Here is a 144179-nt window from a genome sequence, read left to right as displayed (position 1 = left end):
CCTGTATTGACCAGTGCAGACAGAGTTGTGGCTCAGATGACTCTCCAGGGCACAGGCAAGCCTGTCTTAGACTCAGCCCTGAGTGGGAGAACCAGGTGCCCATTCAGGCCCTCACACTGCTGTAGTGGTGAACTTGCTTGGGTCTATCGGCCACTTTGTTCACCCCTGTGACTGATTGCCCACAGCCTTTCCATGAACAGGGGTCAGGCTTTACACAGCAATGGTGTCAGGTTGTGTCTTCCCCTTGAGGACCTCTGCAGGGCCCACACAGGCCTGGCCTGGAGCCAGCTAAGTGGCTCCTGCTACTGCTGTGCTACTTGAGATTATACTCTTGCCTTGAAGCAGAATTATAAACAGACGCCTGGGGTTGGGAATGAGTTCGCCATTGCTAAAAGGTGGCCCCAGCTTCATCTGTAAGGCTGTCTCATTTCCCTTAGTCTTGATAGCAACAAGCAATGCCAGCCAAGGGAGCGTAGTGTCTGCTGGGTGATTGCCAGTGTTTTCTGGGCTTTTCATAATCTCTCAAAATAAAAATTAGAGTTCAACAGAGGCCGTGGAAATCCACATGGTCTCTGATTGGGGACAGGTCATGTCAGAGTGGGGAACACAGCTCTATCCGGTGTGTTGGGCAATTTTAAGTTATGCTATGTGGTACATATATGCTTTGTATGTTTATATGACATTGCAGGTATCACTCTGAAGTGAGAAGGAAGGAATGTTGTTATTGGCTAGGTAAATACACCCTCCCCCACAGGTGAGAGGGTTGGTATGATCCTGAGGTACAGAACAGAAATCTAATCAGAACAGTGCATGGGATTTTAACATTTCTAGCGGGCACGTTTTAGAAGATAGAATGAAACAGGTTAGCATGTGCTTAAGTCCTATATTTTGTTTAACCTAACACATCCACCTTATTGCTCTTTCAGAATATAATTAATATTAATAAACATTAATACTTTGTTTTTGGGGAGACATTGACTCTGGGCAACTTGCTGCACAGCTCAACTGACTAGCCTCTCAGTTGGGCCAGACAAAGCTCTTCTTAGCAAGCATCCTGGGCTGAGACCACTGAGGTGCTCAACTCCATAAACCTGCATGTTGACCTCAGAACTTGGTCTGATCTATTTGCCATCTTCTTCCTGCTCTAGGGTCTGGGGTTGGGACAGGCATTCACAGACTACTGTGATAGGCTACTCACCTCACCACCAGGAGCCCCAGGAAAGAGGCTCAACATGGCTGCCTTAACTCTGAGGCAGAGAAAAAGCCTTTTGCTTAAGAATCCTTTGCCCAGCCCACCAGAGCAAACATATAACTCAGCTTGCTTTCAAAGGAATGAAGTTTCAATAGTCTGGGCAAAAATGACAAGCAATAAGACACAGTGCTCAAGGTGTAAAGAGACCAGCTCTATAAACCTCCTTGCTGGCTCTTTGGTTCACAGACAGCCTCATAAAACACTTGAAGACAGGTGATGGATGCCCTGGGTCTCCTGGCCCATGGTAACCCAGGGTAGTATGGAGCCCTAGCCTGGGAGCTGAGGCAAGACTTAAATCCTACCCAGGAAGGCACTTGCTCCCTTGTCACAAAGACAAATCCATACCCCTGGCAGTGAAATCAAGTCTCCTAGGTTATTGTGGGTACCGTCAGAAACATGCCCCATCAGATTAAAGTATGACATCACTCCTGGAGGGGGAAAGGGACTCCTTGAACGTTGGGAAGGCGTGTTCCTGGTGCAGAGCCCAGGGCCTGATCAACACCTTCTCGTTGTTCCACAGCCCACTTCACTCCAGCTGTGGAGTGATGATGTGTGCTAAACCAGCAACAAAAATGCTTCTTAGCATTTCATAGTATAGAGATATAGAGTATAAGAGTCCATATATACAATATGAAATAGGATACATTTGAGATGTATATGAGTACAGAGAGAGGGAGGAGGAAGGGGGAAACAAAGGAGGGAAGGAAAAAGGAGAGAGAGAGAGAGAGAGAGAGAGAGAGAGAGAGAGAGAGAGAGAGAGAGAGAGAGAGAGCGCATTAGTTTTTAGGAAGAAGTTCAGGCTGTGTTAGCAATCCTCAAAGCCTCCGCAGCCTATGCAAGCATGAAGCCCTTCTCAGAGGCTGGTGGGCCGGATGCAATTTACCTTTGGATAGTGAAGCTTGGCTCCTCGTTTAGAAGTCTAAGCCGGCTGATTATTTATTGATGTCTCTCTTTGTGTATGTCACACACACACACACACACACACACACACACACACACACACACACACACACACAGCTGTCTGGCTATTCCTGGTTAGAAGCTGCTGTGTGTGCCTGAAGGATTTTTTTGCATTAAGTTCTTTTCAGTCATCTTCCCCCCTCAGGTGTTAACCAATGAGATTGTTCTTGGATAGAACTTGACTTCCCTTCCCCTGCCCTCCTCCTTTATGTCACGAAATAAAATTAAGTGCCAGGACAGAAGCCATCAAACAAACGGGCCCCGGTGTGTATTTTGTATTTACAGAAGGAGTGGGAATAATGCAACAGAACCAGTCATCTTTCACAGTATGCATGCCCCCAAATCCCGTTGGGACGCAAACACAGGCAGTGAAGGGGTGTACTCTGGGAGACTTCCTGCTGTTGTAATCCTTAATGTTGTGCATTTTCTCAATTACCTGAAGTTGGAATGGTTTGGCGTCTTCTTTTCCTCAGTTGGCTCATATGCAAGGTGGAATGAGGGTCCCCTCATGGTAGGTCAGGGTCTGAGGTCCTGTCATGGCACCCTTGCTTCCATGAGTGAGAACCTTCCCCCCCCCCCCTTGTCCTACAAGTAACTTTAGCTGGAGCAGCCAAATTGACTCCTTATTTTGGCAAGAATTTGTTTTCATGGTCAGCCACACCATCTCACCTTATTATATAGGAGGGAATGGAAACCAAAGGAATCATCTGGAAGTGAAAAGCAAGAAATGCTTGGTGAGGCTTGCAGAACAGAATTGGGAGCTGGTGAATTGGTTCCCTGGGGGTTCTGGTGCCCCTTAACCTTGGTGGCGTGAGGTGCCTTGCTGAATGGCACAGTGGGGCCCCCAGGTGTATGTGTGTGACCTACTTTGTAAGTGTCTATATAAATTTTTGTGCAGTCGTAGTTCACTGCTGATAAGAAATTTAGGGTACCACTTTGCAAGTACGTGTTATTGATAGGAATGACTTGGTGTCATATCTTTATCCCTCTGGCTCTGCACTCAGCCCTTTGGTAGGCATTGGCATCTGACAGAACCTTAATTTCCAGTCCTCTAGGAAGCCACTCAACACTTCCGAGCTTCAGTTTTATGACATGAAAAGTAAAGATTAGAGGAGATGATGGAGTGCTGATACCTGGACCATACTAGGAGCCAGGAAAAGATCCTTTCAACCATTCCAATGAGTCCTGCTTGTAATAAACCGTATTTTCAGAAAAGCAAGTCTTAGTAGAAGTGTGTGACTAATTTACCCTCAAAGGCCTTCCATGTAGATTTGGGGTTGCATCAAATGGAGTTGTCCTGTCTGGGGTAGCTACCCTCCCTCCATGTTTCCTGGTTTAACTTTTGCTCACCATAGTTTCCTAATGTGGATATTTCAGGATTTAGCATATTTGTAACCCTCTGCCATTAGCCCAGGAACTCCCTCCTCATCTTTCTTTCTCCCTTCCTCCTGTTTCTTCCTTTGTCCTATCTGTCTCCTGTCTTCCTCTTCCTCTGTTTGTCTGTCTGCCTGCTTGCTTCTCTCTCTCTCTCTCTCTCTCTCTCTCTCTCTCTCTCTCTCTCTCTCTGTCTCTCTCTCTGTCTGTCTGTCTGTCTGTCTGTCTGTCTCTCTCTCTCTCTCTGTCTCTCTGTCTGTCTCTCTCTCTCTCTGTCTGTCTCTCTCTCTCTGTCTCTCTGTCTCTCTGTCTCTCTCTCTCTCTGTCTCTGTCTCTCTGTCTCTCTGTCTCTCTGTCTCTCTGTCTCTCTCTCTCTCTCTCTCTCTCTCTCTCTCTCTCTCTCTGTCTCTCTCTCTGTCTCTCAGGCAAGAGTGCACACACACACACACACACACACACACACACACACACACACACACACACTTTCTCCCATTCTTTCCCTTGCTTTTTCACCCCTGCCTCCATATTTTCAAAAGAATAAAAAACCATATTCTTCTTCAGCTCCCTTATAAGTGTGCCAAAACTAAACCTCTGCTATTGGTGTATTGACTGATGTGGACATTTATATACAGTTGAGGGAGAACTTGTCGACACATGCTTAGAAATGGAAGAAAAATAGAATATTTGATCTTCAGAGCACCTTTGGTTGCTCTTACTCACAAACACCTCTTCATAAGGACCTCCCTGGAAACCTCCCGGTTTGCTCCGGACACTCCCTGGCTTGTTTCAGGGGCGTCAGTGGGGGCACCTGGCTGGTTTCTGTTATGTCCTGACTCTTTGTGGTGTTGGCTGACTAGCCTTGCAGATGTGGCTATGCTATTTATTTTTCATCTCTGCATAATCCCTCTAAATGGGATGAAACAAATGATGCTTACTGAATGGGCTGTGTGTGCCCAAGTGAATGGATGCAAGGTGTAAATGCAAGGGGCTCTGCTAAGAGTCCCTTCCTCCAGAACCCTTGCTGCCACTCACAGTGACCTCAACCCTCCTGAACCCTAACAGGTCTCCATTTCCCATGCCTTATCTGTCTGTGTCTACAGCTTGAGCAGCAGTGATATTGTTATTGAAATAGAGCAGATGAACCCCAGTCACCTTGTATGGGTGACATCATTAATAGTGGCAGGTTCCTGGTCCTATTTTATGTGCTGGGTATGGCTGTTTGGTTGCCAAAATAGAAGGTTAATAGGTAGACACGCCCCCTAGACTGACCTCTTTACTGACCTCCAACTCACTCTGAATCTCTTTAAGCCCCATGAGATTAATACCTCTGCTGAGGATGTGTGACTACAGTTAGAAAAATGCAACCAATAATTGAATGTGGTGGCTACATCAGAATACTAAACAATGCTGGCAGTCATCTGTGTCTTTTCAAAACTAGGACTCATATTTACTGCCTTCCCAGGCAGACAACCCACTGAAGAGCTTCCTGTCTGCTCTCTAGCATGCTGGATATGGGCCCCCTGTGCCAGGGCTCCAGCAAAGGAGCAAATACTTTCTGACCTTGGCCCACAGGTGAAGTCTGTGAACAGCAGGAAAGTAAATGAATCATGCCGGGGTTTATTCCCATAGGCTCACAGCCTCTGAGATGCTCTGAGATGCTCCCTGCCTCCACTCTGTGCTGGACCACAATCCCGCATCAACAGCCCTCTCAAGCACCTTACAAGCAGAAGCTGTGCATCACAGTGGATGCACAGGGTGGTGTTGGTTTCATAAAAACACAACCTTACTATTGAAATTTTCAACTAAGCCTAACTGACATTAGGAGACCATCCCACTGCCAGCAAAAGGTCATATACGTCTGTTGTATAAAAGAAGAAAGGGCAGAGGTGGCGAGATGGAGTTGACACACCGTCTCATTTGACTTCTGTTGCTATTTATCATGGCTGCCTCTTTCTCCCCAAACTAATAGCAGGGATGGGCTCCAGACACAACTCCTAGGACTCATCATGAGGCTGGGCACACATGCCTACAGTGCAAAGGCTGCAGAAAAGGCCTGGTGACTGCTCACTTAGCTAATGTCACTCCTAATAATACAAGCTGACACTTACTGAATGGTCCAGACATTGCTCCAAGCACGGTAAATACATTATCTGATTTAAGCTTCACAACGGTCTTGTAAGATGGACATTATTATGTCTGTTTAGATAAGGAACTGAGCTTGAGAGAGGTTGCTCTGATTTTTAAAGCATGGAGCCAAGATTATCTGATGTGCCTCTCACTGACTGGGAGCTTCATGGGCCTTCCTGGACATGAACGGATGCTTTGCCTGTGCTTTCTGATAGTACACGCCTCCAGGGATGCTGTGTGGTTTTTAAAGACTAGATCAGGAGAGACAGGGCACCTGCTTTGTTCACTGGAAGCCACGTACGTGGAAAACCATGTCTCAGAGATGCTTGCACAGCCCCGAGGCTGCACGTTTCAAGGAAGCAACCTGAGGGGAGAAACCAAAGACTCTGTCATTACCACCAACCTTAGGCTTTGAGACACGTGGAGCCAGACACGAATAAATGCCTTAGATGAATTCATCCCGAGCAGCTGAGATCTCCTCAGCACCCCCTCACTGCCCAATCTTCTCTGTGAGGCCCTAAATATAAAATAGAAGGAAGCCATTCCCACGGTTCCCTATCTAAATGACTGACTCACGGAATTTGCTCAGGTAATATTGTAGTTGTTCAAAGCTGGTGAATCTGGGGGTAATTTGCTTTACAACAGTAAGTAGAAGTTAATTCAACTTGCCCAGGGTCACTCAGCTAGCGACTGGCACACGTGGGACTCAAATGTATGTCATCTGACTTTGGAGCTCATGTCCTAGGATTTTGTACTGGGATATGCTGGCACACAGTGCTCTCATGCAACCGAGCTCTGATCTGGAAAAGCAGAGGCTGAGGCCTGAGAAAACCATGTGTGGGCAGGACTCTGATGGATCCATGGAGAGGAAGAACGCAGTGTAAGAGGTGGGACATGAGGCTCTGCTTTAAATAAACAGGTTCCCAGTAGATAAGACTCAAATTCCCCTAGGAGAGTGGGTCTCAGGGAAATGCACTCTCTTGTGAGCTCTCTTGTAGGCTCCACTCCCAGGACCCATCATGAGTTTAGGCATGCATGGAAGATGCTCTGTCCTCCCTGTATGCATTTTATTTATTTATTTATTTATTTATTTATTTATTTATTATTTATTTTTGGTGACTGCTAAGTTCAGAGTTGTTGATTTCACTGCCACAGTGTGAATTGGCTGCAGAGCGATCAAGTAAGGAAATAACACATTCAACCCGAACAGCCAAGTGTCAGGGCATACTCAGCCACCCAGAAGAATCCTGTGTACACAAGAAGAATAAAGAAGAAGAAAGAGCTGACATCACAGTCAGACCTTCTCCAGCACAGATTTCAGAGGGGCTTGGGAGCAGCCACCCATAGCTGAGGAGCTATGAGCAGTTGATGGCCACTGGGAGAGTCCACATTCTTCGGGTGTGTGGCTGCCGGTAGACTGCTTATGCTCCAGAGGATGGACCCACAACCACACACACAAACTACACTAATTGTGCTTAGTGGGTTATTAATAAACAAAAGAGGACAGGAAGTTTGCAAGTGTTGGGGATGGTTCAGGGAGAGTTGAAGAGGGGGAGAGTAGAGGTAGATATGAAAACATATTATACACATGTATGAAAATTTTAGGTACCAAAAAAATATTAAAAAAAAAAAGCTTACTTGGCCTTATTTCTTTTTGAGTTCAGGAAGTGGACAGCCCTCTGGAGTTTGCCCTGCCATAGAGCTAGTTGCCCCGAAGAGCCTTTCTGATGCTGACCTGGAGGCCTCCCTTTTTGAAGTGCTGTCTAAAGAAAGGTCTGGACCTAATTGCCTTCTTGTCTTTAGTGATGAAACTGAGCTAGACCCCCAACTTCCCCAGGACCACATCCCGGTGCCATCTGCGGGAGGAAGTTTAGGAAAAGTTGTTTCTCTGCAAATGGATCTCAGGCAGGGAGGGGAGGACTCAGGAAGGCTGGGCTGGTGTGGTCCTCAGAAGCCAAGACTAATTCTGCAGTCTAGTCACTCCTCAAACATTTAGTGTATCCGGGTGATTGTTCCCTGGTAGGCCAAGCTGGTCTATCTGCTGGGCCTTTTGTCATGTTAACTGCAGCCGATCAATGGATTGAGGTCAGGACTTCTGATGTAGGTGCAAGCTTAGAGGGAAAAAAGTCTCAAAGATTCATTTTTTCTCGTCTGGTAACACTCCGGTCACTTATTTTTTCTCAGTTAGCCTCTGCCGCTCTAAAGTGGATATTGATCAGTGCTTTAATGCAAACCTGTCAAATTAATTTTGCAGACCTGGGATATGACTGGCCTAAAATTGCTTCTGCATCTGTTGTCTGCAGCAAGCCTATGAATTTTAATCACGGCCAGAATGGGTTGGTGGCTTTTTTTGTTAGAAACTTGAATAGGAAAGGTTTAAACTGTAAATGCCAGGGAATGATGCTGTTTTGTTCTTTTCAGAAACTCGTGTGGTGGAGGTCAAAGAAATTATTATGTCGGGTGTATTCTCGGCAGGTGCTGTGGGAGCTCTGCAGCTGGCTTGCCACGGGCTGCGCCTTGGGAGCACGGGGACCTCCGGGAACACACAGGTGTGGAAGCTGCCTGCACAGTTGACCGCTCTGGCATGTAGTGTAGCCCCCCAACTTCCGTTTCTGTGTTTGTTTGCTTGTTTGTTTTAAATCCAACACAGCTTTGCCTCCTAGAGGTAAAGAGGCCTAGCTGCCATTTTGGTTTTAGCTCTGGCTGGCTCTGCCTCACCTGCCCTATTCACTCTGGGTGAGGTGATGTCTGTCTGAGATTCATTTATACTAGTCAGCGGCCATGGCTCCTTTGGCTACCCAAGCCCAGGCTCCTATAGAGAGACCTGCCAGCACACGAATGTCCTCAGCCCCTGCTTGCTGCACTCTTAGCCTGACCTTTATACTCCAGGGACCCTAGCCAAGCCCTCTCCTGACACGTTCTGGCTACATAGATCCAGGAGGCAACGACTGCAAGAGTGTTTGGCCTCCACTGCTCTCAGCCATCATCTGTGTACAGGGTCTTGACGATACCAACTCTGCCCCCGGTGATTTTCATTCATCACCTCACTTTATCCTGGAAGCACTGGTGCTGTTCTCTCTGCATTATTGGGAAGACACTAGGCTCAGAGACAGGCAAATGGACTGCTCAGCTCACGTAGCTCTCACTGGCAAAGCAGTAAGACACGAAGAGGCCACTGGGCACTGTTGGTCTCTGCCACTGTGCGTTGACACCCTGATGTGGTGCCTTAGCCAGGTCTCTCACTGCTGCACTCGTATTGTTTTTACTTCCTCAATAAAATATTAGGCTCCTCAAGGGCTTTGCCCCTGTATTTCATGAGTGGCTGTATAGAGCCACAGGGTAGGAAAGCATTTGGGGACAACTTTGTTGGGAATTTTCATAAAAGCAACTTTCTAAGAAGTGAGAGGGGATGGGAAAATAGAAAAGAAACAGAAAATGACCGCCTCAAAGGATAGTTTATTTAGACTCTTCAACTCTGGAGACCCTAGCTGTGGACGTTTGGGTAGTAGACCCCAAGGGTAAAGCTGGGGCGCTAGAAGACACTGGGCCACCATGTAAGGTCAGAGAGCAGTAACAAGATGACCCTTGGAAGTACCAGATTGTTCTCACAAAGGCCCACAGGCATCAGCCTTCAGACACCCTACCACCTGGCCATTCCTAGTCTGTCAGAGATGTGACACAAACAGCAAGAGTCTACAGACAAAGGACATAGCAGAACCCGCTAGGCACAGGGATACTTGTACACAGTCACACAGTACAATCAACAGATTGTACATACCTACCGTGATCACAGGCCTACATCCCTGTTAACACCTTCTTTGGGGCAGTACCGTACTGGGAAACACTTACTCCTTTCCTTTAGGCTAATGGGTCCCTCACTCCTGTCCCTGCACATAGACCAGGGTCCCCTGCTGAAGACCTCCCTGTGTTCTTCTTGGCTAAGTAGAAAAGAACTGCTGTGTCATCACCACCAACCCCTCATGCGTTGTATATGGTTGCATGAATAAAAACAAACCTTCGAGGGTACTGAGTTCAAGGGCTCAGTCACCACTGTCACCGTCTCCACTTCCTACCTCCGCCTGTTGATGCCTGTCATCAGGGCTCTTGTGCTCAAGTGGCAGCTCAAGGTCACCTGCCTCAGAAGGCACAATCCCCATCTCCCGAAAGGGAGAGATCTCTGTCTCACATACAGCTGTTAAATACTGGGGACCCACCCTGATTGCCTAGATTTCATTCTGTGGTTCTCCACCCCACATCCCACACCTTGGTCTGGTCCCTTGGATAGTGTCCGTAGCAAGGCAGCTCAGCCTAGCCACCACCCATGCCTGTGGGGATGGTGGGGAGGTGCCTCTCATTAGGGAGGATAAGAACAGGCAGGACTAGGGTTCCGGAGGCAAATCCAACCTGAGCGGTCGGCAAGAATCTGTTGATTATTTCTGGTTGAGCCGAGCTTGTCAGTTTCATCTCAAAGGAGTGAAGGCTCAAGCTGCCAGGAATGCCCACTCAACTCCAGCCTCATCACTGTCTCTATGATAGTAGATTCTCCGGCCTGGGAGAAGGGGACACTCTCCTGAGAGCAGGTCCCCACCTCTCGGCCCAGCCCCTTCCACCAGGCCAAGGAGAAAAGCCAAGGATGCGGCAAGCACTCAATGGAACGCACCATGAATGAGTGGCCGCCTGTGACTCTATGAATGGCTCTGTGAATGAAAGGGAAGGAAACGTGAAGCAATTAGGCCAACACATGCCGAGAGTTCATCTAACCACATGGCTTCCTGCTCTGGATCCTCCGCTAAAAGCCTTGTGGCCGTAATGTCAGGTCTGAGCTCCTCAGTCCCCGAGGGGAGGAACACGGGGTAGCTCTCTGTGGTCTGCAGGAGAAGGCACTGGGCTAAAGAGCAAGAGGGCTCTCTCTCTCTCGTTTAATACCTGTGTGGCCTTGGGTAAGCCGCTTGACCTGTCTTCCCTTTGGTTTCATCACCCATCAATGGGGGTAATGCTACTCTCTCTGTGTGCCACCCCACATGAATATGTGAACAGAATTTAGAAGAATCTGGAAGGTGTGGGAGAAATGAGCAATTACTAAGAGCTTGAGCCTCCATCAGAGGCTTACTTACTGCAGAGCCATGTGATGCCTGCTGGTCTACAGGGAAGGCTCAACCCTCCATGTGAAAGACTCCACACTTAGGAAGAAGATTCCCGGCACTGGGTCCTATTGTATGACCAGTTCTAAGTGCAAAGTGAAAGAATATGGCCTGCCTTTAAGAACAATCCGATGTTTATAAAGGACTTTATGTGTCACAGAAAGCTAACCAGCCAGGGGACGCTTGTTAAGCACCCATAATGCCAGGAACTATTGTTGAAATCCAAGGGGAGGGTGTAGTCCTGTCTAAAGTGCCACATGAGGAAATTAATGTGTGTGTGTGTGTGTGTGTGTGTGTGTGTGTGTGTGTGTGTGTGTGTGCAGATCCTAAGTGAAGGAGATGCCTTCAGCCCCTGAGAAAGACTTGAAAAGCAGAATGGAGTGACATGACAGCCAGCATCTTCACTGGGGTGAGAGGCTGTGGTAGGAAGAGCCTGGGGGTAATGACGTACACCTAAGGCTTGGATAAGGAAACTGTGTGTGTGTGGGGTGGGGGGCGGTATGTGAGCCAGGCAGGCAGGCGGGTAGTGGGAAAGGGTGTGTGCCTGGAGCAGAATGAATGAGGGCCAGGTGGGCTCATGAGCCATGGAGGGAGTTCAAGGCATGGGGATGTTTGAGGTGTAAGTAGGACAGGGGATGATGATTCTAGACCAAGTACAGAGACCACAATGCTTGCAGTTGCTGAATCCTGAGACAAGAGCATGGAAGTCCCTGCATTTTCCCTGCAGCTTTGTCACACATTTGTAATTATTTCAAAAGAAAAAGTGAAAAAAAAATGGGGCTGAGCCTGAGGAGCTGATTTAGTGGGCCAGAAAGCTTTCTGTTTAAGCAAGAGGACCAGAGTTTGAATGCCTGGTACCCACATTAAGGACTGAAAAGAGGAGGAGGAGCAGTAGCATCCAGGGACTGCCTTGTGTGCCTGCATCTCCAGCACTAAAGGATGGAAGGCTGGAGCTCATGGGCCAGGCAGCATAGCCAAAGCAGTGAGCTTCAGGTTCAGCGAGAGACTCTGTCTCAAAAATGGGAAGGTGCTGGTGTACTGAGCACTGTTTGGCCCCTGGGCTCACATCCTCTGGGATTCAGGCTTTCCAGCCCAGTACACTTGGGCCTTTCCTTGCACTGTGCTTGTAAAGGCTCAGAAGCAGCTTTTGAGGTAAATAGTTTTTCTGATTTTAACCACTGCCAGCTTTGTACTTTGGGTGGAGTTTGATGTTACCATCTCTTGAAATTGTATTTTATTTGGCTATTTTGTCCAGAAGAAAGCATTTGCCAGGAAAGTCTTGTGGTTCTCTCTTCCCTTGGGGGTCAGTGGCCACCAGCCCACAAGGACAACAGGAATAGAAGTGATGAACAAGGTTCAGAGGGAGAGAGCTTCTGGAGTCAGCTCAGGGAGGCAGCTCAGTTTATTGTTCCAAGGGTGAGGTATAAAAGAGTTGTTAGGGTTACAGACAGGAAGGGCTAATTGGTTAGAACACAGTACCTTGCTATCATATGGGCAGGAAGAAAAGAGCAGGGCTTATATGCTTGCAGAAAGTTCTGTACGGTGTCATCCTCCAAATAACGTCAGACATCTGTGCATAGAGATGCTTTTCAAATAAGGTCAGGCAGGGAAGAGGAAGCCCCACTGAGGAAGGGAGTCCTCCATTTTGTGCTGAGCTTGGAGAGCTGTCTGGAGAGGGTGGACTGCAAGGTCCTCCAACAAACTATGGGAATTCATATCAGAAAAACTGTTGGTGTCCATCAGTAACATTACAAATAGTCCTTATAAAACACTAATAAGCAACCTAAAATAGAAAAAACCAAGGTGGAAAAATGGTAGAAGAAGACACCAGATGTATTTTCCTAGCTTCTGCATACGTGGACACATATGCACATACCTCCCTTCTTCCATAAATATGTGTGCATCTCCCTCCCTCCCTCCCTCCCTCTCCCTCCCTCCCTCCCTCTCCCTTCCCCCCCCCCTCCTTATAGACAGTTGTTTACAGGAGGTGGAAGGAGAAAGGTGAAGATGAAAGAACGCTGGTGGGGAGGCTCTGCCATGGCTTAGGTAATGGGACCAAAAGTCATTCATTCTTCAGGAGGTCTCGTTCCTTCCTGAATACTTGCAGGCAAAATCTGTGTCCTAGTCCTTTCAGCTTCCAGAAGAAGCTTTCCCCAGGCCTTGCCCATACTCTGTATATGACAGAACAGCAACGGATAGGAGGTCCTTGTCTTAGTCAGGGTTACTATTGCTGGGATAAAACACCATGATCAAAGCAAGTTGAGGGAGAAAAGGTTTATTTCCCTTACACTTGCATATCACCCACTGTTCAGCATCTGAAAAGGCTTCCTGTAGCCCAGGACACAGACTCATGGCTTGGCAGTCTGTAGCCTGGCTTGCTCAGCTTGCTTTCTTATAGAACGCAGGACCACCAGCCCAGGGAGGCACCACCCACAATGTGCTGGGCCCGCCTGCCCCATCAGTCACTAATTAAGAAGATGCCTTACCAGCAGAATTAATGGAGGTGTTTTCTCAATTGAGGTTCCCTGCTTTCAGATAACTCTGGCTGTGTCGAGTTGACGTAAATGTAGCCAGCACAGCCCCTTTTCTGCTTGTTTCACAGCCTATGACCGTAGCATCGAGAGATCCTCAGTGTTAAGAATTCATGTGGTGGCACTGCCTTCACACAGGCAATCCAGGGTAATCTTTCCATTTCAGATTGTAAGCCTTAATCACAGCTGCCAAGTGCTTTGTGTCTTGTTGGGTAGCATGACCAGATCTTTAGGGGCCATGGCTTTGCCTACAACTAAGATCTTCTGATGGACTGGATTTGGGTAGAAAGGAAAGTAACTGACTGAGACAGCTGCTGGGTCTTCTCTGGGCCACCAAGTAAAGATAGAGGCATCACTTAGGAGCAAAGCCTGGGAAAGTTGCCCTGGGTGGGGAAGGGAAGCACCAATGCTGTTTGAAATACATTAAGCTTTTCAAAGGTAGGAATGCCTTAAACTAGGGCCCAGGATACTGAAGGGCTGTCATTAAAACCAGGCACACAGAGTCCTAGCCAAGCCTCCTGGGTTAGTAAACAGGCACTGAACTCCAACAAGTCACCAGGAGCTGGAGATACAGAGACCTCCATCAGTGAATGGTGCTCTGGAGGGAATATGAGGATGGGTGGAGAAGCAGCTGGTCAGGCAGGTTGCCGCTAACCTACTAAGCCTGGTGTCAAGGGCCACCAGGTGTGGGCATGCTTGCAAGGCCCAGGGAAGCCTCTGTGGTCTTAGGGAAGTCAAGGTACGGGCATGTTGACAGATATATGTGGCTGCCATAGTAATACACCCACGGGCACCATGCTGGCTGAGGGTAGGCTCGTGATGACATGATGCAGGTCTGGAAAGAGGACAGGGGCATGTCAACTATCAAGTCTGCCTAAGGATGGCCTAAGACCAACTCCTTCCTGACACTCATGTCATCTGCAGCTGAAGGGACACATGTGCCCTGGAGGTGGTGAGGGCAAGGAATGAAGGCAGAAGCATCGTTCCCTCCTTTGGAATTACCACTCTTAAATCAAACAGTTCAATCCAGGTGGAAGAGGGTTGGCAGGGGAGGGAGGGGAGAAGAAAGAGAAACAGACAATAAAAAAAAAAAATCAATAGCACTGCCCCATAAAATAAATTGAGATTTGTGGAATTCACTTCCACTTGACATCAAAGATGCCGATTTGTTGAATTCATTTAAAGCCAAATTGAATGCGCATCATTTTAATCTGGCTCCCTAAACTGTCCCAGCTCAGTGGCAAGGGCCTGGGGGGCTAGGTTCACTGTAGCTTTCCATGCTTGTTTGAGGCTGAGCTTTGCTACTCTCGAGGAGTTAAGCCCAGCATGCTGGGGCTATGGATGGTCCTCTCTGTCTGCCAGGTGCCCCAGAAGCCGCTGTTGAGGTTCAGTTTGACTGCCTTGCAAGTTACTAAGAGAGCAGCCAGAATGTTGGATGTCTGGTCTTGTACAGTTATTTTGAGCTCTTGGGCCTGAGTATTTCCTCCAGCCAGGAAAAGTAGGGGGAAGAGAATACACTCAGAGCCCACAGACTGTCATCCTTCAGAGCTTTAGCTGGTGTGAATGGGAGGTGGGCTGAGCCTGGAATTCTGGGAAAATGGAGACCACATGAGTACAAAGTGAATTTCCTTGACCCAGATCTTTCCAAAAAAGGATAGGGCCAAAAATGCTAGAGAGAACCCATCTTAACAGAGGCTCACATCCAGCCCCTCTTTAGAAGCTTCCTCTAGCCTGAGACAGACTGATGGCTTCACAGCCTGGTATGCTAGGAATGAGAAGCCATGTGTGACCCAAGGGCACAGTAAGGGCAGGACAGATGTGGCAAGGGTGACCCAGAAATGTGGGTAGGCAATGACGTAGCTGGAATGGGCATATTCATGTGCAAATTCCAACTGCGTACCCTGCCCGCTGGGCTCCCTGTGCCTCAGTTTCCACACCTCTCAAGTGAGATGCGTGTTGGGGCCTGGTCATTGGCAGGGATGAAACTGGGGAGAAAAATCAAAAAAGCAAATGCTTGTTTGAGAAATGCCACAACGTAACTTAATTCCTTGTAAGCTAATTTAAAAAGCACAACACTCAGAACTGTGTTCTCCAGCTCCCTTGTAAGTGTGCTGAAACTAAACCTCTGCTATTAATGTGTTAAGTGATGTGGAAATTTATATATAGTTTTGTGACTTTGTAACTCACTCGGTACTTGGTATCCACATATGAATATAGTCCCCTATTTTTAGGTCAGTTACCTTTCTTTTCTTTTTTGTTTGTTTGGTTTGGTTTGGTTTTTCGAGACAGGGTTTCTTTGTGCATGCAGCCTGGATTGTCCTGGAGCTAGCTCTGGAAGACTTATTTTTATTATTTTAATTATGTGTATGTATATGTGCATATACACATGAGTGCAAGTGTCTGCAGAGATTGGAGGAGTCAGATCCCCCTGGAGCTGGGGTTACAGACAGGTGTTAGACACCTGACGTGGGTGCTGGGAATAGAAGTCACATCCTCAGGAAGAGAAGTATGTGTTCTTAAGCCATTCTCAGCTTTTCTCATTCTCTTTTAAGACAGTGTCTCTTACTATGATGCTAAGTGGTCTTATCACAGAGGACTGTTTAGCATGGAAACCAGCATAATCACCAGATAGGGAACTTCCCTCTGAGCCTCACCCAGGTTCAGTGTTCTCTTCCATAAGGTCAAGGGTCAAGGGTTGAATCATATGTCTTCACACTCCATGCCATGGACTTGCTGGGGGTTCTGCCCTTGGGAGGTCCTTCCCTATCAAGTGACTGTCTCAGCAGCTTCAACCCTTGAACCCTAGAATCACAGAGGAAGACATCTGGGCATCTGGAAATGGGACCGGTCAACCCATGAGCTGTCCAGGAAAGGCAGAAGAGGCTGGCAAAAGACCAAATCCAAGGCTATGTCCTCCCATAGGCAACTCTGCCTTGCTGGGCGCTTGCTCTGGGCTTTAGGACTCCAGCTTGATTTGACCTCCTCAAATTGAATGTTCACTTTAGCCTAGATTTGCAAAGCCATTTGTGAATGCGCCCCTGCATGGGCTGTTTCCTCTAGGGTTTTAAAGAAAAAACTCATTTCAATGTCAAATTCACAGCCCCAAATTGAAATGTATTCTGAAGAGAGTGAGTGGCTCAGAATTTCCAGGCCCTCGATCAGCGGCACGTCACATTGTAATTACACCTTTCTTTGTGCGTCAGCTGCAGGCCTGGAGAGGAAAATAAAAGATAATGCTGACCCTTTAGAGCAAAGAAAAGACTTTTGTGCTGGCTCCCTGAAAGGAGATGATGGGAGGGAGGGACACCTGAATCAATCTATCAAGGGAACAAAACCATTAGGATCTTCAGCCTCCTTAGCCAAGATTGGTTCCACTCAACAGTTTCTGGAGTTTAACTCACATTTCTTCAAATGCATTGGGAGGGAAGGGGGTATTGGAGCATTTACTTGCTAGCACAAACTGGTTCATTTAGGTCAAAGGCGATTCCTTAGTATCTCCCTCCTCAGAAAACACACACACACACACACACACACACACACACACACACACGTACACACATAAGTGCATATACTCACATACAAATGCACATACAAAAGTGCACATACTCAGACACAAGTACACACACACACACACACACACACACACACACACATACAAGTACACACGAACACATGACCCAAAGCATACCTACACATACAATTTATGTACAGGTGCTTATATATGCCATACACAAATACATATTGTACTTCCCAAGCTTAAAAACAGAGGCACATACTCTCCTGTTTTAAAACCAATACTGTTAGACTATTAATTGAATCAAAAGAGAAACCTGGATGAGGCTAGAGTTAGATCATTTCAGGGAAGGAATTCTTGTTAATCTTCTCAGGATGCTAATATGACTAAGTAGAAGAATGTCTCTATTCTTAGGAGATGTGGGCTGAGGAACTTAGGGATAAATATGTCTGAAGCTTGCTCCCCCAGGGGGTGCATGGATGTTTTGTGCCTGCATATATGTCCATGCACCACATGCCTGCAAAGCCTAAGGAGGTCAGAGGAGGGCACCAGATTCCCTGGAACTGGAGTTGTGAGCTGTCATGTGAATGGTGGGAATTTAGCTGGTGTCCTCTAGAACAGAATCCAGTAAACAGTAAGCTTAATTATTAATCCCTCCAGAGTTGATGCTTGATTTTAAGTGAATTAGTGAATTAGTGAACAAGAGAGAGAGGCAGGGGAGAAAGAGGGAGGCAGGAGAGAGAGAGAGAGAGAGAGAGAGAGAGAGAGAGAGAGAGAGAGAGAGAGAGAGAGAGAGAGTGGGAGAGAACACACCTTTAATCCCAGCACTCAGGAAGCAGAGACAGGAGGATCTCTGTAAGTTCGAGTCCAGCCTGGTCTACAAAGTGAATCTAGGACAGCCAAGATTACACAGAGAAACCCTGTCTCAAAAAAAAAAAAAAAAAAAAAAAGAGGGGAATGAATCAGGTTAGACATTAGCAATCACTGGATCTGAGTGCAGGGCAGATAGAGTCATTGTCCTAGCCTTTCAGTATTTTTTTTGCAAAACCCAAACCAAACAGAAACTGCACACAACAACACTAGCACTTGCTCTCTCCTTCGACTCATCCTGACAACTCATTCTCACTGCTTTTTCTGCACCAGTGCTAACAGCTGTGAAGGGCTCACCACTTTCTACATGCCTGAATAACACAGCTAACTCCATTTTACAGATGAGTGAAGTGAGCACAAGTCAACGGCAGACAGCAAAGGCGGGGTGCTTGGGACTCAGGTAGAGGCTGCGTTTTTTAACAGTTTGGGTGCATCTATCGCCTGCAGAGGCCAGATCCAAAGCCTCTGTCAGAGCTCCCCTCTGAAGCACCATGCGCCTTAGCCACGAGATTCTCAGACCCAATCTGGACCAGATCAGTGCACAGCACTCTGTTCTATGAATGGTGTTTGTACCACTTACACCTGGCTTTGTTTGAGGATGAAGGCTGCCCATGGTCTAGCATCCATGCCCTTCAACCTGCATTGGGTTGCTCAGGCTAGCCTTCTCTTTAGAACTTAAAAAAAAAAATCATTCTCTACCTTAAGAGAGAAGTCACAAAAGGCCATCCTGCATAGGCCAGACCAGCCTTCTAGGGAGAATCCCACCGACGTTCCTGCTGTGGAGTCCCGAGCTTGCTGCTGTCCCCTCTCCTGTGTTCTTGTCGACCGCAAGCCCTCTCTACGCACACTAAATGGCTTTTGCTCAGAAAGACCTTCTTCTCCCAGAGACTAGCCTGTGTCAGTGCTAATGATTCCATTCCCCATAATTAGGGGCTAGATTGGGGAAGGGCATAGAACACCAGTGTTTGCATTGCTCTGATCAGCCAAGCTCAAGGACTTCTGACTCAGGTCCCCTCCCAGAAGCCTAGAGGCATCTGGGTGGTAGTGACGTCCTGAATCTTTTCTGGACACCATCAGGCATCGATGTGTGCTGCTGAAGTAGGTACTCTGCTTCCAGGCTGAGAAGACAGCCCTGGCACACAGAAGCCACCTGCCTCAGGACTGCCTGCCAGGGGAAGCTTCTAGTCACCCATTCTTTGTCACTTACATCCCTGCCTGATAAACGTACACTGCTGGGTGCTTTCCAGGTTGCAGTTCAATTGGTTTTAGCGATGGGGGAGGGGTGCCTCTCTTGCTGTTTTCGATCATATCTAAGTTTCTTTTTGCTCCCGGAGGACAGATATTTTGTCATATTCCTCCGTCCCTCTTGGATCCTGATTCATGAGTGGAATGAAGAAAGAGGGAGTTTGTTGTCCAGGGTGGGGACGGGTCCTGATGTCTCCTGCATGGCTTCCTCCCAGCAGTCATTCCAAAGGGCTTACCTACCTTCCTACCTTTTGAGAATGAGCTGGGCTATAAATAAAAGTGTGGGAAAGAGGTAGGGAGCAAAGGTTAAATTAAAACATCCATTTAACACAGTTTCTTAGGAAAAAGTGCCTCCGTGGTTTCAGAGAACAGTACAGCAGTGCTTTCAAACTCTTCTCTGCCCATACCTCCTTCAACACTTTAACCAGCTTGTCTGTCTGCTAAAACTTTCAATAAAGCTCCCTAGGGGAAGAGGCAAACTTTGCTAATTTAACTGAAAATGTTCTGTCTGTCTAGCAAAGTTCCTACTATTTAGAAAGATCTTCTCAAACTTTAATTTCTATAGTTCATATTTTCAAAATAGTAAAGATCTATGGCTATCCCCCAAGTCAAATTTCTATAACATTAACTCTATTTTCAACTCCTGCTTCCTCAAGATTCCTAAGTGGCTGGAACAGCACTGGTCTCAAGCAGCTGAACACAACACATAGAGTGACACATATGTCACATAGAGTGACATAAAGCATCCAGACAAGAGCAGGAGAGCCCTGGCTGTGGGGGCATCATTGACTCTGTTGTCCGCTTTGTTAACTATCACTGTGCCTGCTTGCGCCTTCTCCTAGGGGCCAGGGCTAACTGTGTTTGCGTGTTCTTTGAAATGCCTTTGAGACCTAGGGGAGGGGAATAGGGTAAAAGAGAGGGGAGGGGGAACGGGAAGATACAAGTGAGGGGATAACAATTGAGATGTAATCTGAATAAATTATTTAAATAAACAAATAAAAAAGAGAAATGCCTTTGATAGTTGAGACGTGTTCTTCAGGGCCACGGGGTCTCAGTGGCAAGAGTCAAAGGTTCTCAAGACAATGAGTTTCATGAACCTCTGAGGACCTAAGAGCCCAGGGACCCTGAGTCCAAAGCAAGGCTTTTACCTGGCAGGAAATGAGACGCAAAGCTGGGAGACAGGAAAGAAAAGGGGACTGAGAAAGGCTCAGAGGGCTGCATAGAAGGCAGAGAAGGCAGAGAGGCAAGGTTGGATCAGGGTTCTCTCTACAGATCCTGCCTCCATCGAGGGCACCGTTGAAAAAACACGGCTCCCATTTCCGGAATCTCCTCGTGAGATTCAGCCACCAGTCCTCTGCCTAGAAATCTGTGGCTCACCGTTCTGCAAAAACAGACTTGACACACTCTACTATACACAGCAGGCACTGTGGCTGCTTTGGGGACACGAAGATGGAATTGTAACGTTTCGTCTTGAGGATGACAGATGGAGCATGAACAGGAGAGCAATACGTGTGAGTTCTCTGAAAGGCACTACTATTCGCTGTTGGGCTCAGAGCACACTCCAGCACACCGTAGGGCGCTACATACTGAAAAGTAGCACATAAACACAGGAGATCAGAATGAGCCTCGCTGTGCCTCAGTTTCCCTATATGCAAGGCGGAGCCAATGAGAGAGCTCTCTTCAAAGAGATATCGTGAGCATCAAATGAATGAATATGTGCGAAAGGACCCAAATGATGCCTCGTACACAGAAAAGCGATTCAGGAATGTTTGCTGATGTCACTGGCTTTTTCTAGCAAAAGCTAGGAGTAGTGTGGGTTAACGAGGATCTAGATGCCAGTTTCTTGTGTTAAAATAATTAAACAGGGTGTGGGCATTAGACAGAAATGATCCTAACACCCTAGAGTCTTGAATAACCAACCCAAAAACCTAACTTGGACTCAGTGCCTGCAAACCACCAATTAAAAGGAAAGCCAGCCGATCAGAGATGGCCAACTGGTAATTAATTAGATGTTTTGAACCTCCCATCAGGATGGGCCAAATAAGGCATTTTTTTTCAAAAGTGTAGCCTGTCAGATAACTGATTTCTTCTACTCCCACATTTAACCTCTAATGACCCCTTCTCCCACTTAGCGTATGGAGCTGCTCAATTCTTGAACTGCTTTGCTCAAACAAAGTCAAACACTTTTATGCACCAAAGTTTATCTTTCAGTACCCCACACAGCATGTAGCTGGCTTAGCTGAGCCTTGCAGGTTCTGAGCTCTGAGGGTATCTTTGTCCATTCCTTGCCCATGTCCACTTCCAGGCAGGGGAGCTTGTCACAACCAGGCAGGCCCGACTTTGTAACGTCCTCGAACTTTCCAGTGTCCTTGCTCCTCAGTGCTTTGCTCTACATCAGCAGCTATGTCTATAACCCAGAGGTAGTGGGGTTCTCTCAGGGTTAGAGGTCCTATATTGGCCAAGCCCCACCCTCATCCTAGGGAAGAACCTGCTAATCCTAGTCCCCAGTGTGTGGGTCCTCTCACCCTCCCAAAATCACTCCCTAGGAAGCACTACAGAAAACCAGGTGGGGCATAGCCTCTCTCTCAGTTTGTAGGTGGCTGCGCGAGGCATATACCCAAATAGCAGGCTGCACTGTTTTATATCCAACTCCCCACTGTCTTCCACTCACCACCAAGGACCTTCCAGTGGCTTCTTCAAGTTCTACTCTAGCCCCTCCCACCAACTCTTCTAGTTCACCTTCTCCTTCCTCCTCCCTCTAAATTCAAATTCCTTCTCCAGCATCTTGTTTCTCTAAGCTCCAGTCCCAAACCTAATTTGCACATTCAAATGCAGCAAGGTGCTTAGCAACACCAAGGGACGGTTCCTAAACATGATCTACTCTCCTCAAGAGGCAACAGCAGTATTGTCTTCCTTTACACATCTGAATCTTTTCCTCCTTCAAGATGAATCCTTGGGTTGGTCCTGGTGGTGGTGAATATCTTCCTTCCCCAAAGGGCTCCTAATAGGGTCTTCTCTGGAGCCTAAGCTGAAATGTCCTTGCTGGGATGTTGGAGTCATGGTGAGGCTCTATTACAGCCCATCCCCTATAGGACCCAGCCCTCCAGTCCCACTGGCAGAAACTTTCTCCCCCTTTGCTGAATTCTTTGTAACCTTCCCTTCTCTGTCACTCACTCTCACCTTTACCCCTTACCGTGGGTGCTCACTTGAGCCATTACCTGACGGGATGCTGGTGACTCTTGTTCTCCTGCTTTGGCCACCTGTTCTCCTGGTAGCTCTTGTGTGAGAGTAACCTAGATCTCACTAATGCAGTGGCTCCTCCTGCAGAGTGTGAGCTCTTAGAAGGAGTGGCCCAAGGATGTCAAGACAGTCACAATGGTTCTCAATGCTTGTGGCAGAGCCAAGTGTTCAATGTTTACTGTCAGGTGGTGAAGGCAGTACAAGCCACAGGGCTTGATGGTATCTGTGTTACGCCTCCCTTTGTTCCGGATTCACCTTTTACCATCAGAGCTGTTGTAGGCAACAGCCTGTTCATTGCCCGTAACACAGCAGTGGCCATGTGGCTGTCTGGTCTGAGGCTAGAACTTCGAGGCCAGGTTTTTGTGTCTACACTCATGTTCAGGCCTGACCCAGAGGGCCCCATGGCTTGTCAGTGAGGTGAGTGAACATCAAGCAGGACCAGGAAGATCTATTACTACGGAGATTTCTTTAGGCTTAAATAGGCCTAAGGCAATGGCAAACCTGAGGCGGATCCGGAGTCCAAGGCCAATCTGGGCTACATGAGATCCTGCATTCACAAGTGAAAGGCTGCCTGGTGTAGTTCTTAATCCTTACACCCAGGACTTGAGGGTAAGGAGAGAGGAGGGGGTTGCTTCTCTACCAGGAGTGCCTGGGGATTACCCATTACCACCTGGTGCCTGACACACCACCTCGTCTTCCTGCAGATGGCTCTGCGGATAGAGCCCCACTTCTCCTCACGTTCTCTGCCTCAGTTCTTTGCATCTGCTCATAATGAGCTTTCAATCCAACCTCCTCACATACCAACTTTTCCAGGAGCCGCCCCTGGGCAGCTCTACCCACTTGGAGCCTTTGTCCTTGGTTCTTTACCCAATTTACCTGGGTGGGAGGACAAAGACTTTGTTAGTGTGAGTTCCCCTCCTGAGCTGTCAGTTCCATGAGGGCAGAACCCAGGCTCTGCGTCATCTGCATATCACTAGTTCTTGGAGCAGGACATGCAGGATCCATGAAGATGAACAAATGAAATAGGGGCGAGACTCTTAAGAGTACGTGCTGCTTTTACAGAGGACCTAGGTTTGGTTTCCAGCACCCACACAATGCCTCACAACCCAACCATCCATAACTTCAGTTCCAGCTTATGGAATGCCCTCTTCAGGCCTCTGTGGGCACCAGTCTTGAACATAGTACACAGACATACATGTAGGTAAAATACTCATTCACAAAAGCAAAAGATAAAATAAATCTTAAAAAAATAACAAATAATGTCTTTTCATCCGAAGCTGGGGGATGCACACCTGTAATCCTAGCACATATGATAGAAACCTTAGCAAGTCAGAGGAGCTGTCAGGTCGCACCCAGTCATCTTGAGGCTCTTGGCCTATGACGATGGTCATGCCCACCCTGTTTCAAGGTAATGATTCCTGATCGATCCTGGAGGACAGCGCCCTGCATTGGTGTCAGCGCACTGACTCCTGCTACACAACAGCTGTGTGCTGCTGGGAAATGCTGACATGATGGTTATAGGGGGGTTGAATACATGGCCCCCATAGGATCATATATCTGAATGCATAGTCATCATGGAGTGGCACTACTTGTGCAGGATTAGGAGGCATGGTCTTGTTGGAGGAAGTGTGTCACTGGAGGTGGGCTTTGAGGTTTCAAAAGCCCAAGCCAGGCCCAGTGTCTATCTCTCTCTCTTCCTGCTCCCTGCAGACCATAGTATAGAACTTGCAGCTTCCTGCCACTGATGATAATGAACTAAACCTCTGAATCTGTAAGCCGGCCCCAGCTAAATGCTCTCTTTTATAAGACTTGCTGTGGTCATGTGTCTTTCCACAGCAATAGAACATTGGCTAAAACAATGGCCAAGTAACTTTCCATGTCTGTAACCCTGGGTCACAGAAGCTGGTATACACCTGTCACCTGCACAGGATGCTGCAGCAACTAGTTTGGCTTTTAATCCAAAGCAAGATTCATGCATCCAGGTTTGCTTAGGTCCCAGACAGCCTCAACCAGCTCTGACCTCTCTCTCTCTCTCTCTCTCTCTCTCTCTCTCTCTCTCTCTCTCTCTCTCTCTCTCTCTCAAGTTTACAAGTTTCACAAGGGCGCTTGAATCCTGAGAACAAGCAAATATTCTTTTTCCTTCTCAACATTTAGAAAGTTGTTTGAGGGAAACAAAATCAAGCAAGCAAACAAACAACTTTTTTTTGCCATCTCCTTAGCCAGGTGTGGTGGCTCATGCCTTTAATCCCAGCACTCAAGAGGCAGAGGCAGGCGGATCACTGTGAGTTCGAGTCCATCCTGGTCTACAAAGCGAGTCCAAGACAGCCAAGGCCACACAGAGAAACCCTGTCTCGAAAACAAAACAACAACAACAAAATCAAGCAAGCAAACAAACAACTTTTTTGCCTTGCCCTTTCTCATATCCATTCTCAGGGGTCCACTTCCCAGGGCTACCTTGAGACCCTGCGTCAGTGGCTAACAGGCACAAGTGTACTGATAAGAACAGTTACGGTTGAGCTCCCACAGGCCAACCACGTACAGCCACAAAAACACCCCTCCAACAACCCCACGAAGAAGTCAGGTTCTCAGTTACCCTGGCTTGGTAGCCTCCCGCCTCCCCACGCTCAGCCCTTCTGGTCCTTTGCATTGGTCTGCTTGCCACTAAGGTGTTGTTGTTGGTTTTTTTTTCCCCTTTCTGTTTCTGACAGTGCGATATTGCATATAATAACAATTACCAATGACCTCCACTGGGTTGTCCGATCTCATTACTGCCGATGCATTTGGTACCTGCCACTGCCAATTTGCCTCAGCTGAGGTTTTATTCAGTGGGATATGATAGAGCTGTACAGCAATCTTTTTCCATTTAAATAGTTTAATTGAGGAAAGCTATCAGATGTTTCCAAATTTAATGTATACAACAATTTGCTTTTTCCTATCTCTTTTCAGAGTTGAGTTGGAAGCAAATGACATCTGATTCTTATAGAAGGAAAGCAATTACATTTTGGCGTCTGCCTTCCCCGGCTTGCATATGTTTTTAAACATAAAAAGAAATTCTTAATATGTAATTGTCAGGTAATAAAAAGGGAAAAATATTTTACTTTGCGTTTATGAAGTAATTTTTCAAAAGCATAAGGGAATTACATGTTAATGTTTTATGTTTATGACTTCACTCTAATATCGTACTATTTCTTCAAGTTTGGATGCCCCCCCCCCCTCCTTCTCTGAAGACGAGAAACTGAGATGTGAGGGAGGCATAGCTGAAATCCTGCCTTCTGCCAGAGGTGTCCTTGTATACACAGAGCTCCCAAGTCAGAGCGCTGGTCCTGTGGACCAAACAGAGCTGGCTTTCCTACTTTAGAAGTGAAGGACTTTCCTGTCTCGGCTGTAGACTTCATGGGAATGGACAGGATTCCCCTTGCATCCTTATGTTCTCCACAGGCCTCAGTGAAGGGTAGGGCACAAAAAAAGACGATGCTCAGCTAACACCTGTTGAACAAATTTACTGAATCAATCATCAGATAACTGATAAACAAATAATTGGAATGTTGTTATCCCGGCAGCCAGCGCTTGCTTCAGAGAAGCTCAGAGGATAGATGAATGGATGGATGGATGGACAGAGGGAAGGATGGGTTGGTGGATGGGAGGGTGGGATGAATGAGTAAGTAGAAGGAAGGATGGGTAGGTTATTAGATAAACTGGTAGGTAGGTAGGTAGGTGATTGGATCGGTGGGTGGTAGGTAGGTAGTTGGGTGGGTAGGTGGCAGATGTGGGTGGATGTATGAATAGACGGACAGACAAATAGGTAACCAGAAGAACAAGTAGATATATCACATTTGCTCGATTGATTCAGATATGATAACCCCCCAAATCTCTCTCTTAGTTACAGACTTACTAAGACCAGACAAAGATCACTAGTCTCAAAGCAATTTCAGGAGCTGGAGAGATGGTGAGAGTGCTTGCTGCTTTTCTAGAGGGCTGGAATTAAGTTCCTAGCTCCCGCATGGGATGGCTCATGACTGCCTGTAACTCCAGCTCTGGTGGATCACATGCCCTCTTCTGCCCTTTCTGCGTATACACTTGCACATACATATACATGCATTTTTTCATAGCAAGGACCAAGGGCTGCATACAGAGTCATAAGGAACCAAGGAGACACAAATCTTACTATCTTTATATATCAGAGAAGAAATTGATAGCCTATAGGTTTATTATAGTATTTATGGGATCTTATGATTACAGACTTCAACTCAATCCTGGAAGTACACCTGCCAACTCTTTCATCAGTCTCCAAATACCCCAAGTTACATCTCAGTTGATGAGACTTCATATTTCAATGAGAAAAAAGAAGCAGGTGATGGGACTCCTAAATTTACCCCCACAAGATTGCCTGTCTGTCTCACCCACACTTTCTTCTCTCCTTTGGGCCTCATGGAAGAGCAGCCCATGCTAAGAGCTCTCCACTGTGCACTGCACCCTGTGCCCTGTGCTGCTCAAGCCTTTGTCTCTATGTCTGTGTGGCCTCCTGTCTATCATCTGTTTTTCCTCTTCTGGATCCCTCTATCAGCCTGTCAGCGCATTAATGTGCTCTACTCTGGTTCCCCAAACAAAACAAGCAATACTAAAGTAAAACTTCCTTCTTCTCTCTCTAGCTGCCACATGACCTCTTGGTTTCCCTTTCCAGGAAACTTCTGATTTTTTTCATTTACTCTTCTCCCATTTTGTTTATCATGTACTTCCTTCCTCACAGCCTTCTGAAAGTGTTGCTGTTTAGGTTCCCAGCTTGACCCTCCTGCTGTGAAATCTAGTGGATAATTCTTGCAGCTCATACTGCCCTCTTTGAAAGAATGTATCATCAGAGTCTTTATCTTGGTATCCATCCATCCATCTATTTGTTGCCTTTCTTCCAATCTAAAGTATAAACTCCCTAAAGGGAAGGCAATTGTGACCTAGTCTAGTGCTGTACCTATTCTGGCATCCCTCGTGTAGTCAATACCAAATACATGAGGATGTTGTCTAAAGCACTTGACTCCACCCATCTAAAATCTACTCCACACCATCAAAACACAAAAGAGTATCAGATTTGTAGGAGATTCTAACATTGATTAGATTGGGGCACTCTTGATGTAACGGGGAATTGGTTTTCCCATTATCCAACTGCTAACGTTTCTAGAAGAATTAATGCTTAAACCAAGGTCTCTCTTGCTTCTCCGGTCAGGTTATAGCTATAACACCTCAGCCTGTGCCATGTAGAGGATCCTGGTGCTGTGGTGGTTGCTTATGGCAGGGACAGAGGTATGGAAGTGTGATCTCTCAAGACCAAAGGAGAGTCAGCATCCAAGTAAGAAAGAAAGAAACAAATGTGAGATTGACAAGTCGGAATCTTCTCTCAAAATTGTGGCTGGGGTTGTAGCTCGGTGGTGAAATGCTTCCTCAGCATGTATGAAGCCTTAGGACCATTCCTCAGTTCTCAAACAACAACAGAATAAAACATTGACTATGGGGCTAGGGAGATGGCTCAGTCCATAGGGTGTGTGATGTGTGAGCACAAACAACCGAGTGCACAACTCAGCACTCATGTAAAATAAACCAACAAAGGAACCAAGTCAAGGTAACACTGTCTGTAAGCCAGCTCCAGGAAGATGGAGTGGGAGGATCCTTGAAGATTCCTGGGCAACCAGTCTAACTAAATTCTCAAGCTCTGACTCAATGAGAAACCATGTATCAAAAAATAAGGTAGAGAATCACAGAAGATTGACCTGGCACTGACCTCTGGCCTCCACATTCACATACACACATGCAAACGCATATGTGCACACAAGTATGCACACTAAAGAAATAAATAGTAAACATGGACTTTTGTTGAAGGCTCTGTATTTAGTTCAATTAGCTGAATGAATATGGCTGTGCTTTTGAATCATTTTTACCTGTTTTCACAATTAAAATAGCTTTAATTTTTCAGATCATATAAACAATACATATATATGGTAAGCAACTCAAAATATAGAAAAAGTTCAGATTTCTTCTCCTGGTGTAATTGCCATTGTAATTGTTTGTGTATTTACTGAATCACAATACAGAAATGTGCATCAACCATGTATTTTCAGGCTGATAAATTATTATAAAATGAATAGCATTGTATCCATTACTGTCTTAATTACTTTCTAATGCTGTGATAAAATGCCCCAACTAAGGTGATTTATACCAGAAAATGTTTAACTTGGAGGTTTACAAACTTCAGTGTATTAGGGTGAATCTGTGACCATCATGGTGGGGAACACGGTAGCAGGTAGGGATGTCAGTGGGTAGTAGCTGAGAGCTTACAACTTGATCCACAAGAGAGAGAGAGAGAGAGAGAGAGAGAGAGAGAGAGAGAGAGAGAGAGAGAGAGAGAGAGAGAGAGATTTTGAACTGGAAGTGGAGTAGGCTTTTGAGTCCTAAAGCTGCCCCCAGTGGCACATCTCCTTCAAGTAAGGCCACATTTCCTAATCCATCCCAAGCAGGTCCACCAACTGTGGATCAAGTAGTCAAACATATGAGCCTATGTGGGCCATTCTCACTTGAATGTCCACAGGACAGGAAAGGATGGGACCAGCTCCCCAGAATTCTCTGTATACCTGCTAGCTGCAAGCCTACTTCCTGATCATTGTGTCAGTTCTTAATTGCACACATTACCTTTGCTGATTTGCTTTTACACCAATGAAATAGTTTAGTATGTTTCTTTGTGTTTAGCTTTTACTTTTTTCTCATTATGGCCTGCACATATCCTTGTGTGGTGATATTGACAGAAGTCACTTTTGCTCTTGTATGTATCCTGATGTTAAGATTACACTTAGTCACTTTAAAGCCGAGGGGCATCTTGTAATTTTGGTCTTAGAACATTGTGAATTGCTGCTACAAATAGTCCTGTACTGACTTTTATTGCTCTAGTGACCACAGTCTGTTCAATGAACCTCAGCAGTAGGATTTCTTTGTACATTCCACTGAGGCAGGCAGTGTCAGTTGGCCAAAGTGACTTTATCAACTGCCACTGCCCCCCAGCAGTAGGCACTTTAGAAAATCTGCCCATCCACTTTTCTTTTTCCCTCCCTTCTTTCCTATCTTTATCTATTAATCATCTATCAATCTACCTATCTAATTTATTTCTTCTATTTATCTGTGCTGGTTAGGTTGTTTTTTTGTTTTGTTTTGATTTTGTCAGCATCATTCCAGTTGATATCTGGGAGGAGGAAACCTTAATTGAGAAGATGGCTACTTAAGAGAGGCCTGTAGACAAGTCTGTGGGGCTTTTTTTTTTTTTTTTTTTTTTTTATTGATGACTGTTTTGGTTTGGATGAGAATAGCCACCACCAGAAACTAATATATTTGAATCTTGGTCCTCAGTTGGTAGAACTCTTTAGGAAAGGTTGGGAAGCATGGCTGTGAGCTTTGAAATTCAGCCCCACCCCACCCCCACTCCCCCCATCCCCACCCCCCTCTCACTTTCTGTCTCTGTCTCTCTGTCTCTCTCTCTCTCTCTCTCTCTCTCTCTCTCTCTCTCTCTCTCTCTCTCTCTCTCTGCCTTGATCTCATGGATCAGGATATCAGCTCCCAGCTACTGCTCCTGCCTGCTGCCATGCTCCCTGCCATGATGGTCATGACTCACCTTCTGAAACTGTAAGCCAATAAACTCTTTTTTGATTATGGTGTTTTGTGACAGAAGAGAAAAATAACTGCAAGGCAATGATTGGTGTGGAAGGGGCCAGACTGCTGTGGGCCACGCCTCGCTGAGTGGTCGTGGCTTGTACACTAAGATAAGCTTGGCAAGCTATGAGAAAAAGCTAGTAAGCAGCCTTCCTCCCCAGCTTTTCCTTCATTTCTTGCCTCCAGGTTCCTGCCTCAAGCTTTTGCTCTGACTTCACTCCATGACGGACTGTGAACAGGACACGTAAGGCAAATAAACCCTTTTCTCTTCAAGTTGCTGTTAGTCATGGTGTTTTATTGCAGCAATAGAAAGCAAGCTAGAATCCCACCCATCCATCCATCCACTCATCCATCTACACACCCAGCCACCTACCTATCTGTATGTGGATTTTACCCTTATTTCTGGAGCCCCTGGTTGAGTCCACTGAAGTCCCCATCTTCCTTTGCATGGCTTTTGTGTCCTCTGCGTTGCTGTAGCTGTGTAAGCCCAGAGTCTTGGCGTTCAATAGTTGAAGACACCCTAGTCCCCACATGTTCATCTTGGATTTGCTTGTGAAGAGTCTGTTAACAGTTTTTCACTCCAGGAAATATTATGTGAGTTATAGGGCTAGTTTTTCCAATTGCACACAGACATGCATGTGTGTGTGTGTGTGTGTGTGTGTGTGTGTGTGTGTGTGTGTGTGTATGGATACACACATGGAGAGAATTTTACACATACTGAATCATGGCACTTGTGTAGTTTTGTTAACACCATTTTATACTTTGCATCTTTGGGCTCTCCCTGGTTTCCTGCACACCCAGCATACCCCCTTGTTCTCACTCTGTGTTTACTGCCATCGATCTGTCTTGAGACTTTCTACATTTTTCTTTATGCTCACAGTCAGTGACACATATTACTCCCTGCATCGACTTGGTGAGGGTTATCATCACAAAAGTGGACTTCACACCTCCCTTTATCTATACATTGTCCTTCTTCTCTTAAAATTGCATCACTAAAAATTCCTCCAGGTCAGCAGGAACACGGCTCTGTGCACCAGGAGCCTGAGGATTCCGCAGAAGAAATGCCCTCGGGATTTTTCAGCTTCTCCTCTGCACATATCGTTTTCAGTTTCATGCAGTTACAAACAACGCTGATATGAGCAACCTTGACTTGGGACAAATATTTTCTTACTGACAACTTGTTTTTAAAGAGCCAGTTCCCAGGAGTTAAATTGCTAGGTTAAAGGGCACCTGTAGCTCACAGTTTAATTAATTGCTTCCTAGTTTATTTCTAAAAGGGTGTCATGACTCACCTTATCTACAGTCGGGTGCAAGGGAAGGCTTTCCCCAGCATCGCTGGCGGCACTAGGCATTGGCACGCTACACTTCTTACAAATTTGATCATGGATGTGATTTTACTGTCACTTTGATCTGAGGACCTGATAGAGGCATTTAGCATCTTTTCCTGTTTTTATTAGCATTTGAATTTTATTTTCTCTGAAGGATTTCTTAATATTTTCTGGCTATTTCCTCTTTTGTTTTATTTTCTTATTAATCTTATTGTCTATATGGCTACTGCTTTTTTTCTCAGAATTACATAAATTATTTGTATTGGTTTAATTCTTTGCTTGAATTTTCCTTGATGTTAGCTTTAACATGCAGGAGTTAGGTTCAGCCAAGTATCAGACTGAACTACTAACTGTGAAAGATGGCCTTAATTAAGCCAGAAATCTATTAAAAAAATAATAATAATATGGAGCCCACCAGCCAGTTCTAGGAGTAGGCTATCACTTTGACTACAGTCCAACAGACTGAGTTCAATTTTTGCTCACTAATGCATTCTAGAGTCCTCAGCTATGAAACAGGTACAACACTATGCATTTGACTGGGGTAAGAATGAAAGGAGGAACATTTAGAAGAGTGGGTAACATAGCAGTACCAGGCTAGCACACAGTAGGTTATCAGGAAATAGTTAGGAGAAGTTTTCCCCTTCCCAGTGTTATTTAAATATCTTAAAAAAAAAAAAAACCCTCCAGGAATCACCTAGGACACAACTGGCAAATCACATGTGGCCTTTAGAGTTCCAACCTGGGTTCACAGTGTGCCTCCCTCTCCAGGGGTCTCCAGTCACCCCAGCCTTATCCCTTTCACATTTACAACTCAGGTTTCTTGCCTATGGGAGTCTGAGGCAGGAGGATGGCAAGTTCAGTTCTGAGCTGTTACCCACCAGTCGCCTTTCTCGCGCAGCTGTGATCCTGAGCTCCTGGCATCTGCTGAGATTATCTTGTAGGACATTCTAAACATCTTGTTATTATAGCTATTTCTTGTTCCTTTTGAGGATGACAAGACCCAGAAATGTAGCCAGAGTAGCCTTCAAGTTCAAAGGAATTCTCCTAAACCCTTCCAATAAGCAAACCCAACTTCTCTGTATAGGAAGAAATGGAAGTAACTTATAATAAAACAATGTGTGAATCTGCAGAAGCCGTCACCGCCGCAGTAAAGCCAGTGGCTCTCATAGTTACTCATAAATTTGACGATACTCAACTGAGTGCCGCCGGAGCCTCTTTATATACAACATTTCACAGTGTAGTGAGCGGTGCGTAATATGTATGTGCACAAGTGTGTTTTTGTGTCTGTACACTGACTGTGAACAACAGGGAGAGGTGGACACTGAAGTGCTCCACAGCCAGCTTTAAGAGCTGTAAGTCAGACGTAGCAGGCCACTCCTAGTGAGAGGAGGTGGGTCCTTTCCTTTGTCAGTATTTTCTTGGAGACAGCCGAGCACAGTAGAAGAGGGTGGAAGTGCTTTGCCACCTGTGTGGATCAGAGTCTAGACTCGAGTCATCCGAAATACACCATCCTCCACAGGCAGCTGGGCTGTGCAAGGATGGGCATATGTTCCATATACCGCCCAGTGTCCAGACACCCCCACTCCTCCCACCCTGCCCACCCCCAGGGCTTTGCCAGCTCCCTGCCAGCCTCACTGGGCAGATCTGGGAAAGGTGAGCAGAGATGGTCTGCGGGGATACAGCCTCTGCTAGGAAGGATTTCCTTCCACCTCACCAGCTCCGCTGGCATGAGCAGAAGCCCTGGCTTATGGAGGAGGTCAGGAAAAGCGATTTCAATTAGAGGCGGATCACCAAGGTCTCAAGCCAACACAGACAAGTTGTGTAATACCTGCCGCATGGCGACCCAAGTCATTTATCCTCTGTGGAGCAAGTCAGCCGCGGCTTTGCGCGAAGCCCTTGTGCACACACCATCTCCCGCCTCTTTCTGACTTTTGAAAAGAAAGGGAAATAAAAGAGAAGCCAAAGCGGCCTGCTGCTAAACTGCCCATCTCTGTCAGAGCAAAGGGGGAGGTGAGAGGCAGAGGCCAGTCTCAGGGCTAGACAGAAGAGAAGGCTCTGTTTCTCCTTTCCAATCCAGATCCCTTATCCTCAGCCCACCTACCCCAGCTAGCCCCGTGGGTTTGCCTTGTCTGGGTGTCCTAGGGCTCAAGGCTCAGTACTACACTGCCTAGGTCTGTCAATGGCCCTTAAGGTTGGTTTCTTTCTCCATCTCCTAGTTCCGGGGTCTAGTTCCTTCTAGCTGACTTGCCTTATGGCTTATGTTCTAATTACATGTTCAGTGATGGTTGTGGGGTGTGCGGAATGGAAATGTAGAAGTCTGGAGAGGTGAGATGATGCAAAGAGCTAGGGGAAGAGACTCCAGAAGTGGTTGGTGCTGAGACAAAGAGGTGGGAAGGCCAGGTGGCCCTCACAAATTTCTCATGATGCTCTATGGAGCTTGCATAGCCACCCTCCATGCAGGACAGGTGTATCACATCTCTACACTGGGGGGGGGGGGGAGAATGATGCACCTCCAGGCAGAAGGTGTGAGGCAGCTCCATAAAGGACAGGTGTGCCAGCTAAGTGACCCCGGGGACAATTCAGCCAAGTGGCCAGCTTATGATAATGTCTGCAAAATGGCAGCTAAACTGCTCGTGTTTATATAAGCAGCCAAGGTTCGGCCAATTTTAGAGGTCTAAAATGGCCTGCTATGTGACCGTTAGGTTTTGAATGGGAAAACGTTCTTTCATTCTTAACTGTCCTTTAGCCCTGACAGAATGGTCTGCCCACCCTGGGAATGAAGAAAGAGCCCAACTTGGAAAGCCATTAATTGTTTTCTTTAATAGAAGATTTCTAGAAGTGTAAAGCAGTCCTAGCTCTCAAGGACTTGGGATCCCCAGTTGAACAAAAGCCTTATTAACAATACAAATGGTGTGTGTGTGTGTGTGTGTGTATGTGTGTGTGTGTGTGTGCGCGCACAAGTGTGCATGAGTGCTGTGTCTGCCTGGCACCAATGTCCCAGCTGTCCTAGCCCAGAGGCCCAAGCTCTAGGTTCATTCTGCTGCTGGGATAAATGGCCTCAGCAAAGCCACTTAACCTCTGCCAAATGGGGCCTCCATTGCTTTCCAGCTCACCTCATTTGGGTATTGTGAGGATCAATGGTGATAACGGATGTGTGATACTTGGAAAGAGGGTGCCTCAGGTACCACGATGTTTAGTTTGGGGCAGGGCTGCCCTCTACCAGGATAGCTAACTTGTAAACCTAAGGAGCATCCTCACCACATATGCCTCCTCTGCTGTTCGTCACATTCCCAGGTACCTGTTTTAGTTGTTGAGAAATTGAGCATGCACCCTGGAGAACTAATCCAGAGTAGCGCAGGTTTAAACTACATTGGACCTCTTTTCTTTTCTTTTCTTTTCTTTCACCAAGGAGAATGAATTCAAGATGCACGCAAGAGCATCACAGGGACCAGAGAGCTACACTTATACTTCAGAGGAGATCTTTGTAGGCTGCAGATGTTATTCATTCTCAGCCTAAGACTTAGGATTTCTGCATCCTCTGCAAGGCTCATGATCCTGGGGCCACTGCTCTCCAAACATGACCTCATGCTCCATACCATGGGGACTATGTCCTCTCTGGAGAACTGACTCACAAGATGTCCAGAGTAATGCCTTGCTTGTTCTGTATTGACAGCCTGAGTGGGAAGAGAGACCTACTCCTGCAAACTGTCCTCTGACCTACACACAGGAGAGTGACCGCACGCGCGCGCACACACACACACACACACACACACACACACACACACACTACAATGTTGTGGTTAATTTGCCAATATAGTCTAATAATGCTTATTATTAGGCTTATAGTTATTATTAAAGCAGTATTTTCTAGCCTGCCAGCAAACAATCAAGACACAGACACCTATTATATTTTAAAATAGCCTTAGTTAACCTGGGGTAGGGCAGATATTAATCCCCTAAACTACTTCCCATAGTGGGGCAGGTGTGGCATACCTGCCCCAATCCCATGCCATCTGGTTCTAATAATTTCTATCAAACTACCTCCCATCCATAATCCCATATACTTGCTAATGTTCTTCATCTGGGCCAAATCCTCCATCCATGCTGGCCATGTGCTTCTCCACCACCTAACTCATAAAGGTGCAATCTTCTCCTCTCTCTCTCCTCTGGTCTCTCTTCCTCCCAAGATTCTCCCTCTCTCCCGTAGCCCGGGGAACCTTAGCCACACCTATCCCATTTGCCCTGCCTAGGTGTGATGGACTTCTATTGGTAAAATAGGTTAGGCTCTTAGGCAAGATACAGGTGGGGCAGAGACAGCAAGCAGTAATTAGCATCAAAATACATCAGGCCAACCTCCAACAATAGAATATTACCTCAATAAATAAATAAATAAATAAGTCTAAAATATTTCTTAAAAGAAATAACTGAGCTGTGCTACAGCTGGTTTTGCTGACCCTCTGTAGATGTTCTCCTAAGCACAGCTTTTGTGAATTATACACATGGATACTACATGGGTGTGTATGTTGGGTATTTGGATGTAGATAAAGAAGTTTCTGGCAATACACACAGACACACAGGCGCACGCACGCGCGCGCACACACACACACACACACACACACACACACACACACCGAGGCCCAGAGCAAAAACCGAAAGTTGATCTGTGATATGTGTGTAATTACCAATGTCTGATCAACAATTTCTCCATTTCTGTGCAAAGCTTAGGAGTTGCCCTTTCATTTATCTTTATTTTCCAAAGCCCAGAATTAAGATTTTGGCCGTTTCTAAGCATTATTAATAAACAGAGGCTTGTTAGGACTTCTGATACTAAAACCCCTTCAGCAAAGCTGAATGCACCTCTAGCTAAAGTAGACCTTGTGCCTTAACACATTATGCTTCCCTCCCCACTCATCGTTTTTGGTTTTTTTTTTAATTGTCTGATGAAAACTGACGCTGTTGGTCTTCTTGTGGAGTTCTTGTGCCCTCCGTGGCATCCCTCTATTCTTCCTTCCATTCCTCCACAAGACTCCCTGAGCTCCTCCTAATGTTTGGTTGTGGGTCTCAGTTTCTGTTCTCAATCCGATGCGGAGTTTAGCTTCTCAGAAGCTAGGCTAGGCTCCTGTCAACTAACCTACGCCCTTGGGGGCTTACAGAGTCTGAAACATCAACCAAAGAACACGTATGGACCTAGACCCCCCCCCTACACATATGTAGCTGGCGGACAGCTTGGTCTTCACATGGGTCCCCTAGCTGGCAGAACAGGGGCTGTCTCTGCCACAGACTCTGTTCTCTGCTCGTGGTTCGCTTTCCCCTAGCTGGGTTGCTTTGCCTGACTTGAGAGGAAGAGGATGCTCTTAGTCCTGATGTGACTTTATGTGCAGGGATGGGTGGTACAGGTGTTGGGGCGGGCTCCCCTTTCCTTAGAAGAATGGGAGGGGGCCAAAGGGAAAGAAGGTGGGAAGGTGGGAGGGAGGGGCTGGGAGGAGGGGAGGGAGGGAGCTTGCTCTGGATGTAAAATGAATACATTAATTTAAAAAACCTGACTCTGGAGGCTGGAGAGATACTCGGTGGTTAAGTACACTGGCTGCTCTTGCAGAGGACCTAGGTTCGGTGCCCAGCACCAGCATGGTGGCTTACAACCATCTCTAACTCCAGTTCTAGGGGATCTGATGCTTCCTTTGCCCTGGTCTCCTTGGATACCAGGCATGCACATGGTACATATACATACATGCAGATGAACATGCATACATTTAAAATAAAAATAAAAATAAATCTTTAAAAAAAACCCTTAGGACAGCTCTAAGTCCACAACCAGGCATTTCCCAGGCCCTTATACTTTCTCTTCTACTGTTCCACATGTGAGCAAGGGACTGCATGGCAAACATTCCCTGACAGTGTAACCGCAAGGCAAACTTTAGTCTGTGTGTGTGTGTGTGTGTGTGTGTGTGTGTGTGTGTGTGTGTGTTGTCAAAACAGCACTGTTTGTGAATGCATAATTCGATAGCAAATAAATGTGCGAGTTAACATTTGGAAGGACAGCTTCAATATGACACCACTTACATTCACAAACACCAGCATCACTTGTTCGCAGGCATGTAAATGCTTGTAAACTGTTTCAAATGGACTAGAAGAATAGACACTAAATTAATGATGATGGTGGCTGAGCCAAGTCCCTTCAGCTTTGATGCTCCCTAGGTCCCTTATTACTCAGGATGACAATTTACAAAAGACCAAGACAAGACAAGACTGTGCCAAAAGTCACAGGCAGGTTCTAAAGGGCTTTGGCTGCAGGATCAGAAATACAGATTTTCACTAGGCTTGCTCTATTGTCTTTTAAAATAAAACAGAAAAGAAATGAGTTGTTGAGGTACCAACTCTGGGATATAATTCCCACCCACCCAGAAACCCCTAGGGCTCTGGCCTAACCTGGCTAATCTTTCCCCTCCTCCTTCCAGGCACCCGACATGCTGGCACTTTTTTTTTCTTTTTGAGATTATAATGACAGCATTTCTCCCTTTCCTCCCTCCAAACCCTCTCTTATACCCCCTCTTTGCTCTCTTTCAAAAACATGGCCTTCTTTTTTTTATTAATTGTTATTGCATGCATATATATGCATTAGATATACAAATACACACACACACACACACACACACACACACACACACACACACACATTCCTAAATATAACCTGCTCAGTCTGTGTAATGCAACTTGTCTGTATGTTTTCTGGGCTGACCATTTCTTTGGTTGCACATTTTAATCATCAAACCCAAACCCCGCTCCGGTCCCACAGCAACCCAGCCCTCCAGCCCCTCACATGGCCACCACAGCCCCCTGGCCAACTTGGCTGTGTACTGGGGCTTCGACAGTCCAGAACATTTTCTTCCAGGGGCAAGGGTGGGGGTGGGACTATGAAAGAGGGGTCCTGGCTCCACGAAGCCAAGGAGAATTGTTAAGCCTTTGCACCCCACCCCCTCTAGATTGGTGATCAGAGAAGGGAGGCAAACAATGCCTGGTGAATGGGAATCAAATTGAGTTGGGGCAGCGGACAGATGGGGCCTGCCAGGCGTCCACAGCCCGCCCTATTCATTAAAAAAAAAAAAAAAAAAAAAAAAAAAAAGATAATCCTTGGTCTCCTCCCCGAAGCTTTGCAAGACATGGGAGGTACTGGATGGGGGTGGGGCACTGACTGGAAGCCCAGATGTTTTTCAGATCTTAGGATCCCAGCTCACCCTTGGCAACCTTGCCCTGCAGGCTATTTGTCTCCTCGCACTTGGGGCTTGAGTTTTTGTGTATTAGGTCTTCTTAAAAATGAGTATCACTGTGCTGAAAGGCTGAGCAGCCCCCAGTCACCTTGTGCATTCCCAGGGACATGTATGGGCCAGTTACATCCAAGTCTGTTTGTAAGGCAACTCACATGTGCATGGATTCCCAGTTAGAAGAACTCAGATGCTTCCTTTTAGTCCTGGCCATGACCATGTTAGATGCAGAAGGCTTGGTTTCTGGGTTCAGTTTCGAGGTGAGGAAAATTAAGTGATTTCAAGTGACATGGTCCCTTGGTTACTGGCTCCCAGCAAGCACCTTCTACCAAATCTGCAAAGTACACATATGTATTTTCATGCCTGGGTTCTCCTAAGCAACACTCATCTGCTCACACCTCTTTACATTCTCCACTCTGTCTGTACATGCAGACAATCCCTCCAGTTGTAGAGTTTCTCACTCATTAGACTCATCTTTGCCTGCATCTCCTTGGACCTAAACTCATGTACACCTGCACACATAGAGACACACCTGCAAACATAGAGGCACACCTGCCCACATAGAGGCACACTTGCACACATAGATGCACACCTGCACACATAGAGGCACACCTGCACACATAGAGGCACACCTGCACACATAGAGACACACCTGCACACATAGAGACACACCTGCACACATAGAGGCACACCTGCACACACAGAGGCACACCTGCACACATAGAGGCACACCTGCACACATAGAGGCACACCTGCACACATAGAGGCACACCTGCAAACATAGAGGCACACCTGCACACATAGATGCACACCTGCACACATAGAGGCACACCTGCACACATAGAGGCACACCTGCACACATAGAGGCACACCTGCCCACATAGAGGCACACCTGTCCACATAGATGCACACCTGCACACATAGAGGCATATCTGTACACTTAGATGCATGTCTCAGGTACATACTGGCCTTTGCTCTGGACCCATGCTTCATTCTTCAAGGGGCCAAGCAAAATGAACTCTGAGATATATTATCTTAATCCCCATATTGTATTACAAATTTGTTCTTTGAAAGTTGCCTGCCAGAAAAGAGAAGGCTACCCCATTAATGGGGAAGAGGGATCAAGAGAGCAGCCTGAGAAATCAGGTGTCAAGCTGACCTTTTGGAGAGAGCCAAGTGCTCATTCTTGCTATTGATTCCTTTCAGGGGAGATAGAGGTATTTTATCTCCCAGCTGTTGAGCCAGAGGCAGGACCAGCAACATGGAGGAAGAAAACCAGAAGTATCTATCTCATAGGAATAGAAACACACAGAGGGAAAACACCTCTGACCCACATCTTTTAAAATTTATTACAGGACTGGCCATTCCACATATATACTCTATGTATGTGTGTATATATACATATATGTGTGTGTATGCACATACACACATATATAGGATGCATACACACACATATATAGAATGCATACACACACATATTTCATTAAGGTAACTGTTGCCCTCCACAATCCTGGGAAATGATAGCTCATGTCCTACACCCTACTTGGGAAATACATTAGATCTCATACAAATAGTACATCTCAATTCCTGAGTGTGTTTTAAATCAAGATTTTTCAAGCTTCACTCCTGAGATGATCATACATTCATTATTTATCCACTCACCCCACAAATATGCACTGCACACCATGTGACTTATACACATGCTAATCTGGAGACAAAGGCTGCTGCAGCAGCAAATTAAGTAGAGAGGGTCTCGGCCTCCTGGTGATGAAGGAGAGAGAGGGTAAATGAACAGATGAGATTAAAAATTTCCAGATGGTTCTACAAGTGATGTGAAAACACTTTGGTGGCCAGGGAGGGCATCTCAGAGAATGTGCACATGAAGCTAGTTGGTTGAAAGTAAGGCTAAGAAGTAAAGTTTTGTTTGTTTGTTTGTTTTTCAGATTTAAAAAAAAAGTTACTATGAGCTCTTGATCCCTCCAGCCCCATAAATTTGGATTTTAATATAAGATCTAAGAGATACCATGCTGGGAGCATGTTCTTATAGAATATAAACATTGTTTATATTATATAGAATTTAAAAGAAAAGTGATTTAATCTGATTTTGTTTTGTGTGTGTGTGTGTGTGTGTGTGTGTGTGTGTGTGTGTATGTGTCTGTGTGTGTTTTGAGGGCTGTATGTATGTGGGTGTGCACACCCACACATGAGGATTCAGGGGCCAGATGAGGACTCCAGGTGTCTTTCTCTTTCACTCTCCAGCCTGTTCGTTTCAGACAGCATCTCAGCTCACCATTTGGGGTAGGCTGGCTTGCCAGCAAGCTTCTGGGATCTGCCCATTTCTGCCCAATGCTGGGGCTTCCAGCACATTCGGGCATGCCTGTCTTGCTATGTGAGTGCTGGGGATTTGAACTCAGTTACTCATGCGTGGATAGAAACTGCTGTTACTTACTGAAGTTTCTCCAAGGTCTCTAATTTAATTTTTGAAGGGGGGAAAAGAAGAGGTCCTGAGTCGTGAGACAGAGGACCTACAAGGGTGGTGAGGGACTGATAGCAGGCTGGAGTAGCTGGGGGTTAGTACTTAGAGTCCTTGTGGGAGGTCTGCAGGCACAGGTGAGAGAGTGTGAAAATTGCCATAATCAAAACGAATTCACGTGTATGTGTTGAGTCCAGATTTAAAAAACTAACAACAAATGAGGCCAAGTGGTTATGAAGGAGGGAGGATCTCATGCACATGGGAGAATTCTCTCGAGAGAGACTGACAGAACCACAGTCCTGTACCAAGATACCACAGTCTCTGTGTACTTCTGCTAGGATCTTGGCCCAGTAACTGTCAATTCAAACTTGTACTGGGCTCCTTGTCATTGAGGCTTAATCTCCTTGTTATTACCCTATGGTCAGTGATTATTGTAGCAAATACCTCATGCATTTGCCCTAGTGATGTCTTTACATTTTTCTCCTGCCTCAACCTCCTTGAATAAGAACAGAACAATTTCAGGGCTCTGCCAATCACAAATTACATTTATTAGTCTTTGTACATTTATTAATCATTTATAAATCTTTGTAGATTTATTAATCTTTTTGTGTTGTTTAGATTGACAGAAGCGTGAGAGTGAGAGAGAAAGAAGGGCCTGGGCCTCTACACCTTTAGTGTGAATCCAGGTGTGAACTATCATTTTATTTACTGAGATGAGGGTGGGGGTGGGGGGTGGGGGGCCGCTCACAAGAGAAAACCAGGGCATTGACTTCCATTGGCCATGCACAATCAGAAATGGTTGTTAATTTTCCATCTGACAGAGGAACAAGCAAGCCCTGTAGCTAGAGATAGAATTTGGCAGCTGCAGGGATTTAAAGCCTTGGCTTGGGTGAGACTCTTAGAAAGTGGATAAGGAAGTCCATAGAGATGCCCAGAAGTAGCCTGGCCTCTACAGCTCATGCCTGAGGTAGCGAGAACAGCATAAAAATCTGCTGGGTTAGATGCAGGACCATCTAGAGAGTGAGATGTAAAGAAGCCAAGAGAAGAACATTCTGGAAGGAAGGAAGGAAGGAAGGAAGGAAGGAAGGAAGGAAGGAAGGAAGAAGTGGTTAACTCTATAAATGCCAGGAGGAATTCAGGAGAGGTTAAGAACAGGGAAATGACTTGAGGCTTGGTCATGGCACTAACTGGTGAGTTTGGCAAATGGTCTCAGTGTGTGGTAGGGAAAGGAGCTAGGGTGGCCACAGAGAGAATTCAAGGTGAGAAAGGAGATTCAGTGGCTTCAACAAACTCTTTCCAGGGCTTTTCTGTGGCACAAAGCAAGGCAGAGGATCAGGCCTGAGAAAATGGGAGCAAAGAGAGAGTTTAGAACCCTTTACAAAGCAGAGAAACTCCTAGAATTAGACAGTCAAGGAAGTCTACAGGTGGGAGTTGCTGTCTTCCTTCCTCCACTTATTTCAAAAGTAGGAACTGAGGCTCAGAAACATGAAATGGCTGCCACAGCACAAGGACTACCTAGAGCCAGGAGGAGAACTGAGGATTCCTGCTCCCCTATGCTGCTTGGTCTTGTCAACTTGACACAAACTAGAACCATCTTGAAAGAGAAAAACCTCACTTGAGGAATCACCATCATCAGATTGGTCTGTAGGAGCATCTTCTTGATTGGTGATTGACGTGAGAGGGCCCAGCCCACTGTGGGTTGTACCTCCCCTGGGCAGATGATCCTGGTTGAGTAAGGAAGCAAGCCAAGCAAGCCATGGAGAGCAAAGTCCGTGTGTAGCATTCCTCTATGTTCTCTGCCTCAGTTCCTGCCTCCCGGTTCCTGCCTTGGCTTTTGTCAGTGGTTAACTCTAACCCATAAGCCAAATAAACCCTTTCCTCCACCACTTTGGTTTGGTCCACATTTTATCACAGTAACAGAAAGAAAACTAGGAGGTCTGTAAATGGGCCTGTGAGGGTGAGCCAGCTCAGGAGGATCTTGGGGCAGCTAGTAGGGCATCTGTCCTTCCATCAGATTGACACACACTCCTGCTCTCCTGCCCTTTGACTTTCTTTTTTTTTCTACTTGTTGCTTTCTAAAAGCTTTTGATATGTTCTAAAGGGGAGAAAAGGTAATTATCTTGTCCATCACTAGGTTCATGGCTGAGATCCCTACAGCTTACATCTCTGAGAAATTCAGCATTTTCCCACTACATCTCCTCACTCCACTTCGCCCCAGTGCTGGAGATGGAACCCATGGCCTCTTGGTAGGCAAGAGCTATATGCCATTTATTTAGTATACATTATGTTATTATATTGATATGTTTTATACATTAATACCACCATTTAATATATATTAAATAATGGTGAGGCTAGGGTATGTAAATATCATTTAATATATACATTTTTTTTAGTTACTTAATGTAGGTTTTAAGGGCAGCAGAATCTTCAAATAAAGATCCAACAAAACATGGAAATGTATATGTCTGTGTTCAGTTTTGATGGAGAGTGGACCAGCATGCAGAGAGCACCATTGCACAGATGATGTGGGATTTCACCGTAGTTGCTGGGGAACTTAGGAAAGTCTGTTGGTTCAGATTCTTCTGGGCCCTGCATCTCCAGTGATGGAGACATCGCTCTCCTTTGGGATGCTGCCTAACATGTGATGATTTTTATGACCATTGTTTGGAGGAGGAGATTCTTTGTGGCCTGCTTCAGGAAAGAAGGGCAGGAGGAGGTGAGAGGTGCCTGCCTGCTCCTACTGCGTGTGTGGAGTACCATGTCCTAACCTTACTCAGTCTCTGAGCAGGCAGGCCTCCTGTGAACTCTTTTGTGTAGTTTTCATACTCACCCTCAAGTTCCTGGGAGCCCTCCAGGAGGGCTGCAGTTGATGAGTCCAGGTGAGAAGTGACAGACAAATGGCATCACTGTGTCCCAGCACAAATGTGTTTGTGGTTTGGCTCTCGAATGGCCCCAGAGGTTTCTGTTAAGCACTTGGTCCCTAGCTGATGGAATTACTGGAAGGTGGCAGAAAAACTTCCAAGCCTAGTTGATGGGATCGGGGTGGTAGGTGGCGGGGGCGGGGGGAGGGGGGAGAGGAGGGGGGTTGATTGTGATGCTCTCTTGAAAGGTACACTGGATACTGGCCTGCCCCAACTTCGTGGCTACTACTGGCATGAAGTTCTGCCTTGCCTAAGGCTCCTCAAACAACAGAGCCAAGCAGCCATGAAGAGAACCCATGAATCACTGTAGTCCTCCCCTACTTGAGTTGGTCTGTCTCAGGCATTTTGTCAGCAGCTGAGAACTGACTGACACCACTGGCTTTCATACACTTACATAGGTGGAGTGACAGCCTTGAATAATGGCTGGAGTAAGCACACAGCAAGAGGCCTACCTGAAGGGACGCAGGTTCCAGCCCTGACTTTACTGATACGTAGCCATGTGTATTACATTACTTTCCTCTTCAGAGCCACCTTTAGACAGAGAGGGTCCCCCTGGAGTCTCTAGCATGGTGGCTTTAGAAACAGTTTGATACCTTTCCATTGAGGTCCTGAGGAAGCTCCCATGAGGACCGGAATCCAAGCTAACACATGCTCACATCTGTAGATAGGCCAGTTCTGTCACATGGCCAGTCCCTTACTGGTGGGAACTCCATTACCCTGCTGGGCAAGTCCTCTTAGGGAACCATGTTTTGATGCTCCCCTGCATGACCCTGTTGGTCTTTCTTGTCTACCAAAAGCCTTCACCTTGGTCAGGGGCCCAGCTCCTACTTCTTGTATTCCAGGGGTTTTACATATGCTTGATAATGGACAGGTGGGGGGGGGGAGGGGGATCTACAGCCCACTCCAGCTGTAGACCAAGAAAGGCAGATATAGTCATTTAATTTTGTGGTTTGTTCTGTCAGGATCCACAACAGTTGTTATTTTACTTGTTTTTGTTTCAGCTTTTAAAAACACACACATATATATAGGAGGGGACAAAGGTCTTTTCCATTTCTCTTCCTAAAGCAAACCAAGTAATATAATCAACTGGGCCAGTGCGGTGCAGATCCTAAGCATTGCAGCAGGTATTTGTGGCTGATATGACGGGGGATAAAGTGCTTGTGAAAACCAACTGATTAGTTCCCCAGGAGGGAATGAATCCGCGTCCATGTTCATCGATCTCTCCTCATCTTTGTCAACACCTGTGTGTCCCACTTCTGCACCCTGCTGGGCAACTCTGGGCCCCAGAAGTGGCAACAGAGGAAGCCCTGGGAGACACTGGTGTGTGGGCCATGGCGACTGTTTTTGACTCAAAACATGGGTGCTTGGGGCAAACCTCCTTCAGGAGAGTTTTTGGGGGCTAAGAGGAAGTGTTGGCTTCTACACATGCCTCCCTACACAGCTCCTGTCCACTATGCTGCCTGGGGCCAAAGTGCTTTGCAAAAGCTTACAAAATTATTCTTACAAACTGGAGAGAGGGAAGGAGGGAGGGAGGGAGGGAGGGAGAGAGAGAGAGAGAGAGAGAGACAGAGACAGAGAGAGAGACAGAGAGACAGAGACAGAGAGAGACAGAGACAGAGACACAGAGAGAGAGACACAGAGAGACAGAGACAGAGACAAAGAGAGAAAGAGAGAGAGATCTAAAATCAGAAAACTTCAAAAATAAAACTCAATTAAACTTCAATCAAGTGTTCTTAAAGTCTGCTGTTTTGTCAACTCTTCAACCATGACTCAAAGTGGAAGCTAAACAGAAACTTTCATGTACTGCAGTGAGTGACACCAGGACCCTCTGGACACCACAGACACGTCAAGGAGCAAGCAGGTCGCCCTGAGAAGGAGGTGTGCAGGAAGGGCGCCCTGAGAATGAGTGAAGTCTGCTTTGTTAATTTTATCCTTTAGCATTAGACACATTCAGCATGCCCAAGTGTCCTGACACCTCCAGAACGGTACCTACGTCCTCAACCTAAAGTCCCTATAATATAGGAAAGAAACATGCCCGAATTCTTGCAATACGGGCATGATCAGCGACAGCAAGAATCCAGAGCTGGGCTAGGCCACCAGGTGTGGGTGGAATAATCCCGACTTCCTGTTACCCCAAGGCTTTCCAGACAATCTAATGACCAGGAAACCCTCTGTGGTGCTGACACAGACTGGCTTGGCCTTTTACCCCTGAACTGCCCCAGTGTCTTTCTCTACCCTTTTATTTTCATTTTTAATTGAGATACTAGTAGTTCAGGTGTCAAAAGCGCACTCATTTAGAATGTAGTGAACTGGTCTTTGGTATTGGCTCAGAGTCACACAGCCACGGCCTCTGCCTAACTCAGAGCTTCTCACTGTGTCTGACGCTCAGTCTTTATATCACGCTCTCCTCAGCCCCAGGCCACACCAGTTAGGAACTTTCTGGACCTATGGACCTATGGACCATAGGAACCTATGGAAGTAGTCATCCTGGATATTTCAAATAAATATGGTCATGCAATCTGTGGTGTGTGTGTGTGTGTGTGTGTGTGTGTGTGTGTGTGCGTGCGCGTGCGTGTAGAAGCCAGAGATCAAAATGGGTTGTTCACCTTTAAATTGGATAATTTACACTCTTATTGTTGAGTTATTAGAAATTTTATGCTTTGGCGCCAAATTTGTTCTTGGACACATAATCTGGAGGCATTTCCTCTTTTCACTTTCCAGATACTTTCCTTTGACGCACAAAAGCATCTAATTTCAATGAAGTCTTGACTTTCCATTTATTCCTTTATTTCCCCTTTTGTTAAGGTTCCCGAGTTCCCTTTAGGATAACAGTAAGCAGTCCGAGATCTTGGAGACTTATACCTATGCCTTCTTCGAGCCTATGATCCACTTTGAGTTAAGTTCTGCACGTGATTTGCAGAAAGGGGCCCCACTTCATCTTTTGCATATGTTATCCTAGCTGTCCCAGCATCATTTGTTGAAAACACATGGGCTTTCTCATTGAATTGTCTTTTTGCCCTTATTGAAAACCAATTGGCCGTGAATGAAGGGCTGTATTTCTGGATCATTGGTTCCATTCCATGGCTGTGTGTGCATCCTTATGCTAACGCTGCAGCCTTCGTTCCCACAGCTTGTACGGTGTGATATTTTTTAATGTCTTGCTTTTTTCTGTTAAAGTTTCTCATAAGTGTTTTATTCTTTCTTTCTTGTTTATTTTTATTCACTTTTTATCCTGGTTGTAGCCCCTCCCTCATCTCCTCCAGGTCCCACTCTTCCTCCCTCTTCCTCTCTCCCCGATTCCATACTCCCCAGAAATGGGGAGCGCTCCTCCCCATCACCTGGCTCCAGTCTATCAAGTCTCATCTGGACTGCCTGCATCCTCTCTCCCTCTGTAACCTGACAAGGCACCCCGGCATGGGGAAGTGCTCCATGAGTAGGCAACAGAGTCCATGTCCGAGGCAGCCCTTACTCCCCATATTATGGGACTCACATGGAGACAGAGCTGCCTATCCACTACATCTGAACAGGGGGTCTAGGTCCTCTCCATGCATGGTCCTTGTTTGGTGCATCAGTCTCTGCAGGACTCCGCCCCCCCGCCCCGCCCCCGCTCTGGGCCCAAATTTGTTGGCTCTGTTGTTCTTCTTGTGGAGCTCCTGTCCCCCTCACGTTCTGCCATTCTCCCCTCTTCCATAAGTTGCCCTGCACTTTGCCCCAAAGTTTGTGAGTCTCAGCATCTTCTTCCCCTGTTGGGTGGAGTCTTTTGGAGACCTTCTATGGTAGGGTTCGGTTCTGTTCCCTTTCTTCAAGCACTTCTGATGTCTGTTCTATTTGCCCTTTCTGAATGAGAATTAAGCATCCTCCCTAGGGTCCACCGTGTTATTTAGCTTCTTTAGGTCTGTAGATTGTACTATGGAGATACTGTATTATATGGCTAATATCCACTTTTAAGTGTGTATGTACCATGTGTGTCTTTCTGGGTCTGGGTTACCTCACTCACAATGATCTTTTCTAGTTCCATCTATTTGTCTGCAAATTTCAAGATTTCTTTGTTTTTAATAGCTGAGTAGTAGTCCATTGTATAAATGGACAATTTTGTTATCCTAAATATTTTATTCTTTCTAATACTATTGTAAATGTAATTCTCTTTCTAATTTCAATTTGGAGTATTCATTGCGCATGCTTAGAAACACAATTGATATTTGTCTATTGGTTTTTGTGTCCTACAACTTTGCTTAACTTATTTCTTAGTTTTCATATTTTTGTTTTGTTTTTAGTTTCTTCAGGATTATATATATAAAGATCATGTCTTAAATAGTTTTAATTCTTTCTTTGCATTTTTATAGGTTTTATTTTTTTCTCTTACTTAATTATCCTGTCTAGAACATTATAACACTGAATAGAATTGAAAAGAGTGGACATTTTAATCTATTCCTATTTTTATGTTTGTTTGTTTGGGGTTTTTTGTTTTGTTTTGTTTTTTTGAGACAGGCTTTCTCTGTGTAGCCTTCACTGTCTTGGACTTGTTTTGTAGACCAGGCTGGCCTTGAACCCACAGTGATCTGCCTGCCTCTGCCTCCCTGAGTGCTGAGATTTCAGGCGTGCATCACCTTGCCCAGCTTCTATTGCTAATCTTAGTGAAAGTTGTCAGCCTCTCACCAGTACATGTGATGCTAAGTGTAAGTTTCTAGCAGACACCCTTTCTCATCTTATAACATTCACATCTATTTTTAGTTGTTGGATGTTATCATGAAAGGGTGTTGGCTTGTGCTCACACACATTTTCTGAACCTATTGAGATGATCGTATGTGTCATGTTCCTTACTCTATTGATACAGTATTTTGCATCAATGGACTTTCTTGTTTTGAGCCAACCTTGTATTCTTGCAATAAATTCTACTTCCAAGACTTTTATTTTCTAAAGTGAACATATACTTAAAAAAGAAAAACACCACCTCTTTGTTACCCTTATTCAAGAGCTGAAGTCAAGGCAGGTAAATAGTAACAAGTCTTTAAAACTCCAAAATATATGAGCCAGTTAGGGGCAGTCTCCTGGATCAGGGAGTTTCAAAGTTTATAAATAATTTTCACATTGTTCCCTACAGTGGGCCTTTGAATAAGAGTACAGACAAATGTTTATTCATATATTACACTCTTGAGCCTCTCTAGAGACCATAACAAACCTAGAGATACATTATTGTTTCCAAAGTTATGCCAGAGAACTTGAGAGATGGGGAAAAAAGAAAAAATATCTGTAATTGTAATGCTTTGTCAAGACTATGGATACATCTTGGAAGAGCAAGGACTGTGTTAGTTGAAACATGCAAAACAAAAATCATCATTTGTGGGGAATACAGTCTATAAATTTTGATAACTACATACAGTCGTGTAGCACGATTCCCCAGCCATACACATCAAAAGCTCCCCTTTTGCTCCTTGACAGCCAGTCTCTTCCTCCGTGTGAAGCTCCTGGAAACCACTCATCTGTTCTCTATTCCTAATTTTGTTTTTTTCCCTAATGTCAAATAAGTATAGTTATGTGACATATAATTTTGTTGTTATTTTGAGACAGGGTTTCTCTGTGTAGCCTTGGCTGTCCTGGACTCCCTTTGTAGACCAGGTTGGCCTCGAACTCACAGCGATCCACCTGCCTCTGCCTCCTTAAGTGTTGGGATTACCAGCATATGCCACCATGCCAGGCTCATGAAGTTTCACTTCTTTCACTTAGTAACATTATATCTGGAATTAATATGTGCTGTGAGCTGACTTCCGTTACTGCTGACTAGGTAGCCCACTGTAAGGATGTATTGACATTTGTTACTCATTTGACAGCTGATAAATACTTGAGTTATTTTTTTGTGGGGCACTTGTGAATATTAAAGCTATATAAGTGTTCTCATCCATGCTTTAGTGAGAATATGATTTTATTTCTCTTAGGTAAATATTAGGTGGCATGTTTGGCCTGGTAAGAATTGTCCAACTATTAACATATGGGATGTCCAAATGCTCATATACTTCCTAAAACTTGGTGTGGTCAATTGGCTTCCATTTGCTTTGGTCTTCATTGTTGTTGTTGTTGTTGTTGTTGTTTTAATATTTTATTGATTCCTTGTGAGTTTTGCATCATGTACCCCAGACCTGCTCATTTCCCCATCCCCTCATATCTGCCCTTTGCCCTTGCAACTTCCCCCCAAAACAAAACACTCACAACACGATAAAAATAAGCAAAATACACAAAAATACAGCAACAACCACAACAAAAACTAAAGCATAGAAAACATCTCATTGTGGATGCTGTAGTATGTCACAGTGTGTCCCACAGTATGTCCCTCTGTCCACACATCTTCACTTGCAAATGTTCATTGCAATGAGTTGTCAGTCTGGCCCGAGATCTCTGGCTTCTGTTACACCATCAATATTGTATCCTCACAGGGACTCCTTGCAGTTATCTTGTTGTTGTTGTGTGTCATGGAGATCTCCCAGCCCTGGATCAGCAGGATGGCCCCTTCACATGTCACAACCATTCACAGATAATATATATTTTGGGGTAGGCTACCTAGGATGGGCCTGGGTGGGTAGCTGAGCTGGTAGCCCACTGGCTCTCCCTTATCCACACTACTAGAGTAAGCTCTCCAGCACTTCTCCATCTATGCCACCCAATGCCACCATCTACAAGAAACAGGGTCAGCTCTCCTGCTCTCACGCCCTTGGAGCTGGCTCACCTGCACCCATGCCTCCAGAGCCAGCTACACGGGGCTGCCAAGTCAAGGTGCAGGTGCCTACTCTCCCAAGTGCTACAGCCTGTGAGGGGCTGGGAAAGCTCTTACACTCTTGGGGATGCCTCATCTGTGCCTTCTCCATCAGGACCAGCTCCACTACATTGTCCAGGTGAGGTGCAGGACCCGATGTCCCGAGTACTACAGCCAATGAGAGGGTACTACCTCTCCTGCTCTCATGACTTTAGAGTCAGTTCTTCCTACTGCTGAAGGTAGTGAGGAAAGGGGGAGAGCGCATCACCCCTACACCTATACCACCTCACACCAGATGAGTGGAGGGCTCTCTATCATTCCAACACTCTCACCCTTGGAGCTGCTCACCCACACCTCCTCTACCAGGGCCAACCTACATTGCTACCCAGGCAAGGGGCAGGGACTGTTCTCCTGAGTGTTGAAGCTGGTGAGGGGCACGGCCAGCTCATCCATTCTCATGACCCCAGGATCAGTTCTCCAGACTGCCTGAGGTGTCAAGGGCTGAGAGGGCAGAGGGCATCATCCCACCCTACAGGATACCTCAAGGCAGATGAATGGTGGGGCCAGCTCTCCTACACTCTTACCCTCAGGGCTGGCTCACCTGCACTCCCACCATCAGGGTTAGCTTTGTTGTGCTATCTAGGTGAAGTGTAGGTCCTGCTTTCCTGAGTGCTGGTGAGGGACAGGGATAGCTCTCCCAAACTCATGACTGGAGGTGGTGTGTGGGTGGGGCATCACCTCCATGCTCACACCACCCAATGGCAGACAAATTGCAAGGTTAACTCTCCCACACTCATACCCTCAAGGCTGACTTACCCATACCCTGACACAAGGACCAGCTCTACTGTGCTGTCTGAGTGAGGCATAGTGCCTGCTCTCCCAAGTACTGGCAGTGGTAAGAGGTGGGGTCAGCTCTCCAGAGTACCACATCTAGTGAGGGGTGGGGCCAGCTATGCATAGTCACTGGACATCCACTTGGTCCCAGGTGACTACCCTGACTGGGAAGTCCCCGTGTTCTCTAGTTGTAATATGAGCCAAGGACATCCACCAACCTCTGGTGCTGCATAGTCGTGGACCTAGACATGGCTCTCAGCGGAAGCTCTGACTGGGACTCCTCCATGGCTCCGGGTGGTGAGGCTGGACACTCACAGCAGGATACTCCTCTTCATCCTCAAATCTCCACTTCCGTCTCTTGTCATTAATGCTCAAGCTGCTCCACTTCTCTGTCTCTCCCATCTGACCACCACATATGCATACATTGTGGTGGTTCCTGCTGCAGGCTGGGCACGAGGATAGGATGCCCCTGGGTGACATTCTCCATTCATGCTGCATGGCATGGCAGCAAGTGGGTTTCTATGGCCGCCTGTGCCATACACTGGAGGGCAGGTTGGTGGGTGGCATGGTGGTCTGCTGGTGTTTGTCTATCTTCTTTCTACTGCATTGCACAGCCTGGATTTGATTCTTTTTTTTTTTTTTTTTTTTTTTTTTTTTTTTTTTGAGTCCTAGGCACAAAACAGTGTTGGTCACCAAGCCAGACATCAAGCTGGAATCAACAAAGGACTGATATCTGTTTGCCCTTTGTTAATGTAAGAAAACCAACAACAACAAGATGTCTCTCTGCTCATTGTCAGGGGGGTTGGTCTTGGTTTTTAATCCCCTCTGGAAGTGTAGTTATCTCAGTGACTGCCATCATTTTGATGTGTTTCTGTCTTTTTGCCCATGTGTTTGTTTAGTACATAATGGAAATGGACCTTCAATTTTATGAACTAGCTTTTCCTATAATAGTAAAAGGAGCCTTTTCCACCAGGTGACCTTTGTAAGATCAGCAAGTACTCACAGAGTGAACATGATACAAACTCCTCCTGTGGGGCTAGCTTGACATCAATTCTTATCATCATAAGCCATGCTACAATAAAGAACTTCTCAGATTAGCTTTGTCATCTTCTGGGATGGCTTTTAAGGGTAGACCCAGCAGTGGGGTTCCTGGCTTAAAAGTATAAACCTTTTTATGGCTTTGGGTTGCTCTCTGGAAGGTTGTATCTACTTAAAAGACCAACGAGGATACACAACAGAAGCAGTTTGAGATACCAGAATAAAAAGGAAAACTTTTAAAGGTTTTATTTATGTGTGTGCATGTATGACACGCACATGTGCGCAATGGAGGCTGGAGGAGAGCTCCAGATCTCTGGAGCATTTCTGGGGTATCTCGCCTGTTACATGGGTGCTGGGATCTAGAGTCCCCACAACTATACAGCAAGAACTTAACTGTTATGCTGTCTCTCCAGATCCCCCCACTCCCAATCAAAGTGTTTTGGAATAGTTATTTATCAGGGCATGGCAAGACACTATGTAATCTCAGCACCAGGAACGCAAAGGGAGGAGTATTGACACAAGTTCAAGGCCAACCTCAGCTAAAATAGTGAGTTCCAAGCCAATGAGGCTACTGTCTACATATACACTTTAATATACAAATGATGTTTTTTAAACAATTAATTTAAAATTCTGATTAATTTACTGTTGCTCTGCTCCTTGACTGAAATGCTATGTGCCCTAAGAACATTAACCTCAGAAAATATTATTCGACCTACAGTATGTCTAAATCAATTTAATAAAATCACTTTATAACATGGGGGGGGGGGGGAAAGCACATTAACCTGATGCTAGTGCATTTGACAGGTTGGTAAGTTAAATCAAGTAGAAAAAAATGAGATGATAAAGCAGAATACACTGAAAGTTTGAGTTAACAGTTGATGCTTGAGAAAATAAATATTACTTGAGTTACTTTTTTATTTCTAAGGAGGTTGAACATTTCTTTTTTGTTTACTGGTTGTATTTTCTATTCTATGAAATATATATGTGCACACTTGGGGTAATATATATACATATATATACATATTTGTAGCTTGTAGAAACCTCATATCTTCTTATTAAGTAACATTGTGATTGTAAATGATGAAGAAATTAACCCTTTGTCTCAGTGGCTATAGTACTTTTCTTTAAAAGTATATTTTGTGGCAGGTGGATCGCTGTGAGTTCGAGGCCAGCCTGGTCTACAAAGTGAGTTTAAGATAGCCAAGGTTACATAGAGAAACCCTGTCTCATGGGGGGGGGAAAGCATATTTTGTTGTTCTATATAGCCAAGTCTGCCCCTCTCTTCCTTTAATAGTTTCTATATTTCTTCCAAGCATAAGAAAAGGATTTACAGTCCCCTTTCCAGAGGATTTATAGTCCTCTTTCCTGAGACTTGATAAATGGTTGGTTTAGTTTTCTTCTAGATTTTTTTCACAAGGTTTAAAAATAATTATCATGTTAACATGCAGAATTTATACTGCTCTGTAATGGGATATATGATCCTAAGAAGACATTTTCAACTTGATACCATAATTTAAATGAAATATTCTATGAAGGCAGCACAAGATTGAACCTAAATTAATCTCAATGTGATGTTAATATCATGTTTTATTTTTGTCACTCTCAGATATCGTGTGCATTTAATATGGCTGATCTATAAACAGTGGATACATCTCCAAATGTTGACACATTGGAGGGATGCTCAGGAGACCAATTGGTCTCCATTTGGAGTCAGATGATTTCTGTGTGTCACATACTGCTTCCCAATTTTTAACCCTCATGCATTCCTAGAGATAGGCATGTGCCAGTCTGCCCTCGCGGCACACAGCTGGACTCTGGCAACTCTAGTGGTTTGGATGCCCAGCCTCTAGAATTAATCCCTAGGCTGTCAGGAGCAGCTGTACTGGCCTTTTTGGCTCTATTGTAGCCCATTGTTTGTTCTACTTGTCTTTGATGTTGGAAGCAAGCAATAACTCCCTCCATCTCAAGCCAGTGCGGGCAAGCTTTTCCCACACTGCAGTTTTCAGTTGACTATGTCCTTTCTTGACTCTCTGGACAAGATGTGGGACACATTCCCTTACATAGAAAACACCTTTTCCTTAGACTAAGACCTTCTGAATGAGCAGGGGCCTGGCCATTGCCCCCATTTTGAACAGATAGAAGAAATTATTTCATTTTCCAGAGTTATACTGGGACTGAGCATCTAGCTGAAGGTCCGCTGGGAAACAGCAGAGAGCGCAGGAGTGACAGACAGCAGTTCACTGAACCGAAGCACCTCTCACCCCATCCCAATCAATATTAAGAGGCACAGGCCCTCAGATCCACGGCTGAGGCCCCATCTCCTCCTAGAGGGTACAGAAAGCGGGCCACGAGGGCCAAGGTAGGAAGGAGCCAGGCCTCTCCAACTAAATGAGGCAGGCTCTCCTCAGGGGCTGTCAGAGCACTCAGTGTTTAGTTAAAAACGCTCCAAAAGAAAGAGAGAGCGTTAAGGCAGAGAGCTTGAAGTGGATCCCGAGTAATTAAGTGTATAAATTAATTCTTCCCCCAAGAAATGTGCCTCTCCTATTATTAGATTCCACTCTCGAAGGAGCTACATCTAAGGAGTGGGTTTCCAGTTGAGAGAGAGAGAGAGAGAGAAAGAGAGAGAGAGAGAGAGAGAGAGAGAGAGAGACAGACAGACAGACAGACAGACAGACAGATAAAGACAGAGAGACAGAGACAGATAGAGAGGGCGAGAGAGACAGAGACAGAGACAGACATGGGAGAGAGAGAGAGAGAGAGAGAGAGAGAGAGAGAGAGAGAGAGAGAGAAGAGAGATATTCTGGGCTTTGCTGCCTGAAGCCTACAATTAAAATAAGTGACATGAATGTGTCTTTAAAAGAGAGATCTGTGGAAAACTAACAGATTGTCTGTCAGAGGGGAGGGGAAAAATGAAATATGGCCACCTCAGCCCACCGAATGGATGAATAGGGAAGTGCTTGTCCAACTAAGCACCCAAAGGGATAAAGTCCAATGATAGCCCTCTCAACTGCTTAGCGCATAATGCATGTGCTGTTTTGATGCTAGTAATGTGTTTTTTACTTCTTCCTATCTAGAAGGAATGAATCAAATATGAGGAGAGCTGAAACATGATTTTCAACCCATTGCTTTTGATTAAGTGCCCGAGCAGGCAGGTCCTGAGACTTGCAGTAATACTAATGGGGCATAAAGTGCTATAAAAAGGATGGGGACCTACTTTTGTCCAAATGCCATTATCCTGGAATCAGAGACCCTGGGTGTAATATGTCCGCAGTTAACCTTTTTTTCTGACAGGAAATTTTCTCCATCTACTCACACCATCAATTATGCTGCATTTGGCCGGAGTTGTGAGTGATCACTTTATTTCCAGTGAAAAAGACACGTGTGCCAGGCTCCCAAGTGCAGAATGTCTATGGCGGGGGGGAGGGGGGGGGATTGGCCAGGAGTGAGCAAGAAGAGCGGGTCTGTTCTGTTGGGCATCAGGGTTTGGACCAAACTGTTGACTGTATTCTGTTTGTTCGCTCATATGCCTGTTTAGGGAGGAGAGATAAAGTGACTGGAAAAAATTTTTATTATTTTGATCCTAAAAGTAGTTGTCTGAGTGAGGAGGGCAACCCAGAGAGGAGCCTAGAGCTAACAAGTAACCCAAGAGGCAGGATTGGTGTGGAAGATCTGAGCTGCTGGAATCCAGGGTACAAGGAGATGAGATAAGAGAGCCGTTTGTTGACTTTTAGCCAGCTACCTATTTGGTAGGGGAGGCCATTTGGAATCCACTCGCGGGGAATTGGAAGTCAGGCCTCTCGACCGTGTCCCAGCTCTACCCCAAGGACACTGCTCTCCCAGAGATCTCCTGGCTGCTACTGCACCATTCCAAACTTCACAATGCATTTTTTTTCTTTTTTGCAATCAGCAAGTTGCAGATTGTCCAACTGTTCTGTCATTTATTGTAAATGGCTGCAAAAAGAAAAAAAAAAAGGAAAAGGAAAAGAAAAAGAAAAAAAAAACTCACGACGCTATAACATAGTCCTGAGTGTAAATCAAACATTCCCTGTCATGTTGATAGCTTGTGTTAGTCTAATGTATTTTATATTACTCAAAAGCTTTGAAACCCTGCAGCTTTCTTCATATAGGCCATTATGCGGTTATCATTAAATTGTCTTGCAAAGAACATTATCGGTAATTATAGCAGACACTAAAATCAAATGATCAGAGTGGGACCTTTAACACCAAGAGGAACCATTAGAAGTTAATCAAATAAAAGGATGAGAATAATTATGTTAGGATTAAGCAGTAATATGCCAGAAGTTATATACTTTGCTGACTATATATCTTTACTCCCAGCTTCCTGAATTTCCTTTTCGTTGATGTGTTTTTATATAATACTTTGGCACAGAATGTAAACGACAATATTTTTGTCGTGGCACAATCGGGCTCGAAGGTTCATAGGCTGTTCATATCTAAACGCCATCAGAGGCACGGAGGTAACGATGAAGATAAAAATAATAGTAATAAAAAAAGTGCAAAGCTGGAAAAAAAATCCATTGGTCAATGAAGCACAGCAAAATGATAAAAATGGCTGCAACGGGCCCAGGTGCAAAGAAAGTGGTAATTGGCTGGTTGCTCCGTCTCGGCACCTAAGTGTTTCTTGTGCAGGCTTTGTGGCAAGCTGGTGGTCCCACAGACTCTCATGTGCCCCTGCCAGTGTTCACGGGAATAATTACAAAGTAGGGACGATCATGGTGGCAAGAAGAGGAGACCTCTATAGCCCGTGTCTTTCAAGTCCCCTAAAGCATCTACCTCTGCCACTTTGCAGATATTCAACTCTCCTTTGGAATGAGCTGGCAGGGACACATGTCTTCAATGAATGGGAATTGAGCTTCAGTGGGAGAAAAGTGTGTCCACCCCCCCCCCCCACCGCCACACACATGGTCCATCTTAACTTCCACATGAAACCTGAGCCACTGAGCCACACGGCAAACAGTACCACTGTAAGCAACAAGGAAGACAGAGCTAGTTGATAAGATAGCCATTAAGAAATAAAAAAAATAGCCCCTCCACTTCTGCACTCTTCTCTTACACATAAAAACCAGTTTGTATTAACAGTTTGACTGTTTCCCAGGCTACTGATGCAAACTGGAATAACACATATTGATGAGACAATCACAAAATATTCTCTTTAAACAGCCACAAAATATTCTCCTTAAAATGTTGCCTTTTCAACACAAAGATACAAACAGCACAGTCATTTAAATGTCAGTGCTTGGCCTAACATTTGTACAGTTCTTATGGTTTGACAATTTTTGAGGCTTCGTAAGGTTTAAAAATGAAGGTCCGGCTCCAGGTCATCCAGACATGGTTATAGAGTTGGGAGCAGAGATCAGAATGACTCACTTTGAAAGGAAGGTGGGGTTCTCTGCTGTTCTCATAGTGGGGAGTGGGCATCAGTTCCCATTGACCCTTCCCTGAACTAATACTGCGTAGCACCCACAAGTGGGAAGTCAAGGGTATGGAGAGATCGCCAGGTTGAAAGTAGGCTTGTCAAGTACATGCAGATGCTCCTCTTCTGGTGAAAATGGTCTTTTGTTGCTTTGGATGTACCTAGATTGCAAAAGTCTATCTCAGTGTCAGACTCAGGGACAGGTGCCCTGGGAAAAGAAGGCAGGGGCTCACTTAAGCTCACAGCAGTGAGCGAGCTTGGAGGATGAGTGGATGGCAAGCACTAAGTTCTGCTTGAGGGACTGCCTTCTTTTTGGAGATGGCCTGGGAGGTAAAGGCACTTACTGCCGAGCTTGATGACCTGAGTTCAATCCCCAGGACCACATGGTAGAAGGAGAGAACCAACCAACTGCCACATGTGCATTGTAGCGCCAGCGCACCACCGTCCCGTTACACGGTGAATACATGTCAGGGAAATCAAGTATTTTGAAACATAGCTTGCTGGGCATGTTTGCCACTTTGTTACTGGTTCTTACAACAGTAGCCACAGGAAGGAGAACGAGGTCACCTGGGGCATCTTACAATGTCCGGCGATCAGTTGATCAGTCTTGACATGTCCATCAGACATGGGAAAGAAAGCTCCAACTCCCAAAGACCCCTGCGGAAGTTTTCTGCCTCCCTGAGAGATGGGATGAGGTCAGTTGATGGTCTCCTTAGGCCTCAACTTTTGCACAGACACAATGTTTTGCAAAACAAACAAAACAAAACAAAAAGCTGTTGCCCCATTATTTTATCAGTAATTCACAGTAACCACAGTGGATGGAAACAGTGATATTTTTAATCTCATTTTATAGGTGAAGGAGGCAGGGCTCTTTCTCAGGGTGACAGCTCATTTGCCATATAGCAGTGAGTGGATTCGGCCCATCTGACCTGCCTCTGACCACCATCTGTCTGTTTTAGTGTGAGAGCTCCTTGTGGCAGGGCCATCCCCTCCAAGGGTAATCCAGATGGGCACTGGTGTCGGGGATGTGAGTTTGGGGAATCTTATTAAATTCAAGCCAACTTCAAGCCTCCACCTGCCAATGAGTTCTTACATTTAGAACCTTGAACCCTGGGTCATTCACAATTCCTTACTCCTCTGGCTGTTTCCCATAGCTTATGGGAAGGTAGTATGTAAGTCCAGTTAAGTCCCAGACATGTCACCTGTCCTTGTGCTGTTTTCAAGGGCATGGTCCTGAATGAGGCTTCCAGATAACTGCCCAGCTATTCAGGTTGATTAGAGGCAGGCACGATCTCTAGAAAATATGACCAATCAGTGTCATTCACAAGGTTGGGGCAAAAGTCAAAAGGTATCCTATGTTGCTCCCTTTCCCCCACTCCTGCTGAGCTCTTAAATTGGCTGTGAAAACCCAGGTGTCAGCTGTCCCCCTGGTACAAGTCAGATGAGCCATTAAAAATGCCAGGAAGAAATGAGTACCTAAATCACTCCGTCTCTCCAAAGGCAGAGTCCCTGTAATCACATAGCCTATCCTATTTTTTGTCTTCTCCAGATGGTCAAAGTCTGATGGTCACAGCCAAAGGTATGACTTCAGCCTTAAATAAACTTTGACATTCTACCCCAATAGATTATTCTCTAGAATAACTAACATTAGGAGAAGAAGGAGAAGAAGAAGAAGAAGAAGAAGAAGAAGAAGAAGAAGAAGAAGAAGAAGAAGAAGAAGAAGAAGAAGAAGCAGCTCTGCCAACTAACAGCTTACTTTCTCTCACTTTTTAAAGGGTAACATTTGGTTTCATCTTGCAACTAGTTGGGGAAATTTAGCACTGAGTCAGAAAGGCTGGCCAACAAGTAGCACTTCATAAATTGCTGGAGCCCTAATCAATACATATTGTCATCCACTCTAGTCCTTCAGGCGGATTTCTCTCTGGCCCGAGTCGTTGGTGTATTTTATGAGGTTGTTACAGTCTGGGCTTGCATGGCCTGGGCCTAATGAACCTGTCACTGCTGCTATTGACTGACATGCCAGTGTAAGTGAGACAGGCGATTCCGATTGACTTCCTAATTACTGCTGCTGGGCTGCCTCGCCAACTGCTAAGGCCAGAGGTTAATAGTTTTGATGTTCAGCTGCTCCTAGCAATGGAGGCAGGCTCCTCAGCAGTCAATACCCGAATCAGATCTCAAGGCTACTGCCGGGCCTGATCAATTAAGGCCTTTGCCTTCCTCCTGGTGGTGGTTGACAAGAGGCTGATGGGTGGAGGTCAGAAGCAAATGGTTTAAAGGAGTTTATCCCGCTCTGGAAGCACCTCCCACAGTCGGTCAAGGATTGGGAGCTAAGAAGGCTGCTGGCAGGTGAGAAGCACATGGGCGGCAGCACCTGAAAGCTCTGTGCCAGATGTTGTTGAGCTGCTTTCCTGTGTCCTCATCTTTCTGCACTCAAGACTGATGGCTGAGTGATCATTTTTCCCTCCCACATCCAGATTCGCCAGGTGCCACAGACTCTGATACTGTCTGAGTTCATCCAGGCTGTTCTAACCCCAAGCCACAAACAGTGTGGCAAATGTACAGACACTTATTTCCCAGCTCTGGGGGCTGAGGATCAAGGTAGATTCCATGACAAAAGGCTTTTTGATGATTTCACATGGCAGAAGAAAGAGGAGAAAACAGCTGTCTGGGGCCTCTCTTACAAGCCATTACTCCCTTGTGACCTTATGACCCCCCAGGCCCTGCCCCTGACACTATCACAATCTTGACTAGGTTTCAACATATAGGTTTGGAATGGTACACAAACATTATGTCCACAGTAAAGAAGGGAGAATGAAATGACTCAGACAGTTTGCATCCATCCAGCAGGAACAGACCAGATATTTACTCTATCCAACCCAGAATGGGGGTGTGCAGACTTGTGATAGCCTTCATTGATAGCTTGCTTTTAGAGTCAGTGATGTTTGTTTGTCCATCTCTAATTTGAACTTCCCAACATGCTACAAAGTAGGTGTGCATATGAGAAGACTAAGGCTCAGCAAAAGGTAAGTGGCTCTCTTGAAGTCATTCACAACCAAGACGTAGAGAAGTGAAGGTGCCCAATGCCTACACCTAGCAACTTGCAGACCCATCGAGATAAGTCAGAGTGATGGACCAGTCTGCCAAGCATCTCTCCAACCACCAGGATCACTGCCTGACAAGGAGGACTCCAAAAGCTAAGTCTGAGGAAAGGCGGGACGCAACATCAGGGGCATCAATGACTGTAGACTCATAATTGGTTGAGAATGAAAGACACTGTAGGATTCTGTGACAACCACACCCTTCAAAAAAAGGGGGGTGGGGAGAAAAGAAAGAAGATAAAGAAATAGTTTAAATAGTGAGCCATTGAAGAGGGAGGGTCCTTTAAAGTTGTGAGAGGGAATGTGTGACGCTGAAGTGTAGCTCTTCACAATTGATGGCTTCAGATGGGGGTGGGGGTGGGGCAGGGAAGAACTCAGTTATCCCAGGGGCTGGCCACTGGAAGTTTGACCACACTCCAATGAGTATTCAGGAAACACAAATTAGACTTGGTATATATTATTTTCTTTTAGGGGAACGCACAAGGGTGGGAAGGTAGACTTGGGTAGTGAGTGTGATTGGGGTGCATTGTGGGAAATTTCCAAATAATCAATAAAAATATTATGCACCTGCTTATGTCGTCTTGTCCGCATAAATCACAAGCATGTGCCTTATGTCTTCTCTGGTCCAATAGAATGGATATGTACTTCCTGTTCTATTCATACAATAGACTATCACACAACAATAGAAAGGAACAAACTCCCAGTTAAATAAATCAGATTTCTTGTTTTGCCATGACTTGTTTTGGCATAACATCTCTGCTTCTGTTTCCTCCCATCCTAGGCTGGTACACAATACATGTTTTTACTGAGGTAGGACATAGGGTTCCAGCATTTTCAGCTGCCGAAAATGCAATGCTCAGAAAGTATAGCAGTCATAGATTGGTGACTTGTATACTCAGCCACACAGCCAACTAACACTTCCATCAGAAGCAACCCAAATTCCCCATGTGGGTTCATTTCCCATGTAGAACATGGGGGGCCGATCCCAAATCTGAGGACAGCAGTGGAGCCAGATCATCATTGACGACTGGGTGAGAAGCTGGGGTGTACACCTTTTTCAGGGCCCTCTTAGTCTGCCTTCTGATGGCTCCATCTCTCACTGTGACTCTGAGGATGCCGTAGGCTGCCTATCCACAGGTGCTTATGAAAATTTACTTATTATTAACTGTTTCTGAGTCCTAAAGATCATTTTGCAAGACTTCTCCAGAGTTGGTTCACTCAGTGGCTCAGTGAAGTCAGATTTTTGAAATGTCCCTGCTTTTTCTGTTAGGTCGCACAGCTGCAACTGCTGTGGGTCTGACATCCCACATGCAGAATCTGGAAGGCAGGTCCTTCTCATTAGTTCTTCATGTGACAGATGTGATCTTCCTATGAAGCTTAGAAGCAGCCTCACAGGGCATGCTAGACACACAAGCCAAAGAGTGAATTCACCTGGTATGCTTATGTGCCTTTTTGTTTCTGTGATCAGAGACCATAAACCACTTGGGGCAGAATGGGTTGATTTCATCTTACATGTTACACTTACAGTCCTGGAACTCAAGGCAGGCACCGGAAGACAAGAGCTGAAGAAGAGACCCTGGACAAATGCTCTGACTTTCTTAGCTACCTTTCTTATACAGCAAGGGGTAGGGATTAGCATCACCTACAGTGGGCTGGGTCCTCCTACACAGTTAGAGGTCAAGGAAATGATCCACAGATATGTCCACAGGTCAATCTGATGGAGGCAATACCTCAAGCAAGGGTCCTTCTTCCCAGGTGTTTCAAGTGGACAACCAAAATTAGCCATCACACCTGGAGAGCCTCTAAGGCGCTCACATCTACCCATTGGTGTCGGAGAGAAGTTTCCTCACAGGCACTTGGGTAGAGTAATTCTCTATCACTCTGGAACTTATGCACTCAAGGAAGGAGGAAGAGTCAAGTTAGTGATTTGTTCCAGAGACTGACATGAGCAGGGCCAGCTCGAAAAGGGAGAAACTCAATTTCTTGAGTTTCTGACTTCTGCTTGACTTCATGAGCCACCACTTTTGAATAAGTATCCCTGTACTTTGGGTTTGTATTTTGACTAGCAACTTATTCAGACAATCCAGGCCACATGCACCTGCCCCCTCACTCTTTGCTTGGCCATGGTTGGCCTCTTATCTTCCTCAGTTCATCTCAGCAGACATAGTTTACTCTATCTGTGTCAGATCCCTCTGACCAAGAATGCGTGACCCACCAGCAATGGCACACCTGAAGTCTGGCTCATCCAAACTGAGATGCATGTATGAAATCCTCATTTTGAAAAGTTGGCACAAAGAATGTAAACCAGCCTGCAAATTTCTCATAATGATCACCTGTTGGCATTGGATCTCAGCGCTAACTAGCTGAACCAAATGCCATTAAACTTTACTGCTTCCTTTTACTGTTTTGATGGAGTTACTAGAAAACTTTAAAATAACATATGCTCTTCTGTTAAAAGTTGTATTGGACAGCACTGGCCTAGAACCATTTCCTTTTCACCTGACTGCTGCGACTTGAATCTGAAATGCCTGAAATGTCTCATGATTTGAACTCGGTCCACCTTTTGTGCGCTATTTTGAAAGCTTTGGAGCCCTTCAGAGGTCTGACTGTTAGCAATAGATGAGTAGTCATTTGAGGTCTACCCCTACACCTGGTCCTAGCCAGCTTCCCAGTCTACTACCATATGAGGAATCTTTGCCACGTTCTCCTGCCCCCGTCAGCTCTACCGGGACAGCCAGAAACCACAAGCCGAAGGAAATGCCTTCTTTCTTGTTTCTGTCAGGTATTTAGTCATAGTGACACAGAAGGAAAATACTTCCCACTCTTTAGATTTGGTTTCCTTTCTTGAACAGCCAGGACTTTTTCTGTCATCTCTTTCAGGCCTACTCAATGCTGGTGAGACCAGTTGCTCACATCTGCGGGACAGATCGAACCACTGCCTGCCTCCTCCCAGCCGCAGCAGCCAGAGCAGCACCTAGGTCTTTGTCCTGCACTAGTGGGTCTCAATAAATGACTGCTGAGAAAATTGCTTGTGGGAGCCAGGATTCTCATGATTTCTCTTCCTAGTCACTTCTCCTGCCCCTGCTCATGGAGAAATTTAGGATAATTATTTCCAGGAATCCAAGGCTGAGACTCTTTCCTATGGTCCTGACTCTCGACCTCAGGTGCACTTTGGAAGCATTTGGAAAGCTTTAATATGACGGGCACTCGGGTCCCACCCCAAGATGTTTGGTTTAATTGGCCTTGGGTGGAACCCTGACCAAAGGGAGGTTGGTAAGGTCCCCAGCTGAGCCTGATTTGCCTTAGGGACCAGAAGGCACTGCCAAGCTTTCCAGCCACTGCTGTTGGCCCTCACTTCACAGAAAATGGAAGGGAGGTGGAAGAGTAGACAAATATTCTCTCTGAGGTCGCATAAGCACCCCTGCCATCAAAAGAGACGAGGGCCCCTTCTCTCTAACGGGTCTATCTCAAGAACCCCCTCCCGTCACATCTTAGGAACTCCACTGGGCCACTGCTGTGTTTTGCAGATGCCACCGAGCAGCCATAACTGGTAATGATTTCTGGTCAGATGCAAACAATTAAGCTAGGGGAAAAAAAAAGTATCCACATTCCATTATAACCCACCCCCCAAACGACTCGCTCCCTGGCCTAATTGCCTTCTGAGTTCCCCAGACAGCAATGGCTAATAAGGCGAGTGCCCCAAAGAGCCAAAACTTCAACTTAGAAGGAAAAGAGTCTGGAGGAGATCTGACTGCTCAGCCAGTCACAGGGGTGAGAGCCAGGTGCTCTGCTGGCCCAACAGGATGTGCTAAGCCACTGAGCTCCTTTACTCTGCACCTCCCAACTCTCCACATCCCCCACTCTCCTCCTCCCCCTTCGACACTTTCCAAAAAAAAAAAAAAAAAAAAACTCAGGACAACGGCAGCCTGATTTTTGATGGATTGGCCACTGTGTTTTATTCGACAATGTATATCACTCTGCCAATATGAATTTGCAAGATGGTAAAAATACAAACCCTCCCCCTGAAAAGATTACGTGAAAGGGGGAAATCATTAGGCAATTAAGAATGGCAATAATTCACTCATATCTATGCTTTGGGAAGAAATATTGCCCCTGGGGATTAGCTTTGCTTATCACTTTGTCATCTGTCTGGGGTACGAGTGAGCAGAGGTTCCGTGAGCTGCACTCACGGTTTCCCGCAGTATTTCTAAGCGTGATCAAAATAAATGCCAGGCTTTTAATAGAACTCTGTCTCTCTTGGGGTAGACATAATTTGTGCATATGAAGCCACGTTACTAAATTAACTAAACATATGCATTCTTTAAACCCCGCTACATAAATCCCTTTCATAAATCCTAAATAAGGAATTTGGAGCCTGGATAAGACCTTTTGGGCCATTTGGCTACTCTTGTCATTCTATCGATGAGGTCATTTGAGGCTCAGAGAAGAAAGGTAATTCTTTAAAGGTCACACAGCTCACAGACACAAAGATGTAGTTAGTCCTCGGGTATCTTAGCTCATAGGCCAGCAAGCCTACCCACCACCCTCCCTGCTCCTTGGATAGGCTGCTGTTTATCAGTTGCTAAATGCTGTGATGGAGTTCCTTAAAGCACTAACTTCTGCCCTCTTATCTGGGACCCTTACCCCCACTCCCACCCCAAACAACTTCCCCTCCTTCCAATATACTCTGTGGATGTATTCCTGAGCAACCGGCAGCTACTCTGACTGCTCTGTTTGTCCATCCTCTGCAGCACTCGGCCTGTATCACCCTTTCTAGGATTCTATTGCTAAACACTGCATGTTGTTTGCAGTTGTCACATGTGTAGTATTAGCAGTGTTAGCAAGAGTATGAATGCCTCAATATGTGACAAATTACCTTATGTCTATCACAAAGCATCTCCTATATAAATAGATCAGCTAAAATAGGAGGGTGTTCATTGGATAGCTGGGACTTAGGAAGTATCTCACACCTCACGAGGTTCTCTCCAGTGCTCCACTGGTGGGGCTGTGCAAACTGTCAGCACTGCAGATCTTCTACAATGGCTCAGAGACAGGAGAGGGAAGTGATCGCTGCACAATCAATTAGGGCTGTCCCAGAAACCTGGTAAGAGCGCTACCTCGGACTGTACTCTCTAAAACTGGCTACAACCGTATTTCTGACCCCACACATTTGGAGTCCCTTTAGTATACTCCACCTTTGCAATTAAGATAACCTCTGTGGCTTGGATTTAGGGTAGGGGAACTTAGGGACTTTCCAGTGCCCTCTCTTGCGGGGAGGTGTTGGGGACTTTTCAGTTTTCCACCATTCCAGGAGAAAGAAACATAGTAGAGTATTGCATTTTTATTTATATATAACATACACTTATTAATTCAAGCAGAACATATATTCATCACTTCTGTTATTATCCTATTCAGTAAGTAATGAATTGTAAGCTAAAGGCTATTCTTATGTCAGGCAAGCAGAGCCTGAGAATTTGAACTTAATTTCACCTTATGATCAAAATGGAGACTAAAGACAAAATGGCTGAAGTTATGCTACAGGCTGAAGCAGGCCTCAACATGTTAAAGGTTCTGAGTCATCTTGTCTCAAGGAAACCTATTTAACCTTGTTAAGCCTGGCGCTTCCTGAATACTATGTGACAAAGGGGATGGCTCTTTTCATTGGCATCTATTAACTCTCTTTAAAGAACACCAACTTTTATGAAAGCAACAATGTACACTCACGCACCCAGCAAGTTAAAAGAGCCAGACGGCAAAAGAAGCAGGCCTCCTACAGAAAGGACTTGCTTTGGGCCTTGAAGAATAAGCATAGAGAGCCGGGCGTGGTGGAGCACGCCTTTAATCCCAGCACTCGGGAGGCAGAGGCAGGCGGATCACTGAGTTCAAGGCCAGCCTGGTCTACAAAGTGAGTCCAGGACAGTCAAGGCTACACAGAGAAACCCTGTCTCAAAAAACCAAAAAAAAAAAAAAAAAAAAAAAAAAAAAAGAGTAAGCATAGATTTGACAGAAAGAGAGGAAAATGGATCCTCTATGTGAAGAAGTAGCAGTGACCAAAATCTGTGGAACGTGAGAGAGAGACTTGATATGGCCACTCAGCTGGAAGTCTCTCCTCCCCATTGAAATGCCTTTCTGGAATCACAGCTGTTACCCCAGCCTTTTACTCTCTTCCAGTGACCAACAGGCAGACATGAGACAGAACCCAGTTAACAGTTACTGACAGACCAGAAAGAAGTTGTTGTCGAAATGGTTAACACAGCTGTTCCGGATTCCCAGAATCTCAAAGTTAGCTCCCATCACCACCAGCTTCTGGAATATCTGTAACTGTAGGCTGCTGGGCTGCATGAAGCCAGGAATGGCCACATCAGCAAGTAGTTGAATCTGCGCTCCAGGGATTAAAAACTGCCAACTTCTTCACTCATGTGGGCATTGCAAGCACCCAGACTGGGTTTTGAACTAAGCTATGCCTTGGCATGCGTTTCTCACACTCAGGGAAAGCTAGAGAGGGCAGCTGTAAGGTCACCACCTCCCTGAATGATGTCAGCAAACTGGAGTGGACCTTTGGCTTTGCTCTGGCCCATTGGATTTTCTTTGAGGACAGAGTCAGGGAGCAAACGTTTTTTATAGCCTTAACCTAGTACTCAGCTAATTAATTAATTAATAAGTTAGTGATGCTGAGGATTGAACCCAGGGCTTTGCACATATTAGACAAATGCTCTATTACTGAGCTACAGATCCAACCCCCTTGGCTAAACATGGCAAAACAGAGAAGCACTAAAGTTCATGCAACAGCTCTAAGCTTCATCTATTTAGCCACTAAAACAGGTTAACAATTCTTTGGGGCATATGTTTGGTGACTGAGATTTCAGTTGGGGGTTCTTCCTTCCCTTACCATATGGGTTAGTTTGACTAGAGCTATTATTATTATTATTATTATTAGTAGTAGTAGTAGTAGTAGTAGTATTTTAGATTTGGGGAAGGCTTGATAGTCCTAAGATTCTTGCCACTTCCTGAGCCCCATCCTCTGAAGTCATTGTGTTTGGGGATCCTGCACAGTCCCACACCACCATCTCCACAGCAGTTTACTGGCCTTAAGACTCGGCTGAGGTTCATAGTAATTTCAGGCCTAGCATGCACACAAGGAATTTAGCTGTGGAGAGGCCTTTCCTGGTGTACAGAGGGGAGGTAGAGAGAGATTCCAACGATAATGAGCAACTCAGATCAACATCAGGCTTAATTAAATGCAGAAGGTCACAAAAAAGAGACAAGAAAGTAGGAGGTGGGCTTGTTGGAAAAGATGCTTGTAGGATGGAAAGAAGATAAAGAATAATAAAGTGTGAATATAACCAAAACACTTTATATGTATGAAATGATGAAAGAATGACGGAAGAAGAAGATCAAAGTTCCCAGCTTGTTTCCACAGCGCAGGCTCCAGGCTAGCCCTGAGCTTTCCCTCCATCGGTTATTACTCTTGGTTTGCTACCTTTAGAGCAAACATTCACTTCTTCCAGTTTCCTCCTCCAGAGCCATCCCGCTCTTTCCTTACCCAAATTCTAACCCTGGCTCCTTCTGCACAATCAAGACTTTGTTGTTGTTTTGTGATTTTTGTTTGTTTGTTTGTTTTGAGACAATGTCTGTATCTGTATTCTCAGTTGTCCTAGAGCTTGACGTGGAGATCAGGATGGTTTTAGACTTACAGAGGTCCTCCTGTTTCTGCCTTCAGTCTTCAGGAAGGGGTCTGTACAGTATCAGAGAACATAAATGGTCCTAGAGTAGCCCTGCTGTCTTGTCTTTTTTTTCTTTTCTTTTCCTTCTTCTTTTTCTTCAATGCTTCTTCAATTGGTGATTGAATCCAGGGCCTTACACATTCCAGGCAAACACTCTGCCCCCAAGGGACCCCGCATGCCTGTTTCCTGTATTTTTGAGCAGATGTCTGCAATCCCTCTTCTCCAAACGCTACAGATTCTCCCAGATGCAGAGCATGAAAAAAAAAAACCCGGAAGCAGGTCATTTATTTGTGAAACGATCTCAGAGAACATACAGGGTCGCAAGGAAGAGGTGAGGCAGGAGAAATGGCCAGCGGAAGGGCTCGCAGTCAAGATGGAGGCTACAGGAGGAGGTGCTGGTCTGCTGTGCCTCTGGGAATTTGGTGAGCCTCCTGCAGAGTGAAAGGTGGGGCGGTCTGCTGGCTCCTCGCCTGTTGGATGAGTGCCAAGCCAGGGACAGTGAAGCCTTGTGCTTCTGGACTGCACTTGGCCAATTGGTGAACAAATTCCTGGGCTGGATTTCGATGTGCATTTGAGATGTCGTGAGGACGACGCGTGCCTCAGCTCGGCTGGAGCTGCAGTTGGATTAGAGGCGAGTCGGCAGGATCTGATGTGGGGCGCTAGGCTCTTTTGCTGCACTTGCCAGACAATCAGGTGGCTTAGTCATGGGTCAACGTCTTCAGACTCTGGCCATGTCAGGACAGCTACAAGGATGAAGTCATGCTTTCAAGGGTAACTATGGCGCAGCCTGTGTTCCTGTGGTTACCATTCAGCTTTTGCTCCACTGCGTGGGCCTCCTGTCTTGGTCACAAGGTAGAAAGCACAAGGTCTTAGGACTTGATGCAGGAGCTAGGAGCACTTCTAGACAATCACTGTACAATCCAGTGTGTGACTCACTGCCTCTGCTTCCTGCTTCTGCAGTCATGGAAACACAAAGTGAGACAGAGGTTTCACAGACCTAGGTCCCTGTATAATTCAAAGCACAGAGACCCTTGCTGACTCCCGACAGGCATTTAGATGAGAGTTTGTAGAAAATACAGTAAGACTAGGTGACATAATATACTTTCAGACACAACGTGTATGGAATTTACCTCATATATTTTAAGGATATAAAATGCTTAGAGTCAGTAGAGTTGATTCTAAGGAAACTAAGCACCTTTAGAAAAGTATACCTGTCTCAGTAAAACCAAAAGCACACGGCACTGCTGGAAGTTGGCTAATTCATTTTCCTTGCTGCTTTGGACCATTTGAAGCACGGAGTTTTATTTCATTGTCTTCTTCATACCCACGCGTAGAAAAGTAGCACCAAAAAGAAATTCATGTCACATGTAAAAGAACCTTAGAACCTGTGGCTCCATAGGTGGTGGATGCTAAGGGAGAACCTACCGCTATTACTCTGTTAAATACAATTAGTGTTAAACTGACTCCTAATGACTTATGCCCACAGACTAGTGCATCGTTCAGCCTTATCAGGGGGGGCTCCTTTTGGCAGAAACCCATAACTGGTCAATATGTAGAGAATAAGGCTTGGGGTGACCAGCCCTAAATGAGCTGTCTCTATCACAGCCATTCTTTTCCAAGCTTGGGGATCATCACTGAAGCAGGGATGGAGACTGTAAGAGTCAAAGGTTACTGCAATGAGTCCATGTTTTCTGGATACAACATGGCAGTTGTAACCATGAACTTGGTAGGGGTTGTGACAACATGCACAAAACTTGTGCAAGATCAAGGCAGACAAAAACCGCAGTATGGAGGCAGAATGGGGTGGGGTGGGGGAGGGGGAGGGGGAGGGGGAATGGTCACAAAGTCCCACCCTAGCTGCCAAGCTATTGGCATCTGATGACTGCTGAGAGAAGGCCAGTCAGTAATCTTCAGGGATGGAGGACATGCGCAGCGGTCCAGGCTCCAGGAGATGATCTTAAGCCCGTGTGCATCTTGTCTGCCCTAAGTGGACTCAGTGGGTTTGGAAAAACAGAGCACATCTTATTTGGGGGAAAAAAACAAGGTGGGAGAGAACAGTAGTTGGGGGTACTGCACTTTTCTGGCTGTCAATCCTAACTCAAAGGGAGATGTTGATATCTTTGCAGATGCTCTGCTAACAAAGCAGGAAGATGCCCTCAAATTCCTGGCTGCAGCAGCCATCACAGGTGGCACCAACCTTGGCTTCCAGGTGAAAAGTCCATTTTAAGAAGGAAAGTGATGGCATTTCCATCACACATCTGGGGAGGACTCAAGAAAAGCCTCTGTTGCCATCCCAATATGTTGTATTTAAGAACCCTGCTGGGGTCAACATCACATCTTCCAGGAATTCTGACAGTGGACTGTGCTGAACCCATTCTAACTGATGACTGATTTCACTCCTGGAAGCTCTGCAATGAAGCAGGCAGTCTTGTGGGAGCTATATCTTCTGGGAGCAACCAACACCAGGACTGACACTTGCTTTCTCACAGAAGCAGCTATATCAGCCTGCTTGTCACTGCTCTGGGTAACACAGATGTTCCTCATCTTCTTGTCATCACACCATGCAACAAGGAGTTCACTGTATGAGTCTGATGTGGTGGATGCTGACATGGGAAGTTCTGTATATGTGTGTTACTATTGTCTCATTTGATGTCATGAGATAGATAGATAGATAGATACAGATATAGATATGAAGACACAACACACACACACACACACACACACACACACACACACACACACACACACAGAGAGATAATGAAAAGATTAAAAAGTAGCCTGCTGCTGAGATGTTTGCCATTTCAGGGCAAGTGGACCTCACCAGCTCCTGAGTGACTCCACTTGGCACAGCCTAAGGTGGCAGACGAGCAAGTGCTCCGTGTACCTATCCAGTGGTTCCCAAGATCAGAAGACCCAGGTACCCACCAAAGCCTTGTCTGAAACTTCTCTGGCCCAGGCCATTGGATATACATAAACAACCACTGTGTGGGCTTAAGATGTTTTGTTTTTGTTTTTGTTTTACAGACACTTAATCAAAATGGAAAGAAATTGGCCAGAAAATAAGTAGCACATTAAAAAAAAAAAAAACAGAAAAGAAAGCACTTTCCTTGGAGGTCAACACTCTGTCCCTAGTTGAACATGATTGGAAATGCCTGCAGCCAATGAGATTTTGAACAGAGGTTAGAGAATCCCACCTTCAATCTTGAACTTAACACATAGCAAAGCTGGTCAACCGAGGGGGGAGCCAGCAGGAGGAAACAACGCCAGAAGGATGCAGAAATGGACCATGTGGTCAGCATCCCACATCCACGAAGGATCCAAGTCAAGCCAAAGTTGGAGCCTAATCTCAAAGGAAAATTGAGGAGGGAGGAGGTGGGCCTGGGAGGCTCCGGAGATGAGGGTTTGCCAGTAAGAAGACTTCAAGCTTGCAGGAAGACACTGGAATCACTCCTCTAACTGCAAGAGTGGATGATGGCAGCATGGAGAACCACCTCACCCACTTGTTACAGATGGTGAGGCCAATGCAAAGCTTGCATGAACAGAGAAGAGCCAGGGAGCACCGAGAAGATCCAGGGAGCACCTCCCTTTGCTTTCTCACTTGGTACTGCCATCTCCATCGAAATGCAGACTGCTGGATGCCATACATTTAACTGGGCACCACTCTCACTTCTCTTCTGTCTTTACACATCAGTTTCCTCTCCCCTTGAGGTGGCACCTCACACACAAATGACAGGTGATGTATACCTGGAAATGGCTACTTGGCCCTGGTCTCACCGAAGGCAGGGAGGCCTAGTAGCCTACTGTGGTGGCCCCTTAGGATGCTGACCTTAGCTGAGTACCACAGCCAAAGGGCTCCAGGTTTCCTTTCTTCTGAAACCTTACCCTCCCACCTTTGCTCCATCCCTCCAAAAAGAGGGGAAATCGATTTCAATCAGCGTGGAATGTAATATTATCAAATGTCAGCTGCTGAGGTCATGTGCTTTGAAAATTATCTTTGACAGCTTCTGGTCGACTTAATTAAGTGCTCCCCAAAAAGGGGGTGGGGGTGGGAGGCAAAAATACTCTGATTGCTGGCTGCTCTGCCTTTGTGCTTTAGAGCGTCTATTGACAACTCTGAGCAAGATTGCCTTAGGGGGTTTTATTGATAGATTCTTGCCTGATATTGGAATGATTCTTGCACAGATAAATCACATTTAGATTTGTTGGTAATTGAGGAGAATTGATTGGCAAAGGAGGGGAAGCCCCCAAGGGGTGGCCTCCTTGTCCTCATTGCAGGAAGCTCTGAGGAAGGTAGGGAGGGGTGTCGTTAAAGAGGCAAGAGCCTGCAAGGGACGCAGGCCTCCTTGTTTACTTGTCACTTGTACCTTCCTCTGAGCTTAGGCAGCACCTCATGCCCTCCCGGTGGAGGCACCAGGTGGTGGAGTCAGAGGCAGAAAAAAGTTGTCCCAGGTACATTTTGCAGGTGACCCAAGTCCTTGGTCACTTGGTCATTACTTCGGCGGCCTTGATCTCCATTTTCATCCCAAACCTGCCTCCTTCCTTAAAACACCTCAAAGACTTCCTACACTAGACAGCTCAAAACCAAGGACACGTGGGCTGCAGACAGCTCCAACCTTCCTCAGGCTAATTCCAGTGAATTCTAAATTGGACTTCTCATGCCTTTGGGTCCATTTCCTCCGGGCACCTTTGGGAAGTAGGTCAGCAGAGGCCTTTGATTGCTGTCTCCCTTCCTCTTCAGCACCCTGACAGCTCATGCCGGGCCTTTCAGTGTAACATTCTGAAGACATAAGTTAGTGACTTGCATCAGATTTAATGACACCTGTTTCGGTTCTGTGATCCTCTGCGTTACTGCTGTCCGTAAGCACTTGGTACTCCTCCATCTAGAAGTGTGATGCTTAGTCTGCATTGTCAGCTTGCTGGGGTTTTGAACCACCTAGGAGATACAGCTTTGGTCATGTCTGCAAGATTTTCCAGAGCAGGGTAGGTGATGCCTTCCATAGAGCATCCCAAGTATAAAGAGATCCCCCTAAAAGGCAGTGTTCCTGGCCAACCTCCACTTCTTTCAAGACAAATGAATCATCCCAGCATTCAGGGAGGCAGAAGCAGGTGGATCTCTATGAGTTCGAAGCCAGCCTGGTCTACAAAGTGAGTCCAGGACAGTCAAGATAACACCGAGAAACCCCATCTCAGAAAACTAAAACAAACAAACAAACAACAACAAAACCCAAATGCACCTCTCTGATGTTGTTATCACCCTCCACGGACATCATTTTCCAGCTTCTTCAGCCTTTCCAACATGCCTGAGTAGCGGTGACATGCCAGGAATGTTTCAGATCTTCAGCACCAGATCGGGACTGCTGAGGCAACCAGCATGGGCTGAGCAGCTACTGAGCCTCCAATTTCTCCAGTTCCCTTATACATTCCTCTCCCAACTTCATCTCCGCTTCCTTTTTTATCGTTAACTTTTACATTTCTCTGGGTCCAATTAGTGCTACACGTGTGTATGGATGTAAGGTTATCCACTGGAATACAGGCATCCTGCCAAAGGCCACACCCCCAAAGAAAACTGCCTCTACCTCCCCCAGCTGCCATCAACTGCCAATAGCTCTTCAGTAGGGGCAGAGCCGTAGAGCCCCTCCCCTTGAGAGATCTGTATTTTTTCACAAAGACCCCACACTCCTTCTTAAATAGTAACCCAAATCATCTCTGAAGATACCTTTGGAAGCAGGAAAAACCATATTCGTAGAATGTCTCCAGGCTGCAGGGCACGGACGGGAAACCTCTGATTTCTGGCTTTGCAACAAAAGCAACAGTGGTGACAGTGACACCTGAAGTTCTTCTCTTTCACTTTATTCTGGAGCGCTGACTAGCATTTTGACATGTGAGACATTTCAAGGCATCTTTCCAACTCATCCCCAAGATCCTGGAAGCTCTTGACCACATCCTCTTGAGGAATCTCACAAAATGTACTTAATTTCCACCCCCCCCCCCCGTTTCTTCTTCACTGTTGCTTTTGACCTGTGTGCTCTGCCAGACCTCTCATTTTAAAATAGAAAAACTAGGGCTCAAAGGCATTGGGTGACGGTCTTTGATTTCACCAAAATACCTGGATGCTAGGATTGCTAGCTAGGGGAAGTGGCCAGGGTTTCAAAGATGCCTCTTGGCTGGGGGAACTTGTGGAAAGCCTGGAATTATTCTGTGATCTGCTCTCACAGGTCCACCTAAGCTCTCTAATTACTGGACACATCAGCTGAGAGCTAGAGGTGCCTCTTCCAATTGGTCCATCCTACATACAGGCTTAGGGAAATGCAGTTCTCACAGAAGCACCCTGCAAGTTAGCTGTGGTCTGGAAGGAACACAGATCTCCCTCCATGCCCTTCAAGCAGAGTCCTCCTCCAAGGGGCAGCCCAGCTACCTCAACATCTCTTCCTGCCTGCCACCCTGCCTTCCTGCCTTCCTGCTCTCTGTTAGGAGCTGGTTCCTGTTCTTTGCCACTCTGTTCCTGTGAGGCTCCCTGAGCTAGACAGTTGGTAAAACCACACATGTGAAGATGTCTTAATATTAAATATAATTAGATATTATACCACATGCAGGGCTGTATGATTAGTGAAATATATGATCATTAGTTATTAGATTAATGTGTCTACTTGTGTAACTGAAAGCCATTTGCAAGCCGAAATGAAATAGCTCAATTTGCTGTAATTGACTGATCTCCCAGAGAGAGAGTCGTACATTCGCTTATGTACAAGGCGATTTCTTCAGATGTCATCCCAGATGCAAGACAAAGAGCAGGCTCTCTCTGTGTCCCAAACCGTAGCTCTCCCACTGACCAGCTCTTTAGTAGCAAGTCACCTGTGGGTGTGGCTGGGGATTCCCACAGAATAGCAGTCCCTGGGTGGAGGCCAAGCGCTCTTCTCAAGGAAGGGTTATTTTCATGTAACTTCTTCTAGTGCCCCCAAGGGAACACTGGCATCCTGCTGGTCAAAGACAAATTGAGCTGCCTGGTAGACACTTTACCCCGGCCCCAGCCCCATTTTTCTTCCTGTTTGGGTGCATATTGGTTTCCAGGACAACTGAGCTGCAACAGACTAATAAAAACGATTGCGAAGCACTCTGCAAATAAAAGATACAACTGGAGTACTTATTATTGTGGTTATGGGCTAATAATAACCAGCTGCTAACGAGGGCAGCATGAGATTAAATTAAAAATAGGCAAGCTGTCAGGCAGGCCTAGCTGCTTGCTTCATGCGGACCATGCCTGCTGCCCCTTCTCCCTTTCACTGAAAGTAGTGAGTACTTCCTGGCCCTGCAGGCAACACAAGACTTCATTTTCAAACAGGAAAAGGGTGGGTGAGCAGGAGGGAATGTGCCTTGTGGCCAGGGAGACCTCTGCCTTCCCTGGAAACTCAGGGAAGGGCAACTGCAGGGAGCTGTTACGCTACGTGAAACTCAAGCTCTTAAAAGGCCCAGCACTTCTTCGTGTCTCTCTTGACCCTCACATTGGTACTAAGTGACTTTTGGGGTAACCCATCCCTTTAGGCTTGGCATACCATCTTCCCCTCTGGATCCTCGTGCGGGGGGGGGGGGGTGCTGGGGCATGTTCACACTTGGCATTCCTATCATGAAAGCAGAATGCGCAGTGCCCTAATTTTGCTTCTAAAGATGTTTTCCCCTTTGTAGAGTGTTTAGTAATCAGAGCCTTGAAAAAACTCCTTAAGAGACTTTAACTAGAGGTTTCACTTGCAATTTTATTTATGAATCATGCCATCCATCAAATTAACAAGTATTTATTGAATATCTAACAGGAGCTGAGTGTGATGTTGCAGAAGAGTGGGAAGCAGAAGCCTAGGACACTGGCGCATGCGCAAGGAGTTCCTGCCGAAGAGCAGAGGGCAGTCGCACACACCAGGAACCTCACACCGGGCCCAGTACATGCCAGTGCCAAGCGGAGGGGCGGGCCTTTTGTGCCTTCAAATGAGACAAGGTTACAGTAGGTGAAGGGGGACAGAAAAGGCTGCTGGGAAAGCCAGGTGGGGGTGAGAGAGGCTGTGTGGCAGTTCTCTGACAGTCCACTTAGGATCTGTGGAGTGTGCTGTCCCTTGCTTTCTCTTCTGATACATCCGCATCTTGCTCATCTGTCTTGTTTTTTTTTTTCTTAGTTCAAGTTGTAAGCTCCATGCTCGGGGCAGAGCTCTGCAGCTTCTTAGTGCACTGCTGTATCTTCAGAGCCTGGCACATAGTGTGTGCTCCACAAATGGTGCTTAAATGACTAAATGAGTTTCTGTCTGCATTTCCACTAACCATCAACATCTCTTCTGGATAAATGTAGAAATCTCAGGGTGGGACTCTCTTTTCAGAAGTCCCGGACCCATTCACTTGACCCTATCATGCATTCCTCACGCTGATTTGCCATGCTCTCTTCCTAGTCTCCTGCTTTCTAAGGCCCAGACACTGAGCTAGGTATGGGAAGCCCAAACTGTGACGGCTAGCGGTAGCCTCCAGTCAGTCTAGGTTAGCAATGGGGGACACAAATGGCAAGATGGCGGGAAAGAGGAAGTTCCTAATTAGGAATTCCAGGATATGAAGATCCTATCCTAGAAGTCTCTAGAGACAGAGGCTACCCTGAACTGGTTCCAGCAGAGGACTTCCGGATGTTGGAAGGCTGGAGCCCAGAGGGCATGTAGGAAAGTGGCATACAGAGGAAGAGCTGAGCCTAGAGAGGCAGGCAGGTGTGCCGGGTCTAGTCCGCCCAGCCTTCAGAGGAGCAGGGGAAGGAAGGACCTTGATTGACAAGGAAGAAAGATGAGATAAAGATACAGATGGACAACCATGAGGTCAAGAGAAGCTTTTCATGGCTTTTGATTTGGTAAGAAGAGTCGCTGATGGGGAAGAAATGGGACACGGGACAAGACGGCATCAGACACATTCATCTCTTCCCTGCTTAGCGTGGTCCTCAGTGCCCACCCCACTATAGACTTGCATTGCCTGTGAAGGAAAATGAAGACATCCAGCGATGTATTCATTTTACCCTGAAGACTCTGGCCTGTCTGCTGAAGTAAGTGTGTCTGCGAGGGAAGAGCAGGCTCAATCAAGGCCTTCTCTCTGCTCAAATGCACTTCGGTCTCAGTGCAAACACGCACAGTAAGAGAACAGGCAGAGACGACAACTGATTCTGCAGGTTCTTTGAAGACTAACTTCGAGAGAAAATGCCTTGGGCAATGGAGAACCCAATTACTTCTTTTTTTTCAGAGCTATGCTCTCCCCAGAAGTAGCCCTTCACAGTCCTGCCATGATCATCTAGTGGTGTCTGGTGTAAGGCACCAGGGGATGCAGAAGGATGTGCCATGGTTGCTTTAGACCAATTACGTTTCATCACATTGCTCTTCAAACAGAAATAGGGTTTTGATCAGCAAGGAAAGAGCAAAATGACTAGTGGGAGACTAGAGGGCTACTTGAATTGATAAAGTGTATGCTGTGCAAGCACCAGGACCTACATTTGTTCCCCGAGAACCCACCCCAAAAGCTAGACATAGTGGCACATGCTTGTAATCCCAGTCCTGAGGAAGCAGAAACAAGATCAGTGCGGCTTCTTGGCCTGCCAGTCTAGCGTAATAGGGAAGCCCCAGGTCCCAGTAAGAGTCACTGTCTCCAAAAAACAAGATGGAACGTTCCTGAAGTACAATAACCAAGGGTGACCTCTGCCCTGTGATCAGGCTCACACAACAGGAGCAAGGTGACGGAGGAGAGAAACAGCCACTAGGTGAGCAACTCATAGGATCTGTTGCCCAACTATCTGTGTACATTGATTGATACGTAAACATATTTGCATTGCTTAGCAAGACAATGGCAGCCATTCTGAATTATTCCCACTTTAGACCAATGGGGATGGGAGCTTTAGCGCTGGATACAGTCACCATAGGGCAGCTGCGTCACTCCCATCAGCACCGAGTGAGCTACCTGCTCCCCATTGCTAGCTGTCCCACTGATGAGTGGGCCTTGGGCAAGTTAGTTAACCTTTCTGCACCTCAATTTCCTCAACTAAAAGCGGGAATAATAATAGTACCTTCCTCAAAGGGTGGCTTGTAAGAATGAAATGAGTTCAGTCATGTACTGCACGTAGGGCTCGCTCGGTTGGAGGCACTTACTGCCTTTAAGTCCTGGCACAAACTGGGCACTCAATGCAAGTCTTAAAACAACCCACAAATTGTGTAATCTTATATTGATTTCCAGGCAAGAAGACAAAGTTCCAAAGGATTAACAAACATCACAAAGCTGCAGAAGGGTTTGAACCTGTCTGAATTCGAAGTTCAGTTCTAAGAGGACACATTCTCTTGTTTTAGAGGCTAACTTTTTATGTCACAAAACAGTGACAAGTTCAGCCACAGGCCTCAGCACTACTGAGGGTCCCTCTGACTCCCTGTGCCCACAGCCTTGGTTGGAGAGCACTGGTGATCCAGAAACTACAATTGCATCAGACAGATCTCAGAAGGCCAGCTTCTACAGGCCGTGCCATCCACTATGTCCTCACAGGACGCAGGAGCTTTCCTGGCCCCTGTAAGGTTACATCACTCTCGTTGGCCTTCCATGTGCAGTGGGCGATGCTTGCTGTGTTTGCAAGTGTCCTCTTTCTAGAAAAGTCTTTGTGAACACACATGGTGAGTGGCCCATGTGATCTCTGGGTCTCAGAGTCTGAATTGGGGGCCAGGGATCTTCCTTCAAAAGGTAGATCAGTTGCATCGACACAGGGACAGTCTTTGGTCTTTTCAACATCTTGACATTCCTACCTACTCCCCACCGCGCCGTATCCTCTCTTTATCTGTAAAACTCTAAACTATCATTGCTGTCCTGACAACATCATTGTCATCAGAACAAATGGACTGGGACCATTGCAGACCATGTCACTCTCTGCGTCACCTATCCCCCACGACCTGGGCACAAAATTCTCCAGAAATGGTTGTGGGGACATTTCTCTCAGACCTTCTCAAAACACAGATAAGAATAGAGAATTGGCATGTGAAAAACAAAACAGAAGCCGTCAGTCAATGTTAGGGATCCAGAAAGCCTGGCTGCAATGGCTGACTCCTATGGAGGCGTCAGTGTTAACCATCCTCTATGGGAGGCAGTGCTAGCCATCTCCACGGCGTGTGTGTGTGTGTGTGTGTGTGTGTGTGTGTGTGTGTGATGACAGGGTATCCTCTTATGGAGGTTATGCATCCCACTGCTGAATGTCTAGTACAGCCTTGGGGAGGTGACCAGGATGTCAGCATCAGCTGTACTGATGGAGGGTCACAGGCAGGAAGCAGAACAAATCCTGCCAGCAACACACTGCAAGTACCTGACAGCAATTAATGTGCAGGAACCAACTCTCAAGTGCTAATAAGCTAAGCTGAGAATGACAGAAACATTGTTACCCCCATTCCAAGGCTGAAGAAGTGAGGAAAACTGAGGTCCAGAATGTTTAAGTCATACTCCTAAGGTTATCAGCTGGAGATAATGAAGTGGAAAAAACCCACCCAGGTGGCCCATGTGCAGAGCCCCAGCCAGGTAGCAAGCGCCTTTCCACTGGGATTCCAGAATCCTTGATGTGTACTGCTCACAGCATTGTCTTCTGTCTGGAAACACGCTGTAGCGTTCACCTCTTTTGTTTTGAGCTACTAGATGTCACCAAGTTGCCTCTGCTGGCTCCTCGTCCTTCCCTGCACACCCTGCTCCCGCTGCCGGCTTTGCTGTTTGCTGTCCTTGTGTAGTTGTGTATTCTGTGCTCATCCTGCCCGCAAACTCTCCTTGACTTTGCCAGGAACAAACGCAGCATACCCAATCAGCGCCCGCAGCACAGCACCTCGCACCAGCCAAGGCTGGCCCAGCTCAAAGATGCTAGGCAGCTAGAGCTGGGCCCTGCATTCGCTGGGCCACCTTGGGGGCTTGAAAACTTGACTTGTGGGCCCCTTTCTGATGCTCACTTATTTTGCCTGGGATACAGACATCCGTGGGAGTACACCCAACTATGCACCCACTCTCCGAATTTACACGTTAGCCACGGCAACGAAGAAAGCCGTTCAGACTGAAATGAGCCGAGCTGAACAATAAGCTAAAACACGCCTAGAGCAAGTCAAGCAATAAACAGGTTTTTAATTTTTTCCCCTTCCATCTCTTGAGTGTCTGCCTCTGATGGATGATGTGACAAAGGAAGGCGGCTCCATAAATTCTGAGTTCTGAATACTAAATCAGTGAATGGCAGCTGAGCGCCGGGTGCCGGTCCCCCTCTTCTCAGAGTTGCTGTTTTATGGGGACTCTGTGACCTAGCCTTGCCCCTCTTGTGATCCGGTCCCTGATCGGAGCCATGAACGGGCCACAGAGTCACATGGCATCACATTAGTCCACAGTGGCACCTTAAGAATCCCCAACTCATAGGAAATGTGGTTCAGAAAACCAAGGTCACGCAGAGGTGGAGGACGGATGAGTTTGCAGTGCCAGTCGGGGTCCCTGGCTCTCAGCACAGCCTTGAAGTCAATGTTGCTCCCCTTTTCTGCAGGTGAGGAAAGTGAGGTTCCAGTCAGTCAGGCAGTTTTCTAACAGAGGCAGCATGTGGAGGAGACGGGACTGGACACCAGATGGACTGCATCCGGAATTCACAACTCTGCAGTGCAGAGCTTCCCACGCGTGCTTCAGAGTGCTACATAAGCACAGTTGCGTATTTATGCTGAATACTGGCACAGACTGGAAATGATTTGGAAGCCTTTCTGTGGGAATTCCTAGGACATTTTTATCACCTTTTCCTTGTATTATATAATTGTAGTAATAAAAATAAGTATTGGAGGAGATATTAAATATTGAAGATGTATAAAATTTTCTAATAAAACCCTTTCAAGTTTGCAAGAAGAAGCCTGACCTCCCCTCCGTTTTTTTCCATAGTGCTTCATGTTTGAAATGACTACTCACCGATTCTTGATCAATACCATCTAATGATGGCTGTCTTCAAATTCCCCATAAGCACCACACATAAGAAACGTTGCTGCACAAGTAGGTATTAAGTTTTTGAAATCATTTCTTATAGACAGTTAAAATTTTTATAAGAGTTGAAATGATAGTTTAACAATCCAACAACTCTTCCTGCTCTTTCATTGATAATTTTATTGTTGACATTTCTTGTGATGTTACATTTGAATTTCTAATTGAACTGGCGTTGCTTATTGAATTTTTCAACATAATGATGAGAGCTGACAGAGGTTGTGTGTGCAATATTGAGCAGTCACCCACTTGGATGTAAGCTCAGACTTCCCAAGAGGATGTAACAGCAGATGAAATAGATTCCCCAACAAAGGTAAGGCAGAGTACTCCACACACCTGGGCCCGTGTGTCATGGTTGTTTGGCACCTGGGCAAGTCCCCGCCCCGCCCCCCAGCAGCACTTTAAGGCCTCTGTGCAGTGGAGGACTGCTTGCAGATTAGACAGGCAGGTAGCAGAACACTCCATGACAAGTGCAGCATGACCCGGAGTGACCGTGTCTGCAGTCTGGGTGCTGTCCTCCAGTGCGTGCCACACGTAAGCTGATCCCCGGTCTTCATGCAGTCTTTTCTGCCTAAGCAGGTCTCCAGGGAGGCTGGCAGAAAAGAGCTGGAAACGTGGTATCATTTCTTAACTTACAATTCTAGGTACTGTCCTTGGAATTCTTTAGAAGGACAGTAATGCATTATAGACGTCAAACTAGTTAGAAGACAGAGAATTGAAGGTAGTCACCATGAAGAAATGGTAGATATTTAAGGTGACAAATATGCTAATTACCCCCAGAAGATCAACGCCTCATGTCTACAGGAATCAAAGCATCACATTAGAACTTTACAATATGCTCAATTATATTGTTCAAATCTTTAAGTCTTAAGAAAGTCCTTAGCAGAATGGAGGTGTGAAAGCAAGATGTTTCATGGGAGAAATTTTCATAGCATTTCCAAGGTGTGTCGTGGGCTAAGCATTGGTTTTAAATATGGGCAAGAGACTAATACAAGGTAAGAGTCATTTTATTGACCATCCATATTCTCAACTCCCAGGGTATGCAGGGCTCGTCTTTCTAGGCAGCCATCCAGCACAATGCTGAAGACGCCTGCACTAGTTCACTCTAACCTAAGCTGGCTGGTCTTGTGCCATCTCATAAATAAGTGAGGAAGAGTTGGCACAGATAGACAGACGGGCGTGTTGACACTGGACACAGTGAAGTGTCTTGAGCTGCAGTCTCTACTGTACCATGAAGGGGCTGTGGGACCACCCCCTCTTGGCTTCTAGAAAGGAAAGACTCTTGCAGACTTGGGTTACAGGTTTCCCTTCTTGTCTTCTTGTAAATAAGAATATAGACTACGTAGACCCCTAAGCCTTGAGGGCGGTGTAGAACATAGATAACCCGCTTGGGGCTGAACATTGCAAATTCCATATTCTCTGCCTGTTGACAGTTGTGAGTTTCTGTGTTAATGGACATCTACTGCAAGAAGTTTCTCTAATGAGTACTGAGAATGTGCTGACCTATGGTTATAGCAATATGCCATTAGGAATCATTTCGTACCTTGTTATTTTAGCATAGTGGTTCTCAACCTTCCTAGTTCTGTGACCCTCTAATATAGTTCCTTGTGTTGTGGTGACTCCCCCAACCATAAAATTATTTCACTGCTGCTTTATAAGGGTAATTTTGCTACTGTTATGAATCATAATGTAAATGTCTGATATGCTCCCCCTGTGGGGGTCATGACCCACAGGTTAAGAACCATGGCCCTAGAGACACCACAGAGAATATGGCCATGTCTAGGGACTGTGGTTACAGGCTAAATCCACCTCATTAGGGATTATTTCCTGCCCACTGTACACTAGCTACTCACACAAAGAATCCCCTACCACCTTCCTGCTATGGGAAGACAGGATTCCTTAAACAAAGCAAGAAGAGAACCAATCAACATTCCAGAAAGCCAGCTCCCTGTGGGTCCAAGGGAAGCCGGGAGCTAAGTATTGTAATTGTGGCTCCCATAAAGAGGGTAAACATCAAGTGTCCGTAGGTGTGTGGGTTTATTCCTGGGCCTTTGATTCAATTCCATTGATCAACTTGTCTGTTCTTATGCCAATACCATGCAGTTTTTATTACTATTGCTTTGTGGTACAACTTAAAATCAGGAATGGTGATACCTCCAAAAGTTCCTTTTTTGTCTTGCTTTGTTTGTTTGATTTTTATTTATTATTATTTATTCATATTACATCCTGATTATTATCCTCTCATATCATAAGTTCCTTTTTTTGTACAGGATTGTTTTTGCTATCCTGGATTTTTATTTTTCCGTATGAAGTTGAGAATTGCTCTTTCAAGGTCTGTAAAGAACTGTGTTGGTATTTTGATGGGAATTGCATTGAATCTGTAGATTTCTTTTGGTAAAACGGCCATCACATTAGGCGGAGCACAGAGAGCCTTGTGGAAAAGTGAGTGGGAGTATAGAAGAACCCAGAGGGGACAAAAACTCCACAAGAAGACCAATAGAGTCAACTAGCCTGGGCCTAGGGCGGGCATATGGAGGCTGAAGCACCAACCAAGGACCATGCATGGACACATAAGTACCTGATGGGCAGCTTAGCCTTAGCAGAAGAGGATGTGCTCAGTCATGATGCAACTTGATGTGGTAGGGAGGGTTAGTGGGAGGGGGCTCCCTTTCCAAGGAGTAGGAGAAGAGGGGTAAGGGGAAGAGGAAGGGAGGATGGGATCAGGAAGAGAGGGGGCAGATGGCTATGATTGGGATATAAAGTGAATACTTTTTTTTTAAAAGGATAAACAAGACAACAGAAAAAAATAGGTTGATTAGTATGGGATGGATATGAACGGTGTGGGCCCAATAGTTTTTTTTTAGGTGATCTTACTCTAGAATATGATGGGTTCAGTTTTTATTCTGCCTACAAGATATGCAGGGATAAAGATAGAACAGAGATTGAGGGGAGGGCCAACCAACTTTTGGATCACTTTCCTCTAGCTGGGATGCCTTGTCTGGTCTCAGTGGAAGAGAATGTGCTTAGTTCTGATGCATCTTGAGGTGTTGGGGTGGGTTGGTTTGGGGGAGTGCTTCTCTTTTCTGATGAGAAGGGCAGGGAAGAGGTTAGGAAGGTGGGACTGGGAGGAGAGGAGGCCGCAAAGTGAGTATATAAATAAATTAATGAGAAAAAAAGGATATGATGGGTTCACTTTGTGGTTTAGTTTGGGGTACTCCTTGCCTCCAAGATAATGCGTATGTGTTAAAGACTATTCTCCAACTAGTGGCACCATTAAGAGAAAACTGAGTCATAGGGGTACTAATGCCACCAGTGGACTATAAGATCACTAGGGTGTATCTTTGAATAGTATGTCTTGCTCTGGCCCCATCCTGTGTATTTCTTTCTTCTTCTTGGACACCATGAGGTGATCAACTTCTATTCTCTTTTCTTAATTAATTAGTTAATTAACTAACTTTACATCCTGGTCATAACCCCATTTCTCCTCACCTCCCAGTCCCATCAGGGGAAAGTGATTAAAAAAAAAAAAAAAAAAAAAGCTGACAACAGAGACCATGTCAGAGAAAACCCCCGTCCCCTAACTAGAGGACCAACATAAATCCTGAGCAGTTAAGAGTACTTCCTGCTCTAGCAGAGGACCAGGATGTGGACCCCAGTATCCATGTGGGGTAACTGACAACCACCTATAACTCCAGCTCCAGGATATCAGATGCTCTGTTCTGGATTCTATAAGCACTCACACTCATGTGCATGTATGTACATACACACAGATACACACACACACACACACACACACACACACACACACACACACACACAGAAAGTATACATAACTTTAAAATAACAAAAATAAAATTTTAATACATGACATTAAATCTATAGGTGAAGGTGATGAATTTGGCCATATTTCTTTTCTGAGTGACGATTAATGTGAATATGCTAATCATCCATTTACCAGGACTGATAATAAGACAACGCCAGGGTGGCTTTAGGTGAACGATGAATGCCATTGCTTCAAGTGCACCAGTTGGTGCATGTTTTGAATTTGGTGCTCTGTAACCTGAGTGGAGAGAGCTACCCTTTGGTCATATAGCCTAGGCAGAGTTTCCAGAAGATGGAGAAGCCCTTCTTGGTGAGTAGGAGGAGTCGGATGGCACTTCGCAGCCTTCCTTGAAGCAGATAGAGGCCACAGCCCTATGTAAAACATAACCTGGGGACATGAGGGGACAGTTACAGCTCCTGACAGAGGGTGGAGGAGAATGGGCCTGGGTGAAGAGGGGTGCCCACCCTCAAACACGTCTGAGGCTTTGGACTCCTTTTGCTTTCTCCTTTCTGCAGCCATGGTCCTGAGTATCTCCACAGTATATCATGGGCAAAAAGCCCCGCCACACCCCACTTCCTCTAATGAAGGAGGAAAGAAGCTGAGTTTTTAACCATTGAGCAAAACTCTTGCACTTCTCTCTACAACCTGGTCTTCCTATATTCTGGCTTTATGAATAGCATCCCTTGTTATTACAACAAACTTAAGAAACAGAAAATAAAAGTCAGAAATAATGAGAGAACTTCCTCTAAATAATGATGATGGTGGTGGTGGTGATGATGATGATGATGATGATGATGATGATGATGATAATAATAATAATAATAATAATAATAATAATAATAATAATAATAAATGCTTTATCTCTCACTAGACAAAGCATTAAAATAAAAAGGGTAAATCAGGAGGAACCAGGGAGCTCAGCTCACCAGGGAAATAAGGAACACCAAGTCAAAGTTAGTCTTGATGGCTAAACTATACTTAGCTGTGAGCTTCCTAAGAGAAGCCAACAAGGAGAAAGAACATCAGTCTGATGTATAAAGCGACTGTTTGTATGCTGATAAAGACCAGCTTTTCAGAACTGGCTCGAACTTCCTGGATGCTCAAAAAGAAGGGAAGGGGATTGAGAGTCGAAGGGGCTTCCTAGAAACCGCTGTGCTGGCTGCTTTTATGTCAGCTTGACACAAGATGGAGTCATTTAAGAGGAGAGGGCCTCAGCTGAGAAAATTTTCCCACTAAATCGGTTTGTGGAAAAGCCTGTAGGGCATTTTCTTAATTTGTGATTTCTGCAGAGGGCACAGCCCATTGTGGGTGGTGCTTTCTCTGGGCTGGTTACCCTGAGTTCTATAAGAAAGCAGACTGAGCAAGCCATGTGGAGCAAGCCAGAAAGCAGCACCCCTCCATAGCCTCTGCATCAGCTCCTGACTGCACATTCCTGCCCTGAGTTCCCACCGTGGCTTCCCTCAGTGATGGACTTACAAGCTGTAAGGTGAAACAAACCTTTTAATTCCCAAGTTATTTTTAGACATGGTGTTTTACTACAGCAACACAAACCCTAACTAATTCCCTGGCATTGATTGCTCTACCAAGTAAAATATATTGAAATAATTAAAGCAGTTTCCAGGCCCTTGCTATGATAGAGCAGAAGAAAATATAAGACACAGTCTTCACCCACTGCAAGTTTGTAGGCCAGTAAGAGAGATGCCACATGTAGCCAAACAAGCATATAATTATAAATATTAATATCCACTTTGTAGAGTAGGCTGGCGATTTCCATTTCTCTAAGGTTGAAAGTAGGGTTTGACTAGAGCCTGTATGTATGTATGTATGTATGTACGTATGAATGTATTGTGTATAGTGTGTATGCATATATATGTATTGGGTAAATATGTATATGTGTATATGTATAGATGCATGTGCATATATGTATATAGTGTGTATATATATTTATATATAAATAATATAAAATTCTTCACTCCATTCACTCCAAAGGCTCGACTCTAACTGTCCAAAGAATGTCCCACAGTTGCCTAGAGATACAGAAGAGTTTGAGAAGAAGTTTAAGTTTAGCTCAGCACCAGCTGGGATGTAATTAGGCCTGGTTTAGTCATAACTGGGTTTTACGAAGACACTGATTGAGTGCCCAATCTAAAAGAAGTTTTCCAGGCAGCCCTTCCACATGGCCACGAGTCAGTTATAGCTGACTATTTTCATTTAAACAGATGCGAAAGGGAGGCTCCCAGACGTGTGCCTTTGCTTTGACATTGCATGTCCACTGGTGTAGGGCCAGGCCTGGGCTCCTAGGTCCCTAGCCCCTTTGTGATGTGTGTCTGTGCCCATATGTGTGTGTGTGTCTGTGCCCGTGTGTGTGTGTGTGTGTGTGTGTGTGTGTGTGTGTGTGTGTGTGTGATGCCTTTGGTTGTGGACACTGAAACCTAGGCACAACCCTTGTGAGAAACATAAAATAAAAGTCACCTTCGAAGCAAGCAAGGGAAGAGAACTTCGAAACTGTTGAGGAATAAAATCATGAGGAGTAAATAGCAGGGAGTGATGTCGTACAAATCATGCCAGGCGAATTTAATTGCTTTTGGAAAAAAAAATCAGTAGAAATGCCAGATGAGGAGATAAAAGGAAAGGGGTTGGTGTAATATGCTTTTTTTTTTTTTAAAGAGAGTGAGTGAGGAAAACAACTTGGGCAATGTTCTGAGTAAAAATAAATAATGACAATTCAAATCAGCCTGGTTGAGGATCTTGGCCTGGAGCTCGGAATGGAGTGTCACTGAACTGAGTCCCCAAGACAAAGTCTTGCAGGAGACCCCCACACTGTCCAGAGCCTAACATCCTATTGAAGTCTTAGTCAAAGTGTGTGGGATTCTTCCCTTGTGGACTGGTCTGGAACACTGGCAATGCTGGCAACTTACCAGAAATATTAATTCAGAGCTCCATCCCAGACACCCTGCCTGAGCATCTATATGAGACAAAAGTTCAAGGAAATCACTACACACTGCATTCCAGAAACACTGGAAGTTGAAACGTGCTCATGCCCTTATACTAAGCAGGTGCCATCTCTCCTCTGCCCTCACCCTGCTCCTTAGCAGTGAGTCCAGACATTCTGCCACAAAAGTCACGTTCTCCCACCAGCAAACTATCACATCACTGGCACAAAGATAGCTTACTCTCCAAAATGGTCTCGGCCAGACTGAGGCATCACACCATGGTATAGTTGCCCCTTTAAGATAAAAGCTAATTAGTGAGACTACTGGTGGACTTCAAGCTACAAAACATCCAGAGGGGAACACATCTACAAGTAGGTATCCCATCTGGCAAGTCAAGGATGAAAACTTGAATTGGGTGCTAGCCTGGACCTATGCCCACACTTAGTGTTCGGTTTCTGTTGTTGTTTTTGAGTTTTGCAGTGTTTGAAATTGAATGTAGGTCTTACAAATACTATGCGAACTGTCTTCCACTGAGCTCCCCGCCCCAGCTTTTGTCTGATTTCCGTCAATTCTGAAAAGTTTCATTATTCACCCCTTTACAAGTAAGGAACTGAAAGCTAGAAAGGTGAACTGGTCCTAGATGACACAACCAAAGAGGGCAGAATGAGGCCACCCTCTGTAGGCGGGGCTTCCCTTATACTCAGACACTCTCCTTTCTCCCACCTATGACCACTTTACCTTCATCTGCTTCATTACAGTGACTGTGAGCAATGGCAAGGCTACGGGTCCTGAAGATATCGCCACAGCAACTTCTCCTGGGTCTGTGGGTCAGGACAGAGGAGCTTGGGGTAAAGAGAGGAGAGAAGAGTCTATCAAGTGCCTACAGGTCAACCCTGTAGTGCCAACACTACTTATGTCAAAATCATAAGACATAAACATTCAAGGTAAATCCCATCTATATTAATTAATCTCTGTATGATAATTAACTAAAGAAGGTTTCCCAGAACAATTCCACTTCTACCAAACACAAATTTAGCTTTAGGTTTCCTAAAAGCCAAGGCAAAAAAGCAAGATGACATTTTCCAATAAAAGTGAGCCATTTTTTTCAGTACAGCCAGTTTTCCCCTTAGCATTTTATGAGCGTGTCCTAGGAAGCCAAAGGCCAGCCACTTCGCCTGGGAAGGGGTGAGGGAACATGATCTGCATCAGAAAAAAAAGCAATTGGAATAAGATGGCTCTAGATGATATTCCACTCAAGAAGCATGAACGTTAGCACAAGGCGAGAAAATAATCATAAAAACAGAGATGGATTCAGTAAGTGAAGACAGGGCTCAAATGTGGGCGGGGTTCTACTGAGAAGAGTCGGGCCCAGAGCAGAGATTAGATGCATTTACAATGGGAAGGCAACAGAGAAATAAATAAGAGGGCTGGGTGATTTAGGTATGTATATTCAGGGGCCAGGACACAGAGCCAAAAGGAAATAGTCTCTGGGGTTAAAACGGAGGCAGAGATATTGTAGCCAGCCCAGTGGTGGGCATCTCATTACCCAACAGAGGTAGGCAAGGTGGAAAGGGCTCAGAGAAGGGCACCAGGCATGATTAGGTGGCAGGAGAGATTAATTTATGAGGAAAGATTAGAAACTAAAGTATGAGAGCCGTGCTAAGGAAGGCTGGCTTAGAGAGATGTGAGAGACATCGGGCTGGAGGCGGAGCCTGACCTAGTCTAGGGCTGTATAGGAATGAAGTGGGCCAGGGTCAAGGATCAGAGTGGTAATATCCACCTAAGGAGGATCAGAATTAGAAATGAAGTGGCCAGGCTGCAGATCTACAAGCTGAGCCGTCATTCTCAGGAGCAAGGATGATTGCAGGAAGAATGAAACACTCTGCCCAGCCTGGCCTCTGTTCAAGATGCAAAAATGGGAGTGGGGACCTGTATTCATTTGCTCAGGGTTAGGCACCTGGTGTGTGTTGGACAATGGGCTAGGCATGGAGAAAGTCATGTAAGGTACAGTCTTTGATTTCAAGAGGCTCTGGAGAGCCAGTGAATCAACTTTTAGGAATGTGTATGGTAAGTTCTATTTTAGAAAAGTAGGACCAGAGCACTCTGTGCTATTTAAATTTTGTCAACTTGACACAAGCTAAAAGTTGCCTGGCAAGAGGCAAGGACAATTGAGAAAATGCCCCATCAAATTGGCCTGTTAACACATCTATGGAGCACTGTTTTGATTAATGATTGATGGGGGTAGGCCCAGCCCATTGTAGGTGGTATCACCCCTGAGCAGGTGGTCCTGGGTGATATAAAAAAGCAAGCTGAGGAAACCATAGAGCCAAACCAATAAACAACACTTCTCCATGGCATCCACTTCACTTCCTGCTTCCAGGTTCCTGCCTTGAATTACTACCATGACTTCCCTTCACGATGGATTGTGTAAGTTAAATATACCCTTTCTTCCCCAAGTTTCTTCTGGTCATGGTGTTTTATCACAGCAAATGAAAATAACTAAAAAACACTTGGAGCAAGACTGAAAAGATAGCATGTGAACTCAGCCAATGAAGTGGTGGTTGTGAGATACCAGGCAGGGTGTGGTCTAGGACTCTGAGGGAGATAAATATGAGAGCCTATCGAGAGAAAATGTGTCATGTGGTGTGTGGCAGTTTGGAAAGACCAAAGATGGATGGTGTGGTGGCTTGGAGACAGACAGAGAGAAACCTTTCAACACGGCTTGGAGGAGACAGCTTGCTGCATTTGTTATTACAGAGATTGGTATTGACCCCAAAGAACCCTAAATAGCAGGGGGAAGTAAAGGAGTCTGCACCCCTCTCCCCGCTAACCTTCTTTCTCATACCCAGGGTTAAAGGGTTGGTGGAAGGAAGGTAGAGGTTTCAATACCCCAAATAAAATAGAGTTTAAAAATGTGTCAACACCATTGACTTGAGAGTGCCCTAATAATACACCTCTAGACCATTCTACAAGTCATGGCCAGGGTGACTTTTGCAAGATGCATATCTGGCCATATGGCTCACCAGCCTTCAGAACTTTGCCACTGTTAGGGGACAGAACAGACACATACGTTGGCTAACAGGGCTCAGATGGTCTGGCTATGCCAATCTTGTCTACTACATCTCATTCCCAGTCTTTTCCAGCCCCAAGCACCAGGTGGCCTTCTTGCATATACAGCACATTTGCACATGCTCAGAACACCTCTCAGCTTTCTCTTTATACTCTTGTTCAGTCTTTGCACTTCTACCTTATGAGAAATCCTTCCCCTGGAATATAGTATGGACAGCTTCCTGTTACTGCATGGTTTGTTTTTTGTTTTTGTTTTTGTTTTTGTTTTTACTGCTCCAGTCTATGGAAAGGGACCTTATTTGGTTCTGGGGTCACAGGCCAGTTACGGCCCCAGTTTTATTTGACCTTCTTCTTGGGGCACAGGTTGTTGGTGTGGCCACATTTCTGGCAGCAGTTCACTGCACAGGGGTGCAGATGTGTGCAGCAGTGGCAGCAGATCATCGTATCACAGCAATGCTTCTGGGGCAGCTGACGACGGAACAGCTCAATGATGCCACCTTGCAGGCACAGCCCCAGGTGCAAGGTGGACTCTTTCTGGATGTTGTAGTTGGACTACTTACCAGCGAATAGCAGCCTCCGCTAGTCAGGTGGGATACCTTCCTTGTCTTGGATCTTGCCTTGACATTCTCAGTGGTGTCACTGGGTTGGACCTCAGGAGTGATGGTCTTGTCTGTCTGGGTTCTTCATGAAGATCTACATGTTGGTGTCTGCCACTCGGCCACCTCATTGAAGAGAAAGAGAGCCTGTTTCTGCATGTTTAGACCTACATTTCCCCCATAGCATTTGTATACTCTGTTAGGATTATTCAATCCAATGAGCATAGGTCCTGTGTTTGTGTCTAATCACCATGGTAACTCTAGAACACTATAGGAGACTGACATAAAGTTGGCTGTCAGTTCATAATAATCGGATGAATGAGTAAATGAATAAATAAAATAATAGAAGTTGCTTCTGTGAAAAGGAAAGCATAAAGCCTCTTTACTTAGGGGAGACTCACCAGCCTCGGGACCTGGAAATGCTATTATGAGTAAAAGAGTCCCAGGTCCCAGCCCATCTCCCAAGATGGCACAACTACCCACAAGCCTAGACTAAACAGAGGAAGAGGACATCCTTCTGAGAGCTGTTTAGCCTGGCATGGGAAGCCAACTTCATTTAAAGAGACATAACACTTTAATTATCACGACACTCCAAAGGAATAATAGATCTGAGAGCTAATTGCTGGTGAGGCTGCCTGAGTGAGGTCAATGAGTGCTCCAGAAAGCTAGCCTGTTAGTACAAGGAGACAGTGCTACTCCGAATCAGTATTCCAGCAACATCTGAAACATATTCATTGTGTTAATAGAAATGTCTGCTGTATTAGACATTTTGGGGCTTATTAGTCATATTAGTTATAACATGAAAATCACATTTTATTTCTAAATTGCAATCAAATGATATTTTCTATTAAAACTTTAATAGCAAACCAAATTAAGCAATGCTGTGGATTATATATTAGGAATCCAGTTCAGTTATAACTCATCATAGTTGTTTTTTTAACTTTGTTATAAATTACTAAGTGAAAGAAAGAAAGTAAGATGTTTTCCAAATAAGCTAAAAGATTTTTTTTTTGGTGGAACAGGGAAGTGGCTTGAGAGTTCAAATCAGCAGCCTGTGTCATTGAGACATACACAGACAAGTATTGGCAGCAAATTCTCACTTTATAAAAACAGCATATCTTGTTCTCCCACCATCAGTTAACCAAGCCTCCTTGTCAGGATTAAACTATGGAAAATCTTCCTGTGAAGGCTGATGCCCCATTAAGAACCAATCACAAATAACTTCCTGTCCAAAGTGCAAGGGCCTTCCTCCCTTGAGCATATTTGAATTTCTCCACCACCATTTTACAAATAATTGGTGTCCAATAAATGCTAGCTACATTAGCCTGAGTAATTTAACCATATGTTAACCACGCAAAGATAGTTTGATATTATAAATATATAATTCACCCCAAACAGGTTTGGCACACAGAAGGTGCCTAATAAGCATAAGATTTTGTTTGTTTGCTTGTTCCTTTGTTTGTTTTTGAGATAGGTTCTTTCTATGTAGTTCTGGAACTCACAGAGATCTGTCAGTGTCTGTCTCTGAGTAAGATCTGTTTTTATTAATAAAGAGAGATCAAGACAACAGACACTTCCCAGGTCCATCTGAACATCATCATGTTAATAATAGCATCGCCTGAGTGGCTGCCGTGTGCCAAGCCCTGTGGAGCGCCTCATGCATATCAGCACATTTGTTGCTGGCAGTAACCACAGATGAAGGTTCTTTATCATATCTATGGGGGCTGTCATTTAAAGGAGTAACTTGCTAAGCTGCTAATGGTAGAGTCAGACTGGATCCAGTGGCCCAACTCTAGCACAGATTCTCTAGCTGCTTGACAATATCGCCTCTGCCCCCAGATACTGAGGGTGTGGGAAGAGCCTCCTCAGAAGTCATGAGAGAAAAGGCCTCAGGATCATGGGAATGCTCTCCCTGTCTTGTGCGCAGCCTCTTGGGCTCCTGTTGTCCAGGAAGCAGAGAGAGCAGGGTCGGGGGCTGGCCTGTGACCTTCAAAGACTCACTGAGGTTGTTGGAATAGGTGTGGTTCCCATAGGTTCATAGGCTTAAGGCTTGGTGACTGAAGGGTGGCACTATAAGAAGGCGAGGCTTTGTGGAGTGGGTGTGGCCTTGTGAGGTAGGCCTTGTTGGAAAAAGTGTGTCACTGGGGTTAGGTTTTGAGGTTTCAAATGTGTGTGTGTGTGTGTGTGTGTGTGTGTGTGTGTGTGTGTGTGTGTGTCTGTCTGTCTGTCTGTCTCTCTCTCTCTCTCTCTCTCTCTCTCTCTCTCTCTCTCTCTCTCTCTCTTTCTCTCTCTGTCTGTCTGTCTGTCTCTCCCTGTTGCCTATGGATTAAGATGTAGAACTCACAGGCAGTATGTCTGCCTGCTTCCATGCTTCCTACCATGACGATAATGGAATAAATCTCTGAAACTGTGAGCCAGCCCCAATTAAATGTTTTCCTTTATAAGAGTTGCTGTGGTCATGGTGTCTCTTTACAACACTAGGACATTGGAAAAGACACCCACCACTAGTAATTTTCTTCCACCATCCAGAACACATCTACCAAAGGCTCCAAAGCCCAGAACCAGTGAGATAGCTCAGCAGGCAAAGATGTTCAACTGACACCAATCCTAACAACCAATCCTATCCCAGGACCCACATGGTGGCAGGACAGAACTGACTCCCATAAGTTGTCCTCTGACCTCTGCAACTATGAGGTTGCACACATGCCAACACACACATATTATCCACCTAAATAAATAAGTAAACATTTTAAAATTGATTCATGAAATTTTAAACAAGAAGTGTCATAATCTAAATTAGCTTTTAAAACAACCTTCCCATGTTTTACTTCCTCCTCCACCCCTGTTCTGGGCGGGCACACACACACACACACACACACACACACACACACACACACACACACCACCCATCCTGAGAAGTGGTACTAAAGGAACACAGAGATGACTGAGGCTATGCGCCTAGGTAAGGGCAGGGGTGGGGCAGGGTTAAGTGGGCTTGAGATGCTACAACAGAGCTCAGCAGTAGATGATCTGTGCCACTTAGAGGTCTGGACACTGGAGGGAGAGGGGAAGGAAGGAAATCTGCTGGAAGTCTGGATATGATCAAAGATGGCAAGAAACTCAGAGGGCCCAAAAGAGGCTGGAGTCTGGCAGCTGACATTCTCCACCTGTCCCGGGAGTGCCTCCAAAAGGTACCAATGTGCTATGAAGCTTTCTCTATGCGTCCCTCTTTATCCTGCCTACCCTCCCTCCCGCTCTCGTTCTTGAGTTCTCTCCTCTTTTTTCTTTCCCCTCTCTCTCCTCTTCCCTCCTGTCTGTCTCTAATACTGGCAGCTCCTTATTGTTAAGAAGCAGACAGTTTTTAGATCTAAAAGCCAGCCACCCCTTGGCTGAGTGGCCCACCTGTGCACTCTTATGGGTTAACCCTCTGGACTAAGGACATGTGGAGGAGCATAAAATGTGTTCTTGGCTAATTCTCTTGCTATTAGCCCATGGAGAGAGTCACTACATATAACCACCTCCCCTCCCTTCCTCCTCCCCCGAAACAAACAAAAAGCCAACCTTGTCATTTTCTCCTTCCCAAGGGTCCACTGTGTTTCCCTGCAGAATCAGGAGTAAATTATCTCCAAAGAAGGGTTCATTAAGAATAAATAATAATTTGCACTTCGGATGCACCTTTTGTCTAAGTATCTCAAAGCGATCTACTTAATTAATTAATTAAGAGAATTAATTAATTTGGGGGGGGGGAATCCTCCTGTAGTAAGAAAAGGCAAACTTACAACACCTGCTTTCCAGATACATAAATAGAGGCTCAAAGCAATGGGCTCAAGGTTCTAACAGGACAGTGGTCAAATGGGGTCAGGATATGGGAGTAAAACAAACCCACCCAGTAATATGAAGATGAAAAATGAGAAGCAGGGCGGACAGGGCAGACCCAGGAGGAGGGAAGCCAGGTTGGTGAGGGTAGAGCTGAAGTCAGCTGCATTGAGGCCAAGAAACCCAAACCCAGCTCAGGCCATGGGCCAAGGAAAGTCATTAGGAAGAGCAAGCAGCAAGAAGTCAGTTGCCTTAGACCCTAATCCAGGCTAGGGAGCTCCCAAGAAAGGTTCTGAACCCTTTGCAGGCCACTCATCCATAGCACATTAGGCTACTGTGAGTCACGGGATTCCACAGCAAAGCTGGGAATCATGGGACACAATCAAAGGCCTTGGAGCCCTCAGCACTGTCCTCTATGCTCCCTGTTGAGAGAAGAGCTCAGCACTGTATAAAGCCCTTTGTCTGCAGTGAGATGGGTGGGTTCAGCTAGCTAGATTCCCAGCCTCTTATCCGCATCCTGGTCCCTCCCCTAAAACCACACCAGGATTCAAGCCTGAGCATTGCCTGACTGACCATTGGCCAAACGGGAGATACGGCAACTTGCCAACCATCCCTAACTCCTTCCATGTCCCCTTTGGGTCAGTCCAATCCTTTGCCTCAAACCGGCTAAGCCCCAATCACCCACTGCTCCAGGCAGCACCAATTAAGCCACACGTGTGCTCTTCACACTTACACATCCAGACCCCTGAACACTCGCGGCACCACAAATTAACAACCCAAGCTTGTCTTCATTGTGTTTTTATTATGATGCTCCTCAATGATGCTTTTAAATGAATTTTGAATAGTCCCCGTAATTTGGTTTGTTCTACATTGCAGCGTGAGTGCGAGGGCCCCGCAGGAATTGCTGCAAGGAATACAATATTATGTGAACATGGCTTCTGCTTCTCTTCCTGCTTTCTCATAATTAAGCTTTATTGAGTTGTAAAATGAATAACAATTAAAAAAAACCTGCTTATTGATCCAGGTGCATCATGCAGCTAGAGAAAACTTTCTCCCGCCCCTGACCCCACCAAGTTATACCTCCTTTTTCTCCAGCTCTCCCCCTCCTGCCTCCTCCCTGAACAGTGGGCCTTTCCCTGCAGGTAGCAGGCACTTCCTTGGATGCCATGAAGCCAGCTGCTGGTGTCTGAGATTGTGGAGAGACCCCCATCCCAAACGTGACAGGGAGGAAGTCTCCCAAAGGACTTCCGGCTTCTCTCTTCTTAATGCTTACGATTCTGCGGCTTGCAAAGTTTGCCATTTGTGGTTAATATACTGCCCTGACCAAGACATGGTTAGCCTAGGAAGGAATTGTACCTGACAGCCTCATGAAATGGGACAGCCTAAAAGGACTCCATGTATCAGATTCCTTTAGGGAAAAAGTCTCTGCCAGAAGTTAAACTCTACTCATGAACAACACTGTGATTGAGGAGATGCGTAAAGCCCAGAGAAACCGTTCTCAACCTTCCTAATGCTGCGACCCTTTAACACAGCTCCTCATGTTGTGGTGACCCCCAACAATAAAATTATTTCACTGCTGCTTCATAACTGTAATTTTGCTACTGTTAGGAATCATAATGTAAACATCTGACATGCAGGGTATCTGGTGTGTGATTCCCCTCCCCCAAAGAGTTCATGACCCATGGGTTGAGAACCATAGGCCTAGGGCCAGGGCCAGGGCCAGTCTGGAGGTGCTATGGATACCAGTAAAAGAAGAGGACCTGCCTGACAGGCTGCTCAAGGAGGCAGAGAGGGCCTGTAGACCTCTACTTGCCCAATTTTCAGCCCAGCAGAAGACTCATAAGAAAACTCTCGAGCATGGGCTGGGGAATCCAGACATGGCTTCCTCCTACTTCAGAACAAGAAGTAAGTTGTCCTATCCTCCATGTCAAAACCAAGTTCCCAACCTGACCCAGAATGGCAGTCACCTTGTTTAACAAGCACTCAATGGCGGCAGAGAAACTGCACAGAGAAGGAGCCAAAGTTCCCCCTCACAGGGAGGGAAGGGCCTAGCTCTGCAAGGACTCAGTCCACCGTCTCATTGGTGATTTCAAGTCAGGAAGTGAAGTCTTCCATCTTTCATGGCTGTGGGTAGAGTTCTTTCTTGTTCAACAAGGCCTGCCCTCTAGCCTCCTGCCACCCTGAAGAAAGAGTGTTGCGACTAAGGACTTCACGTGAGGTTCAATCCATGCCCCTTGGGAGTCCTGAGGGGCCCCTCTACAGACAACAGTGCTTGCAGCGAGAGCTGGGCCTGCTGCTACGGAGACTCCAGGTCTCTGAGATGCTGTGGAAGGAGATGGTGGCTGGGGTTTCAGGTTGCCCCTAGGTATACACGCCTGCTCTGCTCAGTCCAGCAGTTGCTTAATGGAGTACCAATTACAGTCTCCAGGAGGATAAATGATTCTCAAGTGCCCATGCGATTCCCTAGGCCAACAGCTTCACTGTTTACCTGTGTAGGAAGGAAGCCTTTGAGGAAGGTTCTAGATGCCAAAGTCATCATCAGCTGTATCACCCCCTTCCCTAGGGCTTCCAGGAAACACCTGAGGATGGATTTTATAGAAGAAGGACATTCAAACTTGGCCTAAGAAGTTTCCTTCAGAAACCTGAAGCCCGTGCTTAGCAAGTGCAATGACAGAGGGGCAGCTCAGGGTAAGCCCCTCAGGATCTGCTGGACTCCCCAGCCCTGTGAAGTCTTAACTTTTGTACAGAGGGTATTTTGTACTTGTATCCCCTCTGATGGGCACTATGCCAACACCATGCCCTCTATCTTTAGTCCCTAACAACCCTCTGACAAGAGTCCATTAGCCCCACTTCAAGTGTGAAGAAACTGAGACTTGGGTGGATAACAACATGGCCAGAGTCAACCCGCTCATCATTGGAGTTTGAGTCAGTCTGACCCTGGACCATATTCAGCCCTTCTTCTGTTTGTTCTCTTGGATGTGCTTGTCACGTCATAACTAATTGGATGCTACCCTTTCCCATGCATCTGGCTCCATTGGCTGAACTCAGTGCAAGCCAGGTGGTCGGTCATTCCAAAGACCAGGACATCTATTGCCAGTGCAACTGCATGGCTGTCTTATTAGAAAAGAGTAACAGAGCGTCTGCTCAATGGTTTCTGTTATAGAAGTCCTAACTGTAAAGCATAGTAGTGTGGCTGTATTAGCTACACCTAGCACTTACTTTGGAACAAAGATCCATGGAAAATAAGCGACCTGCCATCTGAAACTCTGAATGCACCAAAACCAAATTTCTACCATCAGCCACCTTCAATGCCATGAGTGAAAAAAGAGATGGGAATACTGCAGAATGTGAGGAAAGGTGAAATGTGTTAGTGCGATCAGAGTGTGCACTGTGCACACACACAAGCACACTCTCACTCTGGATAGCACACAGTCATAGCCAAGTGCCTGGAGTTGTGCAGACATCTGAGGATTGCTGTAGCGCTGGTAGCCTGTAAAAGCCCCAGGGACACTGTAGTAAAGAAGCTGACGTCAAGGCCATAGGGACCCGTAAGCCTGGTGGGCTGTGGCAGCTGGGCTGGACTCAGGAGGCTCCCTGGAGAAGCAGAGGTCACAGCATTAGGCACAATCTAAGCTGGAAGCCGAGGCAAGAGGGAAGGTTGATGCACAAACAGATTTGAGGGTGTGAATCCCCTGGGGACACTTTCCCTCCTCAGCCTACTGATTCATCCTCTGGGAGTTAGAGAGAGGCAGACACACAGATTTATAACCTGTCTGGCAGGGAGACCTTGAGTCGTGCTTCAGTAACTAGCAATGTAATTTCTCTTCAGGTCTACTGGTCATCAGGAAACTGAGACTTCATGGGGTTTTCCCAGGTCACACTGGGAATGGGACTAGCCCAGTGCACCACAGTCAGGAATGTCTATTGAATGCATCGTTGAATAAATGATAGGTAAATGATAGATAGATGATAGATAGATAGATAGATAGATAGATAGATAGATAAGAAGGAAGAAACAGAAAAGATGAATTGAATGAATAACAGACACCATTTTGACTTATGAGTGTGTGATGCATGCATGTGCACGTTTGTGTGTGTGAATGACAGTATGTGATATCTCAGTGCATGAGTTGGGGACAGCACTGGGTGTTGGTCTAATCATCTGACTTCTTTGGAACAGAGCCTCTTCTTTGTGGTTTGCTAGCTGTCTTAAGACCTTCCTGGGATTCTTCTGTGTCCACTGCCCATGTCATTGTAAAAAACACTAGGATTCCAGACATATAGTACTATGTCTTACTTTACATGGCTTTAGGGGTTCTAATTTAGGGCTTCACATTTGTGTGGCAAGCTCTTTACCCATTGACCCATCTCCCCAGCCCCCACCCTTGCCCCATTTTTGAATTTTTAATGGTCTAATCTTTTATGTTCTCAAGAGAGAATGAGATAACTAGTAGAGTTAAAAATCATGAAAAATTAGGGATCTGACCTTTCTACATTTAGAGGGTAAAATGAGGCATTGAAGGAAAATATGTGTGAAGGTCATCTTTGATGAATGTTGGATATGTTTCTGTATGTAGGGGAGTCCTTGGCTGACAATTATTTGATGATACGACTGATATCCTGGATAAAGATGGATCTTTAGATTATTGCAGTGATGAGGCTGGAGAGATGGCTCAGTGGTCAAGAGCAATTGCTGATCCTGCAGAGGATACTGGTTTGGTTCCAAGCACCGCCATGGTGGCTCATAATCATCTGTAACTCCAGTTGCAGGGGATCTGGTGCCCTTTTCTGACCTCTGCAGGCACCAGGCAAGCACAGGGTATGCTTGAATACATGCAGACATAATACACATAAGACTCATACACATAAGATAAAACAAATAAATCTTTTAGAAATTGCTACAGTGGAAGATCTTCTGAGCCAGGGAGAGATGTAGCAAATTATAAACAACTGCGGTTGACACATTGATTCCATAAACCCAGTCTACACTGAGCTGGGAGCTGTGGCAAAGCCGCAGTGAATGGGTTTGACTGAGCCCTGAGGGAGCCTGTGGTACTAAGCATGTTTGCTGACGTTAGAATCAAGTATGGGCTTGCAAGAGGCCAAGAGGGATTTATGATGAAGAGCAATGGGAACTTAGAGAAACTCAAAGACAGTACTCTGTGTGTTGTGATCTGGGTTCTAAGTGTCTCCCAAAAGCTCTCGTGCCTTTGCATGTGCACATGTGCCATGAGCCTTGCTCCCTAGCCTACTCCTATAGAAAGAAGGTGGACCCTTGGGCATAGAGCATAGTGAGGAAGTGTTTAGGTCATTGTGTGCATGTCCTCATAGGGGTTAACGGGACCCCAACTCTTACCTCTTCCTCTTTATTCACTTCCTAGCCGTAGGTAAGTGATTGTTTCAGTCTACCACATGCTTTAGCCATTCTTTGATGCCATGGGCTTAAAGCAACAGGACCAGGCGATAGTGGATGAAATCCAAGACTGTGAGCAGAAATGAACCATTTCTCACATCAAGTGACAGAAAGCTGGTTCACTCTGTGTGTGTGTGTGTGTGTGTGTGTGTGTGTGTGTGTGTGTGTGTGTGTGTGTTCTGTAGTAGGATATTTGAGCCCTATGTATGGTTTTACACAGTGAATTTCACATGACAATCATTGTTGTCGTTTCCTGCCCAGCCATCTCTCTACCACTCTGAAGCACTTTATTGAAAAGTCACAGACGGGGTTAGCATAGAACTTAGTGTTCAAGCTAAAGTAGTCAATGGCTGCTGCAAGAGGCAAGAAGAGCAAGTCATTGTCTTAATTGATGCAGGCACTGGTGAGTTACTCATGCTCCCATGGATAGCTTCACACCCGTGTGAATGGCCCTAGTTAAACCCAATAGGCCATAGGCAAAAGCAAATACAAAGCAGGTGTGAAAATGGGATGAGGACTCACTGGAAGGTTGATGAGATGGGAGGATAATAGTAGACAGTGGAGTTATAGTGTGAGCAGAAAGTGGTGTTACATGTATGTGTATGCGATTGTCAAAGAATAAGTTAAAATTTTAAAAAGTGACTGTGGGCACTATTGACCACTGTGCTGAACAACTGCAGAGCCTGCAATTATCCTGGTCAGCTTGTGGCTTGGGGCCACACTGGCATAGAGATTAGTAGCAGGCTGTCCTCAAGGGCACTGGTGGTCCCACTTTCCCCCATGGAGGGAGCTCGTTGCATTCCATCCACTGTATAGAGTTTGGCAATACCGTTTCTCTCGGAGGCGAGGCTGGCCCATGGGGATGGTGGCGGCGGTGGCAAGTGGGAGGAGGGCTCCTAGGACACAGGGCTCCAGGGTTTCAAACGCCAGCCCTCCCGCACTGTAGCACCATGCTCCGTGCCCTCTGCGGTCAAAGAGCCTACTGATGTGCCTGTAATTCTAACGCTCCATCCACATTCACACCACTGGTTTCCCCCATGCCAGCCCAGGCAGGCGGCTCTAATGGATTTGCTTGCATTATCTCCCTCATCACTGGTTAAATATTTATCAAACCATTACGCATTTAGTGTCCAGGAGTAAGGAGGGGAAGTGGCAGGAGGCAGCACAGCTCGGCTCTGGCCAGATGCAAGGGTTAATTACAGATGGGATAAATCCCTCTGATTTAAAAATTAAACCAACAAGCAGGCTTGGGAGAGTGATGGCAACTGTTATTTACATGTAAGCAAGCGCAGAGCAACCTCTCCAGGTTTTAGAGTCTTCGGGTGGCCACCCAGCTCGGAGTTATTTCTGCTTGCCTCCCCTACCTGCCAGCTTGTAGGCCACCCGAGCCCTAAACCAGCTTCTAATTAAAAACTTTGCTTAGGTTTTCTGCTCCTCAAGCAATCCGAATGTGGGAAAACTCTCCTACCACCCGAGTCAACATCCGCCTCATAAAAGAAGTTCTGAAGGTAACTCCAGGGCTGGCACTGTGAAATATCGTTCATTATAACAAAGCAGCAGAGATAATGCTGCTTTCTAATTTCCCTTTCTCAGTCAGAAATTAAATAAAAAGTCATGTCTAAATTACAATACTGGATTGAGATCAGACGAGGGCCCCATGCAGAGAGCTCATGATCTATCCTTCCCACATTTTACAGCCATTAAAAAAGATTATGGTCGCGTTCTTCCCCTCCCTTTCTGAGGAGGCCATTTACATTTGTTCTGAACTCTCACTGTGTCGGATTCGAAGCTCTTAAAAGTACCAGTGCACATCATAAGTCAATCACAAACTTAAATTAAGAAAAAACAATCAGGCCTCGAAGCCGAATCTGACTGAACCTCTTGCTTAGGTACCACTAGAGAGCTGTACCTTGACTGGAGCAACTCCTCTCTGACCCTGCAGCTGTACCCACCCTGTGGCTACCAAAGTCTTCTCCAAGGGCTGTGTTAGATGTTTGTTGCTAAGAAACAACCAAGAAACCACTTATTGGAAGAAGGACTTATTTGGGCTCACAGTTTCTGAGTTTCAGTCCACCATGGCGGAAGTATGTGGTACACCAGTATTGTTAACCTCATGACAGTCAGGAAGAAGAGAGGAGAAACAGAGGGGTCAGGTGAGATGTATGTTTCAAAGACATCAATTGATAATGTTAACACCCCCATTATCCCATAACCCCTCCAGAGTGCCACCAGCTTGGCATCAACTCTCAGAATATGAGAATTTGTTTGTTTCTTTGTTTGTTTGGGAGCATTTCATACCCAAATTGCAACAGGTTGAGAGAGCTTAATCAGTGCAGAAATATCCTGTGGTTTTATAGCCTTCTCTCCCTTGAAGCAGAAATGCCCCTGGACAAAGTAAAAATGGCAGACTAGCTGGAAAAGCCTTTTAGATGGTTATTTAAACACTGTATTTAATTGAGCACTTATTTGACCAATCTATTTATAAGGGAAGAAGGGAAATGCATGCACATTTTGTCAGTTGCAACCCAAGTGTTCTCTGTTCTGAAACATTGTAGATATTCCCGGAGATGTGTATGAAAAGTTAGTGCTGGGGTGGAAAGATGGCTCAGTAGTTAGGAGCACTGTTTGTTCTTCTAAGGATCCAGGTTCAATTCCCAGCACCCACATGGTGACTCATGACAGATCAAACACCGTCTATGTCTTCCACAGACACCAGACATGTATGTGGTACACAAACACACATGGAGGCAAACATCCATGAACTTAAAATAAAATGAAAACAAAATTAAGGAAAAGTGGTGCTTTTTATGGTTGCTTTTGGTGGAATTTGTTGGATAGTATCATTAGGACTGTGTGCAAGTGCTCTCTACTGATAATGCATATAATCTGATCTGAGTACCTACTGTGTGCAAGTACTGTGAAGAAATGAACAAAATACAGTCTTTTTCTGGAGACACAACCCTTATTTGGCCCACCATGTGCGTCCAGGCTCAGCCTGGAGCTGGCTTAGTATGAGTAACCTTGGCATTTCAGCCTATTTGAGCCTTTGCAAACCAAAGTGGTGACAGAGGAACCAGAGAGAGGACAAAGAGAGCGGTCTTGCAGGCGAGGAGCTAGTGAGTCCTGGCCACCGTGTGCCCTTTGCAAGGTCTCTTTTCAGTGGTTCTCAACCTTCCTAACACTGTGCCCCTTTAAAACAGTTTCTCAAGGTGTGGTGAGCCCTCCCCCAGCCATAAACTTATTTTGTTGCTACTGTTATAAATCCTAATTAAATATCTGACACGCAGGCTATCTGAGATGCAACCCCTGTGAAAGGGTCATCCAGAGGGATCATGACACACAGGCTGAGAACTGCCGCTTTAGATCTTATATTTCTATATAGTCTGAAGGTGCTAAAGGCTGAAGACGTCTCTTCCCCCTTGAGAACCCATGAAGATCACAGCACAGTCTCCAAAATGCCAGTATGGATGCGATCACAGCCAGTGTTTTAATCGTTTTCTTTAATCACTGCTTTGCCTACGTCCTGGGTCCCAGCTTTGCCACTTACCAGCCCTGTAGTCTTGGGGCAGTTCAAGTAACACCTCGGAGTCTCATAGTCTACATTTACAAAGCAAGGAGAAGTAGTCAGCGTATGAAAAGTCACCGGGCTCCATCAGCTAATGTCAATAAACACACCATCACACTACCTGACACCCAGTAAATGGTGGTGAGCCCAGCTGCAGTGATGCGCAGGCCTTCCAACTCCATTCCCTTGATCCTGACTTGCAAAGAGTTTGTTCCCTGCCGCTCTGAAAGAGCTCAGCCTGCTTCTTGCCAGCTCACTCACCATCCTCCACTTGCTGGGCACTGGGGCCAGCAAGGAAAAGGCTGATTATCTAGGGACGTAACATCCTTGGCTATCCTCATTTGACACAGATCGACACAGACGCCTCACCTCCTAGCAGCTGGAACAGTTGACATCCACATTACTTGTTTGTTTCTGCCTCATTGCGATCAACATGGCTGACTTCCTGTTTCGTTGACGTGTTTGTCACGTGACTGTCACTGGCAACATCACTGATGAGGGAATGAAGTGCAGCGAAGAAAAGGAGCCTTCCAGTCTTGTACTTGCCCATTGGTGTTCTGTGAATAAATGAGTTTTATATGGCATCTAATTCCTCCTGCTTTAGGACCCTGGGACAGACATGACACCTGTGGGTGATCCTGTAAAGCCACAAGTACCTTTGCCTGTAGTGTTCAAAGGGCACCTGGCGTGGTGTGGGGTCTGACTGCATGTGCTCTGGTCCTACAGCACCACTGTCACTACTCCCGTTATAGAGGCAGGGAGTCTAATGAGTTGGTGACGCAGCTAATATACTAAGTTCTAGTCAGGTTGCTATTCCCGAGATAACCACCATGGCCAAAAGCAATTTGGGGAAGGAAGGGGTTTGCTTGGCTCACATGTCCATATTACGTTTAGACACTGAGGCTCGTCAGGACAGGAACTTAGGCAGAAACAGGAATCCCTGAGGAATGTTGCTCACTGGCTTGCTCTTTATGACTTGCTCAGCCTGGTTTCTTATACCACCTAGGACCACCTTTCCCACATCGAGCAGGTCCTTCTACATCAATTATTAATCAAGAAAATGCCTGCCCCAGCCCCCCAGACATGCCCACGTGGCCGATCTGATGACAGCAGTTCCTCAGCTGAGGTTGTCTCTTCCCAGTTCACTCCACTTATATCAAGTTGGCAAAAGCTAACCGGCACAGGGCTGTGTGCAACCCCAAGAGCAGTGATCTGAGAAGCAGAGCTGCACAGAGGCCAGCTTGATGGCGGGCAATGAGCCTGGATCAGACTTCATATGTGCCATAAGCTTTCATCTATTTGCTGTGGCTGCATCTTTGAAGTATCATTCAAACTTGCTGCAGAGCAGATTCTCCAACGACACAGATATCGCATCCCACAAATCAGAATCCTGTCATTCTGCATCCTTGATGTGAATAAGTGTAATTGGACTGGAGACCAGTCTGTATCATCACAAAAAATTCCAACACTACATTTGTCAGTGGAAGCCAAGGAAGGAGCTGTTAAATCCTTTAAATATAATTTCAACTACTATGAATATTTAATGGTCGTGAAAATGGATTTAAATCTTGTATCACTCTCTTGTGCAAGGGTGACTCCCAAGGATTTGTGGAGATCATGGTTTAGATAGTCCTGACCAGGCAATGTGCTGAGCCACTCCAACATAGACTCTGCTAAGAAACAGTTATTTTCATGGAAGCAAGCATGTGCTCCTCACTAATACCAGGAACATGCTTCCTATTAATACTTGGCTTTCCATACCATTTAGTTATGGAGTTATGTATGCAACAGGCTTATGTATTGATAGTTTCAGGCCCAGCAGAGGGCTCAATTTGAGGAGGTTCTGGAACTGTTAAGAGGTGGGAGGTAAGCCGGGCACAGTGGTCCATGCCTGTAATCCCAGCACTTGGGGAGGCCGAGGCAGGGAGATTGCTATGAGTTTAAGGCTAGCCTGCTCTACAAAGCAAGTCCAGGACATCCAAGGCTACACAGAGAAACCCTGTCTTAAAAAAAAAAAAGAGGTGGGACCTAGCTTGAAGAAGGAGGTCACTGGAGGCTTCAACTTGCCGTGCTCCCCCATGAAGTGAGTAGCCTCTGTGACAGACTTTGAACATATGTTCTGCCTCACCATAGGTCCAGAAGCAAGGGATCCAAGGACTGAAACCACCAGCAAAATAAGTAATTCCTGCCCTTAAGTTACTGATGTCTGTTATTTTGTTAAAGCAACAAAACACACTTAACATACAATATTTATTTTTCACTTTGTACTTTAAGGAAAACGGGCTGCCCCTCCCCATTCCTATGGATATTCCAAGTCCCCTGCCCCTGGCAGTGTTCTAGAACACACAGAACAAACATTCTCACTTTCATGCTAACATATGGTGTTTGATGTTCATGGATCTATCCGTGGGTTTGAGTGTAGCTGGCGATGGATATCCCTTTACTAGTCTGTGAGATCATCACTGCCAAGACTCTTCCCTAAACCCAGCAGAAAGGCTTGCAGGGGTAGAGAAGGCCCCACATGCTTCTGAGGAGGCTCCCCATGTCCTCCCCTGCAGGGGCTACCAAGGACTGAATTCCCACTGGTAGCAAAACCCATAGTAATGAGGAAGGGGGGAGTGTGTGTGCTGGGAGGGGCAAACCTCAGACAGCAAAGCCGTTTATGCTGGGTTATTCAACCCAATCCACCTTCTTTAGTTCCTCTAGAAGGCTCTCTTCTCCACCTCTTGATTTTAAATAACTTCCTGAACTATAAATGCAAAGAGTTCCAAATGAAAACTGATTGATAGCCTCGTATAATTATATAATAAAACACACTGATATGCATATACATTATGTGTGGGCTTGTGTGTCTATATGCATCTGTATCTATTCCAGAGGGAGGGATACGCAATAATGTCTTCTGAAACAAATTGTCAAGGTGTCAATAAGGAATCTCATAATGAATGTGTGGGTGTGATATGGGGTAATTTCATCTCAATTATATTGCTCTGGCTGATTTCCCAAGACAGGTCTTAAAGGCACAAGTCCCATTCCCAAGCGGGAAGCAGGAGGCTTTGCTTCCTATAGCTCCTTCAAAGCATCACATTTCCAGGCCCAAATGCACAGCCTGCTGCAGCCACATCCATCTGGGAAAGCAGGAGAATGTTGAGAGCTTCAGGCCATGACTATAAGCTTTTAAAACTTAAGAGAACGTTCCGTGTGTGACCCCCAACAGTCACAATAACCATTTGTGGCTAAGAAATGAACAATAGTTTTACAGCACCAAAAGAATGAGCTATCCCAGAGAGGCCTGGTAACTATTGAAAATCCTGGGGAATGAATGAGAGTAAAAAATGGGTGCTGAGTAATCCCACACTGCTGGTGGGGGGAGCTGTGTGTTTCCATCACTGAGAGACTACCAGGCCACCCAAAGTTAATATGTAACAGGGCCCTACACCATGGTACCTGGGGCATGTGGGTTTTTAAGAAAGATTTCTTAGGGCAACTGCCATTTTAGCTAGGCCTAGAAAGTGAATAAAAAAATGAAACTGGAACATAAGACATGAGCTTTGAATTTAAAACACAGAACAGAGACTCCCCTAACAAAATGTTGTTGGATAAAGTACAGACGCTACTCAGGAAACTTCCCAGCAGGGACAAGTGTCCCCAGTCTCCTATCCCTGGGATCAGATTGAGAATTTGATGTTGGGGAAGCCATTTGTTCCTTAGGAAATTGTGCCAACAGTGGGTCTACCACAGGGCTTGCGGGACCATCTGCACCAGCTACTTGTGAAGCCCTCAAGGAGATGAAGTGGAAGAAGAAAGGGGAGGCAGTAGGGCAGGGTTGGATGTTGAGCAGGCTCCCGGAAGAAATGTGGTAAGGATAAGAGCCATCACATTCATTGCAGAATCTATGTAGACTAGCCTGCTAGAGCCAGAAACTCTTGGGTTTCGCCAGTGCCTTCCTGCCTTCTTCCATGCGATGCCCCTGTCACTTATGTGGTCTTGCTGGACACTGGGTCCTTTCCATGTGGCTCTGGTGCATCGCTTGACTATTTTCTCCCACTTCTTAGTTTAGCTCCTTATCCCAATAATAAGACCACTACAGCATGCCTTGATTAGTTCTTTTTTGGGGGGGTTGGTTTTTTGAGACAGAGTTTCTCTGTGTAGCCTTGGCTGTCCTGGACTGGCTTTGTAGACCAGGCTGGCCTCGAACTCACAGCGATCTGCCTGCCTCTGCCTCCCGAGTGCTGGGATTAAAGTTCTTGATCCTCCAATCTGCCTTCTTGCTACCGGTCTGTCTGATTTTTCAAAGGGAATATGGGGAGGGGCAACTAAAACTAAGGGCCACTAGAGCAGTCACGTGAAAACTAGTACGTTAGACACTTCCTAAAATGTATACATAAATGAAGTCTATCTAAATCAAATCACCAAATAGTGGAGAGACAGAGGCCATAAAAAAAACATTTTAAAATTTCCTCCTTTAACCTTTCCAATGCAGTCCCTCTTTACCGCTCAGATAACGTCTCAGTCTGACCAACAAGTCACATGCTGCACTCTTTTCCTCCTGGGATCCTATCCCTTCCTTGAACTGCCAAACCAGGCATACTGTCTTTACAGTTTCTCCAGTGCTTCCCACTTCTGTTCAATACCCACCCTCCCCAAGCCCCCTTTTCCTCTTGCTAAGTTAATACAGAAAGCATGCTCAGGCTTTTGCACTTAGGTCTATCTGGTAGATACATTCCTCCCCATCCCAGGCTTCAGAGCTCTTTGTATGTGATCTCTGAAAGAGCCACTTAACTGTCCATATTCTCGTCCTTTATACAGCTGAGCTATGAGTAACTTAGTGACAGGAGCCATGCCTATTACCCATATAAACCCAACACCCAGCACAACACATGGCCCAAAGTCTGAAGGGTGGGACAAAACGTAATTTAAATAGATGCATGGATAAGTGAATAGGTAGGTGAGTAGATGGGTGGGTATTTGGATGACTATGGATGCATGGATGGATGGATGGATGATGGATGATATAGATGGATGGATGGATGGGTGGGTGGATGATGGATGATATGGATGGATGGATGGATGGATGGATGGGTTGGTGGGTAGGTGGGTGGGTGGATGATGGATGATATGGATGGATGCATGGATGGATGGATGGATGGATGGATGGATGATGGATGGATATGGGTGGATGATGGATGATAGATGGATGGATATGGATGGATGAATGGATGGATGATGGATGGATAAATGGCTCCTTCACGAGGCAGATCAGATGCTAATTGTCTGTTTGGGTGAATTTAAAATACCTAGGAAATAGTAAAGCACAGCTCATGTGTCTATGAGGATATTTCCAGGTCATGAGGATTCTGCCTTCATCAATGGTTTAACCTTTTGATGTATGCCACAAATTTTAAAAAATCCATTGAATCCACTGATAGATTCAACTTTTGAACAAATTATTGGAACTTCTAGAACTATAAAAAAGAAAAAGGCGGCCAGTAGGAGGACATTACTGGGAATGTATCTTTGGCCCTGGCTCTTGCTTTTTCCTCTCTCTGCTTCTTACCCACGACAATGTGAGCTACTTACTCCACAGTGACATTTGCCATATTATTTTGCCTTATCATCCCAGAAACAGTGGAGCCAGCCAAACATGGACCACAACTTCTGAAACTGTGAGCAAAGTAAGTCTTTGCTGCTTTGAACTGTTTTTCTCAAACACATCACAGAGACAAAAAAGTCTGACTACCACAGTGAGTATTAGGATGAGCTGGTGGGTAGAAAGGATGGATATTTGAATGAATAAGTGGATAAATGGCTAGATGAGTGTGTTGGCATCGCATAAGTAACTTGGCGAGTAATAAAACAAGGTTCTTTCTTGTCTGTGCCCTACCACCTAGCTAGTTCATCACAATGTATCAGACCTTCAGGACCTTAAAAGTGACCAAAAATGGCTAAGAGATCTCATATTGTGCAAGAAACAGGAGTGTTCACAGCAGAAGATCTCCCAGGGAGAGCATCCTCTACCAAAGGAAAGGAAGTGGCTTACTACATCTCTTCAGGTGTCAGGCCAGTTGTCAAGGCTTTTCTTACTTATTAGTCAGATGGGTAGGAAGGAACTACATATAGATGCTGCTTCTCTCCCTCTAGGGATGTCTTCTGGAGAATTAAGTCAGAATCAGCCAGTTCATTTGCCTTATGCAAAATCTATGCGTTCAGCCCATACTCTCTTCAGATAAAAGTCCAGAAGCTTAAGTATAGATTTCAAACTTATGAACATTTCTAAGAATTTTTCAAAAATTCATCCTAGAAAAGGTACTGGCTTACCTGTATTATGTGAGTGTCACTTCACTTTGTACTCACTAACACTACAGAATCTATTTTTATACCTAAACAAAATTTGCATTCAATACAGTGACATTGACCATGACCATGTGTGGGTGGCTTTGTGAATGTCAAGTTCATGCCCCTTGCTTGCCTCTCTGTTGGTTTTCTCAACCTGTACTGTTGACTTGTAAAGGTGTTTTCCTCTATTAGTGACAAATACTTTTTATGTCTCTCAAGAAATATTACCCCACTCACCCCAGGATTAAAAGCAGATTAATGAACCGGGCACAGTGGCACACGCCTGCAATCCCAGAATACAGGGTGGCAGAGACAGATAGAGCTCTGTGAGTTGGGGGCTAGCCTGGTCTACAAAGTGAGTCCAGGGCATCCAAGGCTGCACAAAGAAACCCTGTCTTAAAAGAGAAGGGAGGAAGGAGGAGGATGGGGGGAAGAATAAAAAAGATTAATGAAACTATAAAGAACTTAATTTGAGCTTCTACAGTAAGTGCTCTTGAGGATTCAGGAGTGAATAAGGCATGCCACCTGTCCTCAAGGAGCCTGTAATCCAGTTGGGCTAATTGGAATGGTAGGTCTCCAACATGTGCATCATCAAGCCTTTAGGAAGATAACGGTCTTGAATCTAGTCTTGAGAACTGGCCCCAGCACATAGGGGACTGAAAAGGGGGTGGCATTAGAGTTCCCAAGATGGTAAAAGAAGCAGGAAAAGGTACTAAGATGGGAAAGCCTACAAGAGTCTGCTGAAGCCTGGTAAGTTCCGCAGGAGTGGGATAGGGACTAGGAGCCGAGCCACGAGGTGGAAGACAGCCAGACCTTCTCTCTGCACCCTTTCTCTATCCTGGTGAGAGGCCAGGAGCCTTGGTCTCTGAACTGTTCTCGTGTCTGTGCATATCTCACTTCTTCTGCTGGCTGCTGCTTGAATTGATCAGCCCTTCTGTCTGGGAGCTATGGGCTGTTTGTTGAGAACTTTTATCTCCCTAGAATGCTGATGCCAACAAAATATTATGACACTTTGGAGTCTGCTAAGGAGGGTGATGCCTTGCTTCTCATACATCCAAATCAGATCTTGGTTGAAAGTCACTTAATGTTGTTCCTCTTCTCTCTTGGTCAACAGCATCTAGTGTGGACCGTGATGGCTATTTTCTGGAACTTCCCAGAACGTTTAGCACCATCTCCTTCCTTCTGGCTTACAGGATGGAGCATTTGATCCTGGCCCACTACCACATCTCCACTTCTCGGGATACAGACATTGATCATGAATAAGCCCATGGCTCAAGCAGGCCTGTGTGTAAAGAAGTTATCTCCATTACAAACACCGAGAAGACATATTTAGAGCAGCTGTGTCATCTGATGGAACACAGATAAAGCCAATCAGAGACAAGTAAGGCATGGGAGACAGTGTCCGAGCCCAGTGTGCTGAGCCTTCGGCTTCTGCATCTCTGTCTGCAGGTTTGGTGGCCGTTCAGTTTGCTCCAGGTGCAGATGTCTATTTCTTAAGATGACTTTAGTTGAGTTTTTGTCACCTACCGAAGAAGAATTTCTAAATAGACATCATTGTAACCAACTTAATTACCCAAACAAAATGGGGAATACAGATATTATTGCTGTAGGTGTTCCTTTAGCCTCACTGTCTAAGCAATTACCTGGTTCTCTTGATTCGCCCCGGAATGTCTCCTCTCTGAGCAGTCACTTCAGGGTCCTCACTCTGCTGAGTTCATAAACATGCTTGATTTTTAGTTGGCTTCTCTACTGCTATGATAAGACATTGTGACTAAAAGCAATTTGTGGAGGAGAGGGTTTACTTGGCTCACGCTTTCACACTACAGTCCATTACTGAGGAAAGTCAGAGCAGGAATTCAAGCAGAACCTGCATAGGGATGGTATCACCCACAGAGGGCTGGACTCTCCCACATGAATCCTCAATCAAGACAATCTCTCACAAATATGACTACAGGCCAATCTGATCTGGACAATCCCTCAACTGATGTTCACTTTGTCCCAGTGGCTCTAAGTTGTATCAGACTGACAATGAAAACTAATCCCCATAGCTACAAGATGGCTTTTCTAAAACTATATTTGCTTTAAGAACTTTTGAAGATGGACACTGGTCATGGACAACAACCCCAAACTTCTAAATATAAGGTACAATATGATCTCTATCTGGGCCACCTGAATTCTTCGGTCCCACCTCCTAGTATACCCCATGTCCTCGTTCTTCTGTGTATCTTCCTCTTTGCACATGCTCTTCCCCTGAGCTAGATGGATTTCCATACCTGGTTCATCTGATTGCTCCTCCTGTTTTCCAGGACGCAGCTCACTTTGCACTTCTTTGGCAGAACAGTCATAGGCATACCCTCGACAGGAACATGACCTTCCTTTGGTACTTTACTGTTTCAGTCATGATGGGAATACCACCATAACAGAGTAGTAGGATAGACTCTAAGTCCATAGATCTCCATTGATACCCAACTTTCACTATTACCAGCTGTGAGAACTTGAATATGGCACCTTATGCTTGTGAGACTCACTTTTCGCAATGGCGAATTAGGGAGGGGGAATAAAGCTAGCTATAAAAAAAATCAAATGCAAAGGTTAGGTTCAGTTCTTAAGTATACCTGGCATATAATCAATAAATGACATCTGTAATTGCTTTGTTTATAATATCATGAAAGCTAGATTGTTAGATAGATAGATAGATAGATAGATAGATAGATAGATAGATAGATATGATAGACAGATGATTGGTAAATAGAGAGGCAGACAGATGTGATCTGTTAACCTCCTCTCTGTCTTCTTTCCCTGGGCCTCACTGTTAGCTCTTTGGGAGAAGGACTTGGGTGCTGTATTTTATTGTGCTCCATATCTATGGAAACTAGCACTGCTTGTCGGACACTGAGTATGCAATGTTTATGTAACGGGTCTCTTTATCTGTCTTTGCTCACTGCTTTGCTGGGCAAGGATGATGAAGGTGCTGCTGTGACTCTCACATTAATATCAGGCCTCTACATGGCTAAGACTAATTATAAAGTCATTTGTTATCTGTTATGAAACAATTCATATGTGACATCTGTGAGTCAAGCTGCCTTGTAGAGGTTGTAAATACCAGTTGCTTGATACAGCAGATGCAATGGGCTGTCTGTCTAAAGCCCTTTCCCCCACTCTTCTCGGCTAGCTATGCTACGAGTTGATCTGATTCAGTTCGCAGAGAGGATGACCCTACTCTTGATATGTCCAAAAACATCTGTACTGGTCATGGTAATGTCATTCCAGTGATAAAATTTGGTGAATGGGCATAACCCAGGAAGTGCCATGGAAATTTTTGGAAGAAACAGAAGGAAGAATGCCCTTCACATTTACACTAATTTACTTTATCCACTGGACGGATCATGAACAGCAGCTCTGTGTCCTGAGGTGATGTGGCAGGACACCAGAGTAACAGGCAGAACCACACAAAGGGTTTTTTCACGGCTCTACCACGTCATACAGTTAGCCAAGCTTTTTCTTAATGGGATAACAAGTTTATCTTGCCTAAATTAGTCAAGTAAAAACTTTTTGTTACTTTGATCCAGCATTTCCTAATAAGTTCATCTAACCTTAAAGTCTTAGGCTCATTCCCTGCTGATCTGTCTAGCAATCACTTTACAGGCATTATCAATGTGACTTCTCTTGGAATGCACAGTTCATCTTTCCCTTTTACCCTGCGAGAATATCTATACGCCTTCTGAAGCTTGATCTGTCCCCCTTGAGGGTTATACCTGAACGTAAGGATGGCTCATCTTAGACATACTCCACATTCGTGAAAGGGCAATTTGGCTAACGATTGCCAATGCTCCTCTTGGTGAACCCCACTGCAACTTCTTGAATGAACATCTTAAGTAGAAATTATAATCGCTAATCTTACTCTCTGCAACAATGAGAGTTCCTTGAAGGTGTAGAATCTCATTTATGAGTGTTCCTTAATCCTAACATGATGTCTGTATTGGAATATGACAAACACTTAATAAATAAACAGGTGAACAGATGCTTGTAGGACAAATGCCCAGTCTCTGTTACTGTTAAAAACCTGTCAGAGATACAAGAATATGAATTATTAGACTAGCAAAGAATAGTGTCATATTGTGTCATGTACAGAGGTCCTAATAATTAAAGAAATGCATGTTAAAACAACTTTGATGTATGTAATATCAAACTAACCAAAGTTAATAAAATGCTTGCAATCTGACAGGAAACAGCATGCCTATGTGCCATCATTACTGTTATATATTGCTTTAGTCTGTCTGAAAACAGTGGGGCAAGATACAACAGAAGTCTCAAACCATCCAGACCTTTTGGCAGAGTAAACATATTTTAAATAATTCACCCTAAGAAAATAACTAACTCCCCCAAAGAAATTCAGATGAAGATTCTTCCAGCAATGATACTCAGAATGGAGAAAGAACAGCAGTAATGCATAGTCTATGAGATGAGCAGATAATGACATTTTTAGGTTGGAGAAAAGAAACAATGTCCACACATAAAGACATGTATAAAATAACAACCACAGACCGACTTAAACGACATAAAATTTCACATAGGAATCTATGCCTACGTATTACAATAGATAGTAAACAGAAATGAGAAATCGCTCAATGACCATTAGATGCCTATGTTGTCAAGTAACTCAACCTCGAACCTGTGGTACTCATGTTCTACTGAGCTGTCCGCAGGGCCTTCGTTTTCTGCTCTCTGAGTCCTGGCAGTGGTGTTGTCCATACTCTGAATTTTCCCTGAGTTTTCGTGGAAGAGATCACTGGCTTTCCTTGTGGACTAACTGGAACATATACATGGCAAGCACTGTAGTCCATTACAGTCCTTCCTGGTGAAAGCACAGTGTGTCCTAGTGAATGCTAAAATAGCACTAGCCAGTTAGAGAGCTGTCGAGTAAGAGCCAGGGGCTGGGTTATTTTCCCCGCGAGGAGGGCCTCATCCAGAATGCTGTAACTGGAGGTTTGTCATCACCTCTACAGTGATCTATCTATTCTTCAGGATATCACCAGCCATTCTCCATCAACAAGCGGTTTAAATGGTGCAGTGATTAGGATCAGCATTGCCGTGGACAGGTATGGCTTTGGCTTTACTACTTGAAGCCTCACTTTCACATTTTCCTTTCATAGGGCCAGGGATGTAGCTCAGAGATAGAGACCCTGCCTGGTATTCTTATTCTCTGCCCCCAGCCCACTTCCTCCACGTAGTATGCTTGTGTGTATCATGTTGTGTTGTACAGGCTTGTTAGTAGTGCAGGTGTATACATGCATGCATATGAGTACATGTGCATGTGTGTGCATCTATGTATGGAGGCCAAAGATAGATAGTGGTGTGTCTTTTCTTTATTGCATTTCATCTTTCTTTGAGGCAGGGCTTCATTGAACTTGGAGATCATTGGTTGAGATAGGCTGGCTGGCCAATGAGCCTCAGAGATCTTCCTGTCTCTGACCACCCTCCCACCCCCTCCTGCACCGCCCCCCAGCATGGCCAGTGCTGCAGTACAAAGACACAAGTGCATTACTGTGCCTGGTGACACTTATTCTGGGGATCTGTACTTGAGTCCTCAGGCTTAATGAAAAGCACTTTACCAATTGAGCCCCATTTCCCATTTTCTAACATGGTAACTTTTGGGAACTTACTGTCGTAACTCCATGTTTCAAATGTCTAGCTCTCCAGTCAGAAATGGAGAAAAATGCCATAGAGTGGATTTGGGGTCTGCTACACCAACTATGATGTCAAAATCTATCACTTGACCCCATAAGCTTCCATGACCAGAAGACTATAATGGAATGCTGAATCCCCAAGAATTAGATCATAATCAATGAAAATTTAAAAGATTTTGCTCAAAGTGTAAAGACACACATTTGTGAGAATCTATAGTGAATCCTGTTAACTTCGTATGCTAAGCTAAAATTAATCTTTTAAAAGAACAAATAAATAAACAAAATAGAAGACATTGCTGTCTACCTTCCCCCAAAGCAATCCTTATCCCAGTCAGGCTCTCTAATGCTGTACGTATCACAAATCACAGAGTGCAGTTTGTAATGCATTTTGTAAATGTACACAATATTATTCTGGGGTCCTTTCCAGTATCTGGTCCCTCTTTCTAATGAGCTCTGAGCTGATGGTTCCAGATTAGGAACTGCATGAAGAGCAAAGATTCTCTATACTTGGTGAATCAAAAAATACCCTGTTCACTGGGTTTGGTGTTTGTTTGTTTGTATTATATAGACAAGGAAATTCTTAGAAGACTCTCCATGTCTGCAAGCCAAAGCTTCCATGGCTGCAAGCATCCCTAAGACTTCTGTGGCCCCCATGCTAGCTCGCTGCCTGTTACAAGATCATGTAGTGTTAGATACTCTTAGGCACAACCAACAGCCTCTCTGTGCTTCCTGTTTGCTGGGCAGAAGCACAGTTGTTGTAATTGAGTGAAGGGTCTAATGGTCCCCACGCTCTCAGATGGCCTTGCAGCAGGCTGCGGGAATGTGCTTACATTCTGATAAATCAGACAGGTCAGTGTGAAAACTGGATTCCTAAGTGTGTGAGATGGAGAGCAGGCCATGTGCCATAGAGCTGACATCTGGCAAGCTCAGAGGTGGAGGCTGCCAACTCTGTAATAAGGAGAACACCGAACAGCTGGCTGCCGGTCCTGAGTGCTACTAAGAGCCAAGGAACAGCGGTGCCTGAGTGGAGCTACCCCACAGCACCAAGCTTGGCTCTCTGGGTAGCCCCCATCCAAATGCATTTTGGAGGGTTCCTGATATCCTTTTATATATTCCTCTTTGCTTAAGCCAGCCAGCAAGCATTTTAATGCAACTAAGAGCATTAAATAATACATGTGCCACTTTGCCTCAGGAGGTTTGTAAAAGTGTCACTTCTTGGTCTCTTCCTCTAATGATCCTAGTAGCCCTCAAGGAACCTAGGGATCCTGTTTCAGCTACTGAAATATCAGCTAAGGATGGGTGAGCCAGTCACTCATGAGAAACCCACGTTAACTTTCGTATCTGGCAACAGTTAAAGTTCTTCATATTGTATAAAGTTGTTTCTGCCTAACAGTTCTTATGAGCCTTTAGTGAATAAAGTTCTCAGCAAGCCATATAAGAAGGGGTTTAGACATTCTAGATACTCAAGACAATATGATGAACAATATCTCTGGGAAGTGAACCGTATCCATAAACTGACCGTGATCTAAAATTTCATTCCCTGAGAACAGAACGCCAGTTCAGCACAGCGTCCCTGTGTTAGTCGCTTTTCTCATCACTGTGACCACAACACCTGAACGATACAACTTGAATGAGGGAAGATCTACTTCTACTGCCAGTTTCCCATGGTAGTGGGAGATGGCAGCCCTGGTGCATCAGCAAATAGAGAAAAGAGTCTTTAACTTCCTGATCTTGCTGCCTCTGCTTCCTGAGTTCTAGGAATACAGCCAGGTGCCACCACACTCAGATTTCTCTCCATGGTCCTAAATCCAGTCAAACTGACCAGATTAATTGTCATGGTCATGAAAATAAATGAAACCTGTCTCTGGTGGTCCCCGAGTTTCTAACAAAAGTTCTGAGTGCTTCTCAATTCTCTCTAAAACTCAAGAATACAAAGGCTCTACACTGTGGGGTCTCCTCTGGGTCAATGGAATGCTACCCAGCTATTAAGAACAATGAAATCTCGAAATTTGCAGGCAAATGGGTGGAACTAGAAATGATCATCCTGAATGAGGTAGCACAGACCCAGAAAGACACTCATGGTATATACTCACTTATAAGTGGATATTAGCTCAATATAGGTGTCCCTTGAGAGACTCCACTCAACAGGGGATCTGGACAGATGCTGGGACTTGCTGCAGGACTCCAGGCATGGAAGAATGTGGGGATGGCAGGACCCAGAGGGCTCAGGCGCCTCGCAGGACACCATCAAGGTTGGCAGATGTGGACCCAGGGGTTCTGCACAAACTGTTGGACCAACCAAGGACAGTACATGCAGTGAACCTAGATCCCCCTGTTCAGATCTACCCAATGTACAACACCTTCTCCATGGTTGTGGGGAGATCGGGACAGCCTCTGTCATGAACTCTGGTGCCCCTGATTTGATCACTTCCTCTTGGTGCAGAGGTCTGGTGGCACACAGAGGAAGGGGAAACAAGCTATCTGGATATGCCCTGATAGGCTGTGATCATATGGTGGGTGAGGAGGTTCCCTTCTGTCAGAGGTCTAGGGGAGGGAGATAGTGCAGAAGAGGGAGGGAGGGTGAGAACAAGAAGATACACGTGAGGGGATAACAATGAGGATGTAATCTGAATAAATTATAATAAATTTAAAAATTAAGGAAAAAAAAAGAATACAAAGGCATGGGCAGAGAAACTTCAAACAGAGAAACTCCAAGAAATCAATTTATGGGGATTTGCTTAGGGAAAAGAGCTTTGTCTTGAATTGGAAAGTCACTGAGTTAGATCATCTTTGAAGTCCATGTGGAAGATTCTAGTTTGGAGGGAGGGTTTGGTATCCCCCACTGGAACTCTAAGGACAACCTCTGGGCGTGATTACATTCCCAGTTCCAAGGCCACCTTCCAATGTCCACAGAGCCTCCTGAGAGGCCATATCTTTGGCTTCCAAGTCTTCTTCGGTGTAGCACATAATGCTCTTGAAAAGAGGCACATGCTGTCAACTCCAACAGAAGCTAAAGCATACAGAGTCTTCTCAAAGGCAAGGCCAGGAGGCACGTGGCACCCTCCATCCTGCCTGTGCACTGGTGGAAGGTTGTCTTATAAACAAAGCATAATATGAGAAGGGTTGGTAGTGTGAATGGACACTCACTCCCTACAGACCATGTGCTCCATCCAAAGCTGGGCTCAGTGGGGGAACTCGTGAGCCTTCCTCCATCCATCCATTCTTTGAATCAGCTGTCACTAACTAAAGCATTAGAGGCATTACACTGCTGAGCACAACCCTCTTTCCAAGAGCTCACTGTTCTAGTTTGGCCTCTGTTGCTCCAATAAAACCAAGTTGGAGAGGGAAGGGGTCACGTCAGCTTAATAGTCCCACGTCAAACTTTATCACTGTGGAAAGTCAAGACACCAACTCAAGCAGGAACTTGGAGGCAGGAACTGAAAGCAGAGCCTATAGAGGAACACTGCGTACTGGCCTGTTTCTGCATGGCTTGCTCATCTGGCTCTTTTACACACCCCGGGACCACAGACAGTTAGGCTCTCTTCTGTTAATTAGCAACAAGAAAACGTTAGGCGGACACGCCCATGAGCCAATCTGAAGGAGGCCTCTTTCTAGGTGTATCAAATTGGCACCCAGGATTACAGTCACTACCCTAGACACCAAAGCCTAGTAGAGACACGACTCTTACACCCACAGCTCTGAGGGAATGCCAGAAAAGCACAAGTACCCAGCTCACTGAAGAGGAAAAGAGACAAATGGAGGCAGAACAGACAAAAGATTTCCTGGAAAAACTTAAGGGTGTTTAGAAAGCTTCAGGACACGTGGTGGGCTTGTAGTAAAGGAATATGTCATGGTGGGAACTCATGGCAGAGAGAGCTGCCCACTCACAGTACCCAAGAACCAATGAGAGAGGAGAGGCCAGGACTCCAGTAGCCCCTTGAGGGTGTACCCCAATGACCTAATTTCCCACCACCAAGCCCTACTGCTTCTTAACAGTTCCCTCAGCACTCGACGGCATTACGGGCTGGGGACAAAACCCTTGCTACACGTGCCTTTGGGGAATACTTAAGATCTAAATTGCCTTACACACAACTGAAAAAGATTCATACTCCTTTCATCCCCTGACCCCAGTTCTTTATGAGAAACAGAGGCAAGCAAGTTCCCAAGCTAGCAAATAAGAAGTTAAATCCCGAGTCTGGATCAGTGAACCTGGCGTTCTCAGGGCTCCACACATTCAGATTTAATGAAGTTACAATTAATGGCTCCTAGACACTTCTGTGGTTAAACTAGGCTGGAAATGTCTGCGAGGGCCGCAGTGAGTGCCAAAAGGTCTAGGTAAAGCAGAAAATGCTTCTTTGGAAAACGTTGGTGTGTATACACAGCCTGTGGCAGGGGAGGGCACTTCCCTGATGTGCACATATAGAGAGAACACAACAGCTCTTACGTGGCTGTGTGGTTCTTCCAAAAATAGCACTTATTATCAAAATCTCAAGTATAATGTGAGCAAAGAATTTTTTCTGTTATAGGCCTTTGAGGAAATAGTCTACCCAATGTGGTCTTGATGCCATTTGGGTGAGAAACCCCAGGATGCACCTGTACAAGGGGCCAGAACATTCTGTAGCAGGCTTGCCTTGCTTTTCACACGTGCAGGTCATCCTCTATCTGCCCCTGCTAAGTTGTAGGACCTAACCCCCCACCCCAAGACATGGGCTCTCCTTTCCTCTTAGCCTAGCCTTTCTGTATGATGAAGGAGCCTCTTGAGCATGCTCAGGTGCTCGCTTCAGGCACTCATCAATTCTACTGTTGCTGTCAGGAAGTCTCAGTGGTCCTTGATGGTCTCCAGCCTTCTCACAGAAGCCCCGGATGCATTTCCAGACAAAGGGCTCATCAGGCCAACCTGCAAAGATGACACCACTGTGCTTGATTCCCGGGTGTGACATGTCTTCCAACAGAGCATTCCCTCCCTCTCCTTCACCCAGAGGACTTCATTCATTCTCCATAAGGATCTGCAGCTAACTGTTCCCCCATGAGGAGCCAGTATACCAGGCCCACAAATGCAGTTTAGTGACCACTTCCTGAAGAGCCATGAGGAAGGATGCCACCACTCTTGTTCTCATGGGCTAATGTGAAACCTGACTGTGAATGAGTCACGCTTGTCTGTTCTGTGTTAAAAATACAAAAGCAGGCCTGGAGGGATGGCCCAGTGTTTCCAGAGAACTCAGGTTCACCTCCCAGCACACAGCTGGCAACTCACAACAATTTGTTATTCCAATCTCAGGGGATTCAATGCCTTCTTTTGGTCCTCCACGGACATGTCACACTCATGGTGCCCAGACATACATGCAGGCAAACACTCATACACATAAAACAAAAATAAATAAAGTCTTAAAATTACTCAACAAAAGCAACACAATCTGAAGCCTTTTGAAGGCTGGGAAAGAGGTTAACCATCACTGGGGAGTCTCACTCAGCTGGAGTTGTTGGAGCTTACCTACATCCTCTTCCAGGACATGAGGCATCATGGGAAGACTGAAGGAGAACAGCACCACCACTGCGCATGCGCCAGCCCTTGCTCCTCTGGCTTCAATCTGCCATGGATACAGCTCTGCCGTCTTAAGTGGATGCAACTGTGTTACAGGCTTCTGTGGTGATATGGGACTGCAGTGGAGCTCCATTTTCCGTTCTTAAATATTCATAAGGAGCTTTGCAACATTAATATCTTAGATGGCTTACAAGAACACTTAAATACTGGGTCTTCACCCTCCCCACCTCCCCCTCCCCAAAAGTCCCGGGCTGTTCTAATTTGTGTAATGCATTGAGCCATTTTAATAATTGTCCAGGGATTTATCTGGTGGTTGTGCGGCCCAGTCGCATAGGGTGTAATTACGACCCCAGCTTCTCCTATCGCTCGCTAATCCTGCTTGTTTCACTAGTACCGAAGCCAAGAGTGGAAGGAGTAAGTGCAGCCAGGACTAATGCACAGGAATTAAGTTATGGGCCTCGGCCGCCTCCGTGGCCTTTCCCTCTCTGCCCAAGCCCAGTTAGGGCACGGTGGGGAAGGAGCGGCTGGCTCAGTGTCTGGAGGATGTTTTTAATTAAAGAGTGTGTTTCATCAAAAAGAGCAAATTCAACAATGGGAACCCAGGGCAGTCAATGAGTACCCAAACAATAAACTCTTGGCACACGCTGCTAGGAGAGAGCAGCTTAGAGACGTATCTTAGCCGAAGGTGGTCTAAAACTCCATCAGTGTGGTTCTGCGTAAAAGCAAAATGCAGCAGAAGCCACCAGTTATAACGTCGGAGGAGGGAACGCTGGGATAACGTCAGAGGAGGGAACGCTGGGTGTCTCAGAACACACCAAAATGTTCTGATGCAATTCAGGCACCAGGGCTTTAGAAACGGCAAAATTAAACTACTAAAAAGCCAGATACTCTAAGGAGACACAATGTAGTGGCAGAATGGAACATAAGTGGCAGTATTTGAGAAGAATAGGGACATCGCTTGTCACCAACACCATTTGATCACCTCCTACCTCATGCCTCACAGAATTGTGAGTTCTAGGCAAGCAGGAAAAAGAATGGATTGTGAAGAGCACAGCACAGACTTGAAAAATCCAAGCACCTACATGCTTAGCCAAACCCACGAATCCCAATTGAAAATACTGTCAATAGGAAGAGAAAGCAATCGCACATAAAGGAGCTATGGCGACCTTGGAGGGGGTCCTGAAGATGCTGTGCAAAGCATTACCCAGGTGCTCTAAGGAATAAGGTCATCGGTACCAACTGCCACCCTCTCAAGGCAGCCCTCCCGCACTGTCAATTCAGTTCTCTGGGTCACGCAAGATTGTGAGCTAGCGGGAGCCAAAGCTAAACCTTGCCTTGCCCATCTCTCAGTTTCCATCCCTTCCTTATACACACCTCCCCATATGGCTTAATCTGACTGTGCTGGACTGGCACTGAGCTGACGTGGTCATGGTGGTAGAGGAGTGGCCGAGCAGTCCTATTAGACACCTCTAAGCTTCCAGCTCTTTCTCCAAAGCACTTATCAGCGGTGCTCTCTTCTCAGATGTCAGATGTGACATAGGCTAAGATGCTCTAAGGAGCATCTCAAAACAGAAATGGGACAGGAGTAACAAATGAACACACACACACACACACACACACACACACGTGGACAGTTTTGCTCTGTAATATCAAGCTCATCAAGACTATAGATGTGAGGGAAGATTTCACCTGTCTCATATCTAGTCCTCAGGTATCCTTGTGACACAACCTGAGCCTGAAAGCAGACTAGAAGAATAGTTTTACAACCAAGGCCCTCTTAACGCTTACCGACAGCATCCCTCCCCGTTGTTTAATTCCTGCAAGACTCAAAGACAGAGATCGTCTTCCCTGACAGGCTCTCACAAGCTCCTGATGTCACAGCACCAGGATCATGACTTTCTTTGTCAGACATGATTTACAACGCATGGGACAGTCACATACATTTCCATAAACATCACTGAAGCCCCCAGACATCACACAGCATGAATGTGAGAGAGGGGAGGTAGGGGTGGGACTGGAGAGTAGGACGCAATGAAGCAGCTCCCCCCCAACTTTAGAGCATTAAAGCTAAATTTGAGTAATCGTGAGCAGCGGTTCCTTCACTGAGCACCTGAGCACTAATTATATGCCTGGTTAATTCAGTAATGTGCAGACATCGTGGAGCTGCGCCCAGATCGCCCCTTCCTCCACTTCAGGAGATTAATGAGGGGAAGAAGGAGGTTGTCACAAACCTGGTTGTGAGTTGTTCTTTGTATCTGCTCTGACAACAACCAAGAAATGGTGTGGGCCACTTGGATCGGCTGGTCTCGTCAATGCCTAGAAGCAAATCGTCATTTAGCAAGAAGTACCTCTGCTCACTCATGTTGGAAGGTGGGGCATTGTGCCTGGACTAGGATGAGCTACAAGCGCAATTCTGCCAGTGTTGCCCGGGACTTCCTTGTCTGCCTTGTATACACTGCAGAGGTCTGTAATGCAGGAATTGAATGTGACATCCTCGGGTCTTGACAACTCTTGAGTTGTCGCCAACAGGAGAAGCCTGACCCTCTGAGATATCCTTGACTCAGAAACAGAACAGCAACTGAGAGGACAGAGAGACTCAAGGAAGAGGTCTTGGTAGATAGGGCCAGGGAGGAGGAGCCATTAGCTTCCATATTTAACCCTGCCACCATCGGCACAGGAGAGGCAGCCTTCCTTCTGTGCCCACTAAGGACTGTTCTGGGTTCTCCCTCCCCACTCTGCCCTCCTTTTCTGCTTATGCCACACTCTTCGGTCCTCGGCAGCCTCATAGCTTACTTCGCCCTTCCCTGGGCCACTCACCTATTCTGCCCTTTCTGCATGACCCTCCACCAAACCCTGGTCCCTTTCAGCTTCCCAAAGGGATGTGAACGCCTCTGGAAATCGGCTTCCATTCTTAGCTAAAGAGACATCATTAATTTGGGGGAACCCTGCTTGTTGGCTAGCAATAGTGATCCCCATGGCGCTGCAGTGAGGTCACTGAGCTGAGTCTACTCCCCACCCTTGCTGAACCAGGTAATTCACGGTGCAGTCCCAGCCCACTTCCACTTCCCAGAAAAGGGGAAGCTCTCTTTTGAAACCACATTAATGGGGTCCCACCACAGCTGCCCATCAACAACTCAGAGCCCCAGCGACCGCTTGGCCTGTCATTGCAAAGGCTGTGTTCATTACGTCATGGGTTGTCGCAGGGCCAGGCTTTTACACAGGCCCACAGGAGAACTCCATCTGCACCCACCCGGCTGCCACCGGCCACAGATCCTGTCTGTACACTGTGGAGTTCATTATCCCCTAATGCTGCTTTCTTTCTTAGATCATTAGAAAGAAACTTGACCTGACCTGTGAACTCTAAAATTGATTGTTGCCTTGAAATGGTCAACAGCCCATTTTCTAATCGATAAGTAGAATAATTTTATACATATTTAAATTATATATTAACTTTAATGCTTGTTAAATTTATCTACCACTCTCCTCCTGTGTTTCTTTTACATTTGCCTGAGCTCAGGCGGGTGTGTTTACCATTGGGTGGGAGGAAAAGGGGAGGGGTGGGTCTAGACAGAGGAGAAGGAGGTCCTCAGAGCTGAGCCTGAGGGAACAGAGTCGTGCGTGCGTACGTGTGCACATGTGTGCGCGAGGAGGTAGAAGCACAAGTGTATCTGCGTTACATGAGTGCTTATTTGTATAGGAGTGTGCAGAGTGTGCCAGTATGAAAGAACAATCCACGTGTGAGAGTGTGTACATATGTGATTATGTGTGTGTTTCTCCCTCACAGTTCTCTCTCAGTCTGTCAGCCCTTCCTTTGCACATCCTGTATTGAGAGAGTCCATCCCATCAAGGCACACTAAGAGCTATCTATCAATGCAGGAATTTAGCCTGAGATGGCCAGAATCAAACCATAAATGTTGTCCCTTGTGTGGCTTGAAACTTCCAGCACAGAAAAGGGGCCCCAAAGTGCTAATGATCTGGAAAGAAAGACAAATGGCTAATGGTCTCTAAAGCAGAGGTTCTTAACCTACTGTTCATAAATGCTGAGACCTCTATAGATCAATGAACCACTTGAAAGTGAAGACAATGTGTGCGTGTGTATATGCATGCCTGTGTGTGTGTATGCTTGGGTGGTGTGTGTGTGTATGTATGTATGTATGTATGTATGTATGTATGTGATGGAGGAGCCTTTGTAGATGCACTAGATTTCTCACGTTTATGACTTTTAAGATGGAGTTGCCGCAGAGAGATGATAAGTTTATCAGGACAAGGGTGGCTTTCCTGCCATCCCCCAACCCATGCCAAGAATCTTGCAAGTTCCAACACAAGCAGCCCCAGACTCTGTGGGGCCGGACTCCTGTGCATCTCCACCCTTGAGCTAGAGCAAGCACATGACAGCGGCCCACTCCCACCAAGAACAGAGCAGTCAGCAAGCAGCCTCCCCCATAGCTTCCAAGTCCAGACCCAGCCTGCTGAGCTGGCCCTCCTGACCATGACCTCTAGAGTACGGACACTCCCAATTCCCAGGAAAACCCTTCGTGGGGGGAGGGGCTGTCAAGGTCTGGCAGAAGGCCTTCTGGAAGGCAATATTTCAAGTAGCCACACCTTTAATCTCAGTTGTTTTATTCCAGAAGCCTATGTTAGAAGATTATTCAAACTGTGCATAAAGGTAAACATACAGAGACACTCCTCAGGACAGTAACGTCAAAATATATGATGCTGACCAGCCTGCTGGCCAGCATATGATGGAGAGCCAAAGAAGTGCACTGTCTCCATATGAAGGGTCATCCACCAGCAGTTCAGAAGTGTGTTCACATTTATAACCACATAACTGAATGAACTGTTGTTAATATTCACTGTCTGACCTCTCCTTACAAAATGTGTTCAATAGAAGGCTGTATTAACATGAGGGAAACATAACAAATTATGTGTTAAAAGTATCATGGCAACATTTCACATTTTTAAAACACATAGAGAAAAATTAAGAGCACAAAACTGTAATAGTTTTCTGAAAGGGGGTCCCTTTCCTGGCCCTTCTGTATACTTCTGTACTTTCTGAGTTTCTGTTGGCTTCACACTTGACATTGATTTCTTTAAAAGCTGGTTGGATTTTTCTTTTCTTAATCTCTGCTTTTCATTCTACCCACAAAAGTCCTCCCTAACTCCAGACCCCAAGTGCATGGCATCTGCATGTCTGTTTCTGTCCTTGGGGACAATTGTAACACTCCACCAGAATTTGCATTTCCCCACAGTGGTCCTGAAATAAAATCAAAGCAGCACTCACCTCTCCTGCTCATTGTCACATCCATCGCTGACTTCCAGAATCCTCCATCAGGCCATCTGTTCTAAGCTGTCCTTCTTCCTTCACGCACGCTGCACACGTATGCCAAGCCCTTGCTCACTATCAGCATTCAAGCTGGATGAGAAAAATATTGCTTGTGTTGTGTCTTCCCTGTGAAATCAAGGAAAGAGGGTTTGGCAGAGAAGGAAAGAGGGGAAGTGGATGAGAAAGAGGCCAGCTTGACTTGTTTCAGATCCTGCTTAGTTCAGGGAAGATCAAGGTCATCCAGTCTGTGCTGCCTTTACTTTTCTCCCTGGGCCGCAGACTTGCTGCATCGTCACCATCCATCTTTCACTCTCCCTCCTGTCTCACGGAAGATGTATTCTTTTACTTTGCCAAGGTGCACCCTCCACCTGGAATATTGATCCCAGCCTTTCCCATCACCTCCAGACCTTAGCTAGCTCAATCACACACACACACACACACACACACACACACACACACACACACACACACACACACACACACACACACCACCCCTCCACCTCCTGCTATTCTTTCCTCCTCGGAATCCTGAATGCATAGACATTAATGCTGCTCTTCTGTCTTGAGGTTGGACGGGCTGCTACCCTGTCTGCCTCAGTCTCCAGGTCTGAAAACTGGAATAATAGCACCTATCACACAGTAATTATTTATTTAAATATTTACATCAGGGATGTCACATAGCAAATCTTAAGTCTCCTCATTATTTTATGTTATCCTGACCCATGCCCAGTGGTGTCTTATTTGGAAAATGCATTTTCAGGCATACTTGTACATCATCATAACAGCATAAATAATATCTTGTCAGAAAAAGTTTTTACAGCCTGAAGCAGTTCATCTTATGCCAGTTCTCAAGGCCTTGTCATCTGGGAACTGCCTGCCCTGGGGAGACACAGATTTCAGTGGCATTGCCAATGGGCTGCCCCCACTTTTTCTCCTGCCTGCCCCAGTGAAATCAGGCTGTGAGGCTGATCCACACCATTCTGGGGAATACTGGAGCTAGCAATTGGCCTGCCCCTTTGGTCTCAGCTATCTGAGAGATAAGGGTAACAGCAAAGATCTGTTGACAATTCTTTCCAGGTGACTCTGCCTTGAAAGGTTGACTGCTGCCCTGTGCTGCATTTAGGGTATGACTCCTGATGAACTTTTAAAGGTCTACAAACAGCTTTCCTCCCACATAGACGACCAGACTGAGCACACTGCAAGAGATGCTGCTTTACTATTGCCAGGCTGGAGGATGCATCCTTAGCTCTATGGCTTCAGAGACTGTCCTAGCATAGCGCAGCTTCCCTTAGGGAGACCACACCCTCTTAGGCATACAGATAAATAGTGTAAGGAACACCAGACAGACCTGAAGAATCCCAGTTTACAAGGAAGGTGTTCACTCAGCGTCATCCAGACTTCCCTAACACTCTGCCTGCTCTTCTTGCCAGCTCACCACCTGTGCAGCACGAATTATGCTTAGTGCCCCAGCACTGCCAAAAAAAAAAGCCCTGCATGAGATTAACATTGAAACTGGTGGACTCTGGGTTAAGGAGATGGCCTTCCACAGAAGTCCTGGAAGAGAGAGAACTCCTGCTTCGGCTTGGGTCTCCAGCTCTCACGGGCAAACTCCTGAAAACAAATACACGTGCACACGAACACACAGACATGTGTGCATACACACATCTCACTGCTTCTGTTTCTCTGGATACATGTGCATCAGCTAATGGCACCTGGCTAGCTGTTTCCCCATCGGTTGACACTAAGAGGAGATCCTAGCCAGGGCTGTTTCCAAGTATCCTGGCATCAGGACAGGTGTCAGCGACCTTCCTGCCACGGAAGAGTAAAGAGAAGTTGAGGGGCCACCACAAAGAGGGAAGAATGACGAATGTTCCAATGAATAACACAGAGAAGGGGCACAGCTGGAGGTGTCTTGGACTATCAGACCTGATATTTAGAGGAGCGGGACAAGAAGGGAGGTGGGGAAGGAGGCCCTGTCTTGCACTGCCCTCTGTAACAATGCCAATCCTTCCCAAGGGCCACTGTCCCCAGCACGATGTGATATTGCTGGCTCTGAAAAATAAAAGCCAGTCTTGGCTTCTACCTGTAGCAAAGAGGAGGCCAGAAATGGTAGAGGGGATGTCTGTTGGTCAGATGCTCCAAGGAGTAAGCCTATGTGGCTGTCTCTGACCCAAGAAGAGGGCAGAGCAAGCGATGGGATCTGGGATAAGATGGCGATCATCACCAGAGAGCAGTGCTCTAGAACCAGCTGTGTGAGTGAGTAGCCTGGGGGGCTGTGGACAAACGCCTTAGCCTGCCTGGCCCTCAGTTTGCTTCTCTTTAAAATGAGGGGGACAGGAGCCCTCACTACAGAAGGTATGCATGAATGAATGCACGCAAGGCGGTCAGGCCAAGGCCTGGTCCACAGCAAGTGCTAAGTGTGTGCTTGTGGTTGTTAGTGTCAGCTTGGAGTCCAACCGGGAGCTGAAAGCGGTTTTTTTAGTGCTAGTGGTTACTTGGTTCCTTTCCACACCTTGGTCTCTGCTTCTTCATCTATGAAATGTGGGTGACAGCAGGGATGTGTTGACAATTCTTTCAGGACAACCCTGTTTTGAAGAGGGCTGTCTGCTGTCCTCTGCTTTACACAGCTTTACACAGGATATGATTTGGTGGCATTTTGAAAGGGACCCTTTTGCATGGGTTGCTGTGGTCTCTCTTAGAGAAGCCGCAGATTATCAAGTGAAACCAGCTCAGGCTCTACCCTCGAAGGCGAGACTGGGTCCAAATAAGGACTGACCATAGCAAGTTTCCAGAAACCTCACACGTCCCAACACAAAACTTCATATGCCAAGAAGCTAGAGAGAGAGAGAGAGAGATGCCAGAGCATTTTGTATCATTGAGGGGACAGGAGTTATTTGCTCATTTTTGCAAATCCTAACCTTTCCAATTTTCTTCTAACAGTGGTGACTTCATCAGGAAGCTGGAATTGGATGCCCAGATGATTATGAGACAGGCTGTGGCTTAATCGCCTCGATGTTTTTATATTTGAGAATAAAGAGGCATTCAGCACTTATCTAAAATTACACCGGCGGAGGAGAAAAGCCCTCGCAGGCAGGTACTCGGCTGTGATCTGCATACACATGTGTTTCGGAGTGGAATCTCAGTCAAGACACCTCAGAGTCAGAAGGGCTCCTTACACTGCCTTCCAGCTCTTTCCATCTCTTGATGGGGAACTAAGGCCAGGAGGGGCGGGGTCACCAACCTCATGGCGCTGATTCATGTCAGGCTTCTGTGAAGGGGACCAAGAAAGCAACTGCAGGGCCAGGGTCCACTTCTTGTTTATAAAAAGCTATGCCCTCCACCTTTCTTTTCTGGACAGGAATGAGCTAGCCTTAGTCTCGAGCCCTGCTGGGACCTGACCCTGTCCAGCTGCACTCCTCCGTCTCAGCATCCGTCCGACCTGCCACTCTCTCTGCTCCCTGTGTAGTTCACAAGCTCACAACCTCTGCACTATTATATTTGGCCTTCTCTGCACAAACTGACCCAATGAAAATTCTCCTTTCTTACCCTAAAATCCAAGTAGGAGGCGACTTCTTTGAAGTTTGTTGTGGTCACTGACCACCATGGCTACTGTGCACCCTTTGGACACGGAAAAATCACAGAGCATGCTCATGTTTAGCTTTTCTCATTGATCTGAAATTAAATAAAATTAAGCATTATAAGGCCAGGGCTGTTGCTCACTTAAGGCCAGGGCTGTTGCTCACTGGTAGAATGCTTGCCTAGCATGCTAAGTTCCGGATTTCATCCCCCGAATTACCACAATTTAAAAAAATTAGCATAGTACAGCAGGCACTCAAGTTACAGCAGCTTACCTCTGACACCACATCACTTAATTATCAGTGTGTGGTACACTCTTCTGTCCTATGTCAGTTTGTATCTTGCTGGTTGGAGGGAGTGTGTGTGTTTTGCTCCTTTTATTCAATAAAGTACTTCCTCTGCCTCTTTGCTCTGTGCTGTGTGACACATAGTTAACACTCAGTACACACTGGCTAGATTAGTGACAATAAAGCCTTACATGTCGTTCATCTTCTGAAGAGTTCAGATACACAATAAAAAAAAAACCAGACCTTGTATTCTTATAGTGATTTGCGGGTTTTTTGAGCATTTTCACACATAAAAGTGTGTTTGCTGCCTTGACACTCCTTTGGAGGAGGAAGGTTTGGTGTCATTACTGGACGGGGAAGGCAATGAATAAAGATGTAGAACTAAGACCCTGGCGGACCATGTCACAGGGCCCACTTCCTGTCTGCCATACAGACCATGTCACAGGGCCCACTTCCTGTCTACCATATGGACCATGTCACAGGGCCCACTTCCTGTCTGCCATACACAACAAGTGCTCAGGGAAGGGCTGACTGGTCTGGCTCCTGATTTTGATAGACCTGGTGAAGCATTTGATGACCGTGTGAGGAGCTCCTGGGTTCTAGAAGAAAAGTGTCTCTGAGGGTAGTGGTTGGATAAAGGGATGCCCAGGCAGGAATCTGGGGCGTCAGGAGGAAAGTGAATTAGAGAAACTCTTCCTTCAGCAAGACAAATTTGTCCAGGAGAAAGAATGCTTGGCTGGGGAATCCAATTGGAAAAGAATGATAGCGGGCCTGCTGCTGAGGTTCATCAAAGTCATTTGTTGCAGGTAAGCTCATTTTTCACAGGCCAAGGGGATATTTACCTGGAGTACACCTTTAAGGAATAGCCGACAGATTGAACGGTACAATGCTTTATTATATTTCACACCCTGGTGATTCAATATGATGGAGGCAAAAGGGAGTGTGTAGCTCAGGAGAGTCACAGAGAAAGGCAGAAGAAAGAGATAGGAAAGTGCCCCGCCATGGAATGTCTTCCTGCATTTACTAAGACAGTAGACAGTATTCAGTGCTGGTAAATGATGACCAGAGAATAAGAGGCTCATGTAGGTTAGCCTTCTCCCTCTTAACCTTGACCCTGTCCAGCTATTCAATCTCTCCACCATTTTGAAAAACATGTTCACACAGTGGTTGGAATCCGAAAGACCTGAATCTTGTCAGAATTTTACCGCAACTTTAGCTGGGTGAGTTAGAAGACTCTTCTTGTCTCTGGGCTCAATTATTCTTCCTCTGTGGAGGATAGAATTCCCTCCTGTTCTTTAGACTTCCCAAGACCTACCCTCACCACAGGCAGATGACCTTCCCAGAATCCTCCTTGATGTCCCTGCCATCATCAGCAGTCTACAGGCCTGCTAGAACCACTGCCAGGAAGACCATCCTCTGTCCCCAACGTCCCCTGTCCCAAGCTCCCAACAAGCTCCTTGTCAATTGCCGTTGCTAATTATCTTTCCAGAGTTCTCTCTCTCTCTCCAGGAATTGGCTATGTCCAGCCGCCCCCTTTCCACCATCTATGAAGTGTCATAACTAAAGTGCACATAGCTCTCTGTGTAGGAAAAGCAGATTTCCACTGGTTTCAGCCTTCAAAGTCTTAATGGAGATTGCACTCGGCTTACTTCTCCTCACTCAAGTTTTCAGCACCATTTGTCACCCTGGTCCCTTTACAAACCTATTCAAGTACCTCTCCCTTCCCTCAGACCTGATCCACAAGCCTTGCCAGTGGATTCTAGTCTTTTCCCCTTTTCTCTGCTCCTTCCTAGTATCTGCTATAGTATACCTGATAGCAGGAGCTGTGGTGAAGCCACCTTGAAGATATAAGACATGCGCTAAAGACAATAGGCCAGAAATCAGAAAGGGCCTGTGGCCTCTATGACGACTTAAGAAGCAGAGCCATCATCCAGAGCCCCTGCCCACTTCTGGACTTCTGAATAAAAGTAAAAGTACCCCCCTCCTCTTGATTGGAAGATTTCTGCTCTTGGGCTTTCTATGGTGTGCAGATGGGACCAATTTTAGTGGCTGCAAACAAGACTCTCCAGTCATGATACACATTCGTGGCACACAACACATACAAGGACCAGATGAGTGCTTGTGGAAGAAGATGAGGGATGGTTACTCTCTCCCCTGGTTCCTTCTTCATTCTCCTCTGTCCTCTGACCACAGGCAGACTCTGGGCAGGAATATCTGTTGGACCAAATACCTGTCACACACATATGCACGATGCTTCCCATGGGGAGGCATTAGATATGAGTCTACTGAGGCCATTTTTCTTTAAAGGACATTGTGTGTGCACATGTGTGTAGGTACATGAGTGCATATGGAGGTCAGAGAAAAATGTTGAGTGTCCCGCTCTGTCAATATTCCCCTATTCCCTTGAGACAGACTCTCTGCCCGGAGCTAGGCTGGTGATCAGGGCATTCCTCCTGCCTCTACCTCCCACAGTGGTAGAATTACAAGCATGCAAAGGGGGTGTCCAGCTTTCTATGTGGGTTTTCCTGGTCCCCAGGCAGTCAAAGAGGACACTCTCACACACTGAGCCATTTCACTAGGCTCCTGAGGCTATTTTCATGTCATTTTCATGTCATCGTAGCCCAGGATTCATGGGAGCTCACGTTCTAGAGGACATCAGGAGTGCTTACCCAAATATCTAAAATAAGCTTTGAAGAGCCCAGAAAACTGAATGAGCCAAGGGCCGTAAGCATATTAAGACTGGAACAGTGAATAGTATGAATGTGAGTAGTGGCCTCAGGACAGGGCCTGGCAGGCTGCAGAGACCTCTGGCAGGCAAGGGTGTGGGCATGGGTAAGGAAGTAGAGACCTGCCTGGCCATAGCAGTGTGGGCATGGCAGGGGAGGGGCGGGAGGGAAAGAGGCCTCTCATTTCCCATTCGTGCCGGTGGAGGGATGAATGAATATTGTTTGGACACCAGCCTCAGCAGTAAACACCACAGCTTAACTGTTGAGGAAATGGTTATTTTCCCCACACCCACAAAGATGGGCATGGGGCCCAGTAACCTCAGGTAGACAGCATTTCCTGGGAAAGAGTCCAGCAATGGCAATAGCTTTATGAAATGCAGGTGGCCAGTGAGGTCAGCAGGCGACGTGCCTACATGCACTCCTTATTTATTGTCCCCTGGGATCACGTCTGTAGAAGCCACTGCACCTCAGTGTCCTTCATATTCTAGAAACAAATGGCTGAATGACACAACATAATGTTGGGGCAGCCCCCCAGGGCTGTCAGAGCCAGCATGCTCTTTTCTCTAGTGGTTCTGAAATCCAATGTGCCAGGCTCCCAAGATGTCAGACACAGAAAAGAGACTTGATAGTTTTCTTCAAGTTTACAGCACAATTGCAAAGTCAAGAGCCTTATAGGAGGTGGCAAAGTACTATTGTCCTAGAATACTTTGCTTAATACATCCATGGAGCAATCAGAAAGCTGAAGCCATTGAAATCGAGAGTAGCTTGGAGGAGAACAAGGAGATTAAGACATGGTTGCTCTGGAAGGACTCCTGGAGGTAGAGCCATGATAAGAAGAAAACCCGGGCTTCTGTATCAGTGTGTGTCAGCCATCTATTTATTCCCACATTAAGGCAATATAAGAAGCATCCCAAACCTCGTGACTTAAATAGCAATCACACTCACTCCTAAGCCACAAATACAGGCTGGATCCACGTTTGGACCTTGGTTTCTCAGCCTCCTGGCCCCACGTGGCCATTCAACACATGGTCTGCTCTGACTATAGTAAAATACAAGAAGAGGTATTGATCAAAGCATTAGTATGGTGTTTCAGAAACACAGAAAAACACAGTTAGGTCTTTCGACAATGCCAACATTTATTAAATAACAACAAATTCCCAAGGTAAGTTGATTTCATCAACCACAACGTGCCAAATGGTCCCAATTTCCTTGGTATTCAACCAAGGCAAACACGTTTGTTTATTATGATCTTAACTAATAATATTAACACTCAGATATCAAACAGTAGATATGTATACATGTATGTATAATGATCATAGAACGGCTGAGAAAAGGGCCAAAGTGCCCATTGTCTAAGTTTAAGGAGTTTTAAAGAGATCTGACAGTGGCAGAAAGAGGTAGAAGTGATAGAGATGCTTGGGATGAGGGTCAGATGGGGGCAGACAATTGAACCTGCTGGACGCTGGCCGGGAGCTCTAGCTTAGAAGTTGTGAGGTACCAGATGTGTGGGGCTGTGCATATGTAGATATAAAGGGTGGGACTGAGTCTTGATGGATGGATAAAGGAGCAAACAGATGACAGTCTGAATAAGCTTCACCAATGGCAGAGACTCAGCTGAGCAGAAGTCCCCAAAACTGTTGGTGTTTTGGCAGTCAGGCTAGATGGTCTAATGACAGAAGTGTGGTACCATTGTCATTGCTTATGAGGTCCAGGTGATGGAGTGCTACTCTTTCCTTGGTGTGGTGTATTTGGTAATCTCTTAGGCCTGCCTTCCCTGATGATGGCTTTGGTATAGCTATGTGTTCCTATGGTCCTGATTTGCTTTGATAGATATACAGGGTGGAACCTTTCCTCCTTTAAGAATAAGTCACTCATTAGTCAGGGCCACATCAGCAGTGATGGACAAGTGGTGCTGTTCACACATCCACCCACCAAGGTGCAACATCATCCTCCATCCTCAAAATGGAGCCAAATGGTACTTGTGAAGCAGAGGCTCTCAGGGCCGGGCACAGTCTGGAAAACCACTCCTTTTACACAATATGGAATAACTTAAGACTCAGCATCAATCAAAAAAAAAATCAAGGGAGACACAGACCATTATGACATTAAAGCAAGTCACATAGCCCAGTCAAGAGGACAAGGGAGTATGGGGGGACAGTGGGGAAGGTGTGTGTGTGTGTGTGTGTGTGTGTGTGTGTGTGTGTAGTGTACTATGAAGTGATGCAGACAAGGGAAAGAGCTATTCCACCTCAAAGAACTAAATAAACATTAAGTTCAGAGATGTGTCTGAGTATGGCATAGGGCACAAGCTAGAGGAAATGGGTGGATTGCAGCAAATGAAGATTCTGGGTGGGCCATAAAGAAAATGGAGGCCTACCTGCCTCTGGCAGAGAATGGGCAATGAGGCTGGAGGCAGAAGTGGGCAGCCAATCAACCAATACTCCTTTCCTGGGGCCCTTGTCTTTCCTTGATGAATGAAGAAATTATGAACTAGAAGAAGTAAGAGAGCTCACTCCTGTGGTATTTTGTCCTTAAAAAAAAAACTGTAAAAACTCACAGCTCACACTTCCTTCACTGCAGACTTCCTAGGTCTGTCCAGCTTTGGGTTCTTTGTTCTCCTTCTCCAAGCAGTAGGCCTATGAGTACACACACACACACACACACACACACACACACACACACACACACACGTGCATAATGCCACACAGGCACCCAGAAGTCCTGTAGTTGGTATAGGCCATTGAGACATGGGTGTCTGTCTTGACTTCCCTGGGGACAGTGCTTTGCTCTCTATAACTGGCTAGAGCTCTGTAATCACATGCAGATAGATGCAAAAAGAAAAAAGAAAAAAAAAGTAGATGCTAACACTAACCGAAGCAGGCAACAGCACTCTGGAATAAAAAACTGAAGAAAGTAGGTCGACCGGCCCAGCCACAATTAAGGCAAGCCTATTAATAGAAAACGCAAACCTTACTTAGGGACAGGAGCGTGAAATGGGGAAGAGGAAGAACACTTGAAGGTGGATGGAAACTCAGCCTGGTGTGAAAACACAAAGGAGGGAAATGAAATTGCTGGGGAAGATGTGCTTCCTAAAGAGATGTGCCTGCAGGTAATGGCCCCGGGAAGGCTTCCATGACAAATCAGTCCAACCAGCTGCCTCCGCCAGTGCCTGCTTGGGAAACCTCATGGAAATCTTACCAACCCAAGTGGAGAGCTACACCATAGACACACGTGCCTTGGACCCAAGACCTAGGCTCCATCACTCTGTCATAATCCAAAACGTACACACATATTACCCTCCATTGACAATCCACTTAATGTACTTTATTAGTTTTTTTTTTCTTTTAAGACAGGGCTTCATGTAGCTAAGGCTGACCTTGAAGTCACTGTAACCAAGAATGACCTTGATCTTCTTACTGTCCAGCACCTACCTCCCAAGGGCCGATATTAAAAGCGTGAACATCACCATGACCAATTCATACTTCACTTAACTCTTTTTCAGTCTTCATTTCTCTCTTGTGAATCAGCTCTGTTACATTAATGAAAAAAAAAAAAAAGGACCATAGTGTCTGTCTCCAGTGGCCTCCTCCAGGTTGGACAGACAAATGTTCACTTCTTATGGAGTTCCTTTCAGCAGAAAATGATGATACCGTTGAAGTAGAAATGTACCTCACAGACTCCCAGTGGCGCAAAGCTAGGAGGTAGGGTCTACCTGGAGGTGTTTCTTTGCAGTTTCAACTTGATCCATGCTCTCTCCCAACCCCTCCTGTCTACTGAGGTGGGAGGTCTATACAGGTTCCACAGCAGGCAGTATGTATTAGGAAAGAGTCAAACGTACAAACGTTAGGTAATCTCTCTCTCTCTCTCTCTCTCTCTCTCTCTCTCTCTCTCTCTCTCTCTCTCCCTCTCCTCTCTCTCTCTCTCTCTCTCTCTCTCTCTCTCTCTCTCTCCCTCTCCTCTCTCTCTCTCTCTCTCTCTCTCTCTCTCTCCCTCTCTCTCTCTCTCTCCCTCTCTCTCTCTCTCTTCTCTCTCTCTCTCTCTCTCTCTCTCTCTCTCTCTCTCTCTCTCTCTCTCTCTCTCTCTCTCTCTCTCTCTCTCTCTCTCACACACACACACACACAGAAAGAGAGAGAGAGAGAGAGAGAGAGAGAGAGAGAGCCTCCCCTTACCCCAGACACTAAATGACTCTCAGAGAAGAAATAGGCAAAGCTTGAACTAGATCTGATTTAATTTAATACTCGCAGAAGCAACCTTGAAAATTCAATTTTGAGTTCCTATGTGGACAGAGCTCATGAGTGAGGTTACATTTGACAGATGAAGTTTCATTGTGTCTAACTTGCTAGCTGCTATACTACATCCCTCAAGTTGTGTAGATCTTAGGTCTTCCCAGTAGCCCATTCAGTGCACCTCTGGTCTCAGGCGACCTCCTCCACTCCCTCTGGCCCGTTCTCTAGATACCCTGCATCCAAGCCACTCCTGTGGGCACCTGCATCAACAGAAGAGAGGAGAGCCAATAGCACGCAGAAGAGCCTACCTGGATTCCACATGGCTCACACCCTGATGAGCACTGGGATCAACACTCTCAGGCTGTCTCCATGGTGTATACAGCCCATCTGTACACCATTGCTGAGAGGCTTCAGTGAAAGGGAGTACTGATGACAGGGCTAGAGCTCACTGGTGAGCCATGGATGCTCCAAAATCCTCCTCTGAATCTCATTGGGTCCTTATAGCAACTCAAGGGGTGGACTGTTCTAGTAACCTCAATTCACAGGTGAGGAAACTGAGGCACAGAGTCTTCCAGGAGTTGCCTGTGCCCCAGAGCATCAGTCCAATCCTGGACTGCTATGTCTGGTCCTGATCCTTCTACCTCTGTCTGAGGAACTCAAGTGTCCTGACAGGCTGGGCACTTCACTCACCACCACTAGCCTCCCATTCCAGCCAATGATGGTAATGGGGCACCTTACATTTTATACCTCCAGGGACTCAGATCAGCTCTATGGTGGAGATGATGACTGCCAGACTATCAAGTCCTCTTATGCTATCGTCTAACAAGCCAAGGCGAGGCCCATCAGGACCAAAGTTGATCTAGCAGAGCACTAGAGGCCCAGAGGTGTCCAGATGTGAAAGTGTGGACCTTTTGGTGGTTAGATCTAAAGGGATGAGAGATGGTGGTGTCTTGGGCAGGAGAGGGACCAGAATGTGGCCAGCCCTGTCCAGAGTTTTGGCAACCAATAGAGAAGCATTTTAGCATAATTTGCCCTTCAGGATTCTATGTATACTCCAGCCAATTGTTGGTGTTGGATATGCACTGGGTGATGGGCAAGCTGGTCCAGGCTGTCCTGCTGATGACTGGCCAGGATCACCTTACTGCTCCAGTCAATTATCCATAAACAAGGACTCTGGGAAAAGGTCATCAAAAAGCGTGGCACCACATCCTTAGCCATAGGTTCTCCCGAGTCCTGGGCAGCCTCTTCACATTGCCTGTTTTAGCCTTCCAGGGAGACAGCTCAGCAGTATAAAGGTGCCTGTCACCAAACTGGATGACAAGAGTTCAGTTACCAAGACCCACATAGTAGACGAAGAAAACTGACTCCCATGATCTGTCCTCTGACCCTCATATGAACAACATGTCATACTCCTTATCTCTACAACAAATAAATATGTGAATAAATAAATGTATGTTTTATAGCAAGTATACAAAGAAAAAGATCATGGACACACTACTGCTCATAATAACCCAAAATAAAATAAAATAAAATCTAAGAATAAACCTAACCAAGGTGAAAGACCTCTAAAATGAAAACTTTAACCTCTGAAGAGTTAGAGAAAGACACTAGAAAATGAAAGGCACCCATGCTCACTGGTTGGTAGAACTAATATTATAAAACGAGTATCTTGCCAAAAGCTATTTATAGATTCCATGCAATCCCAATCAAAATCCCCATATTACATTTTTCACAGAAATAGAAAAAGATATCCTAAAATTCATATAGAAACACAAAAGACCCTAGATAGCCAAAATAATCCTGAGTAAAAAGAACACTGCTGGGGGATCGCCACTACAGATACTAAGATATACTACACAACCACTAGAGTGAAAAAAATAGACTGTACCCTACATGATGCAGGTACAGGAAAGGGATGACTAGGGCTCCATTTGCCCAAGAATTAAAGCCAGCGATTGACAAGTGGGACTTCATAAAACCAAAAAGCTCCTGGAGAGCTAAAGAAGCAATCAACCAGGTGAAGAGGAAGCCCCCCCCCCAAACCCAGGAAAGGCTCCTTGCCAGCTATACACCTGATAGAGGACTAATATCCAAAATGTGGTTTATTTTTTTAAAGCGGCCAGATGTGGCACCGCACACCTGAAATCTAGTATTGAGGAGGCGGCGGCCAGATCCCTGTGTGAAAGCCTGTCTGGCCTTGCAGAATGGGCAAGCTTTAGTTTCACTGTGAGACTCTGTCTCAAAAAATAAGGTGGAGAGTGATTGAGGAAGGCATCTACCTCTGGCCTTCACACAGACAAGCCCGTGCGTGCATGTGCACGCGCGCACACACACACACACACACACACACACACACACACACACACACACACACATATACACGCGTGAACATATGCATTCACATGCAAAATTATCAATCCATCCACACACTGATTTCCTGAGAAGGTCAGATCCAGACACTCCCCTAAAGCTAGCAGCCACACAGGATCTTAACAGCTTAGCCAGTGACAGAAATTCTGAGTTCAATCCATAATACTCAGCCTTGAATTGGCTTCACCTGCCTTCCCCGCTCCCCCCACCCCCAAACACTGCCCCTGCCAAATCACACACAGTGACATGAAATTCACATCAGCTAGACCAATCTCTGGGGTCACAGTCCAGTCCTGGACTCACCCTGCTCTGTCTGGAGCCTAATTCTAGGACCTAACCATCTTCCCAGAAGCACGCTGAGATTCCACTCCCCAAGGCCTGGCCCTCAACATCTGATGTTTCTACACTGAGTATCCCCCACCGTAACCAATTCAAGTCTACAGTGCTCAAACAACCAGCTCACAGTGCTCCCAATATGTAGCCTTTTACTGTTGTGGATGGGTATGCAGCATTGCTAAGCACATCTTGTTCAGCCTGTCTGGCAGACGCAGGCCTCCACTGTACATCAGGGGGCTTCTGAGAAAGAACACTGACTATCTGAGTCAAAGCAGGCAGGCCCTGCTTATTTTCCCACTACATCCAGGCCAGAGCATCTTTAAGCTAAGGGAACTGAGAATCTTATCCCCTTGCTCCTGTGCCCATGGTTAGAAGAGGAAGCTGTCACCCACCTCAAGCCACAGTATGATTAGATAAGAGAAAAATGAACATTTGCCCGGAGGCTTGTGTTTTGTGCAACAGAGTCCAGGGTGAGGAAAGGATATATGGCCCTTATATTGCTATTGCTGTATTATATTTCAGAGTGTTTCTAGGAGGAGCATAGATTATATGCTCAACTGAAAAGCAAGGCTTCTGCTGGGGACAGAGTCATTGGGGGCATCTGCAGCTCTCTCAAGTCCCTTTTGGGGCTCCCTTGCCCAGGCTCCAAAAGCTCATAAGTAGCTGCTGACATGTATAGACAGTGAACGCAGGGCCAACCTTTTGTTCGCTATTTGGCAGCGTGAAGGTTGACTCGAGTCATTTTGCACCCAATTACTTTGCAGTAAATTTGCCGGATGGTTCTTGTCCTGCGGTATTGATCCAGCATCTCACCTTGAGCTTGTTTATTGACACATCAAATTCAGAAGTCAGGCCCCGCTCGATTGACCACTTCCCAATTAGGACATTTATATGATGTCACCAAGGCTCCTTGTCATGTGCCGATGGGAATCATTTGTCCCGTCAACCACTGCCACCACCCAATTGCCTGCAACCAAGTTGCCATTTTTTCCTGACCTTTTTGGAGATAGATGGCAGTCCATAAAATACATCAGCAGCAGTGTGTCATTTTATCTTGCTGCTATCTCCTCACATGAAAGGTACTTCATTCAACAAAAATTTCTGCGGTCACGTAATCCCAAGACAGACGCTCACCACAGTACATCTTGGCTGGGGCAATGGAGGACTGGCTCTTCTTTCTAGAGAGCACTCATGGGCTCTGCTATGAAAGGAGACACTTGAGCAGAAACACGGGGCCAGTTACAAGCCTAAGGAAGCTGAGATGATGGCACAAGTGTCCAGAAAACCATGTGTCAAAATGGCAGATACTGGGAAGGGTAAGTTTGCACTGAGGACAATCCCTGGTGTGGATTCTAGAGTCAGTTTCTGCCAGTCACCTGCAAACGTGCCCATGGCATGCGTGATGGTGACATGGAGCAACAATAGCACTCATACCCTTAGGGAAGGGCCCAGGTGAAGACTCTCACCTTTCACAGCATAGACAGTGTTAGTGACTGGAACTAGGGATGAGCTTACTCATGGGGCAGTGAAAGTGAAAGCAAGCCTCCTGCTTACCTCTATGGTAAGCCTGTGTTCCCTGCTCTCTTTTCCTCCAGAGCCATTGTGCTTGACCCAGAGATGGATTCCCTACAAAACGACTGGTGAACGTGGACTGGTCCCCAGGCCTCGGGACCACGCATCAGGCTTGCTTTATGGCATGGCCGCTTCTTAGCATTGTGTGCTTTCTGATCTCCTGTGATGGGAACAGCTGTCCTCTGCACAAGCTTTTACCGCCTCGATGTTCTGCTCAAGTGCACGGGTATGCACTGAACTGTCAGAAACCACGAGCCAAAGCAAGCAGCATCTCCTCTAAGTTTGTTACTAGGTACCTCTCACAACTACGCAAAGCTAACCAATGCACATGTATTAGTTGTGCAAACAGAGGGTCATTTCCACATACTGATCTAATGTGCTTTGATCACATTCGCCCCTTCCAGTTTCACTTTTTCTCCTCCCAGTCTCTCCCACATCCCTTTTATTTCCATGCGTGTTCTAGTTTGCTTGTCTACTGGTGTGACAAAACACTGCCTAAAAGCACCTTGGGAGAGGAAAGGATTTCTTTGGCTTATGGGTCAGCGTCCAGCATCTGGAGAAGCCAAGGTGGACACTCAAAGCAGGAGCCTGGGAACAGAAACTGAAGTAGAGGCCATGGAGGGGCGGGGCTTACTGGCCTGCTCCGGAAGGCTTGCTCAGCCTGCTTTCTTATGCAGCCCAGGACCAGGGTGGGGAGGAAGGAGGGGCTGGGGGGCTCCACCCACAGTGGGCGGAGCTGTTCTGCATCAATCATTAGTGATGAAAATGCCCTATCAACTTGCTTTCAGGCCAACATGAGGGAGGCAATTCCTCCATTGAGGTTTCCTCTTCCTAGACGACTCTACTTTGTGTCCAGTCAACAAAACTATTCAGCACGACGCCCTTTCTCTCTCTCCACTAGATCTCACAAGTGAGAAGCCATGAAATAGGTGTCTCTGTGAGGCTTGCTTATTTAACTTAGCATGATGGTGCCCACTTTCACCAGTTTCCCTACAAACAACATAATCTCAATATTCTTTATGACTGAACAAAAGTCCACGTATAAATGTATACCACATTTTCTTTTTTGTTTGTTTGTTTGTTGTTTTGGTTTGGGTTGGTTGGTTGGTTAGATTTTTTTGAGACAGGGTCTCACTTATGTGGACCAGGGGGACTCCAAAGTTACAGTTATCTGCCTGCCTCTGCCT

The 144179-nt window shown here is 45.8% G+C and overlaps 2 long non-coding RNA genes across 4 annotated transcripts; one reads left to right on the top strand and one right to left on the bottom strand.

Moving 5' to 3' along the window:
* Positions 1–56366: 56366 nt before the first annotated feature.
* LOC311597001 lies at positions 56367–105045 on the bottom strand. Of its 2 annotated transcripts, XR_014779054.1 has the most exons (4): positions 104994–105045; positions 92182–92343; positions 89291–89394; positions 56367–56483 (listed from the first exon to the last, which is right to left on the bottom strand). It is a non-coding gene; the product is annotated as an uncharacterized lncRNA (long non-coding RNA). The 2 variants fall into 2 exon arrangements; XR_014779055.1 differs by lacking the exon at positions 104994–105045 and having other exon boundaries at positions 92182–92416.
* LOC311597000 lies at positions 80934–90984 on the top strand. Of its 2 annotated transcripts, XR_014779052.1 has the most exons (4): positions 80934–81320; positions 81701–81808; positions 89311–89496; positions 90933–90984. It is a non-coding gene; the product is annotated as an uncharacterized lncRNA (long non-coding RNA). The 2 variants fall into 2 exon arrangements; XR_014779053.1 differs by lacking the exons at positions 89311–89496; positions 90933–90984 and adding an exon at positions 86135–86279.
* Positions 105046–144179: the final 39134 nt, after the last annotated feature.

Source organism: Acomys minous (genome assembly GCF_964271855.1).
Source record: "Acomys minous genome assembly, chromosome: 4".
Taxonomy (NCBI): Eukaryota; Metazoa; Chordata; class Mammalia; order Rodentia; family Muridae; genus Acomys; species Acomys minous.
This window is presented reverse-complemented; position numbering and strand designations above follow the sequence as displayed.